Source organism: Schistocerca nitens, chromosome 9 (assembly GCF_023898315.1).
Source record: "Schistocerca nitens isolate TAMUIC-IGC-003100 chromosome 9, iqSchNite1.1, whole genome shotgun sequence".
NCBI lineage: Eukaryota > Metazoa > Arthropoda > Insecta > Orthoptera > Acrididae > Schistocerca > Schistocerca nitens.
In genome coordinates this window covers 355,063,696-355,207,874 of record NC_064622.1, presented here as the reverse complement: position 1 = coordinate 355,207,874, position 144,179 = coordinate 355,063,696, and the positions used below count along the sequence as shown (strand labels likewise).

Sequence of the window (144,179 nt, the reverse complement as noted above, 5' to 3'; positions counted from 1 at the left end):
ACCACTTTTTTCGCTTTGTGATAGATGGCGCTGTAATAGTCACAAACATATGGCTCACAATTTTACACGAACAGTTGGTAACAGGTAGGCTTTTTTAAATTAAAATACAGGACGTACGTACATTTGAACATTTTATTTCGGTTGTTCCAATGTGATACATGTACCTTTGTGAACTTATCATTTCTGAGAAAGCCTGCTGTTACAGCGTTACCTGTAAATACCACATTAATGCAATAAATGCTCAAAACAATGTCAGTCAATCTCAATGCATTTGGCAGTACGTGTAACGACATTCCTCTCAACAGCGAGTAGTTCGCCTTCCATAATGTTCGCATGACGCATGTGGTCAGACGTTGTCGGTGGATCATGATAGCAGATATCCTTCAACATTCCCCACAGAAAGAAATTCGGGGACGTCAGGTCTGGTGAACGTGCGGGTCATGGTATGGTGCTTCGACGACCAATCCACCTGACATGAAATATGCTATTCTATACCGCTTCAACCGCACGCGAGCTATGTGCCGGGCATCCATCATGTTGGAAGTACATCGCCATTCTGTCATGCAGTGAAACATCTTGTAGTAACATCGGTAGAACATTACGTAGGAAATCAGCATACATTGCACCATTTAGATTGCCACCGATAAAATGGGGGCCAATTATCCTTCCTCCCATAATGCCGCACCTTACATTAACCCGCCAAGGTCGCAGATGATCCACTTGTGGCAGCCATCGTGGATTTTCCGCTGCGCAATAGTGCATATTATGCCGGTTTACGTTACCACTGTTGGTGAATGACGCTTCGTCGCTAAATAGAACGCGTGCAAAAAATCTGTCATCGTCCCGTAATTTCTCTTGTGCCCAGTGACGTAACTGTACACGACGTTCAAAGTCGTCGCCATGCAATTCCTGGTGCATAGAAATATGGTACGGGTGCAATCGATATCGATGTAGCATTCTCAACACCGACGTTTTTGAGATTCCCGATTCTCGCGCAATTTATATGCTACTAATTACCCGCGACAGCAGCTAAAACACCTACTTGGGCATCATCATTTGATGCAGGTCGTGGTTGACGTTTCACATGTGAGTGAACACTTCCTGTTTCCTTAAATAACGTAACTATCCGGCGAACGGTCCGGACACTTGGATGATGTCGTCCAGGATACCAGACGCTTGGATGATGTCGTCCAGGATACCGAGCAGCATACATATCACACGCCCGTTGGGTATTTTGGTCACAATAGCCATACATCAACACTATATCGACCTTTACAGCAATTGGTAAACGGTCCATTTTAACACGGGTAATGTATCACGAAGCAAATACCGTCCGCACTGGCGGAATGTTACGTAATATCACGTACTTATACGTTTGTGACAATTACAGCGCCATCTATCACAAAGCGAAAAAAATGGTCCAATTAAAACATTCGTATTTCTTTACGTACTACACGAATATGTAATAAAAAATAAGGGTTCCTATTTTAAAAAACGCAGTTGATATCCGTTTGACCTATGGCAGAGCCATCTAGCGGGCCAACGATAGCGCCATCTGGTTTCCCCCTTCAAGCTAGACAAGTTTCGTTCTTTGTAGTTTCGTTTGACATTTATTTTGTGAGATATTTGGCCCGGTCACGATCAATGGACCACACTGTATATGTGCAATATCTTGGAACTGTAATGAACTGGAACTTTATGCTATATACGAACGTATAGTTAACCGTTAAGTCCGAACGAAAAAATGCTAGAACGCAAAGAAGATGAACTCCATACCTTCGTACTTGTTGCTTGACACTTCTCCTCTCAGCCACCGAGCAAGGCAAACGAAATAATCGCCAGAGAGAAAAAGGGAGCACGCAAAAGATTTGGAGGAAATGAAACTTCACAGGTTGAGGAACTACGTAATCTTATGTCAGTAATTATAAACTCTCATCAGATTTACAAATAACTCGGGAGTATGATCCTACTTATCATTATGACGTTGCATCCACTGTGACCTGGATGTTTCCACTGATTCAGTGTCATCAAGCCATTATATCCTCTCCCGAGACAAACTTGCTCTTGATATACTCGATACTAGCACTGGGACCCAGATAATGTCCGAGCAGGTCGCAGACATGTTTTATCGGGACAGGGCTCGGGACGTTACTGGCCCAGTAGAGCCTCATAATCACGCAGACGCTTCATTTAGACATGCGCCGTGCTTGGACGAGCATTATCCTGTTGAAAACTCGCACCACGATACTGTCGGATGAGAGATAACACATGAGAACGCAGGACGTTCGTAAGGTACCTTTGTGCCTGCCGTCGCCGGGATGAGGTCATTTTAACTAGGCTGTGTATTAGGCACTGACTTTTTAGCCATCGTCATTTGATAACTGGTGCTACCCCACCACTTTGTACACATTGCGCCCAAGTTTTAACTGTCCGCCGCTTCCTGATGGAATGCCCATTTTTAACCGTTTACGTTCCCGCTTGGATGTGCCGTCTGAGTTATCGACCGTTTTAGCAAATGACGTACGGGCTGTCGACTGCGTTTTACATTTTATCCGCCAAAGCAGTATGGCGAAGGCCATTTAATTTTTAATTTTGAACCTCCGTTTCAGTATGGTGTCTTTTTTAGTTGATTGTGGTTCGATGAAGCACTTAAATTTCAATTGCAGAGTAATCATGTAGATGTGCATGTTTTTAGCTGTCTTCTGTTATGTCGATAGGGACTGACGTATAGCCGTTTTTTAACTCCTCTCTGTCTTCGTGTTCTATAGTTTCGATTTGGGCGCGTATGAGCCCAGTTGTTTTTTGCGCTCTAAAGCAAAACAAAACCAATCTACCTGCCATGAACTTAAATCATATCCGATGACTCCCTACGTCATGTCGCCAGGAATAACACCGCTGTCCCTCTCCGAAACACTGGAAGAGTTGGACTTCTCCCGAGGTGTCTGCCATACACACCGATGCTGTGTTTTTTTTTTTTTTTTTTTTTTTTTTTTTTTTTTTTTTGGGGGGGGGGGTAGTGCAGAACCGCGATTCATCGCTGTATACGACACGACCCCATTAATCAGCGGTCCATATTTCCCGGTGACGGCAACACTCCGAACGCAGCCGTATGTGTTGCGGTGTTAGCGGCAGCCTACAAATGGGACGATAGTTCGCCAGCCCGATTGCTACTATTCTGGGACCGGTGGTGCGGGATGACACAGGGAGGCTATTAATTTTTCTTGAATGGCAAGCACAGATTCGAAAGTGTCGCGATGTGTCTGGTGCTCAGTACGGCAACGCTTCCTCGCTGATTGTCAGACGTGGTAGACGGCAAATTTGGCGACAACCATGCATTTCATCAGATTCCCACGTCGTCTATCACTGGACCGCTGTCACGTGCCCCACAAATCTGGGTTTTGACGATTTTACCTGCCGGCCAAATTGAGTGTCACAATGGGACCCCTTCAAACTCAGTCAGGTTACTATAATGCTGTTTCACAAGAGTATGCTGCATCTTCTTTTCGTTCACAGTGAACAATCAACATCTGACGCAGTTCACCCACTTTATATATTCTACTAAGCCCATTAACAACAGTAACCAATAACAACAGCAATGCAATCAGGAGACCTTTATGCATTCTATCTATCTATCGCTGGCGCCTTGTCCCGCGGTTACGTAGGGTCGGCCATGGGTAACCGGATTTGGCATGTTAATTTTAAGAGGTGGCAGGATGCCCTTCCTGCCACCACCCCGTACCCCCCAGGACGGAATTAGTGTATCCCAGCTGTCTGCATCGAGTGTAGATCGTGAAATAGTGTGAATGTGTTTCAAATATCTGTGAGTCGTGTAACTGAGGCGGGACGTGGGGACCAGCCCGGTATTCACCTAGTAGGATGTGGAAAACCGCCTAAAAACCACATCCAGGCTGGCCGGCACACCGGCCGTCGTCGTTAATCCGCCGGGCGGATTCTGTCCTGGGCCGGCACGCCTACCCGAGTCCAGGAAGCAGCGCGTTAGCGCTCTCAGCTATCCTTTATACATGTCACAGAGAATTCCAATTCTAATCGCTTATGTATCAGCGGATAGTGTGCATGTGCACAAAGTTACATTGACATTCGATCTATCTTGGTGGCATTGACAGCGGCATTAGACTGTTTGCCGATGATTCTGTAGTCTACAGGAAAGTAGTACCACACGAAAGTTACGAACAAATCAATGAGGATTTGCAGAAAATAAATGCGTGGTGTAATGACTGGTAGTTATCTCTCGATATTAGTAACCTACTGCGTATAACAAGGCGAAAATCCCCATTAATGTAGGAGTAAAAAATAAATGCCCAGTCTTTGGAAGCGGTAACATCCGTCAAGTATCTGGGTGTGACTGTTCGAAATGATCTCAAATGGAATGATTAGATTACACAAGTAACGGGCAAGGCGAACTCTAGATTGCGGTTTATTGGTAGAATCCTGAAGCGATGCAGTCCTTCAACAAAGGAAATAGCTTACAATACGTTAGTTCGTCCAGTCTTAAGAGTAATGTTCCTCTGTGCAGGACCCTTACCAGTTGGGTCAGATTCAATGATTGAGAAGGTCTAAAGAAGAGCGGCATGATTCGTGACTGGTACATTTAGCCATCGCGAGAGTGTCACAAATCTAATAGAAAGTTTGAAGTGGGACACACTTTCAGATAGACGACGTGCTAAACGGAAGGGGCTGTTCACTAAATTCCCAAATCTGATCTTCGCCAAGGATGTAGAGCATATATTATTACCACCATTTTCAAATCGCGCCATGATCACCATTCAAAGATAAGGGAAATTAGAGCTCGTACTGAGGCGTTCAGTCGTTTCTCCCTCGCGCAATCCGCGAGTGGAACACAGGGGGGGGGAATCTGACTTTGGCACGAATGGTGCCCTCCGGCACATACCGCTTGGTGGCTATCGGAGTATATATGTAGATGTAGATCTTCTGAATGTTTTTTTTACAGGCTGTGTGACCTCCGACAACTTCGTCTTGTCTTCTGCAAGGGGCGATCAAGAAGTTTCCGTTTAGAGTGATGCAGCGTATATGCAATGTAGGGCGATTCCGATGCGGGTTTATAAGTATCGACATGTAAGCAAGGGATTAGTGTAGCATTCGTTTCTTTCAGATGTTTGTGCGGTAAATGCGAAAACGTGAACTGTGACTATGCTGTTACCAAATGCGTCCCAACGGGGCCAACGTGCCGTTGTCCTCTTCTTGGCTACCGAAGGACAAACATCGGCAGACATCCATCGGAGAATGAAGAATGTGTATGGGGGCAACATGCCTGCCGAAAAGTACGACAAGGATTGCCGCTGCTTCATGAAAATAGACATCCTCCTATCGCAAATGTCGTGACGCAGAAGTAAGGCCAACTCAAGTGGGAGACATTCGAGCCGCTGCCCTATAGTCCTGATCTCTCCCTGTGCTATTATCACGCCTTCGGTTTCTTAAGAAAGACCAGAAAGTGTCGACGATTCCTGTCGTACGAGAATGTGCTGCAGGCAGTTGCGGACAGCATCACGCAGCAGGGCACGGTGTTGTTCCAAAAGAGCATCTTCAGCCTGCTGCTTTGGTAGGATGATTGCTTCAATACTCACGGCGACTTTGCCTGACTGGACAGTTGGACAACGTGACCAAATTTCATTTCTTTGAAGGAAAAAAAAGGAAATATTACCCAAGATATAACAGCTCAAAGTCACCGGAAATTCACTCTCGGTCTCTGCAAGGTCATGCATTCATCCAAACAAGTGTCTATACCTCGACCAGTATTGCTTCGACGAATGATCATCGGAGACGTGTGCGAATTTTCACGTAAAATTTCGTTGAAATCCGTGATGATCGAGCAGGAAGGCCTTATACGTTGACCAAGCCATTCCAGCAAGTACTTTTCAAGACGCGGGATCTCACCTCTTATTTATATGACGAAGCACATTATGCATTGTTGAATAAACAGAAGAGTGAAGCGACGATTAGAATGATTAAACAATTAGCGAAACAAGTGACGAAGCTCCGAAGTAACAAGTGTTAGGCAGCCGCTGACTTCGAATTATAGTGTGTTTTCCGCTGGTCTACCATGACAGTCGCTTCAGTGTATCAAGTATATCCAAACACATAGAATTTCTTCAATTAAATGAGACTTCTTAAGGGACTGAACAACTGCTTCCATTTATCGAGGCTTGGATTAGCAAGAGTCGACCAATGTACAACGTGCTGTTTTGACCTGAATGGACGGCGACGACTTCTGAAGCATACTGTATAGCCATTACTTATATTGGCGAATATGCAGAGAAAAGAACTTATTTACCGAGTGAAAAATAAAAAGCAAACCATTTAGCAATCAGAATCAAATAAAAAGAGAGAAAAAGGAACAATACATAAACTGAGGATCGGAACGTGGACTTTAGTGCCAATAATTTACGTCGTAATTAAAGCTGTTCTTTTCCACTTTACTCTCTCCAGCGCTTTCCGCCGAACTGATCGCGAGCCAACTTTCCCACTGAGCATCGGAAGGAAAAAGAGACTGCAACACGGTGACGTACCGCCGCTTGGCGCAGTAACTCAGAGGGTGGGCGCAGTTGAAGCGCACTTTCGCAGTAATCGTGTTGCTCCAGCGTTTGTTTCGGGATTAGGCTCCGCCGGGACGCAGCCGAATCGGCGTCCGACCACGCGGACAGCAACGATTTACGCCGGTCTTAGCAGCCGATGCAATTGCTTACAGGCCTGCGAGGGCGATATATATGACTTAATCGACGGCATTCGTCTTCCTCTGGCTTCGGCGGGGTCGCTGCCCTGCGGAGCGAGACCTAAGCCGGTCACGTGCTCCTCAGCCGGTCGCAATAAAGGGCGTTTAACATTTGTGCGACCCCACAGTACCATATTATCAGTAATAGCGAAAATATAGGTGGTGAATACGTATCGAAAATGAAGTTCACCCTGACGCCAGTTGTAAGTTGCCGGTTCGTGTAGTTGCCGGCACTGATACACCGCTCACTCGTTCATTACCCGATGTGCGTCGGATGTATGAGAACTGCGCCCGTGGAATTTTTTTTTTGTCATCAGTCTACTGACTGGTTTGATGCGGCCCGCCACGAATTCCTTTCCTGTGCTAACCTCTTCATCTCAGAGTAGCACTTGCAACCTACCTCAATTATTTGCTTGACGTATTCCAATCTCTGTCTTCCCCTACAGTTTTTGCCCTCTACAGCTCCCTCTAGTACCATGGAAGTCATTCCCTCATGTCTTAGCAGATGTCCTATCATCCTGTCCCTTCTCCTTATCAGTGTTTTCCACATATTCCTTTCCTCTCCGATTCTGCGTAGAACTTCCTCATTTCATTCCTTACCTTATCAGTCCACCAAATTTTCAACATTAGTCTATAGCACCACATCTCAAATGCTTCGATTCTCTTCTGTTCCGGTTTTCCCACAGTCCATGTTTCACTACCATACAATTCTGTACTCCAGACGTACATCGCCGGCCGGAGTGGCCGTGCGGTTCTAAGCGCTACAGTTTGGAATCGCGAGACCGCTACGGTCGCAGGTTCGAATCCTGCCTCGGGCATGGATGTGTGTGATGTCCTTAGGTTAGTTAGGTTTAATTAGATCTCAGTTCTAGGCGACTGATGACCTCAGAAGTTAAGTCGCATAGTGGTCAGAGCCATTTGAACCATTTGAACCAGACGTACATCCTCAGAAATTTCTTCCTCAAATTAAGGCCGGTATTTGATATTAGTAGACTTCTCTTGGCCAGAAATGCCTTTTTTGCCATAGCTAGTCTGCTTTTGATGTCCTCCATGCTCCGTCCGTCATTGGTTATTTTACTGCCTAGGTAGCAGAATTCCTTAACTTCATTGACTTCGTGACCATCAATCCTGATGTTAAGTTTCTCGCTGTTCTCATTTCTACTACTTCTCATTACCTTCGTCATTCTCCGGTTTACTCTCAAACCACACTGTGTACTCATTAGACCGTTCATTCCGTTCAGCAGATCATTTAATTCTTCTTCACTTTCACTCAGGATAGCAATGTCATCAGCGAATCGTATCATTGATATCCTTTCACCTTGTATTTTAATTCCACTCCTGAACCTTTGTTTTATTTCCATCATTGCTTCCTCGATGTACAGATTGAAGAGTAGGGCCTTGTCTTACACCCTTCTTAATACGAGCACTTCGTTCTTGATCGTCCACTCTTATTATTCCCTCTTGGTTATTGTACATATTGTATATGACCCGTCTCTCCCTATAGCTTACCCCTACTTTTTTCAGAATCTCGAACGGCGAGCACCATTTTATATTGTCGAACGCTTTTTCTAGGTCGACAAATCCTATGAAAGTGTCTTGTAAATTTACGCCAAAACAAAACTCTGTGGAAGCTGCTCCCAATGTTTCTGGTAACTATGTGCTCACCAAGTCACGGCTTGTACCTGCACGCCGAGAGTCATCGTCTGCCTGAAACGCTCCTTGTGAGTGAGAGTCTACCTGCACCCCAGAAGTCGTGGTCCATCCTAGTGAGTGAGCGCTTCAACAACCATCCTTGTTACATCTTTCGTTGTTAGTTCGTTAGTTACATGTTCCATCGATCATTTGAACGATTGTTTTATCGAAATGATGTGGAGCGAGTCTGTTTACAGGATATGTGTTCACGGTTAGTGTTAACATTAACATTAAGGAACACATTTGTTTTTAATCATAATCAGCCAACGGCCTTGCCGCTGTGCTGACACCGGTTCCCGTCCGATCACCGAAGTTAAGCCCCGTCGGGCTGCGCTAGCACTCGGATGGGTGACCATCCGGTCTGCCGAGCGCTGTTGGCAAGCGGGGTGCACTCAGCCCTTGTGAGGCAAACTGAGGAGCTACTGGAGTGATAAGTAGCGGCTCCGGTCTCGTAAACTGACATACGGCCGGGAGAGCGGTGTGCTGAACACATGCGCCTCCATATCCGCATCCAATGACGCCTGTGGACTGAGGATGACACGGCGGCCGTTCGGTAACTTTCGGCCTTCATCGCCTGTTCGAGAGGAGCTTAATCATAATCATGCAAATAAACATGTATCAGTTTAGCCCGCTCGGTTGGCCGTGCGGTCTAACGCACGGCTTTCCGGGCGGGAAGGCGCGCCTGGTCCTCGGCACGAATCCGCCCGGCGGATTTGTGTCGAGATCCGGTGAACCGGCCAGTCTGTGGATGGTTTTTAGGCGGTTTTCCATCTGCCTCGGCGAATGCGGGCTGGTTCCCCTTATTCCGCCTCAGTTACACTATGTCGGCGACTGCTGCGCAAACAAGTTCTCCACGTACGCGTACACCACCATTACTCTACCACGCAAACATAGGGGTTACACTCGTCTGGTATGAGACGTTCCCTGAGGGGGGAGGGGGGGGGGCGTCCACCGGGGGCCGAACCGCACAATAACCCTGGGTTCGGTGTGGGGCGGCGGAGGGGTGAAGTGGACTGTGGTAGTCGTCGTGGGGTTGCGGTCCACTGCGGCTGTGGCGGGGACGGAGCCTCTCCGTCCTTTCTATGCCCCCAGTTAACATACAATACAATATACCTGCTTAAATTAGAACTTGGAATAGGAGGAGTCGTCCGGGACAAATGATTTTAAATTAGCTTTAAAACTTGCTTCGCTACACGTCAGACATTTTATGTTATTCGACAAATGATCAAAAATTTTGTTGCTGCACATTGAACTCCTCCCTAAGTCAATGAATGGTTTTTGAGTCAGTTGGCAGTTGATGGTTGGAGTGCTGACACATTATCTGCGTATCCAGTAATGCTGGCAACTTATATATAGTGACCATATCAACCTGTACCGCATCAACAGTCTGACGCATTGAAGCGTTGAAGCTTTCCTGAAGTCACGGATCCAGTAGCGCAATTTAGACGATACTGAATAGGCACGCAATTTAGGTAGAAGTTGCTACTGACGAACGATGTCAAAAGCCTTCTGGAAGTCTAAAAATATGGAATGAACTTGCGATCACATGCCGATAGCACTAGTAAATTGGTGTGAATAAATAATCAGTTGTGTTTCATACGAACAATATTTTCTGAATCCGTACTCGTTATGTGTCAAAACATTGTTTTCTTCGAAGTGTTTCGTGGAACACAGAGCATACCGTTCGTTCAAAGGATTCCGAGACTGATTTTGTTCCTGGCATATAAGCGACGTCATCGCAGTAACTACGTTGGCAGCTTCGAACAACAACAACTATAAACAGCATACGTGCATTCGACTTGTCAGTTGTGGTAAGGCAGCGTTAAGTAGTGGGCGTGCGACTGTGGCGTGTCAACGACTTTGTATCATAAATTGGAATGGAGAAAAATCTCTAAAGCGAGTGTTCAAGATGTTCGCCAGAATGTTTTGAAGAAAAGAGAAGTGTGAGTAAAATCTGTCCCTCACAGGTTGATTCCTGAACAAAAGCAACGATGCGTGGACGGCTGCCGCGACTCGATTAAACTGCAAAACACCGTCAGTTCTGTTCTGGAAAAATCGTCACAGCTGACGAGACGTGGTTTCAGTACCAACCTACAACAAAACGAGGAAGTGCAGAAATTCACAATGCTGTGCTGACGTGACCGACATTCAAGCCAGTGTGCCGCGCGATTTGCACAACACTCCACACCTTTTTTGACAGTTCTAAATGATTCTACTCAGAGGAAGGATGGAAAATTACGCTTTAGCATCCCCCCGACATCGAGGTCAGCCCTGAATTTGTCTTTGGACTCAAAAGGGGAGAGGGAGTGCGGGGGGGGGGGGGGAGAATACTAACATAACTTTTCTCTATTTTTTTTTCTAACTTTTTGGACTGACTGGGTGTGTTCACATTCGTATTTGAAATCTGTGTCAATGGTACAGGTGTATGGTTCTGCAGATTACTTCTGTTTTTCTTCTTATGTCCTGTTTTCCATTCTGTAGCTACGAATCTTTCGTCGGGCGAGTTGCTGACGGGGAGTCGGGCGAAGAGAACAGCCGGCCAGGGATGTGAAATGAGCGCCTGTCTGGTGGACTGTTCGTTATCGGCTGCAGCTGCCACTGACAAATCACAGCCTCAGACTGCATATTTTCGTGACAGCATCACGCGATGTTAGCTGCCCTCGCGGCCTGCCGATAACCCGCATCTTGTTTCATAATTTGTTACCGTTTGGTCCGCCTTGTCGCGGGCAGATAAGGCGCTGTGTGCGTTCCCACACACGCCGCGGCGAGACAGCCGGCGTGCCTAAGGAACTGCCTTCCGCCGTGCGTTTGCCTCTCAAAACGCTATTCTAGACAGTACGAATCATACGCTGATTGTCTCGAAACTGTGTTCACTGCGTACCAGTCAGAGCCATGTTACTAGGACGAATTTTAACTCTGCGCCGATTTGAAACTCCCTGGCAGATTATGACTGTTTGCAGCGCCGAGTGTCGAACCCGTAACCTTTGTCTCCCAAACGACCCCTCACAGCTTTTCGACCGCCAGTATTTCCTCTATTACGGGATATGCAAAACTGCGCACAGTGAAATCTGCGCCCAATACTCCCGGAACGAATGACACCATCATTCGTACTTTAGTTCAGAGACTCTCATCCTTGTTGAAACTGAAGTAGCTGGACTCTCTTTCTTGTTGCACTATTTCTAATGAGTATTCGTAAGCTTGTAGAAATAAAAATAAAGTAAATATTCTGTTTACTATGTTAACTTGTTCCCTAATAATCTCTGCTGCTGTCGAGCTTTCCTGTGATGACAGTTGTGCACCAGTTTGGAGCCCACCTCTCCTTGCCATAGTGTATGAAGTCGTACACAACATAGTGTATTCTACGTGCATGTGTTTCACTGCTAATGGCCAAACACCTTGCCGGACATTCTGCACTAATATCTATCACTGTTACACTGCGATAGAAATTGGTGGATCCATAGAAGCATTTTAAAGATTCTAATAGTTTTTAACATTCAGAATGAATCAACTGGCTGTGCTTGGTTTCCAATTTGGAAATGAAGAAAAAAGTGTGGACTTAAAGACTGTTCTGGGAGACTAAGGCTTAACTTCCAGACGTAGATTGTAGTATTTATTTAGCATGTGGCAATATAAACTGAAGTGCAACCAAAATACATGAATTGTATAATTTTACAGCTGAACTAGAACTAAAACACTAAATCTGCAAATTAATATCTAAGTGTTTAATATAGGGCTGCCTCTTTCACTTCAAAGAAATCTTCTGGATTACTATGATAAGCTTGCTACAATGTGTTTCATGGTCTCATGCTCATTACCACAGTCCCATTGAGAAAATAGAGCCTTTCTCCATCGATGGAGACTTTCTGCGCAGGAGCAACAGCCTGTGCGAATTCTGTTAATTGTCCTCAGAGCCGGTCACGGTAATTCCATGCCGGCTGACCCTGTGCTAAGTCTTACGAGAGACTGATATTCATCATGGGCTGTGGTATTCCACGTTTCTCACTAATTTCTGCTCGTGCTGAAATCCACTGTATACAGCGATTCTGGCAATATGGTGGGTGACTGCCCTAATTTTAATCGTCAGAAAAAAATGGCTCTGAGCACTATGGGACTCAACTGCTGTGGTTATCAGTCCCCTAGAACTTAGAACTACTTAAACCTAACTAACCTAAGGACATCACACACATCCATGCCCGAGGCAGGATTCGAACCTGCGACCGTAGCAGTCCCACGGTTCCGGACTGCGCGCCTAGAACCGCGAGACCACCGCGGCCGGCAATTAATCGTCAGATTCTAAGAGCAGACACACCAGAATAAATTCGGAACTGGGCAGTATTAATTAATTTTTCATATTCCTTCAGAGGGGCATTCTGTCTTCGAAGATCTGGAGGCGCAATATGGTGTAGAGGTGGTAACTAATGAAGAGAAGACTCTGATGCAACATGCTATTGTCCTCATCACTGCATTTAGCGTAACCTCGGCGTTTCTCGCATGTAAACCGTTAAGCCACACAGGACACAATATTCGGCAGCAGTGTAGACGAATCAGAAGGAAGAAAATCGTAGTGTTGTAGTCCTGCGCGTCACGAAATGCTATTCAGCTTCTGTATGATGATATTGCGCAACCTCAAATTTTCTGCGCTATTTTCTCTGTGTTTCGTGTAGGACAAGATTCTGTCAGGAGTTAAACCTAAATGTATTATTTTGGAGAGTCGTGGTGATGGAGAGCTTGACCATTAAAGGTGACGTTAACTTTACATTGGACATTCCATTGTTAAGATGAAGGTAGCTAACCTCGGTCTTCGTTGGGTTTCGTGTTAATCTCCACCTTTTGAAGTGTTAGGTCATTGTACATAGATCTGCAGAGAGTATCTCTTCACCTGCTTCAAGACTTCTCTGTTGAGTGCCCAAAGCTAGATATCGTCCACATAAATGTGTCTGGAGGACCATATATATTTGATCCTCCTGACACAAAACAGAACTGGTTCTAAAACTGGGCCCTGGGGAAGATCATTATTAAGTTTCTTCTGTCCGCTTAGTCAGTTGCCGAGGACGACTTGGAAGCGTCTCTCAGATAAGATGTTGTTTATGAGTGTAATTGTGGTTTGGCAGTGTATAATACTTGCGAGTTTGTACATAAGTCCTTCTTTCCATTCTGTATCATAGGGAGTTGTAAAATCAAGATGAAGACGCTTGCACAGGGTAGACTTGTAAGGAGAACTGCATCAAATCAGTCTTCGGACTGAAGGCCAGAACAAGAAGGTGTGGAATCTAACCACTTAAAATGTCCGACATTTTTTAATACCTATGTATCGTTTCTTTAAGTCAATCAGTGAAACGACAGTTTATGTCTGCTTGTGATCAATCGCTCAAAGTAATTAAAGTGCTGCCAAAAGGGAATTTGTAACCCCTGCCCCTTCCCCACCTTTATGGCTGTCGAATACGATCCGTCTGTGTCACGCGGCTTGGTTGGACTTCGTTTCCCGAAAAGCCCTGCATTGCTACAGAGCATATTCCATATGATACAGATGGTTTCTAATTTCGCCTTCAATTAATATGTAGTCTTCCGGAATTGAAAAATAGCACACTCTGGTCGATACATCTGTTGCTCTGTTTACTTTTAATTATGTGCGGAGTGTTTATTTTTACGGTCGCTTTTCTGCTGTTTTTCTGTGAAGTATCTGACGACGCATCATTAGGTGGCACTGTTCGATCGACATAGTTTTGTTTGACAAGCGTTTTATTGCACGCGGGCGCCGGGTCGTTAAGAACTGTTTATTGTGCGCTGTAATTACTTCCTGTTGGTGAGAGAGCTCTTTTGTTAACAGCAAACTTCATACGAGCGCTGCCCTATGTAGACTGGTTCTTTACTTTTTGGATATGAATAGCATTTACGAGATAGCGAACATTCCATCCGCTTCTGCTGTAGAAATTTCCGAACCGAAAAGGTACTTGTGGATTGTTCGGGTTTAGCTGGATCAAGTTACCTTACTGAAACGTTTTTGGCTGTTTGATGGTTCAAATGGCTCTGAGCACTATGGGACTCAACTGCTGAGGTCATAAGTCCCTTAGAACTTAAAACTACTTAAACCTAACTAACCTAAGGACAACACACACATCCATGCCCGAGGCAGGATTCGAACCTGCGACCGTAGCGGTCTCGCGGTTCCAGACTGGAGCGCCAGAACCGCTCGGCCACGAGCGGCCGACTGGCTGTTTGATGTCTATTGTGCATGACAGAAGCGACATTAATATTTATTTTTTTCTCAAGTGGCACTGTAAGTTTCAGAAATGTACACAGTGGAATTCTGACACAATGGACTGTTCATGTTGCCCGTACTGTGCATAATTTCTAGACAGCGCTGACGGAGTGCCACCTCCCGTTACTGCTGCAATATTTCCACATCCACCTGCCATCCTGCCATGATATGAACGTAATATTAAAGTTAAAAGAGCACCTAAATTAAAAATGCGGGGTCTGCCTTTTCAGTTTTTATAAAAACAATGAATGAGAAACATCTTCTTGTCAAATCATTTTACTATTTGTCAAAATATCCGGCTCTAAAATTTTTGCACTTTTCCATGCGTTTGAATCAATTCTGGAACCATTTTTACCACCGTGATGCTGGTTTTTGAAGGAGCCAACATATTTGTGGCGTGATGAAAACGCAAGCTTTTTCGTTTGACACTAGGGAACACAAAGAAGCTGTTACGTGTAAGTCAAGAACAAACGGCCAGTGAGACATGAATTCCATAATTTTACCGACAAATAATCTGTAACTTCCTGCGATGTTGACTGGTGGCACTGTCATGTTGGAGAATGAAGCGTTGTTTTCTGTTGTTTTTCCTTATTTTATCGATTACTTACGATACAAATTGTTGTATACCGTTCAACATTAACAGTTAATTCATCTTGTAGAACTAAAGCAGTGACAGCTACAAGTCCAGCGTAACAAACATGCGATCAATGTCTTGGGAGAGCTTTGTGGACGAACAACTTTTAGTGATTCGGCTAAGCTGTACAACATAAATATTTGCGGAATTTTTGAAGAGGTTGGAATTATGTTTTTACGTAAACGAATTGTAAGAAAATCCGTGTAAGTTATCTGGTAATGAATTTTTATTTCGCTTTTGACTAGAGAGTTTTGTCAGTAGATGCCAAGCGTAAGCTAGCTGACTACGTGACTACTTGCGTCGCTGGCTCTATCATTCCCGAATGCAGTGTTCGTTAATGACAACAATTATTGCATATTGGCATAGTTGGACGAAGTGAATGGAACGTTGTAAATAGCGTTGTGTAATTTACAAGATTACAAATAATGACTCGACCCTACTTGGATAGGTATCCTTTAATCCACACACATACACACACACGTAGTATTGCAAGTATTGTAATGGGGCATGTTGTAAATAAATAAACAAAAAATAGATACATACCATGAGTTGGGAATGTAAACGATTACAGTTGTTATTCTCCATGACAGTTAGAACGCCCACCAGAATTCTGGTGGTGGTGGTGGTGGTGGTGATATGGCTGGCTCTGAGCACTATGGGACTGAACATCTGAGGTCATCAGTCCCCTAAAACTTAGAACTACTTAAACCTAACTAACCCAAGGACATCAAACATATCCATACCCGAGGCAGGATTCGAACCTGCGACCGTAGGAGTCGCGCGGTTCCGGACTGAAGCGCCTAGAACCGCTCGGCCACCGCGGCCGGCTTGCCCGTAACACATTTACTGCTACGTCTGGAGTGGTACAGTAACAGAGAAACTTGGACTGCACTACCCCAGATGACCGGTGGGGACCTGGGGGAAAGATGGTATTCTTCAAATCTTTTGAAGAGGCACAGAAACGTTACCCCTGGTGTCATCTTGTGGAGACTCAACGATTATGACTACAGGTTACGACTGGTAGTGACTGAGACAACTCTGACGGCTCAACAATTCGTCGCGGACATCCTGCGCTCTTGTATGTCACCTCTCATGCAACAGTACCGTGGCGCAATTTCTCCACCCATGGCCTTGTGTCTTTGTCACCTTTCCCAGCCGAATGAGTGCATCCATCCAGGAGAGAGGAGGAGCATTGTTATACTGATAAGTGGACTCATATTGGCAAGTTATTTGTAACTGTGTATCGATTTTGTAATCACTGAAGTAACATTACATATCCTCTGTTCGTCCGCCGCTCGTGGTCTCGCGGAAGCGCTCTCGCTTCCCGAGCACGGGGTCCCGGGTTCGATTCCCGGCGGGGTCAGGGATTTTCACCTGCCACGAGATGAGTGGGCGTTTTTGTGTCATCATCATCATCATCGTTCATCCCCTTTACGGTCGGAGGAAGGCAACGGCAAACCACCTGCATTAGCACCTTGCCTAGTACGGCGGTGCAGGTCTCCCGCATCGTCCCTTACGCTCTGTCCAGAAGCATGGGATCTCCTCTATACACTTGAAACTTCATTTCGTTTCCTCCAGCTTTTCTGGGTGCTTCACTTGTTTTTTGTTATGCCTTTACCTAGTACGTCGCTCTGGCTCCGCATCGTTCCTCTTCGCTGTGTCAAGAAGCATGGGACTTCATTTCCATCCTCTGATACTTGAAACTTCATTTCGTTTCCTCTAGCATTTCTGGATGCTTCACTTGTTTTTTGTTATGCAGTTGCCTAGTACGGCGTTGTGGGTCTCCCGCATCGTTCCCCTACGCTGTGTCAAGAAGCATGGGACTTCATTTCCATCCTCTGTACACTTCATTTCGTTTCCTCCAGCCTTTCTGGATGCTTCCCTTGTTTTTTGTTACCCACTGTATCTACCGCGGTCGCTGCACCACACCTATCCGCTAATTAGCGAGGCACCACTATCGGCGGCTCGTCTACCCATGGCTTCAGACAAAGGCAGGTGGGGTATGACGGAAACGTCGCAAGAGTACGTCGCAAGCACTGCAAGGCAACTTCGGTGCGTGAAGTACTACCGAGCCCCACGACAAAGACAGGCCGCGGCGCGTACGTCACGAAGGTAGGCTTGAACTCGCTCGCTCGCTCAGCTCAGCAGACAAAATGCGTTTCTAAAACCTGTTAACTCGCAGCTGAGCGTGTACGTACTAACGACAATTACACCTTCTACCTGAAACTTCTATTATGAAATCTTAGTGATTAACGGTAAGATCAGTACTCGATGTAAATGGTACCCGCCAAAGAAGCTGAGAGCGCTAATGCGCTGCTTCCTGGACGTGGGTAGGCGCGCCGGTCCCAGATCGAATCCGCCCAGCGGATTAACGCTGAGGGCCGGTATGCTGGCCAGTCTGGATGTGGTTTTTAGGCTGTTTTCCACATCCCAGTAGGTGAATACCGGGCTGGTCCCCACGTTCCGCCTCAGTTACACGACTCACAGACATTTGAACGCATTCGCACTATTTCGTGGCGTACACTAGATGCAGATAGCTGGGGTACACTACTTACGTCCCACAGGGTTCGGGGTGGCGGCGGGAAAGGGCATCCTGCCACCCTCTGCAACTATTACTGCCAAATCCGTAATAACACGGCCGTCCCTGCTTTCACGCGGGACAAAGGTCCAAAGAAAGAAAGTCCATGTAAATGGCATAACGGCTTGTTTATAGCATTTAGTCTCTATCTCTTAACAGTCCTCATTTCATACAAGAAGTGGTGCCTTGTGCAGCTGATAATAATTTTGGCATGATTTTAATTTTATTGTACCCCACTCCAGCCGTAACAAATTATAAGTAGACCTGTGGACTTCCGATTATTGTAGTACTAATAACAGGCTCCATAACAGCGGATTCCAGAAGAAGATGCCATTGTCGTTTGTACATACACACCTAGTTACGAGTTAAAAGGTGTAGAAACGTAGTTTGTCTGCTGAGTTGAGCGAGCGAGCGACCTCAGCCCTGCCTTCGTGACGTACACGCCGCGGCCTGTCTTTCTCGTAGGCTTTTCGGGTGCTACCCACTACGGTTCGGTGGAGGGCGCTGGTTCCTGCATAGCGTCTTATGCATGATACCAAAACCTATTAAAAGTTAATCCTATGTGCGATATCCCATGTCATCACTGAATAATTTAGAAAGTAGACAAAAGCTTCTGAACTTTATTTGGTGAACAGTTTTGATGATTCGCCTTAGAGTATCGTGTTTTGATTAGTAATTTTCGAGAGCTGCCTTGGAGACGAAAGACACTGAGCGACTCCTCAGCAGACGCCGCGCGCATGCGCAGTGGGTGTCGCTCCCGGCGCCAGTAGCAATTTCCGAGATTAAACAGGCCGTGTCTGGGGGCAGGAGCGGCGCGCCGTTAAACAGACTTTATGGACTGACAACGGAGCCCGGGGCGGCGCCGGCGCGGCGCTTAATGCCACGCGACTCTTGTGTCCGGCCACTGGCGCGGCGCAAAGTTACGCTGTAGCTCGGGGCGGTAGCCGGAGAGGTTTTGTTTAGAGAACCGTGGGCAAAATAATGCTGACGGGCGGTGACTGCGTTGTGATGCTCTCACTCGTATTAGGTAATCCAGTTAGAGTTTGCTGATAAACTGCGTGAGCTTATCAGCGCTGAGCGAAACATTAAAAAAAATGAATTTTATCCATAGTTGATGCTGTAGAACTCCGTGACTGTTCCTTTATAGGGTGTAGAAAAATATCCACTACCAGTCACAATAAAAGGTTATTTCAAATAACTTACGGGTTTGCTGCCGGGTGACGTCGTCGAACACCGCCGATATTTCGACAGGAGCACACCCTGCCATTCTCAAGGCACAAATGCAAGGAAGAAAAAATGTGCAAGCAAATTTAATACCTCGGTTCATAGAGGAGAAACAAGGAAGACACCACACACACAGAACAAGTGTCAACACAACCAAAGATAACCAACAACAGAAATATCGATGGTTACTACACTCCTGGAAATGGAAAAAAGAACACATTGACACCGGTGTGTCAGACCCACCATACTTGCTCCGGACACTGCGAGAGGGCTGTACAAGCAATGATCACACGCACGGCACAGCGGACACACCAGGAACCGCGGTGTTGGCCGTCGAATGGCGCTAGCTGCACAGCATTTGTGCACCGCCGCCGTCAGTGTCAGCCAGTTTGCCGTGGCATACGGAGCTCCATCGCAGTCTTTAACTCTGGTAGCATGCCGCGACAGCGTGGACGTGAACCGTATGTGCAGTTGACGGACTTTGAGCGAGGGCGTATAGTGGGCATGCGGGAGGCCGGGTGGACGTACCGCCGAATTGCTCAACACGTGGGGCGCGAGGTCTCCACAGTACATCGACGTTGTCGCCAGTGGTCGGCGGAAGGTGCACGTGCCCGTCGACCTGGGACCGGACCGCAGCGACGCACGGATGCACGCCAAGACCGTAGGATCCTACGCAGTGCCGTAGGGGACCGCACCGCCACTTCCCAGCAAATTAGGGACGCTGTTGCTCCTGGGGTATCGGCGAGGACCATTCGCAACCGTCTCCATGAAGCTGGGCTACGGTCCCGCACACCGTTAGGCCGTCTTCCACTCACGCCCCAACATCGTGCAGCCCGCCTCCAGTGGTGTCGCGACAGGCGTGAATGGAGGGACGAATGGAGACGTGTCGTCTTCAGCGATAAGAGTCGCTTCTGCCTTGGTGCCAATGATGGTCGTATGCGTGTTTGGCGCCGTGCAGGTGAGCGCCACAATCAGGACTGCATACGACCGAGGCACACAGGGCCAACACCCGGCATCATGGTGTGGGGAGCGATCTCCTACACTGGCCGTACACCACTGGTGATCGTCGAGGGGACACTGAATAGTGCACGGTACATCCAAACCGTCATCGAACCCATCGTTCTACCATTCCTAGACCGGCAAGGGAACTTGCTGTTCCAACAGGACAATGCACGTCCGCATGTATCCCGTGCCACCCAACGTGCTCTAGAAGGTGTAAGTCAACTACCCTGGCCAGCAAGATCTCCGGATCTGTCCCCCATTGAGCATGTTTGGGACTGGATGAAGCGTCGTCTCACGCGGTCTGCACGTCCAGCACGAACGCTGGTCCAACTGAGGCGCCAGGTGGAAATGGCATGGCAAGCCGTTCCACAGGACTACATCCAGCATCTCTACGATCGTCTCCATGGGAGAATAGCAGCCTGCATTGCTGCGAAAGGTGGATATACACTGTACTAGTGCCGACATTGTGCATGCTCTGTTGCCTGTGTCTATGTGCCTGTGGTTCTGTCAGTGTGATCATGTGATGTATCTGACCCCAGGAATGTGTCAATAAAGTTTCCCCTTCCTGGGACAATGAATTCACGGTGTTCTTATTTCAATTTCCAGGAGTGTATTAATAAACAGGTGAGATAGCACTAATTCTGTCCCTATGTTTTTTGATGAGAGACAGAGCCGGATTCCAAGCAGCATTTAAATAAAATCCACCATCTCTGTTAATAAGGTTGCTTGATAGTCTGATATCAACAGCTTCCTTAATAACACTATCCCAATAGCTTGACGTGCAAGCCAGAATCTCCGTGTTGTTGTATTCCATAGGATGACAGGTGTCAAGACAATGTTCTGCAATAGCGGATTTTCTCGGCTGTTGTAAGCGTGTGTGACGCTTATGTTCAATACACCGGTCTTCCACAGTCCTGCCTTGAGAATGGCAGGGTGTACTCCTGTCGAAATATCGGTGGTGTTCGACGACGTCACCCGGGAGCAAACCCGTAAGTTATTTGAACATTCGATTCGCCGGGAAAAGTTAAGGTCTCACAAAAGGTTATTTATTTGTAACACGACCGGTTTCGGGCTTGCGCCCATCCTCAGGTGTTTATACATTCATGTACATGTTTATACTGCTGGAGATCACTGTATAAATACTCTGACTTCAGGCCACGAGTGGCCTACCGGGACCATCCGACCGCCGTGTCATCCTCAGTGGAGGATGCGGATAGGAGGGGCTTGGGGTCAGCAAACCGCTGTCCCGGTCGTTATGATGGTATGCTTGACCGAAGCCACTACTATTCGGTCGAGTAGCTCCTCAATTGGCACCACGAGGCTGAGTGCACCGCGAAAAATGGCAATAGCGCATGGCGGCCTGGATGGTCGCCTATCCAAGTGCCGACCACGCCCGACAGCGCTTAACTTCGGTGATCTCACGGGAACCGGTGTATCCACTGCGGCAAGACCGTTTCCGACTATATAAATACAAAAAAATTACTTGCTGGTGACTAAACAGATACAAGGGGAACAATTGTAAGTGGCAAGGCAGCATTTGACGAAAATATATCAGCATTTACATAAAGATGAAGCACCATTATTATAGTTAAGCTGTAGCGACAGTTTTGCCACTTAGTTACACACTTATTATCATTTTCACGTCCGTATTTCAGTTTTACCAAGTTTAGCTGCATATTTCGCTATTACGATGTGCACTCGTGTAATACACTATGTTTACATACAGACATGTGGGCTGTGGTCAAAGAACTTAGCAGGTGTAAAGATGTTGCTCATAAAGAAACATGTAGGTTATGGTCCAAGAACTTAGTCACAGGAAGTGCAAGGGTGTCGCACATATAGATACTTAAAAGGCTATTATAGACTGCGAAGTTTTTTGATACACATTTTTGTCGAGAACTTGGATCTAGGAAGTACAATGATGAGAGCACTTTACCGCGAAACGCAAAGGTCCCGAGTTCGAGTCTCGGTCCGGCACACAGTTTTAATCTGCCAGGAAGATTCATATCAGCGCACACTCCGCTGCAGAGTGAAAATCGCATTCTGGAAACATCCCCCAGGCTGTGGCTAAGCCATGTCTCCGCAATATCCTTTCTCTCAGGAGTGCTAGTTCTGCAGGGTTCGCAGGAGAGCTTCTGTAACGTTTGGAAGGTAAGAGACGAGATATTGGCAGAAGCTGTGAGGACGGGGCGTGAGTCGTTCTTGGATTGCTCAGTCGGACCCGGTTTGGGATTTTATAGCCGGCACGGTAGATCAGCGTGATCGGTCAGAGGGTTAGCAGCCCTCTGTAATAAAAAACTGAGTTAATCGATCAACAACGAACTTAAACGGATGTCTTACGACGTCCGCGCCGAGCAGATGCAACGAACGAAAGCGAACGTCCCGAGTTCGCGTCTCGGTCCAGCACACAGTTTTAATCTGCCAGGAAGTTTCATATAAGCGCACACTCTGCTGCAGAGTGAAAATCTCATTCTGCAAGTACAATGATGTTATATATATGAAATTACTAAAAGTTATTACAAATTTAAAAATTAGAGCTAGAACTGTTTTGAGCCACACTGTTGTCAGAGAACTTAGATCTAGGAGGTAAGATGCTGTTGCACACATGAAATTTTGAAAGCTATTACAAATTATACAATGACAGTTACTGCTTGTGTTTACAATATGACTTATAAATTACGATAATGACACTTGGACTGTTGTATGACTGCTACATCGAATTTCCATAGAATATTACTTTGTTATTATATCAGAGCATAATTAATTTCTGTTTTTGAATATTTCATGAAATATGTGAAGATAAGATTTGTTTGCAGGCTCCATTTGTTCGTTGAGAGTAAGGTCTGGTGAGTTAGAGCTGTGGATATAAATTTCTAGCTCTTCAAGCAGATTCATTTTCTTTCCTTTGTTCACAGTGTGTAGTATCTGTAGGTTTTCTGTAATGGCTGTGGCTGAGTGACCATGGTCCTAATGTACTTTGGTTTTATGAAACAGATCTGATGATGGTCATTAAAGACCGAAACCGGTAATCTGTTAACAAAAAGTTTGTGACTATAGACGTAAATTAAAGGAAACTTATTACATATACGGGTCACCGTTTTTTCGCGACGATGTAGAAGCTTGTGAAATCATCGGGTGAAGTTGGTATGTTCTTGTAGACATCGTCTTTCAGCTTTCCCCACGGAAAAAAGTTGGCAGGCGTCAAATTCGCGGAACGGGCCGGTCAAGGTACAGGTCCTCTGTGTCCTGTCCAACGATATGGAAACAATTCTTGAAGATACTGTAGCACTTCGTGCACTAGGAGCTGGATAGCCATCATCTTGGTACCGTAGGTTCCTCCCAGTCTTCTAGCATCCGTGTGGCGTGTTAGGAGGCTGCGGTACTTCTGCGCGTCCCAGTGTCCCAGCTGTGAAACACGGGCCTATGAGTTGATGGTTCACTGTCCCACATCTCACGTTTACACTTCATGGACGCTGACGTTCCACCTGAAGAAGCCAACGGGGATCATCAACAGACCAGTAGTGCATGTTTCGGTGGTTTACCTGGCCGTGACTGGTAAACAAAATGGTTGAAATGGCTCTGAGCACTATGCGACTTAACTTCTGAGGTCATCAGTCGCCTAGAACTTAGAACTAATTAAACCTAACTAACCTAAGGACATCACACACATCCATGCCCGAGGCAGGATTCGAACCTGCGACCGTAGCGGTCACGCGGTTCCAGACTGAAGTGCCTTTAACCGCACGGCCACACCGGCCGGCGACTGGTAAACGTGGCTTCATCACTAAACAGGATACATTTGGAGTGTCCTGTCTTAACCTCCATGCACAGAAGTCAACACGTTTTTCATAGTTTCCATACAGTTCTTGATGAAGACAGTTGTGACAGGGATGGAACCACTGTCGGTGGAAAATGCACGGGACACGTGTCTGACTCACACCACCTCCTCGTGCTATTGCGCGGGAGCTAACGTCCGGGTCAACTGCAACAGCAGCAAGAGTATTAGATTCCTCCTCTTCTGTCGTCCCTTGTTTCATTCTCTTACGTCGTCTAGGTGTTACAGCAGCACTTTCACGTAACTTGTTGAAGAGGTTGATGAATAATTGCCTACACGGCTGACGTCAGTTGAGATATCTTGCCGCATACGCCTTACAAGAACGAACAGCATTGTCCCTACACTCTCTCTAAGGAGTATGTCGAGATTTTCTGGATTGGTAAATCCCATCGTTCAGTGAGGACCTGTTGCTTGGACTATCACACACTCACTGACTAGCAGGTCGCAGCGCACTCAAGAAGCACTAGCACACTGGAAGCAAACAGAACATCGTACCTGAAAACTACGTTGGTTCAATGGCACAAACAATTGTCGGTGTCATAAACGACTCGCAGTAGAGTCTTACAACAGACACCACTGACAAGCTAATTGAGCCTACTTTTAGTTTTTAATGTCAATAGGCGTCGTTCCATTTAAAATGTGTATGTTTGCACTAAAATAGACTTTGCAAGCATTATTGCAATCTGTTTATTGGCTAACAGTACGAGCCCCCGACTACCAATCCATTCTGTGAAAACCACACGTCAATAGCACGTACCATTTCCGTATTGTTTGCGGTGCAATTTTTAGGCGATTCACGCTGTGTATAAAAGGCAGTGTCCTCACTGACTGACTATCATCGCCCAGCCCAAACCGCTGAGGAGATTTTTTGAACTATCATCCTAAGAGGTGAAATAGGGAATGAAATTTGTTTTGAAAATGTCACTATTAGGGCAATTTTGAAGCTAGAACTGTCAAAATTGGTGTTTGGTTTCTCGGCCAGAAATATGTGTTTCAATATTTTTGGCATTTTAACCACTATAGGGGTGAATTTTTTATATAAATCATATTTCTGGAACTACTAAAGCATTTTAAAGCTACGTCTATGAAAAGTGCTATTTGAATTCTCCGTTACAATTGAAAAAAAAAAACGAGTTTCAGTGTGTTTGGAAATTCAACTCCTAAGGGCGTGAAATAGGGGATGAAATGTCTTAAGGAAATATTTCATTATAAGAGCAGTTTTAAAGCTAAATGACTGAACATTTGAGTTTGGCCGGCCGAAGTGGCCGAGCGGTTCTAGGCGCTACAGTCTGGAACCGCGCGACCGCTGCGGTCGCAGGTTCGAATCCTGCCTTGGGCATGGATGTGTGTGATGTCCTTAGGTTAGTTAGGTTTAAGTAGTTCTAAGTTCTAGGGGACTGATGACCTCAGATGTTAAGTCCCATAGTGCTCAGAGCCATTTGAACCATCTGAGTTTGTCTCCTCGGTTAGAACTTTAAAAAAATGCGTATTTCACTCTTTTTGGAGATTCAACGCTTGAGGTGGTGAAAAAAGGGAATGGAAATTTTTATGGATATATTTAATTATGGAAACATTTTTGAAGATGACTCAAGAAAATTTGTATTTGGCTTCTCTGTTAGAAGTAAAGGAATACGCATTTCACTGTTTTTGTAAATTCAGTCGCTAACGGAATGAAATAAGAGGTATAATATTTTATGAAAATATTTAATATTTTCGTATGTGTCGACACTTTGCCATTCAAAGCGTCACCGAGCCCGAGCGTGACGTTTCACGACACGCGGTTTTGCACCGTTATAGATGAAAGTTGTAGACAGCTTTGAGCCAAATTTCAAACTTATACGTCGCAATGGGAGACAAGAACTCAGTTCATGTGACGTATAAAGTAGGTTGACTACGTCATATTGACACCAAATTTCTCCAAAATTTCGCCCAACACCATCGTGGACGTTTCACACGATGTGAAGGCTGGCACACCTCCTCTTAACCACATATTCCCCCTTCTTTTGACGATTCTACGATGAAGGTCAGAAACGTGAAGCCGAGCGTTGAAATAACGCAGTTTTCTTATGAGTGGCCGAGGAAAACATTTCAGATACACCGGGAATTTTATTCACCCATGTGTCAATTGATCACGCCGCAGGAGGGAGTGAAACAAGAGCACTGAAAAAACATGACGAATGTTCAGATGTGTGTGAATTCCTAAGGGATCAAACTGCAGAACCATCGGTCCCTGGACGTACACACTACTTAAGCTAACTTACGCTAGGAACGACACACACATCCATGCCCGAGGGAGGACTCGAAACTCCGGCGGGAGGGACCGGGCAATCCGTGACATGACGCCTCAAACCGCGAGGCGATTCCGCCCGGCAGCATATGACCCCTTTGCTGCTATCGATCAGGTGCAAATTTCGTCGAATGACTTTTGACGGTCCGTAGTGGTTCCACTCTGTACACCAGAGAAAAAACTGCGTTCGGACTTCACTCCAAAGCGTTGACATTAGGTTCAATTAGGTTGTGCTAACCCACGACGTTCGTATAGAACGGTCGAAGCATCAAGGAGATGTCAGCAGTATCGAAGATTGTCAAGAACGTCTTTCTGTTGCCCACCGCAGACTGCTGTTTCTGAACGCGAAATGTGTGGGAATCAACATCCCAAGAAATGGGGTGGTTTCATTGACGCCCTTTAAGCATCGATGTATAAGAAATGTTTACCTCTGCCACACTTAAAAGAAAAAAAAACTGTGATTTCAACGCTGGGCGTCGCGCTTGTGACCTCCATAGCAGAGGCGTCAAAAAAAGATGAAGAAGAGGGGCGGGGGGAGGGGTGACAACCTCCTCACCATGTAACAAGTCAACTATGGCACTGGGCAGAGCTGTGGTGACGTTTGGTGCCCACATTGCATCTCACGTGAACTTCTGAGCTGTCGCTTTTTTTTCCACATGTGTCTACGTCTTGCTGTTTGAAGCGTCGCGGAGCCCGAGGGTGACGTCACAGGGTGCCACGGTTTCGCACCACTACAGAGGAAGGCTGTAGCCAGCTTTGAGTCAAATTTCAAACTTACGCTTCGCAATGGGAGGCAATTAGGGGGTTTCGAAATAGTGGTTCTTAATTATGTTGCGCAGTGTATATAGACGATATTAATAATGCAAAAATACAAATATTTATTTTTACACTTCATTCATCTACATCTACATGGATACTCTGCAAATCCTATTCTAAAAATAATGAGGTACTGACAGCTGTGAGTATTACGGGACCATCAGTTTAATACGTCATGATTTCGGAATACTATCACGAATTATCACTATAATTATTTATAGAGAATACGAAAACATGCAGGCAGTGACCTGGGAAAATATCAGTTACGGTATTCAATGAGCACATTAATAAAGCAATAGAGGAGACCATGGAGAAATTTGGAAAGAAAATAAAGTTCTGGAAGAAGAAATAAAAATGTTGAGGTTTGCCCCTGACACTGTGATATTGTCTGAGATGGGCAAGGGATATGAAAGATAAGTGGAATAGAACGGACAGCATCATGGAAAGAGGTTGTAAGATGAGCACCAACAAAAGCACAAGAGGCTAATAGTGTGTGGCTGAACTAAACCATGCGATACAGAGGGAGTTAAATTTGGAAGTAAGAGATTAGAAGTGATGAGTTTTGCTTTTGGGCAGTAAAATAACTGATATTGGCCAAAGTTGAGAGGATATTTAATCCAGACTGGTAACAGCTAGAAAATCGGTTCTGGAGAAGACGAATTTGTTAACGTCCAACATAAATTTAAAGATTAGGAAGTCTTTTCCAAAGGTATACTTCTGGACGATAAAGGGCACAGACAAGATGAGAACAGGAGCTTCTGAAACTATTATAAAAGACTGCTGAAGATTCGATTGATATATGCAATAATTAACGAGGAGATACTGGATCAAGTTGAGGAAAAAAGAAATTTATGGTGCAATTTGACTAAAACAAGGGATCAGTTGGTAGGATATATCTTGAGGCATCAAGAAATCGTCCATCTGGTAATGCAGAGAACTGTGGAGCATAGTAACTATAAACGGAGGCCAGGAAGGCTGTTCAACTGGATGTAGATTGCAGTTGATATTCAGAGATGAAGAGGCTTGTACAAGATAAGACTAGCGTGCGGACCTGCGCCCAATCCGTCTTCAGACTGAAGACCACAACAACAACACGCAGTGTTTGTGGTCCCTATGCTGCCAGGATTCTCCGTTACTGGACAGACAGCATGTCTGAGTACTTCTGCCGCAGGCGCCGCAGTAAGTCGAGGCCCGCGTGCCTACTCGCTGCGAGCCTCGACTGTTTTATAAATAAAGATCTTATCATTCGGAATTGTTTTAAATCCGCGCCAAAACCGAGATCCGACTAAGAATGACAGCCGAACGAAAAGCCGGTCCCGCCAACTGCCGTCCGCGCGTCACCAGTGCCGGCCGGCGATTGAGCGAAGCGAGTTATTGTGCATCCATTGCTCAGCATTGACAACTACTTTGTTTTGAATTTCGGCAATTGTGAGTTTTTTTGCTGGACATGTGCTAAAGAGAGCTGACGGATACCAAAGTCCACACAGAAGTGCTACATATAGCAAACAACGGAAAAAAGGTAGGCTCTTAGAAGCGTTTGAGGCAGATTAGCGTTTAATTCTTAATCCCCACCTGGTTCTAAATTGTTAATTACAATTGAGCACATCTTCACTTTCAAGCTTCTCATGATCTAGTCAACCAGCCGCACACTCCTGGATCTTAATCCCAATGATCACATTCATCTCCACAACTTGCACCACAGTATAAGGGTCATGGCAGCTATCGTGTATCTTACGATAATGCCACAATGTGGCAGTTCCACAGTGTGCATTGAACCGGTAAGGCGGTGTGTATCTGAATGCCAACATACAACAGGGTTCTCCTAATGCCCTTCAAAATAATCACCCAATGGATCCAGACAGCGTTGCCAACGATGGGGAATGCGATAAATGTTATTAGCAGCGCCAACAATGTGTGCCCGCCGAAATGCCGTGAGGATATGCGCCCTGTTCGCAAAGTGGCTCACACGCAATGGTTTCTTCAGTTATGGAATGAGGTCGAATGTGGGTTGGGAGGATTTCCTAGGCGAACGCTGTACACAGTTCTTGATGACATCTGCTGTGTGGGCTGTAGCGTTATTATGGAATACGATTGCATTATCAAGCTATGTAGGACGTTTTCGCCGTCACTCACAGCTCCTTATAGTTCTCCACGACAATGAGCAGCATTTCTGCCAGCGCGAAAGACAATTTTCACGTATGCCGTTGTTCTACTCCGCTTACATCCATCTTGTAGCACGGCCAAGCCCACAATAAATGTTTCAGGTTGTGGTACTGAGCCGTCCTCGCATGCGGAAGCAATCTGTCCATTGAGTTCGGTACTGTTCGCAGCGGGCTTTCGAATGTAGTTACTACGATTACAGCGATGGCATATGCTCGCACGATATACCATAGTCGCCGCCACTTATGGAATGACCCTCGTATCTTGCTTTGTTTTCGTTATAAACTATACTCGGTGAGTCACTAACTATTTCCACCTAGAATAACTCTATGATAGTAGCTGAAAAGTTAGTGGGACAAATGTTGCCTGGGACAACGGGGGCCATAATATGACGTTGATTTTTTGTTGCTAGGTGGGGTCGCGTCAAAGATATGAAGGTCAACTTTTTTTTTTAATGGGATGCTATACTTTGGAACTTATTTTCTGATAGCGGCTATGTGTTCGAAGTTATGACCATTGGTATCTATGAAGTGCTGCAATCTTCTTACCATGGACTGAGTGGCATTCCTTATCACCTCGGCACTTATTGAACCACATGCTCTGACAGTTCTCTTTTGTATATGGTGAAATAGTAAATATTCGCCGAATACGGCATATCCATCGAACGTGCCATTGACATTTAAACAGCATTCGATGGTTTCGCAATACAACACTAATAGGAACGGTAAGACTAGTATCGTCGAATCAAGCAAATGTGAATGATATTCCTTCCTTATCGTTTACGGAGAATGTCAACGAAATTCAGTGAGAGCCAGAGACTTATATGCTGAACGATATTCTTAACGTACTCACCCTACACGTCGTACATTTAAATATGTGTATGATAAACTGAGAACAACTGGATCTTTAACGCATCGGAAACATATCCGGCAAAGGAAAGTTACTAACGAGGAAACGGAAATTGGTACTCATACCATTGTGTTTCGAGATCCTTGTGTTAGTTCCCGTCAAATCGTAAGGGAATCTGGAATGAGCCAGAGTAGTGTTGTTTGTGTTCTGCGTCGCCATAAATATCATCCTTACCATATCAGTCTCCACCAAGAATTAGGGGTACGGATTATATGCGTCGCACTGAATTCTGCCGATGGGCTCAACTTCAGATTCAGAGGGATGACACATTTATTAATTTGATTTTATTGACTGACGAGGCTACATTCACGAACCATGGAAATATTAATCTGCATTACATGCATTATTGGGCAACTGAAAATCCATGTTGGCTGCGGCAAGTTGCACATCAAAAACCGTGGTCGGTGAATGTATGGAGGACACAATTATAGGCCCCTATTTCATCGAAGGAAGTCTTAATGGTAGGGAGTACACCACATTCCAGCAAGAAACATTAGGTCTGTTATTGGAAGAAATACCTTTAGGAACAAGGAAAATAATGTGGTATCAACACGATGGGTGTCCAGCTTATTTTTCACTGGTGGCTACGAATGAGTTGCAGAGACAATTCCCAAATCGTTGGATTGTACGCGGAGGAGATGTGTCGTGGCCGGCTCGATCGCCAGACTTGATGCCTCTGGATTTTTTTCTTGTGGGGATTCGCAAAAGACATTATTTATAAAGACGTTCCAACTACACTTGAAAATATGCGAGAGAGAATTGTCAGAGCATGTGCTTCGATGAGTGCCGATGTGATATGGAATACCACTCAATCCATGATAAGAAGGTTGCAGCACTGCATTGATACCAATGGTCATCACTTCGAACACCTTCTGTAAATGGACGTTCATGCCACCTTTGTAACCTTCGATGACCTTCATAGACCTTACTGTTACACATCATTGGATTCGTCTCGATAGCCGCTATCAGAAAATAAGTACCAAACTATAGCATCACATTTAAAAAAAAAAAAAAAAAAAAAAGTAGTTGACCTTCATTTCTCTGAAGCGACGCCACCTAGTAACCAAAAATCAACGTCGTATTATGGCTCCCGTTGTCTGATGCAGCTTTTGTCCCACAAACTTTTCAGCTCCTACCATACTTTCGGAGTTATTCTTGGTGGCAATAGTTAGCGACTCACCCTGTATATTTCGTGTGTTTTCGTTGTACGCTGTGTTTGATACTATTCATCACTTTAATTTTAATTTAACACTGCATTTAAGATGTTTGGTGTATAATATGAATGATAAACGCTCCGTTTGACATTTCTCACGTAAGGTTGTTATCAAAGATTCTGTTTGTGTTGACAAGTACCTTTGTTTCTACTGTTTGCTTTCTTAAACGCTAGTCTGTTGCTTCTTGGCGGCGGACCAGGAAAACGTAAACTGGTCGTAAATAAGCAAATATTAGTAGAACTGAAACGAAATTTGTTTGTTTTTCGATCTTAAAAGAATAAATGTTTGCCTTTATTGTGTTGCTTTTATATTCCTTGATTTTGTTTCATGACTATTACAATTATTTGGTTCCTTTCTTTTTTGCAGGTAAATATCGTTACGGGAATGCACTGAGTTCACGAGATAGGAGTGATTAGTAAGTACTCCACCTGCATTGCCATTTGCCTTTGGGCTTTCGCATTGGGGAATTTGCTGCACCCTTAACGCGGGCGTTTTTGCTTAATAGGGCAGTGAGCATGCACAGTTGTAGCATGCGCAGTCGATATGCAGGCCGTTTCCGTGTCGTTGGTATTAATTTTCGGTGATGGTTGGCAATAAAATGTATCAATCCTGTAGAGGAAACATGTAATTCTACAGCTAGGACGCCAAACCGACATGTATACATCTATCGTTAGGAGTTGCGTTTCGCGGCCAGCTCGTTTACATGATCTGACCCTGCTTGATATCTTCGTCTAGGGTAATGTGGAATGCCTCGTGTGCGGGACAACTGTCGAGGCTGAGGGAGATGTCTTTGCAAGAATTATCGCTATCTTTGGCTTGTGAATAACACCAGTGGGAAGAAAAGAATTTCGTTGACAGAGTCGTACCTACACGGAAGCTGAGACACACCTCTTTCAAACAATTGCTGTGAATGTACAATATTTCTCAGATTGTGACGATAAATAAAATTACACTGACGGAAATAGAAAAAGTTGCACAATGAAGTACTCGTCTCGTCATATCAAAATTTGTGGAGTTTTTCATCACATAACCGGCGTTAACTGTTTCACTACCAAATTTATTTCACAGTGAAATACATTAATGTATGATTTTATTAATTAATACCATAGTCAGACGTAACAATATGCAAAAAATATTTCCCGTCGTTTAGTTTTGCGACGCAGGGAGTGGTGGGAGATAAATGTCAAAAAAAAAAAAAAAATGGCTCTGAGCACTATGGGACCCAACTGCTGAGGTCATAAGTCCCCTAGAACTTAGAACTACTTAAACCTAACTAACCTAAGGACAACATACACATCCATGCCCGAGGCAGGATTCGAACCTGCGACCGTAGCGGTCGCGCGGTTCCAGACTGTAGCGCCAGAAGCGCTCGGCCACCAGCGGCCGGCAGATAAATGTCCCACTGGTATTTTGACCATGAATCTATATGTCCCAGAGGTGATTACGGATATTTGACATTTCGGTAGTTGATCTTAAATGAATGCTGTTTGTGATTATATGCAAATTGGAGTACCTTATGTGACAAAACACTTCGATCCTCCTACTTAGGCGCGTGCTACGGCTGGCGCAGCCGGTCATGTGCGTGTTCCCACGCTGATAAAGTTCGCATGCAGCTACTATTGTGCGATTAAAATAACTTGCGACTTTTGACAGCTCCGCGAGGAGTGAGTGGAGTGGAGCGTTGTTGGCATCACGAATCGAAGGAGACACTGCTCTTTAACCGACCGTCAGTGAGGCTGCGTTATTTATTAAACAAACAACAGTACCGAGTACGCTACTTACATCAATTAATATTTTATAAATACTCACAAATCCTACGAGATGTTTCGATAAGCCTGGTAAAAAAGCAAAAGAAAGATAGTTTGCTTCATAAGCAACTCACTTGTCTACATAGTCTGCTTTGAGGTGTATATACTTGATCTAGCGATCCTCCAGCTTCTTCATGCCATCGGACAAATAGGTAACATGCGCATTGACTGCAATTATTACTTTCAAATTTTGATGAAAATTTCTTCCCAGGAAGCCAAAGTTACAAGGTAGGGAACAGGAAGAAGTAACTTGAAGTTAAGTCTGGTGAATAGGGTGGATGAGGAACCAATTGAAAGCCCTGCTCATGCACATTACCCATTGTTATCGCTTATGTGTGGGATGCTGCATTATCCTGGCGAAAGAGCATTTTTTTGAATGTGAACCTAGGTCTATTTTCGGCCAGCGCAGATTTCAAACGATCGAACAATGGAGCTTAATGGGATCCAGTTATAGTTGTGCCTTTTTGCCAAGTAAGCTATGAGGACTATTCCTTGGGGATCCCGAAATACAGTGGCCATCACCTTCCAGCAGACAAAATTGTCTCTGCGCACTTACACCAGATTGAGTCGATTATTTTGACAGCTGTTTTGACTCTGATGTCTAATCATCAACAGTGACAGATCGGTGTAAAAAGTCTTGCGGATTGCGATTTAGCATCACCAGACATTGTATTGAAATGTTGTGCAAGGTGAGCGTTTGGTCGACTGTGAGCAATCACGGCACCTACCACGCTAAGAGATTCTTCATAGCCAATTCTCTGCGCAGGACATTATGTATTCGCTCAGTTGAGACGCCTACAGTCTCAGCAGTCTTACGAATTTTTATTCGTTAGTCTTGTTTCACCATATCATGGAATTTGTCAGTATGTTCCTTCGTGGTAACCTCAGTTCGACAGCCGGAGCACGCTTCGTCTTCGGTGCTTGTCGGATCACGTTTAAATTCATTAATTCGAAGTAAATGATCTTCAGTGATGGTGCAGAATCTGCATGAACTTCATCCAATTCTGTTTTGGTTTGCCGTGCGGTATAGCCGCGGGGTCTAAGGCGTCTTGTCACGGTCCGCGCGGCTTCCTCCGTCGGAGGTTCGAGTCCTCTCTCGGGCATGGGTGCGTGTGTTGTCCTTAACATAAGTTAAGTACTGGGTAAGATTAGGGACCGATTATCTCAGCAGTTTGGTCCCATAATACATTACCACAAATTTCTGTTTTTGACTCTTCAAATAGACTCGTTTTTCTCCTTTTTATATCGCAGTCGACATACTGTCCAATTCAGGTAACTGTCAACAATGAACTGTACGCTATACACAGTTGAAATTCCTTTGCGATTTTTGGAATGATCAAACTTACCAACCATTAAGGCGCAACAAAAATGTTCACTCCTTTCATCTGAAAATTTACCATACTTACCAAATAACCCTTATAGTGTAATCGCTGCGACTCCAAGGGAAGGGTCGTTGTTGTCCTCTTTCTGAGACCCATTACTAATGCTGAAGGTGACAGAAATCGCGATCTCTCCGATTTGATCCTCCAGCAGTCCTCCACGGCTCTATGTTGTTTCGTCTATCACTAGGGTAACAATCGCAATAGCTTCTTTTGTCAGCTTTTCCACCTTATTGAGATTAAACATTTTATTGTTTATTGCCACGTAACTTCTCACCTACGCGCATATAAGATCAAAAGGATTGAAGATTGAAGTGAATGTTGTATGGACATGAAGACAAGGTAAGAGAAATCAGGGCTCGTACGGAAGCACAGAAACATTCGTTTTCCCTCGCCCCATTTGCGAGTGGAACAGGGAAGGAGGGACCAGTTAGTGGTAGCAGAAATACCCTAAGCCACACACACTGTCGGGTGGATTTGCAGAGTATCGATGTGGATGTAGGTGTATCTTTCTTGTGTGTTATTTCGTGTACATCCTCATTTGCTGTATGTTCCGTGAGGGAGATCCTTGATGCAACAGGCATGCACCTACATGCGTGCCTCTGCGTATGGGGCAAGCATTGTCGCACGGCGACTAGGTGCAAGTCGTACAGGTGTTAAGGCATCTTAAGTCTGTAGCCACATACCGTTATTACTTTTTCCTTGTTCGCAATGCAATTAATTTTATTTAAAATAACGAAATACCGAGTGATTGTAATTAAACTTCCACTACTTGAGCCAGTGCAAACGAACACTATTTACCGTATGTGTACCCAACTTTATAGAAATGGTGTTCAGACTGTACGCTGCAGGATTTGCGTTGTTAGTAGTGTTCGAAATGGTTCAAATGGCTCTGAGCACTATGGAACTTAACTTCTGAGGTCATCAGTCCCATAGGCCTTAGAACTACTTAAACTAACCTAAGGACATCACACACATCCATGCCCGAGGCAGGATTCGAATCTGCGACCGTAGCGGTCACGCCGTTTCAGACTGTAGCGCCTAGAACCGCTCGGCCACTCCGGCGGGCTGTTAGTAGTGTTAATGTCACGATTTGCCGTTGGACGCCGCTACTGGTAAGGTTGAAACACAAGCATCAGTGGGCATTACAGTTGCAGTCAGTCAGCATGAGTCTGGACAAGGCGAGCAGCACCGGGGTTGGAGAACATGGTTCGGAAGTTCAAATTAAATGGCGATCTGAGAACTGTTTCTGGGAGAGGCGGACGGCAAATTGCGCCACAAATTGTTGGAAAACCTGCTGTTAACATGGCTAAGAATGGTGGACGCCATACGCAATATTGAAGCAGTGCACGAACTGTGTCACGACCGCTGAACATTCCATGCTCCACCGTTGTTAGGGTAGCAGTAGAGCAATCTCTAGGGCGGTTCTACGCTGACGTGGATCCAGATGGTCGTCACATTGAGCAAAGTTTGTAAACTGGAACGTAAAAATGGTACGCAGTTATTAAATGTTACCCTTTTATGTGGAAATTAAAATGTGTTTCTTTCAGTGGTTTATTCGTTATTTCTGTTCTGCATGTCCTTACAGATATTTTCACAAAATTTAATTGCCCTACGATTACTCGTTTTTCCTGATGGCCCTCTCAAATAGCGAAGGTTCAATTATATTTGTATAATTCTCGGGACAACTATCACTTTTGTCAAAGAGTAAAAAATATTGTGAGAAATTTAATTTTTCAAATGTTTTATTTAGCAGTGAAACATTTTGAATACAGGGTGTATCAAAAGGTACATTAGATGGGAGTTTATTGGTAAATGGATACAAAGTGAGCGCATTTTGATAATAATATAATGTTCGAAAACGCTTCGTTTGCGTGCTAGCGTCTCTGAAATGTGGAGGAGGACGTAAGTAGTTTAGACCACACAACCTAGGAAAGGAATAAAGAACGCAATGTACATTACTATTACTAAACACCAGTTGACGTCAATTACAGACGGTGATGAGTAAGACCGCTACCTATTTCGATACATTTTGTGTGTCGCCTGATGAATCTAGACGAACCCTCGGGCCTCCACGCTCTCCGGACCAAACTGCTAAGGACAGAGACTTGAAATTTGAAGGTGTGGAACTTATACTGCAGGCGTCGTTTAAGAAGGGACTTATGGGAATTCCAACCCTAAGGGGGTGAAACAGAAAATGAAGGACTTTTTTTTTCTAAAAAAAATGTTGGTATTAAGGGAATTTTGAAGCTAGACCAACGAAAATTGGTATTTGATTTCTCGGTCAGAAATAAAGAAATACGTGTTCCAGCATTTTTGTAAATTTAACCCTATGGAGGTGAAATAGTGGGTAAAAACTTTTTTTCAAAATATTATTAAAGAACTACTAAAGTATTTTTAAAGCTGTACTTGTGAACAGTGGTATTTCACTTCACGGTTAGAAATAAAAAATACATGAAACTTCCTGGCAGATTAAAACTGTATGCCCGACCGAGACTCGAACTCGGGACCTTTGCCTTTCGCGGGCAAGTGCTCTACCATCTGAGCTACCCAAGCACGATTCACGCCCCGTCCTCACAGCTCTACTTCTGCCAGTCTGAGGACGGGGCGTGAGTCGTGCTTGGATAACTCAGATGGTAGAGCACTTGCCCGCGAAAGGCAAAGGTCCCGAGTTCGAGTCTCGGTCCGGCACACAGTTTTAATCTGCCAGGAAGTTCATATCAGCGCACACCCCGCTGCAGAGTGAAAATCTCATTCTAAAAAAATACATGTTTCAGTGCTTTTGGAAATTGAACCCCTAAGTGGGTGAAATAGGGGATGAAAGCATTTTAAAGCTAAATCTGTGAAAATTTAAATTCGGCATCTCAGCTAGAAATAAAAAAAAATACGTGTTTCACTGTTTTTTGAAATTCAGCGCCTATGAGGTGAAACGGGGGTGACATTTTTATGGAAATATTTCATTGTGAAAGCATTTTTTAAGCTAAATCTATGAAAATTTGTATTTGGCTTCTCTGTTAAAAATTAAAGCATACGCTTACGACACTTTTTGGAAATTCAGCCCCAAAGGGGTTAAATAGGGAATGAAATATTGCATGTAAATATTTCATTGCAAAAGCATCTTTAAAGCTAAATCTTTGAAAATTGGTGTTTGGCTTTTCGGTTAGAGGTGAAAAATACGCGTTTCACTGTTCTTGGAAATTCAACTCCTAAGGGGTGAAATAGGGTGAGACTGATTTACTGACTCGTGATCGGCCAGCCCAAACTGCTAAGTTGAAGTCTGGAGAGGGTGTGGATCTTATACTGTAGCCATCATTTAAGAAGGGTTTGCCCGAAGTTCCACGCCCAAAGGGATGAAATAGGGGATGAAAGGCTTTTTGAGAGTATGTCGCTACTAAGGCAATTTTAAGGCTAGAACACAATAACTGGTATTTGGTTTCTCAGTCAGAATATAAAAAATACGTGTTTCAGCATTTTTGGAAATTCAACCGCTAAGAGGGGAAAAGAGTGGGTCCAAGTTTTTTTAAAAAATAATTACTAAAGAACTACTAAAGGATTTTTAAGGCTGCATCTGTGACAGTTGGTATTTGAGCCGCGCGGGGCAGCGGTGCGGTCTACGACGCCTTGCCATGGTTCGTGCGGCCTCCCCCTTCGGAGATTCCATTCCTCCCTCAGGCATGAGGGTGGGTGTTGTCGTTAGTGTAAGTTAGTTCGCTTTAGATTAAGCAGTGTGTAAGCCTAGGGACCGATACCTTAGCGGTTTGGTCCCATAGGAACTTACCACATACTTCCAATATTTGGTATTTGACTTCTCGGTTGGAAGTAAGAAAAGACGTGTTTCAGTGTTTGTGGAAATTCAACCCCTGAGGGAGTGCAATAGGGGATGTAATTTTTTTTAAGAAAATATTTCGTTACATGAAAAAAATTTTAAAACTAAATTTAGGAAAGTTATTTCACTTCTCGGTGAGATAAAAGGGAATATTTGTTAGGTGATGAAAGTTACTACGGGAATACCTCTACAAGAACGCAAAAGACATGACTAACAGCTACCAGAATCGCTTTTTGATCAGAAGTACACTCGGAAAAGGCTATGTTTATGATGTCTTAATTAACGTGAAAAGCTTAGAGGATGTTGCAATTTCTGAACTACATAAAAATTCGATTAAATAAAACAAAAAATTCTCTGCTTCCATACAGTCTACGCGAGCGAAGTAGCGGGCATTGAGTTAGTCCGTGATATACCGGGAACCTTTCCAAGGGTACGCGAAGACATCAGGCAGTACATAAAATGTATGGAAACTGATGACGGTCATATTCAGCACCTTCTGTAAGTGAATTAAACTGACGTTCAGTGACACCATTTTACATTGTCCTGTTTAATTGTTGCCTAGCTTGTGTCGTCCAAACTGCCTACGTCGTCCTCAACATTTCAGAGATGCTAGCATGCAAAGGAAGCATTTTCGAAAGTATGTTTATAAGCAAAATATCCACACCTGGTACCCCTCTACCGTCAAATTCGCCTTGTAATATACTTCTTGATACACCCTGCATTATACCACAGTAACAGGAATAATACAAATATATACATCTCAAGTTTCCACAGATTCGAGCCTTCGAGCCCTCGTGATCGGAAATTAACTGCCTCCAGAACGCAAGTTTCAAGTTATTTTCCCGTCTCCGCAGTTAGTAAGAGCTTTCCTCCTCCAGTGTAACTCCAACGGATCGAAACCATTAATTTTTCGATTCTAGGACACTATTACTTGCAGGTCTGATGCACATAATTAAAATTTCCATATCTTTAAGTGCGCTAAGGGTTACTCACTATCGGAAGCGGATTATGCGTCTCAGGCCCTGCTTTCGAGTGAACGCCAACTAATAACTCGTGTGCCGGAGCTCGACGAGTCGCTGGGTCGCAGGTTGTGGCCCCTCGTTGTAAGGAGCGATGGAACGTGCTGCCGCGCCTGCTCCCAGCAACAGGTCGCCCCCGCACCGCTGACAGCCCACGTGGAGAGCAACAGTTAGCCGTACTGGGTGTGCAGCCGCTTGTGGTCACCTGCACTTAAAACACACACGAACGTACACAATTCAGAATTCAGCGACGGTTAGGTGCCTGCGGGTGCGACGGATAGGAAAAACCTTTCCAGTAAGGTTCAAATGGTTCAAATGGCCCTAAGCACTATGGGACTTAACATCTGGGGTCATCAGTCCCCTAGAAATTAGAACTACTTAAACCTAACTAACCTAAGGACATCACACACATGCATGCCCGAGGCAGGATTCGAGCCTGCGACCGTAGCAGTCGCGCGGTTCCAGACTGAAGCGCCTAGAACCGCTCGGCCACATTGGCCGGCTTTCCAGTAAGGGATGGAAAAACACACTGCTAAAAACAGATACAGATATTTTAATTGTGAATAACCGATATTTTCCGGTATTTATTCGGTCTCAGCTCTAACATGTTTTTAAATTTTTTATTAATAACCGGGTAAAAAACCGGCACATTAGTTTGCCATAGCAGCACCGTAATGTTGTTTCGTAAAATTTCCATTGCTTTTAAATACTGAATTATTTTAGAAAATGGGAAAATCGAACAGTGCTATTCGAAAAACAACGCTGACCTGTACAAACTAGCAACAAAAACACAAGACTCGGTACAGTATTGCTGGAGACAGTGACGTCTGTGTTGCCGTGTGAAGTAGCCTATTAGATGGTACGCGAGTACGTGTAGTTTGCAAGACTTGCCTCCACCTGGCTTATACGTTAGTTTCTCGCTGTCGTCCTCAGATACTGGTCGTATAGCAGAATGAAAGTACGAGGGTTGTCCAGAAAGTAAGCTCCGATCGGTCGCGAAATGGAGACCACACTGAAAACTCGATGAAGCTTTGCACAGATGTGTTGGGTAATGTCTCTAGTATTAACGTCCATCGCACCAAGACGCTCTTTTCAGTTGTGATGGATGCGCACTGTGAGCGAGTAAAGGTGCCTAGAACAACGATGTCTCCCGCCAAGTAGGAGGGCCCGCTGAGAGGCTTCGCCTTAATGAATGCAGCCCACCTAACACAACTGCCACGCACGTCCTTCTTCATGGCAATTCTCAGCCGCACTCTGCAGGGGCAGTGAAGGCGCTCCTGCAGCCTTTTCGATGGGAAGTGTTCGATCACCCACAACATAGCCCTAATTGGCTCGTCCTGAGTGTCATCCCTGTTGATATGAAACGCTGGATACGAAGTCAACGCTTGGGCGCAGACTACGCGCTATAGACCAGCGTAGAGAATTATCGGAATGCACAGGCGACTGCCTTCTATGGCGATAGTGTTGGAAATTTGGTATAACGCTCCGACAAATGTCTAAGTCGCAGCGGCGACTATGTAGAGAAGTATCTGGAAAGTGTAGCTACCTCTTGCAAATAAAATGTTTCTGATTTTCACTGTGGTTTCTATTTAGCGACCGATCGGAACTTACTTTCTGGACAACCCTCGTATTTTACTAAGTGCGCTATAGCAGTGAAATACATTGCTTCATTTCCTTTAATAGGTTAAAAACGGGAGGAGGTACAACTAACTTGCGACATCTATAAAGAGAAAACATTCGCAATGTTCCGTGGAAGGGAAGGTAAATTTTTTTGATGTAACTACAATTTTATTGACGTGCTATTAACTTGGGATAATCATTGAGTCATTAATTTTGTGGTTGATTCATGGTGAAAAACTGATACCTTCCAAACGTGACGACGCAGGAATGCTTGTCAGCTTTGGCTCGCGCCCTCTGCTTGGCCTTCGGCATCCTTGCTGGAGACAATAAGATCGGGTTCTGCCACAGCCTCAACCCCATATCAATCGCGATCTCCTGTCTCTTCAACAACATTAGAATTTTTTAATCTTTTCTCGAAGCGTGTGTTCCTTATTGGAAATAATAGCAATAAAAAACCGAACATCAGATGCTGTTATTTTGAGCGGTTGTAACAGTCAGATTAAAATGGAAACGTAAAAACCTGTTGATTCAGCGCTAACAACCGTTCCCAAGCTGAAACTTCCCTTTGTGATCTCGCAGCCATTCATGCCACACGACTTTACTTTACATACTTAATAAAGTTACCCCTATGTCCAATCAGATATTAGGTAGTAGCCTCCTCCCCCCCTCAACCTCTATCGTCCCCCCCCCCCCCCCCCGCTCTCATATCATCAACATTACCACCTAACTAAAATTTAGAATGGAAAGAGGTTTAGTTTCTTTGAGCACTTACATTTTTAAAATGATGAAAGATAACTGATATTTAGTTTTCGTAGATATTTTATTAAAAGTTAAAATAAATCACAAACTGATGAAACAATTGGTACTGCTTAATTCTAACAGCTCTCTCTCTCTCTCTCGTTTTTTTGTGTGTTAGCAACTTACGGTGCATCGCGTGTGCTGTCAACAACCCTTTCTCAGAAAAGACATTGACATCAAACACTAGTCACAATACACGATTCCTCTACAGCACTCCTCTCCCTAGTGACCCTTGCTTCGTCCTCTTCCTGCACCACCATTCAAAATCAACCAATTCAAAATATGTGCACTGTTCTTACTGTTTGTGTATCTCTTGATTGCTGAAATGATAGGAATTCGAATGCTTTTGGATTCCAACGCTTTGCGTCCGATCACTCCTACTAATAACAATGATAATATTAATAATTAATGATAGTGTGTTAACCATATAGCGGCATAGTAGCCTTTACACAGTTACTGTTGTATTGTACTGTCAATTAGTTCATTTACGGTTGCAAAGTGAACAACGAAGCAATTTGTGGTCTATTGCGGGAACAGCCTACAACTTGGAGAAGGCATTTTTATGAGATATTTATCCACATGTGTTGAATATCCCTCAATTTTACTGTCGGAGATGCGTAGTGAAAAGTGGAAATTATGCGGACTATGTGAGGAAGACGTTCGTACAATCGTTCCACAAGCTGTAACCTGCATCACATTCATACGTTTATGCTGCTATCTGAAAAACAAACGTAATTATTCGTAACTTACACTGACGGAAAAAAATCACAACACCAAGAAAGAGTTGTGCAAATAAACGAAAGATGATCGCCCAATACCCGACGCTGAAGCCGGATTTTCCTAAGAGCAGTAATTTTGCACCACGTAGTTAGTAATACGCCTGGTATATCTACATCTACATGGATACTCTGCAAATCACATTTAAGTGCCTGGCAGAGGGTTCATCGAACCACCTTCACAATTCTCTATTATTCCAATCTCGTATAGCGCGTGGAAAGAATGAACACCTATATCTTTCCGTACGAGCTCTGATTTCGCTTATTTTATCGTGGTGATCGGTGTCAACAAAATATTTTCACATTCGGAGGAGAAAGTTGGTGATTGGAATTTCGTGAGAAGCAAAACGCCTTTCTTTTAATGATGTCCCGCCCAAATCCTGTATTATTTCTGTGATACTGTCTCACATATTTCGCGATAATACAAAACGTGATGCCTTTCTTTGAAATTTTTCGATGTACTCCGTCAGTCATATCTTAAGGATCCCACACCGCGCAGCAGTATTCTAAAAGCGGACGGACAAGCGCAGTGTAGGCAGTATCCTTAGTAGGTTTGTTACTGTGCTGCCAATAAAACGCAGTCTTTGGTTAGCCTTCCCCACAACATTTTCTGTGTGTTCCTTCCAATTTAAGTTGTTCGTAATTGTAATACCTAGGTATTTAAATGAATTTAGAGCTTTTAGATTAGACTCATTTATCGTGTAACCGAAGTTTGAGTTCCTTTTAGCACTCATGTGGATGACCTCACACTTTTCGTTATTTAGGGTCAATTGCCACTTTTCGCACCATTCAGATATCTTTTCTAAATAGTTTTGCAATTTGTTTTGATCTTCTGATGACTTTAGTAGTCGATAAACGACAGCGTCGTCTGCAAACAATACTAAGACGGCTGCTCAGGTTGTCTCCAAAATCGTTTATATGTATAAGGAACAGAAAAGGGCCTATAACACTACTTTGGCGAACGCCAGAAATCACTTCTGTTTTACTCGCGTCGTCTACTCAACAATGTCAAAAAGGAGTGACAGTTTTTTCCTACAGAGCGCAATCCATAGTCGCCAGAGCTTCACGAAGGCTGTAACAGGTCAGCTGTTTGTAAGACGAGTATAACGGTACGCTGCATCCTAGTGAAGCAATTGCTACAAGTCTGGTACAAACTGCGCGAAAAAGGTACAAGTGCGTTTCAATGCCGAGGAAGATGGTCTGTCAACTGACGCAGTATCAAAAACACATCGCTGACTGTTCTTTTGCGCTTCGCTTAAGTCTGGAGCAAATAATCCTCTTCTCCTCCGTTCATTACATGTTTCACTATCAGCAAACATAGCAGTTTCATTTTTTTTCCCCACACGATCCATCAATGCTGTAGAGTATATTAGCCATTTGGTTAAAATAACAACACTTTGCTTCAACACTCTTCAAATGGCTCTGAGCACTATGGGACTTAACATCTGAGGTCATTAGTCCCCTAGACTTAAAACTACTTAAACCTAACTAACCTAAGGACTTCACAAACATCCATGCCCGAGGCAGGATTCGAACCTGCGACCGTAGCAGCAGTGCGGATCCGGACTGAAGCGCCTAGAACCGCTCGGGCACAGCGGCCGGCTGTTGGGAAAGAACCAGAGCTCCAAGCTCTAATAGAATGCACTGAAACTCAACTAGTTGTAGATACGGAAAGCTGTCTAAAGCCGGAAATAAGTTCGGCAGGAATTTCTTCCAACGATATAACAGTGTTCAGAAATGATAGATTAAATACAGTTGATGGAGGAGTATTTATTGCTGTCAGAAGTAGTTTACCTTATACCGAAATTGAAGTAGATAGTTCCTGCGAAATATTATGGGTAGAGGGTATACTTGGCAATCGGACTAAACTATTAATTGAATCGTTTTACTGACCCCCGACTCAGTAGATATAGTTCCTAACAGTTCAAAGAAAAGTTGAGTCTCATTTCAAATAGGTACCCCATTCATACAGTTATAGTTGGTGGTGACTTCAATCTACCCTCGATATGCTGGAAAAAATATACGTTTAAAGCCGGCGGTAGGCATAAAACGTCATCCGAAATTGTACTGAATGCTTTCTCAGAAAATTATTTTGAACAATTTGCACATGAGCCAACTCGAAGCGTAAATGGTTGTGAAAGCATATTTGACCTCTTACCAACAAATAATCCTGGACAAATATAGTATCATGACGGTTACGGGGATTAGCGAACACAAGGTGGTTGCTGCTAGGCTGAATACCGTAACACCTTCAATCATAAAAAAGAAATGCAAGGTACATCTATTTAAAAAAGCTGATAAAAATGCGCTTAACGCCTTTTTAAGAGACAGTCTCCTTCAGTCTGATCGTGTAAACATAGAAAAGACTTGGAATGTTTTCAAAGAGATAGTATCGACAGCAATTGAGATATATCACATAAATTAATAAGTGATGGTACTGATCCCCCATGGTACACAAAACGGGTCAGATCGCTGTTGCAGAAGCAGCGAAAAACGTATGCCAAATTTAAAAGAACACAAAATCCCCAAGATTGGCAAAGTTTTACATAAGTTCGAAATATGGCGCGTACTTCAATGCGAGATGCTTTTGATAATTTCCACAACGAAATTCTGTCTCGAAATCTGGCAGAAAACCCACAGAGATTCTTGTCATACATAAAGCACACCAGTGGAAAGACGCAATCAATACCTTCACTGCGCGATAACAACGGTGAAGTCACTCATGACAGTGCCACTAAAGCAGAGTTATTGAACACGGTTTTCCAAACCTCCTTCACAAAGAAGACGAAGTAAATATTCCTGATTTCCAATCAAGAACAACTTCCAAGATCAGAAACATAGAAGAAGATATCCTCGGTGTAGCCACGCAGCTTAAATTACTTAAAGGCAATGTCACCGGTACAGATTGTGTACCAGTCACGTTCCTTTGAGAGTATGCTGATACAATAGCTCCATATTTAGCAATATACAACCGCTCGCTCACAGAAAGATCCGTACCTAAAGACTGTAAAATTACTCAAGTCACACTAATAGCCGGCCGCTGTGACCGAGCGATTCTAGGCGCTTCAGTCCGGAACCGCACTGCTTCTACAGCCGCAGGTTCGAATCCTGCCTCGGGCATGGATGTATGTGATGGCCTTAGGTTGAAGTATTAAGTCTAGGGGAGTGATGACCTCAGATGCTAAGTCCCATAATGCTTAGAGCCATTTGAACCGTTTGAACCACATCAATACCCAAAAAGGGAAGTAGGTGTTTGCCACTAAATTACAGGCCCATATCACTAACGTCGATTCGCAGTAGGGTTTTGGGACACATACTGTGTTCTAACATTATGAAATACCGCGAAGAAAACGGTTTATTGACACATAGTCAGCACAGATTCAGAAAATATCGTTCTTGTGAAACACACCTAGCTCTTTATACTCATGAAGTAATGAATGCTATCGACAAGGGATGTCAAATTGATTCCATGTTTTTAGATTTCCAGAAGGCCTTCGACACTGTTCCTCACAAGCGTCTGCTAACCAAACTGCGAGGGAAAGTTATCGAGTAAACCAGAAGTAATATCCGGCGTTCCCCAACGAAGTGTTATAGGTCCTCTATTGTTCCTCATCTGTATTAACAACATAGGAGACAATCTGAGTAGTTGTCTTAGATTGTTTGCAGATGATGCTGTCATTTACCGTCTTGTAAAGTCATTAGATGACCAAAACGAATTGCAAAATGATTTAGATAAGATACCTGTATGGTGCGAAAAATGGCAATTGAACATAATAAAGAAAAGTGTGAAGTTATTCGTATGAGTACTAAAAGAAATCAGCTAAATTTCGATTACGCGATAAGTCACACAAATCTGAAGACTTCAACTAAATACATAGGGATTTCAATTACAAATAACCTAAATTGGAACGATCACATAGTGTTGTGGGTAGAGCAAACCAAAGACTGCGATTCATTGGCAGAACACTTAAAAGGTGCAAAGGTCTATCAAAGAGACTGCTTACACCACGCTTGTCCGCCCTATTCTGGAGTACTGCTGTGCGGTGTGGGATCCGCACCAGGTGAGACGGATGGATGACATGGAAAAAGTTCAGAGAAGGGCAGCTCGTTTTGTTTTAACGCGAAATAGGGGAGACTGCCACAGACATGATGCATGAATTGGAGTGGCAATCATTAAAACAAAGCGTTTTTCCTTGCGACGGTATCTTCTCATGAAATTTCAATCTCCAGTTTTCTCGTCCGATTGCGAGAACATTCTCTTGGCACCCACCTACATACGTAGAAATGATCATCACGGTAAAATAAGAGAAATCAGGGCTCGCACAGAAAATTTAAGTGCTCGTTTTTCCCGCGCACCGTTCGAGAGTGGAACGGTAGAGAGACAGCTAGAAGGTGGTTCATTGAACCCTCTGCCAGGCACTTTATTGTGAATAGCAGAATAATCACGTAGACATAGACGAGCTTCTCGTTATGAGGTGGCTTTATGTGATTGATATACTACGTGTGCCTCCTACATCCAATTATTTTTATACGCTATTACTAGCGGTAGCGTCTTTGATTCATAATCAAAACGTCTTCGGTCCCGGGTTCGATCCCCGCCACTGCCTAAATTTTGATAAATAATCAGCATTGGCGGCCGAAGACTTCCGGCATAAGAAGTCAGCCTCATTCTGCCAACGGCCTTGTCAAAGAGGGCGGAGGAGCGGATAGAGGTTCAGGGCACTCTCTTGTCCTAGGGGTGGGAAATTGCCCCTAAAGGTGGAAGAATCAGCAATGATTAACGACATGAGGATGCAGAAGGCAATGGAAACCACTGCATTAAAGACACGTAACGTGAATCCACAGGACATGTGGCCTGTAATTGAAAAAGTGTCATGATGATCTCTCCATTGGCAAAAGATTCCGGAGTAGTCCCCCATTCGGATCTCCGGGAGGGGACTGCCAAGGAGGAGGTTACCATGAGAAAAAGATTGAATAATCAACGAAAGGATAACGTTCTACGAGTCGGGGCGTGGAATGTCAGAAGCTTGAACGTGGTAGGGAAACTAGAAAATCTGAAAAGGGAAATGCAAAGGCTAAATCTAGATATAGTAGGGGTCAGTGAAGTGAAGTGGAAGGAAGACAAGGATTTCTGGTCAGATGAGTATCGGGTAATATCAACAGCAGCAAAAATGGTATAACAGGTGTAGGATTCGTTATGAATAGGAAGGTAGGGTAGAGGGTGTGTTACTGTGAACAGTTCAGTGACCGGGTTGTTCTAATGAGAATCGACAGCAGACCAACACCGACAACGATAGTTCAGGTATACATGCCGACGTCGCAAGCTGAAGATGAACAGATAGAGAAAGTGTATGAGGATATTGAAAGCGTAATGCAGTATGTAAAGGGAGACGAAAATCTAATAGTCATGGGCGACTGGAATGCAGTTGTAGGGGAAGGAGTAGAAGAAAAGGTTACAGGAGAATATGGGCTTGGGACAAGAAATGAAAGAGGAGAAAGACTAATTGAGTTCTGTAACAAGTTTCAGCTAGTAATAGCGAATACCCTGTTCAAGAATCACAAGAGGAGGAGGTATACTTGGAAAAGGCCGGGAGATACGGGAAGATTTCAGTTAGATTACATCATGGTCAGACAGAGATTCCGAGATCAGATACTGGATTGTAAGGCGCACCCAGGAGCAGATATAGACTCAGATCACAATATAGTAGTGATTAGGCTGAAGTTCAAGACATTAGTCAGGAAGAATCAATACGCAAAGAAGTGGGATACGGAAGTACTAAGGAATGACGAGATACGTTTGAAGTTCTCTAACGCTATAGATACAGCAATAAGGAATAGCGCAGTAGGCAGTACAGTTGAAGAGGAATGGACATCTCTAAAAAGGGCCATCACAGAAGCTGGGAAGGAAAACGTAGGTAAAAGAAGGTAGCTGCGAAGAAACCATGGGTAACAGAAGAAATACTTCAGTTGATTGCTGAAAGGAGGAAGTACAAACATGTTCCGGGAAAACCAGGAATACAGAAATACAAGTCGCTGAGGAATGAAATAAATAGGAAGTGCAGGGAAGCTAAGACGAAATGGCTGCAGGAAAAATGTGAAGACATCGAAAAAGATGTGATTGTCGGAAGGACAGACTCAGCATACAGGAAAGTCAAAACAACCTTTGATGACATTAAAAGCAACGGTGGTAACATTAAGAGTGCAACGGGAATTCCACTGTTAAATGCAGAGGAGAGAGCAGATAGGTGGAAAGAATACATTGAAAGCCTCTATGAGGGTGAAGATTTGTCTGATGTGATAGAAGAAGAAACAGGAGTCGATTTAGAAGAGATAGGGGATCCAGTATTAGAATCGGAATTTAAAAGAGCTTTGGAGGACTTACGGTCAAATAAGGCAGAAGGGATAGATAACATTCCATCAGAATTTCTAAAATCATTGGGGGAAGTGGCAACAAAACGACTATTCATGTTGGTGTGTAGAATATATGAGTCTGGCGACATACCCTCTGACTTTCGGAAAAGCATCATCCACACAATTCCGAAGACGGCAAGAGCTGACAAGTGGAGAATTATCGCACAATCAGCTTAACAGCTCATGCATCGAAGCTGCTTACAAGAATAATATACAGAAGAATGGAAAAGAAAATTGAGAATGCGCTAGGTGACGATCAGTTTGGCTTTAGGAAAAGTAAAGGGACGAGAGAGGCAATTCTGACGTTACGGCTAATAATGGAACAAGGCTAAAGAAAAATCAGGACACTTTCATAGGATTTGTCGACCTGAAAAAAGCGTTCGACAATATAAAATGGTGCAAGCTGTTCGAGATTCTGAAAAAAGTAGGGGTAAGCTATAGGGAGAGACGGGTCATATACAATATGTACAACAACCAAGAGGGAATAATAAGAGTGGACGATCAGGAACGAAGTGCTCGTATTAAGAAGGGTGTAAGACAAGGCTGTAGCCTTTCGCCCCTTCTCTTCAATCTGTACATCGAGGAAGCAATGATGGAAATAAAAGAAAGGTTCAGGAGTGGAATTAAAATACAAGGTGAAAGGATATCAATGATACGATTCGTTGATGACATTGCTATCCTGAGTGAAAGTGAAGAAGAATTAAATGATCTGCTGAACGGAATGAACAGTCTAATGAGTACACAGTATGGTTTGAGAGTAAATCGGAGAAAGACGAAGGTAATGAGAAGTAGTAGAAATGAGAACAGCGAGAAACTTAACATCAGGATTGATGGCCACGAAGTCAATGAAGTTAAGGAATTCTGCTACCTAGGCAGTAAAATAACCAATGACGGACGGAGCAAGGAGGACACCAAAAGCAGACTCGCTATGGCAAAAAAGGCATTTCTGGCCAAGAGAAGTCTACTAATATCAAATACCGGCCTTAATTTGAGGAAGAAGTTTCTGAGGATGTACGTCTGGAGTACAGCTTTGTATGGTAGTGAAACATGGACTGTGGGAAAACCGGAACAGAAGGGAATCGAAGCATTTGAGATGTGGTGCTATAGACGAATGTTGAAAATTAGGTGGACTGATAAGGTAAGGAATGAGGAGGTTCTACGCAGAATCGGAGAGGAAAGGAATATGTGGAAAACACTGATAAGGAGAAGGGACAGGATGATAGGACATCTGCTAAGACATGAGGGAATGACTTCCATGGCACTAGAGGGAGCTGTAGAGGGCAAAAACTGTAGAGGAAGACAGAGATTGGAATACGCGAAGCAAATAATTGACGACGTAGGTTGCAAGTGCTACTCTGAGATGAAGAGGTTAGCACAGGAAAGGAATTCGTGGCGGGCCGCATCAAACCAGTCAGTAGACTGATGACCAAAAAAAAAAATACTACTCGCAGAACGCAGGCTAAGTATCGTTTTCAATCACTCAGTACTGATGCTCTCGAAGTCTGCTACCGAACTGGGCCCGACCAGCGACGGGCGGCTCGTTAAGTCAGCGCTGACAGGTGGCTCAGAACTCTGTCTTCCTGGATCTGTGGCGCCGCCCGCTCTTTCCATTGGCGCGCGAGTCAGCACCTTCTTGATGCCGTTTCGCGTCGCTGCACTGGTCGGTGTGCAGTCGATGCCTTAGGACAGCGCAGTATCCCCCCATCTTACATGAAAATAGTGGTCTGGACACAGTCGCATTCTTGAAAAGGTGGGGGTCACTGGTTGCAAAAGGAGGTCCTTATATGTACAAATGTAACTGGACACCTAATAGTCCTGTGAGGTGTCAAAGCGAAACCAACCGAAGGAGCTTGTGAAACCACACCATACAGTCACATAAGCTGATGGCTGTGAATGTTCCTGCACAACATGTAGCGGAGTAGAACCCCATATGTGACAGATCTGTGCTTTCATGGCATCGTGCAGAGTAAAATGTGTCATGGCGTTGTAACGTATCTCGGGGCTTCATCTGGTGAATATTGAATCTTGTATGAATACCAGTGTAAAATGCGTCGCAAATTCTTTCGAACCGTTGACAAGGGGAGAGAGAGTTCCCATGACACAGCTCAAGCACTGGCTATAAAATCTGAGGCGTGCGTTGCACAGTCGCCTGTAGATACAGCAACTTCAACAACAACTGCCATGGGAATGGGCGGTCTCTCTCTCCCTACTGCATCACGTAAGTCACCTGTTTCTTCGGATTTCTTGATCACATTGTTTAGCCTCTTTACCGATATGGGAGCTCTTTGCAGTACTTTTTAATAGCGACATTCAGACAGTGCAGGACTGCTATTGCTGCAGTTATAAAACGACTTTACCAGCAGCTCTTTATTCTCAACTGCCATTGCGTTACGTATAGGAAACTTCAACCTTCTTAACCATTTAAGCAGACAGTCACTTCACTACAAAAGATATCAGCAATCAACAAGCAGCATACTGATGTAAAAACAGGAAACACTTCACCTGGTGGTAGAGAGTATAGCTATTATTTTTTCAGCATACTCCGCGAGGGCAGCGGTTAAGGAACATACGTACGATGTTTCAGCCTCCTGCGATGTATGCAGCCCGCATTGCAGCACTCGGAACACCGTCAGTATAACCACCCGGTAGTTTCCTGACGTAAGAGAACAGTCTTGTCCTCACAAAATCACATTCCACGTCTCGTAAAGCAGCAGGCAAACAGTGCCAGAAGGTCTAGGCAGACAGAAAGGGCTGCATTTCTGCTTAGCTGTGCAGCTGGGCTGGCATGCGGCTCAGAGCAACGAGGCATTGTGGAGCGGCGGCAATGGCAGGAATGTGCCCGCCCGCCCACGCATTCAGATACAGGACCACTGGCGACCCGGCCGCTCCGAACAAATACGCGCAGGGCTGCCTAGCTGGGCCCTTATCTAATTCCGTGTCATGAGAAGAGCGCAGTGGCTGAGGAAAAGAGCCGTCCAGTGAGCATTCTGCTCAGTTGGTTCAACTGGGATAAGCTTCACTGTACGCTGGTGATGAGCTGAGGGCCTCAATCGTTCATAGCTGCACAGTGAATGTGGTGTTGTTATTTCGGTCTCAAGTCCTTCAGTTCTGTCGCTCGCCACTTATCAAATGGTTCAAATGGCTCTGAGCACTATGGGACTTAACTTGTGAGGTCATCAGTCCCGTAGGACTTAGAACTACTTAAACCTAACTAACCTAAGGACATCACACACATCCATGCCCAAGGCAGGATTCGAAACTGCGGTTCCAGACTGAAGCGCCTAGAACCGCTCGGCCACACCGCCGGCAGTCTCCTATCCTTTTCATTTCAGTACAAAGAGAAGTAAACGAGTGTGGTTTGATATGACTGGTAAATTCCCGTCAAAGAATGGAACATTTTTGTTGAATCTTCTTAGTTGGTAATCTTTATTATTCCGAGGATCGTACAAAGAATTTCAACAATGTCTAGCGTACAGTTCATTGTTGACAGCCGCCTGAATTGATCAGTGTGTCGACTGCTATATAAAACGGATAAAACCACGAGTTTCTTGCTGTTATTAAACATTTTCATTTGAAGGGTTGGACAACCACACAAATCAAAACAGAACTGAATGAAGTTCACGCAGACTCTTCACCATTATTGAGGACTAATTACTTTTGTATTAAAGAGTTTAAATGTGGTCGAACAAGCACTGAAGACGAAGCGCGCTCTGGCTGTCCAGTTGAGATCGCTACAAAGAAGACAAAATCCGTGATACGGCAGTGCAAGACTGCCGAATGAAAATGCTTGAGATTTCTGAGACTTAAGTCATCTCAACTGAGGGAATGCATTAAATCCTGCTCGAAGAATTAGTTATGATGAATCTGTGTGCGAGGTGGGTTCCGCAATGGTTCACAGTCGACCAGAAGCACATCCGGCACAGCATTTCTACACAATATCTGGCGATGTTTAATCGCAATCCGCAAGACGTTTTGCGACGATGTGTGACTGATGATGAAACCTGCATCCATCATTACACACAAGAGTGAGAACAGCAGCCATAGCAGTGGACAAAGACTGGTGAAAGCATACCGAAGAAGGCCATTTCGTCAGCTGATAATGTACTGGCCACTGTTTTTTAGGATTCCCAAGGAGTGATTCTCATAGATTAGACAGAACCATAACTGGACCCTATTTTGCTTCATAGATGGATCATTTGAAACTTACGCTGCGTGAATTAATAGCGAGGTTAGCACGCAGAAAAGTACTCTACCTCTGCGATAATGCACCATACCACACATCAGCGATAACAATGGCGACAGTACATAATTTGGACTTTGAACTGTTTCCTCGTCCACCCTACTCATCTGACGTAACCCCAAGTCGCTTCTTCCTGTTCCGTAACTAGAAACTGTGGCTTACTGGGAAGAAATTTTCGTCAAATGAGAGATGATAGCTGCAGTCAACGAATATTTTGGAGAGTTTGAAAGAGTCTATTTTTCCGATGGTATGAGAAAGCTGGAGGATCTCTGGGCCAAGTATGTATACCTCAAAGGAGACTATGTCGAGAAGTAAGGTAAGCTACTTACGAAACAAACATTTTTCCTTATTTTCCAGACTTATCAAACCACTCCTATACACTATCCCATTTATCTGGACCATTCCAAACGATCTTTTGCCTAAAACCAAAATTAACAATGTATCAAGCAAATATTGTTTAGCTATCAGTGACCCATCATTCAGCGCAATTGCCTTTCTTGTAATTTTGTTCGTTACGAAGATATGAACAGCACCCTATATTTTTTATTCTGTAATCCGCTTCCTCTCCTCAAGAGATCTTCGTAGAAGTGTTACGTATTCATGTAAACACTACAGCCAACTGAAAAAGAAAAACACAGAAACGTGGATCTTAAGTAACTCTTTATAGTACGGTAACCCACCGTGGGCTTAAAAAGAGGTAGAAAGTTCAAAGTGGTGGCGACGAACTGAGATATATGTGTTCACGCGTTGGATGAAAGGATTCATTGCTGCTCCACTGTTGTCTGCTGAAGCGAATTCCGATCATTTACGATATGTTCCTACCTGTTCTCTGGAGTATTTGGAATATCGCTGTAGAGAACGTCTGTTATGCACACCTGCCCGCATCTCGTGGTCGTGCGGTAGCGTTCTGGCTTCCCACGCCCGGGTTCCCGGGTTCGATTCCCGGCGGGGTCAGGGATTTTCTCTGCCTCGTGATGGCTGGGTGTTGTGTGCTGTCCTTAGGTTAGTTAGGTTTAAGTAGTTCTAAGTTCTAGGGGACTTATGACCACAGCAGTTGAGTCCCATAGTGCTCAGAGCCATTTTTTTTGTTATGCACACCCAAAGCTAGAACTCCAGAGCACTTAAGTCAGCAGACCTACCAGGCCACCTGCCGCTGCGGCCGAGCGGTTCTAGGCACTTCAGTCCGGAACCGCGCTGCTGCTACGGGCATGGATGTGTGTGATGTCCTTAGGTTAGATAGGTTTAAGTAGTTCTAAGTCTAGGGGACATGTGACCTCAGATGTTAAGTCCCATAGTGATTAGAGCCATTTGAATCTACCACGCCAATGAACTGTTCCTCGACGACCAGTCTATCAGGTAGGATGCACTGGGTTCAGAACATGAGGTCCCCGCGAAGTAGTGTATACTGGACATCCATCGTGCTGGTACCAGGCAAGCATGCTGGTTTTAAGGGCACTCCAACCAGGAACGAGGAAGAATTCGTGGGAGAAAGCTGGCATATGCCCTGCAGTTTAGGTTGCTAATGATGAAATAAGAGATAGTAATTGCAGGTACCCATATCCTACACCAGAAATTGACTCTTCACTGGCGCTGATATCCCACCTGTCTTGTCATAGTGGATTTTCGCGAGATCAGTAAAGTATGTTCTTTGTATTTATCTGTCCTATGTTTGGGAAGGAACATACATTAGTAAAAAGAGCATTGGAGAAGACTTTCTGATTGGCGAGGACTTGAAAGGGGGAACAGTAACTTCGGCGGCTTCATCTGTGCGTAATCTACGACGACGACGACGACGACGACGTTGCCTTGGGTTGAAACTCCCCGTATCCTGAAGTGTCACAAAAAGACAGGGGAACATGCGTCGCGAAGGTAGGTTCCTGTCAGTGGAGTTCTTCTGCCTGAGTGGGATTACACTTGCCTGCAAACACAATAAAAGACAAGTAATGATGTAGTTTTTAATCAAGAACTGCGTTCAGTGTACACAACATATTGTCTAAAGGTACTATAGCATTGTAGTACGTGTACCTGTATTGTAAATGAGAAAACATTATTGCAGTTACTTTTCTGTTAATTTACATTCTCCATAAATGCGTGGCATACCTACATACACCTCGGTGGTGTACGTTGTGCTCGCATAGCCCTTCAACTGAAGACAGTTGACTGAATTAACGATGTGCATTTTCCTTGTTTTTCCATTTGTTTGCCGTGAACTAGTGTGCGTGTTACGTTACCCTCGGTACCGACACTGTGTTCTAGTGCAGGAGTGCCAAAGTCGGTTTTACGAGGGCAGTTCAATAAGTAATGCAACACATTTTTTTACTCGGCCAATTTTGGTTGAAAAAACGTGAAATTTCTTGTGGAATATTTTCAAACATTCCCGCTTCGTCTCGTATAGTTTCATTGACTTCCGACAGGTGGCAGCGCTGTGCGGAGCTGTTAAAATGGCGTCCGTAACGGATGTGCGTTGCAAACAACGGGCAGTGATCGAGTTTCTTTTGGCGGAAAACCAGGGCATCTCAGATATTCATAGGCGCTTGCAGAATGTCTACGGTGATCTGACAGTGGACAAAAGCACGGTGAGTCGTTGGGCAAAGCGTGTGTCATCATCGCCGCAAGGTCAAGCAAGACTGTCTGATCTCCCGCGTGCGGGCCGGCCGTGCACAGCTGTGACTCCTGCAATGGCGGAGCGTGCGAACACACTCGTTCGAGATGGTCGACGGATCACCATCAAACAACTCAGTGCTCAACTTGACATCTCTGTTGGTAGTGTTGTCACAATTGTTCACCAGTTGGGATATTCAAAGGTTTGTTCCCGCTGGGTCCCTCGTTGTCTAACCGAACACCATAAAGAGCAAAGGAGAACCATCTGTGCGGAATTGCTTGCTCGTCATGTGGCTGAGGGTGACAATTTCTTGTCAAAGATTGTTACAGGCGATGAAACATGGGTTCATCACTTCGAACCTTAAAGAAAACGGCAATCAATGGAGTGGCGCCACACCCACTCCCCTACCAAGAAAAAGTTTAAAGCCATACCCTCAGCCGGTAAAGTCATGGTTACAGTCTTCTGGGACGCTGAAGTTCGATGTCCTTCCCCATGGTCAAACGATCAACTCTGAAGTGTATTGTGCTACTCTTCAGAAATTGAAGAAACGACTTCAGCGTGTTCGTAGGCACAAAAATCTGAACGAACTTCTCCTTCTTCATGACAACGCAAGACCTCACACAAGTCTTCGCACCCGAGAGGAGCTCACAAAACATCAGTGGACTGTTCTTCCTCATGCACCCTACAGCCCCGATCTCGCACCGTCGGATTTCCATATGTTTGGCCCAATGAAGGACGCAATCCGTGGGACGCACTACGCGGATGATGAAGAAGTTATTGATGCAGTACGACGTTGGCTCCGACATCGACCAGTGGAATGGTACCGTGCAGGCATACAGGCCCTCATTTCAAGGTGGCATAAGGCCGTAGCACTGAATGAAGATTACGTTGAAAAATAGTGTTGTGTAGCTAAAAGATTGGGGAATAACCTGGTGTATTTCAATGCTGAATAAAACAACCCTTGTTTCAGAAAAAAAATGTGTTGCATTACTTATTGAACTGCCCTCGTATGTTAAGTTTTTAATACCTCTATGTTTACGTCAATTCTGTGATACTTTTCTGAACAGGTCTTGTGGAGAGGAAGTGCTATTCAAAAACAGAAATACTGCTGTTCATACCTTCGTAACGAATGAAGTTACGAGGAAGATAATGATGCTGGTCGAAATCCTTCCTGATAGTTAAACAACGGTTGCATGACACATTTTTTATTTTACTTCTGTACAAAACCTTGTTTGCGGTTTTCAAGATAAGAGGGCATCCGCATATGTATGTTCAAATGTGTGTGAATTCTTATGGGACTTAACTGCTAAGGTCATCAGTCCCTAAACTTACACACTACTTAACCTAAATTATCCTAAGGACAAACACACACACACACACACCCATGCCCGAGGGGGGACTCGAACCTCCGCCGGGACCAGCCGCACAGCCCATGACTGCAGCGCCCCAAGACCGCTCGGCTAATCCCGCGCGGCGCATATGTATGTAAACAGTTATTTGCAGGACAGCAAAAAGAAAAAAAACAGAAGACTGAAAATTGTCTAGAGTTCTGTAGGCAAAGTAAATATGTGTTTCAGTATTAAGATTCCGATGTTTCTGACAAAAATAGGTTACAATCAATGTTTATTGACACGTAGCAGAGCGCCTGATCTTTTTGTGCCAAAATCATTAAAAAACAAGGAGTTCCTACCCAGTAATGGGGAGATGCATTTTTTCGAATTACTAAGAAAAGCAGGAAAATTAACAAAAGGAACAGGAAACCGACTGGAGTACTAGGCGTAGTAATGACCGTATAGGAAAGTGAAATGGAGGGTGAAGGGACGTATATCCACGTAAACGTACGGAAGTATTTGCGGGATTCAAGAAAACAAGAAAGAATGGAGAGCACGACTAATGCAATTCGGGAAAATGGCTTTAGTAAACAGCCAGTAGCAACATCGATGTGTGTGGTGTGAGGCCCTAAAAGCTATAGCACCGTCTGCTGGTACTGAAAAAGCGTCATTTGGATGCGATATGGAGAGGCGTGCACTAATTAAAACACAAATAACCAATAAAAGGCCGGCCGCGGTGGTGTAGCGGTTCTAGGCGCTCAGTCCGGAGCCGCGCGACTGCTACGGTCGCAGGTTCGAATCCTGCCTCGGGCATGGATGTGTGTGATGTCCTTAGGTTAGTTAGGTTTAAGTAGTTCTAAGTTGTAGGGGACTGATGACCATAGATGTTGTCCCATAGTGCTCAGAGCCATCTGAACCATCTAACCAATAAAAGAAAATTCAAAACAAACATAAATAAATCGTAAACTGTCAATACTACTTGTAGAAAAAATTTACATAAAAGAATTCTAAATTCAACACATTAATGTGTCAAAATAGTAACTAATTAATATTAATCAATAACATAAAATTATTTTAAGCATATGGTCAGCTCCTCGCTACAGTATTCCCACTAATGAAGAAAACCAGGCATTACCGGGAAATGAACGCGGTCCTTACGCAAAACGCTGAGACCCGCTGCTGACTTAGCTATGGAGGCTGATGTTGACGACCCTCACGCGTGGAAAAGTCTGGAGGGTTTATGCGGATGTTTCTGTTGCCAACAGTGGGCGAATCTGAATGAAGAGCACCGGCACGCTGCAGGCAGTGCCAAGCCTCTGGCACACACAGTCAGCAAGGCCGCGACAGCGCTTCCTCAGTCACGGCCCTGGCTAAAGTCCCAACGGGCCGTGCCGGACAGCACTGCGGATGTGCGCCGCTCGCACAACGCCACGGCGTTCTTTCAAGAGCTGCCCACACGTCGGCACTAACTGCACGGGCTCTCCCCGACGAGCGAATGTATGGAATGATTTTTCTAGCTCTCCTGATGGGAACGAAACAGTTTCCCGCATTCTTCTCCAATTTGCTGGTAACTGTGGTATTACGAGGCGCATATTGGAATGCAGCAGAGGAGGGAAAGGCAGTGAAGCAAAGATTTGTATGACTCGAGGGTGTAAGTAGAACAGTGCAGAATGCGGAGCGGGACAGGACAGGTAAGGGCAGCACAGTCTTCGCCGCGGGGTCCAGGACCTTCGCCGAGTAGTTCACGGGATACAGTTCACTGCACGAGTGTCACGAAGCTGACGAGCGCCATACAGACCACGCGCTGTCTCAGAATGGATGGAACAGTTGCAACTGCCTCCCAGTAAATGCACACATTGCGTCGCGAAGTAAAGGGTGCATCAAAAATAATCATCCGATTAAAAAAAAAATTATTTTTTATTATGTTGTTTGAGACATGTGCGTGAACAACGTACTGCTGGAAAGAGCAAATTCTCGAGTTTTACATGGTTCCACTATGTAGGAGAAGTGTGCGCCTACCTCAGTTCTAGTAAAAATGGTGTCAGGAGAACAGAAAGCGTTTTGTATGAATACAGAGTCTCGCGGCGGTAACATTGAATAAAATGTTCTCGGGTTTCCAACCGCGTCAATTGCTTAAAACTACACGAGCTTCCGGCCAAGCACTCCTTGGCCGTTGTCAAGGGCTATGACTGCTAGTGGGCTGTTGGTGCGCCCTTATAAACGCTAGCTGCCGGCTGTGACGTCACTGGTGCCCGTGACATTACCATATATGGGTATGTTTTGAGTCGGCGTTCGATGTGCCCTCTTCAATCGCGCAATCGGTGGATCTCGTGCAGCGCTGAGCTGCAAGCCACCGTCTCTATTCAGGGTGTTTGCGGTAATTTTTACACTGTCCCAGAAGCCGTTAGTGCGAGCCACGACAGAGGTATCGTCGAATTTTATGTGGTGACCGTTTTCTAACGCATGCTCAGCTAACGCAGATTTTTCTGGATAGCGTAGGCGATAATACCTCTCATGTTCTTTCCTGCGTTGTTCCACAGTGTTTGTTTGTCCGATGTACTTCTGGCCACACTCACAAGGTATTTCATAGACTCCAGGTATTCTGAGACCTACTGCGTCTTTAACTGGTCTCAGTAATTGACGGATTTTCGTTGGAGGCCTGAAGATTGATTTGATCTTGTGTCTTTTCAACAGGCGGCTTATCTAGCCCGACACAGAGCCACAAAATGGTAGCAAAGCAAGCTTCTTTTTCTGCTCTTCGTCGGTGGTCTTATTCTGATATTTCCCAGAAATCACTTCTTTCACTTGATGGGCGCTGTAGCCCTTATTCCTGAAGACCTTGCGTAGGTAGTCCAGTTCATGGGGCAGGTTGTCGTCGTCTGATATTACTCTTGCACGACGCACCAGTGTTTGTAATACTGCGCGTGTCTGTGCTGGATGATGATGGCTGGTGGTGTGCAGGTTCAGGTCTGTGTGGGTGGATTTTCTGTAGACACTGTGGCCAAGGCACCCATTTCGTTTACGGTGGACAAGGACGTCGAGGAAGTGAAATGCATTGTCTTTTTCCAGCTCCATGTGATCTGCTTTTTGCGCAGTGCGGGTCAGTGTTCAACGTGACTTTCGTAACAGGTATGGTGTGATATCCTCCTACAGCACAGGGCATTAGACGACGGCATGAACAATTCCAAGAAACACGTTGTCTGTGTAAAGGCAAATCGCCGGGCTGTCCATGATTGCCTGACATAGATGGCGAACGCATCCTCCATAGTTTCACAATGAGTCCGGCAGAAATCCGTTGGCCGTGCAGCTCCACATATCAGTATGCCTCCGATGTCCGTCTGACATGTGTTGCGTCGTCGTTTACGCAAGAAACCGTGCAAAATTCAGCTACTTCAAGCTCTTCGTGAAGGTGGCAAACAACAGCGTGTGGAGTTCTGTAATTTTGTTCTTGGCAAGATGGAAGATGACAGTTTTTATTAAAAATGGAGTTCGTGCCCGCCATCCATGTGGAGCACGTGTTGATCTCACCGCGGACTTCTAGACTGAGCCACGCACAAATGATTTCATCAAGGTGTACGGACATGAAGACGGCGTTGACTCAACGTCGAAACTAGTAGCGAAGTAAATGAAAAATCTTAAGTACAGCTGGAAGAATTTCATTTTTAATACAAATTGTACCAGCTGTGTCCCACCTTCATCCAGTTTAAATACGGATGTACAAAGATTACAGTTTTCTTCGACGTTTAGTATTTAGTAACGAGGCAACATTCCATTTAAATCGAAAGGTGGACCGTCATAATGTGAGGATATGGGGTACGGAACAACTACACGAAGTTGTACTATGTGTTTTGTGCAGTTCCACGGGAAAAGACTTGTGGTCCATTTTTCTTTGCCGAGAACACTGTTACAGAAAGCACATATGTCGATACGCTTGAGAACTTTCGTTTCCCAAAGTTGGAGACTGATTCATTTACCAACAGGATGGGGCACCGCCACACTGGCATTCGGAAGTGAGGGGATTTTTAAAACAAAGGATTGCTGAACGATGGATCGATCGCGCTGGACCAGATGATTCAGCGTTACATTACTGCCCTCCAATGTCACCGGATCTGAACGTATGTGATTATTTCTTGTGGGGTTTTATAAAAGACTCTGTTTATGTGCCTCCATCACCAACAACAATGAATGAACTGAGACATCGCATAACAGCAGCTGTGGAAGCTGTAAAAGACATGCTCGCTGCGTTGTGGGAACAATTTGAATACCGCACTGACATGTGCCGTGCACCTCAAGGGGGGCATACTGAACACCTATGAAGAGGTATGAAAAAAAAACTTTTTGAGTTTCTCGTTCATCAAAAAACAAAATTCATTGTATATGTTTATTAGTTTCAGAAATACACTCCTGGAAATTGAAATAAGAACACCGTGAATTCATTGTCCCAGGAAGGGGAAACTTTATTGACACATTCCTGGGGTCAGATACATCACATGATCACACTGACAGAACCACAGGCACATAGACACAGGCAACAGAGCATGCACAATGTCGGCACTAGTACAGTGTATATCCACCTTTCGCAGCAATGCACGCTGCTATTCTCCCATGGAGACGATCGTAGAGATGCTGGATGTAGTCCTGTGGAACGGCTTGCCATGCCATTTCCACCTGGCGCCTCAGTTGGACCAGCGTTCGTGCTGGACGTGCAGACCGCGTGAGACGACGCTTCATCCAGTCCCAAACATGCTCAATGGGGGACACATCCGGAGATCTTGCTGGCCAGGGTAGTTGACTTACACCTTCTAGAGCACGTTGGGTGGCACGGGATACATGCGGACGTGCATTGTCCTGTTGGAACAGCAAGTTCCCTTGCCGGTCTAGGAATGGTAGAACGATGGGTTCGATGACGGTTTGGATGTACCGTGCACTATTCAGTGTCCCCTCGACGATCACCAGTGGCGTACGGCCAGTGTAGGAGATCGCTCCCCACACCGTGATGCCGGGTGTTGGCCCTGTGTGCCTCGGTCGTATGCAGTCCTGATTGTGGCGCTCACCTGCACGGCGCCAAACACGCATACGACCATCATTGGCACCAAGGCAGAAGCGACTCTCATCGCTGAAGACGACACGTCTCCATTCGTCCCTCCATTCACGCCTGTCGCGACACCACTGGAGGCGGGCTGCACGATGTTGGGGCGTGAGCGGAAGACGGCCTAACGGTGTGCGGGACCGTAGCCCAGCTTCATGGAGACGGTTGCGAATGGTCCTCGCCGATACCCCAGGAGCAACAGTGTCCCTAATTTGCTGGGAAGTGGCGGTGTGGTCCCCTACGGCACTGCATAGGATCCTACGGTCTTGGCGTGCATCCGTGCGTCGCTGCGGTCCGGTCCCAGGTCGACGGGCACGTGCACCTTCCGCCGACCACTGGCGACAACATCGATGTACTGTGGAGACCTCACGCCCCACGTGTTGAGCAATTCGGCGGTACGTCCACCCGGCCTCCCGCATGCCCACTATACGCCCTCGCTCAAAGTCCGTCAACTGCACATACGGTTCACGTCCACGCTGTCGCGGCATGCTACCAGTGTTAAAGACTGCGATGGAGCTCCGTATGCCACGGCAAACTGGCTGACACTGACGGCGGCGGTGCACAAATGCTGCGCAGCTAGCGCCATTCGACGGCCAACACCGCGGTTCCTGGTGTGTCCGCTGTGCCGTGCGTGTGATCATTGCTTGTACAGCCCTCTCGCAGTGTCCGGAGCAAGTATGGTGGGTCTGACACACCGGTGTCAATGTGTTCTTTTTTCCATTTCCAGGAGTGTATAATCGTGACAAATCGGATCATTCTTTTTGATACACTCTGTACAGTATCTACTTCACAGTAGTGCCACGCCCTGCCCTCCGTCGACTGCGTCAAATACGCACCTGCCCTTAGAGTCGTGTGTGCAGTGTCACGTTCGCTTTGGAGATAATGAAAGAAGGGAGAGGGTAAAACCGGATCCCGGCACATAGGCTACTCCTCTCGAAGACGATAGATGGATCATCATCAACAGTGTGGAATGCCCTCACCTCATGACGCTGCGGAGAGTTTTGGAAAGTAATTCAAGATATTGGCGCAAAGACTTATGATCAGCTCGCCCCTTCTCCTGTCCCCTCTGCCGTAAAGACAAAGAGAAAATTGTTAACAGCACGAGGCATACTTGGACGGTCACCAGTCCACGTTCTGTCCACTGCCGACGCTGCTTAACTGAGATGATCTGACGGGAAGTGGTGTAGCCACCTCGGCACGGCCGTTGACTGCTACGCTACTAAAACTTTCGACTCCGCTCCACAGGACCGACTGCTCACGTCCATCCCTTACGAGGACTGCCGCGTGAGTGCCAATTTCGCGTGCTCAGAAACCGCTCCACTGCATAATTTTAACGTGCACACCTTTCACCCAATCGGTCAGCAGAGCAGAATGTTGACTCTTCAATTGGCCATTTCCTGCTAACACCCATAACACTTGGTGTTGCTTTCTGCCATCTCTCTGAGAAATTTCTTTACCAAAGATTATTAGGAAAGCCTCCCGTGCTGTCGAATCATGCCAGACCACCACCATTCCGCTGTATTAGTGGAACGCTGGCCCATCATCTACAGGCTGGAGAATACTCCCAATTCGCTGGAAATCGGAAAACCGGTGCCACCGCTCACAATAGCGACCTGCAATGCCGACGGACGCGGCTGGAAGATATGCTCAGTTCATAAGAAGATGGAGAATGCGGCAACAGGAGCAGGGGGGGGGGGGGGTTGGCTCGGTGCAAATAGGAAGGAAAATCGAGGTTTAACGTCTTATCAAGGACGGGTTCATTAGAGACCAAGCACGAGTTCGAAGTATACGAAGGAAATCAGCCCATTCGGGTTACGTAATTTAAATAATTCACCCGGAGACTGGTGTCGTGGTTGTTTTGAACTGGTTCTTCGGACTCAGTCTGGTCCCAGAAAAGGACAAACAACATAAAATTGTATCTTTTGTTGACAGGACGCTAAACCTTAAGGAAAAAATTACTTACAAAACATTGCCATAAAACTGAGTATATGTTTAGAAAACAAAAAGCTTATGGAATGTATTATCAAAACAGCTACTAAATAAAAAGTTTAAGACGTTTCGTTCAAAGAAAATTATTTTTCCCTGTCAGTATCGGTTTCCAACTTCTGTTCATCGTCAGACGGCTACAGTATATGATGAACTTTTAATCAGACGTGCGTTATTTTGGCTGCCGCGGTGCCCTATCGTGAAACTATAGTAAATGATGAATACTCATTAAAGAAATGAAGAAAAATGAAGTTTGTAAATTGAATTTTGGCTGTTCAGTACCATTGCTCACAGTGGACGTGTATCGATTGCTTCGAAGCCTCGAGTTTCTCTTATTTTCCGTGTACCGCGCAGCTGTTTCGTATTAGACGTATCCAATGTTATAAACACATCCAACAAATCTCAAAGTAAAAGCAAAAAATCACAAAGTAAAAATTGTGTCACCATTAGAATTTTTACACGAAGAATCTAATTTGACATACACTCCACATGTTTGACATGTACTGATAGCTTACAAATATGCTGTGATGCAAAGATATCCATTGTTTACATTTGTGTCAGAGATGAGGTGAACGATATGACTTTAATATTGATACGGTCTCTGAAATAGTAATATAAGTAATTTATATGCAGCAGAAAATATTGAAACATAGTTATTCTTTAAAGATCATATGAAATGTTTTTAATGATAGTACCTTTTATACTTAACGTATGCTACAAAGGCATTACATAATTTATTGGAAATAAATACTGGTGCTAAATAGACATTACGTGTGTCTTTTTTTCCTTTAAGAATAGTTATCAGTTAATATATTTTCTCAAGAAGGCAGCGTAGCAGTTCATCCAGTAATGCAGCCATCTGACGATAGCTCAAAACCGGTAATGTCATGGAAAAATACAATGTGTTGAAAATGTCAAAATAGCTTTAAAAGGTTTGTGAGTATAGGAACAACTGTCACATAACTCCAGTATCTACGTAGTTAGGCTGTAAGATCGATATCGGGCAAGAAGGCTCAGTGGTTAACACACTGGACTCTCACTCGCAAGGTCGGCGATTCATATCCCTGTCGTGCCATCCACATATGTTTTCTGTGTACATAGACTGAAGCGACGAGTGAAAATTTGTACCAAGGCCGAGAATCGAACCCGTGTCTCCTGCTTACTAGGCAGGTACCTTAGCCACTAAGCTTGCCTTATCGATCCAAATTGTCACTGCCGTCCCCAGTCTAAATTCCCCCTTACACACGAACGGAATTAACGAGGCTCTCCGTGTTCTGCAATAGCACCTCAGCATCGAACGTGAATCGGGGATCCAGCTTGAAACCCAGGTGCAGATAATTATACAAATGAAATGACACAATTTCGGAGACTTTACTGATGTCATACAGATATGATTTCATGTACATGGACTGTGTCTGTGTTTTTCTGTATATAGACTGTGTTTCCCGCAATTCAGGTGGTTCAAATGGCTCTGAGCACTATGGGACTTAACATCTGAGATCATCAGTCCCCTAGAGCTTAGAACTACTTAAACCTAACTAACCTAAGGTCATCACACACATCCATGCCCGAGGCAGGATTCGAAGCTGGAACCGTAGCGGTCGCGCGGTTCCAGACTGAAGCGCCTAGAACCGCTCGGTCACAACGGCCGGCTTCCCGCAATTGCCGGGATGATTTCTTTGGACGGACACAACCGGTCCCAATACCTCCATATGTTGCGTTCCTAATAACCCAGTCGTCAACGGTATATTAAAACCCAAGCTTCCTTCATTTCTTGTTTTACAGCATTAAAATCAACAGGTTCGAATCCTGCCTCGGGCATGGATGTGTGTGATGTCTTTAGGTTAGTTAGGTTTAATTAATTCTAAGTTCTAGGCGACTGATGATCTTAGAAGTTAACTGGCATAGTGCTCAGAGCCATTAGAACCATTAAAATCAACATGCATGATATGAAGCGGAAATGCTAACAGAACAGAAAAAAAGACATGTTCGACAACGTCTTCACGGCTACTGTCGAAAACAAGAAAAAGGTTGCATTCTGTCGGAGCAGTTACTCGTGACTCGGTAATTTCCTTACGTCTCATTTTGTATGCAATCGCATTCCAAGCGCCGCGCGGAAAACTTTCGCTGCTCCCCCTTTTTTATTGCTTTCCATTTCGCAGTCAGCCTCACGTCCTGCGAATTATGCACGTTTATCGCAACCAAACTGGTCTCGGGAGATCAGCTGTGAGGCAATCGTTTACTCGGGACAGTGACGCAAGAACCGTTCAGACGGTTCACCAAACGAAGCATGGCTGTGCGTCTGCTCACGTGGAGCGAGAACATCGGGGTTGCAGAAATGTGCACTCACCTTAAAATTTGTGCATCTTGTTGTGTTCCAGGCAGCCTGTAGTCCTCGGACATCTTATACTTCGCACCTCTTGGCCACAATATTAGTTAAATGTAATTTGACTAAAAATTATGATTTTCCACAATTCATCATTTGGCTTATTCTCAGATTCATAGCACATAACACTATATAGCAAGAAATTATGAAGTACAACATTTTATAATAAATATCTAAGTAAAGGCTAATTAGTCTTATTTTTGTTATGGTTTAAATATTCATCATCAAGTTTCATTGCGTCGTCTTTTTTCACGGAGTATAGACTCCCTGCTCAACCAAAGTGACGATCGTCTTAAACTTGGCTGCAGATTTCGTTGCTGTTTAGATGGGAGGCACAATGGAGTTGGGATCCAAAGGACAATGGATCCAAACCGACCCACTTGACACTTGCAGGGTGTCGCAAATAGAGCGAGTAAAAATGGTTCAAATGGCTCTGAGCACTATGGGAATTAACATCTGAGGTCATCAGTCCCCTACAACTTAGAACTACTTAAACCTAACTAACCTAAGGACATCACACACATCCGTGCCCGAGGCAGGATTCGAACCTGGAACCGTAGCAGCAGCACGGTTCCAGACTGAAGCGCCTAGAACGGCTCGGCGGCCGGCCGTTGTGGCGAATGAGACTGAAATCTGTACATGTACTGTACATGTACAGACAAATAAATGATTATAACTTTACAGAAATTGGATGATTTATTCAAGAGGAAGAGTGTAGGTAGCCTGTTTATATGTGTGTATGTCGGCAGCACGATAGACCGCGTTAAGAACTGTCAGCGCTGTGCGCGCTCTGTAAGAGACTCTGTGGCTAGTCGGACTCGTGTTTGAACAGGCAGCAGTGATGGAGGTTGGTTGTTAATAGTTGGCAGTGATGGAGGTTAGAGGTCTGAAGTGTTAGCGCAAGCGGACGATCTGGACGTGTGTCCGTCATGGAAATGTATTATTGTTGGCGATTATATAATTTTTGGAACTGTATGTCACAGACGATTATATAATTTTTTTGAACTGGATGTCACATTATTCATGTAACATTTGCTAAATACATTGTTTGCTCTGCAACAAAATCTTTCCTTTGCCGGCCGCGGTGGCCTAGCGGTTCTAGGCGCTTCAGTCCGGAACCGCGCTGCTGCTACGGTCGCAGGTTCGAATCCTGCCTCGGGCATGGATGTGTGTGATTTCCTTAGGTTAGTTAGGTTTAAGTAGTTCTAAGTTCTAGGGGACTGATTACCTCAGATTTTAAGTCCCATAGTGCTCAAAGCCATTTGAACCATTTTTTTTCCTTTGCTAACCACATGGCTATTAGTAATTAGAGCCTACAGTAGTTAAAATCTTTTATTTAGCTGGCTGTATTGACGCTTGCTATATCACTGTAGTTGGTGTAATGAAAATTTTTGTATGAGGTAAGTGACTTATGAAATTCAGGGCCATTCTTTTGTGTTAATTATTTGTGCAGTCAGATTGCGTTATCGTTGTATATTCTGGGTCGTAAATGAATAGAATAACTTTGAGCTGAATTTGTCGGGGAATATTCTGTAGGTCAGTGTTGAAACGATAAAGACAAGCAAAGAGACAGTACGTTTAATTTCACTCAGCAGTTTAAGAACACTGAGTAAGCATTCAGCAGCTTGAGTAAAATCTAGTAAAGAAGTTTCAAGAGCTTCACAAATAAGCAAATCAATAAAGCTTTGGTACATGTCTGGCCTTTATGCAAGCAGTTATTCGGTTTGGCATTGTTTAATAGAGTTGTTGGATGCCCTCCTGATCGATATCGTGCCAAATTTTGTCGAAGTGGAGCGTTAGATGGTCCAAATCCAGAGCTGTTTGGGGGATCCTGCTCGTAATGCTTCAGACCTTCTCAGTAAGAGAAAGCGCCGGCGACTTTGCTGGCCACGGCAGGCTTGGCAAGCACGAAGACAAGCAGTAGAAACTCTCGCCAAGTGTGAGCGGCCGTTATCTTGCTGAAATGTGTGCCCAGGATGGTTTGACGTGAGGGGCGGCAAAACGGGGCGTATAATATCGCTATGCTGTAAGGGTGCCGCAAATGACCACCAAAGGGGTCCTGCTATGAAAAGAAATGGCACCACAGACCATCACTTCTGGCTGCCAGGGCGTGTGGCAGGCGGCAGTCAGGACATTTTTATTCAATATAATGAAAAGAAAGTTTACTTTATAGCATATTTTTGTAGCCTTGCTATATATGTTCACTATAAACATTTATAGTAGCGCAATTGCTACCGTTTTGTGGAACCATTCGCTACTGTTCTCTTTCAGTTCGCATGATTTCCATAGAACTCTACGGCAGAAAAATCCTTCACTTCGTCCCGAAGACGGTAATCACTTGTAACTAATCGCGGGCCATAAGGCGTGTGTTCGAAAACTTCCCAAAGCACATCCTTCGGCAGCGCAGCAGGATGTGGGCTAGCGTTATTGCGAAGAAGCAAACTCCAGCTGGACAACAACCCACGCTGTTTGTTTTGAACGGAACAGCGTATTCGGTGAAGGGTCTGATAGTAGACCGTTGCGTTTATAGTCTCTCCTCTGAGCAAAAAGGACGTCATTTCGATCCCAAAACATTTTCATCCTAACCTTTTTGACGCTCAGAATTTGTTTGGCTTTTTTTGGTTTTATTGGTAGACGTAAATGACTGGCACTTTGTTTCTGGATGGACAACAATATGAAAACGCCGAGATAAATGTATGATGATGCAGATGATAGCAGAGCCTGTAGGTTGTGCTGTTGTATTTGATCGCGACCGGCAAGTGCATCATGTCCTTAGTACCTTGCAAGTGTCAATCATGGACAAGGACAGTGCTCTGTGTAGTCGTGAGTGCATTGTGTAGGAGCTAAGTGGCAACGAACGTGGGCAAATTGTTTGTGCTTTTACGGTGGGTGTTTCTGTAACCGCCGGCGCTTCAGTCCGGAACCTTGCTGCTGCTACGGTCGCAGGTTCGAATCCTGCCTCGGGCATGGTGTGTGTGATGTCGTTAGGTTGGTTAGGTTTAAGTAGTTCTAAGTCTAGGGGACTGGTGACCTCAGATGTTAAGTCCCATAGTGCTTAAAGCCATTTGAATTTTTTCGGTAACCAAGGACGACGAAGTGTTTGGTGTTATTTATAAGAGGTACCGTATCGGAGATTTATATTGCATACGTGCAAAGCGAAAAAATATCACCCGCTCAGTCAAACGTGTTGAACGGTCATGACGGATCGTCATTAAGGAGGAGTGCGACGAAAAGTACGGGGACGGCAGCTTCAAAAGTCACTGCAGAGCTGAAGTTCGCACTCACGAATTCTGTCAGCACCAAAACAACAGAAACGGAGCTCCGTAACGAGACTATTGAAGGGAGAGCTAGAATCCCAAAATTACGCATTAGAGATGCAAATGACCGAAACAAGAAAATGTGCTGCCGAAGCCAAAAAACTGGACTATGGAGTGAAGTCATTTGGTCGGATGAGTCTTGTTCGCTCCGGCCGAGATTACGTCCCAAGAGGGAAAAATGGCGGGTATCCGGTGATAATTTGGGCGGCCATATCGTGGTATTCGACGAGCCCCTTCGTTACCCTGCAAGATCACGTTACTACCAAGGGTTATGTGGCCATTTTGGGTGATCAGCAGCATTCCATGGTATAATGCTTGTTCTTCAATGGTGATCCTGCGTTTCAAGACGACTGGGCCCCTCTTCACTCAATTCGTGTTGTGTAATAGTGATTTTGAGGGCTTGCGGATGAACTGTGGAATCGCTATTGCGGAGTTAAGGGTTAATTATCCCTATCCTCCTCCAATTCATTTTTGTTCTTGTATCAGATGTCCAGAAACCCACCAGTCACAGACATTTTTATAGCCCAAGTCACCACGAACAATTTGCTTAAGAGCTTACGGTGAAATTTTAGGGAAGCACAAGTCCAATACATCAGCAGTGGGTCGTCAGTCCTGCTAAAGTTTTTCCTCGGCCTTTTACTTGACTTCACCATTCACATCTGAAGGTCGGTATGATCGATTTTCAATATGAATACCCGTTCATCCACTGTTAAACACGATGCATCATTTTCGAACTCATTTCCCATTCATCACATTTTCATAGCCTTCGATTTTTGTTATTGTTGTCGTCGTCTTCAGTCCGAAGACTGTTCTTTGAAAGTCGGTTCATTTGTACAAAACCTGTTTACTGTATTCAAGCCTTGGTCTCCCTCCACAGTTTTTAAGCCCCTCCCACCTTACACACACTTCGTTAGATTACCAAATTCGTTGATGCCTCAGGTCGTGACTTATCAACCCATCTCTTCTTTTAGTCAAATTTTACCATAAATTTCTTATTCCCAAATTCGAATCAGTACCTCCCCAATTCTTATTCGATTTACCTATCTGAGGGTCAGCAATCTTTTATAACACCACATTTTAAAAGCTCCTATTGTCTTCTGCTTGAACTGTTAACATCCATATAAGGCGCCGAGTAGCCGCGCGGTCTCAGGCGTCTTGTCATGGTCTGCGCGGCTCTCCCCTTCGGGGGTTTGAGTCCTCCTTCGGGCATGTGTGTGTGTGTGTGTGTGTGTGTGTGTGTGTGTGTGTGTGTCGTCCTTAGCGTAAGTTAGTTTAAGTTAGATTAAGTAGTGTGTAAGCTTAGGGACCGATGACCTCAGCAGTTTGGTCCCATAAGACCTTACCACAAATTTCCAAGTCTACACTTTAGAAAAGTACCTTCAGAAAAGGACTTCGTAACACTTAAATTGATGAAATGAAAATATGTGGGTCCAGAGACCTTTTCAGGGCGCAGACATCTGTGATGTATATATGCAGACTGAAGCGACGAAAGAAAATTTGTAGCAATGATGGGATTCGAACCTGTGTCTGCAACTAACTATGCAGATGCAGAGGGTTTCTTACAAGACCTCCCGTTTCGTTTGATGGAAAAGTGCTATTCAGATAAAGTTGGAGAGCCTTTGCAATGCAGTTCGAGTTTAGGGGGAATACCAAGTAGGCTGATGTGTGAGTGGGAATTCGGATTAAGGAGGGGGTTGTGTGTGTGGGGGGGGGGGGCGTGTTAGGGTAGTCCGTGTGGTTGTGCAAAGCCTCTGTACCGCGGTGACGTAGTGATCAGCTCATCTCCCTAGTGGGCAAGAGACCCAGATTCGAATCCTGGCCTTCGTACAAATTTTCATTCGTCGCTTCAGTCTGCATATATACATTTAAATTGATATCAGACATTAACAAATTCTTCTCTTTAAAAAGTGCTTTCATTGTTATAGCCAGCCTGCTTTTTGTACTATCTCTTCTTCGGCCATTGGCAGTTGTTTTATTGCCCAAATAGTAAAACTCCACTGATTCTTTTGTGTGTCTGATTTCGTGAGCTAATTCACTCGGCATCGCCCGATTTAATTCGACTACATTCCATTACCATTGTTGTAGTTTTCTTGATACGAATCTAAAATGGTTCAAATGGCTCCGAGCACTATGGGACTTAACAGCTGAGGTCATCAGTCCCCTAGAACTTAGAACTACTTAAACCTAACTAACCTGAGGACATCACACTCATCCATGCCCGAGGGAGGATTCGAACCTGCGACCGTAGCGGTCGTGCGGTTCCAGAATGAAGAGCCTAGACCGTTCGGCCACAGCAGCCGGCGCCTGAACCTCACTTCACTTTCCAAATTTCTCCTTAGTTTCTTTCAGTTTCGATAGGGTGGTTTTACTTTTTTTTTAATTCTGAGACACATTTTAATAACGCATAGATACACAGTAATCGACTGTTCCTGCTCGCTGTTATATTACGGTCGCAGGTTCGACTGCTGCCTCGGGCATGGATGTGTGTGGTGTCCTTAGGATAATTAGGTTTAAGTAATTGTAACTACTAGGGGGCTGATGACCTCAGATGGTAAGTATGGTGTCACCGCCGGACACCACACTTGCTAGGTGGTAGCCTTTAAATCGGCCGCGGTCCGTTAGTATACGTCGGACCCGCGTGTCGCCACTATCAGTGATTGCAGACCGAGCGCCGCCACACGGCAGGTCTGGTCTAGAGACTCCCTAGCACTCGCCCCAGTTGTACAGCCGACTTTGCTAGCGATGGTTCACTGTCTACATACGCTCTCATTTGCAGAGACGACAGTTTAGCATAGCCTTCAGCTACGTCATTTGCTACGACCTAGCAAGGTTCAAATGGTTCAAATGGCTCTGAGAACTATGGGACTTAACATCTTAGGTCATCAGTCCCCTAGAACTACTTAAACCTAACTAACCTAAGGACATCACACAACACCCAGCCATCACGAGGCAGAGAAAATCCCTGACCCCGCCGGGAATCGAACCCGGGAACCTAGCAAGGCGCCATATTCAGTTACTATGAATGTATTCTGAACAGATAATATTGTGAATCATGTACCGTCAAGAGCGACGTTCATCATTAATGGATTAAAGTTAAGTATCAAAGTAATTACGTCTGCTTTCTGAATTCTAATTCCTTGTCATATTCCAGACCTCACGTCAGTATAGTCCTTCCCTCCTCACGCCAGCCTGCGTGAGCTAAAACGCGTGCATTTCGGCCTCCACTAGTAACACGGTGTTGGCTCTTCTGCCAACACAACATTAAGTCCCATACTGCTTAGAACCATTTTTGCTCGCTGTTAGCGCCACACTAGCGCCGGCGGTCAGTGACGCTGCAGTGTGGGGACAAGTCCGCGGTTCGTCGCATCAAAACGCTATTTACTTTTAGAATGACCATCGTGTGAAGAAGAACAGATAAATTTTCTTTGTGGTAGCTCAGACTGTGTGGTAGCAGCAGCCAGTGGTATTCGGTTAGGGACGTGTGCGCCGTGCTGAATGGTGTGGTCATTACTCTGTATGAAGGCAGAGCAGAGCTAAGCTGGAGCAGTGGACGGCCGCTCTGGCTGTTCAGCCGGCGGCCCCGGGCCTTTCGCTCCACTGCTCCCCTTCGCGCGGCAACGGCCGGACAGCGGAACACGCCAGCGGGCCAGAGGCACAGTCAGTGGAGCGGACGTTGCTTTGACAGTGTGTGTGCAGCTGTTAACTGTTGATAGCGCCAGGCACGGTCGAGAACGCACCACCCGTAAATTACAAGCACGCGACCCTGTGGCAAACGTCGGGCCAAGCTTCGCTCCGGAGGCATCGTTTAGGTAAATCGCCTGTGATTCTCTGTAAGGGTAATAGCGGGGTGGCTCTTTGACATTCGTGTTGTGCAAGCGAACGCCTTGGGCTGTACTTTGTTCTTCGTATTACCCGGCAAAGCGAAGCGGTAATCTCTCCACAGTGGCAGCACTGTCTTGTTTACTCCAGAGAAACATGGAGGGCGTACACTCCAGTAGTCTCACAAGCGGAGCGCTGTTAGACGCCGCCCGTCCGTCATCACGTTTATCTTCTTCCGTAGTGGTCAATCCAAGGATTGGTTTGCAACAGCTACAATGGCAGCTTGTCTCCATTCTGTGCGTCTTTCAGCTTTTCTCTTCATTTCTTTATAGGTGTTACATCCCACATCTTTCGCGATTTGATCCATGTACCTCAGCCGTGGTCTTCCTCTTGGTCTTTTTCCTTCGACATATCCCACTATGTGTTCAGGAGTCCATATGTCTTAATAGATGGCCTGTAAATTGCACTCTTCTTTTAATAATGAAACTCCAGAAGCTTCTCTTCTCACCTGCTCTTTCCAGAACCACTTCGTTTGTGACCTTGTCGATACATTTTATCTTGAGCATGCGTCTGTAGCAGCACATTTCAAAAGAATTTAGCTTATGGTCTTCCCCGAGACTCCATGTTTCACACCCATAGCATGCCACACTCGACACATACGATTTCAAAAATCTTTTCCTGATTTCAAGGCTGATGCTCTTAGAAGTTAAGATGTTTTTCTTCTTGTTAAAAGCAGCCTTTGTCACATGCCATTACTTTTGTTTTTGCTTTATTAATTCTCATATTATATTCTTCCCCCATAACTTTATCCATTCTATTCAGTAGGACTACAAGATCTTCTTTACTTTCAGCTAGGACAGCTATATCGTCGGCATATCTTATCATATCTATTCGTTGGCCATGAATTACTACCCCTGTCTGTGAATTTTCCCTTACTTTTTTCAGCGCCTCTTCAATGTATAGGTTAAAAATAACAGGGGATAGTGCACAGCCTTGTCGGACACCTTTCCGTATTTGCACCTCTTCTTGTTTTGTCTGTCCACGGATAACTGCTGTTTTACGTTTATAAGCGACACTATTTGTGGATGACAAAAATCTAAATTCGAATGTAATATCTGCTGTTTTGTTTACATGTTACGCCTAAATCTATTTTATTAACCCGATCGAATATAGGTTTCAGAGTTTTACTTGTCTAATAGTAATGGATTATGTGAGTAAATATGCTGCCTCGAATGAGAAACAGCCAACAATGGCACTAAATTCTGTTTATTTTAAACCTTGACCATGGTTTCTGCTATAATAATATAGCCTTCTTCAGAAGTCATACACATTAATAAATCAAAAATGTCTTAGCCCAGCAGCTGCGTCAAGACCAATAAAATAACTTCAACAGACACAAGCCTGTTTCGAACATAAATGGTTCAAATGGCTCTAAGCACTAAGGGACTAAGCATCTGAGGTCATCAGTCCCCTAGACTTAGAGCTACTTAAACCTAACTAACCTAAGGACATCACACACATCCATGCCCGAGGCAGGATTCGAACCTGCGACCGTAGCAGCAGCGCGGTTCCGGCCTGAAGCGCCTAGAACGGCTCGGCCACAACGGCCGGCCGAACATAAATAAAATTACATATGGCAACGTATGTCCTCCGCCGCTACCTCTCTTATACTGAGGTAGTATAACAGAGATAGTGACGGAGGACATACGTTGCCATGTGTAATTTTATTTATGTTCGAAACAGGCTTATGTCTGTTGAAGTTATTTTATTGGCCTTGACGCAGCTGCTGGGCTAAGACCCGCTGGGCTAAGACATTTTTCATTTATTAATCTGTATGACTTCTAAAGAAGGCTATATTATTCTAGCAGAAACCATGGTTTAAAATAAACAGTATTTAGTGTAACTGTGGACTGTTTTTCATGCGAGACAATTTCGTAACGGTTGCTGTTGTCACTGCCATGATGAAAAAAATAAATATGCTGCCCCGATTTAGTCAGCTCTGTTAAGTGAAATAATGATCACATTCTTAGTTTCTTTTTAGTACAGAGAGGATGTTGTTCAAGACGAGAAATTCTTATCCATGCGAGACGACATTTCATTACGTCCGCCAGATCGCGCGCATGAGGGAAATAAATGCGAACTGAATACTACGTAAACATTACAGTAATCGAGCATTTTGGACGCTTAAAATTGCTTACGAATGGGTAAAAACATTGCGAGTAATCAACAAGAAGTATTTCGCGTGATGGTCTATACAATTAAAAGCCGCGCGGGCTTGGGCGCCTTGCCACGGTTCGCGCGGCTTACCCCGTAAGAGGTTCGAGTCCTGCATAGGGCATGAGTGTGTGTATTGTCCTTAGCGTAAGTTCGTTTCAGCAGTGTTAAGCCTAGGGACCGATAACCTCAACAGTTTGTTCCCATAAGAACCTACCACAAATTTCCAAATTTTCCCTAATTAAAGTAAATAGTTTTGTCCGAAGCTGTGGCTTAGCATAGCGGTTAAGATAGGAGTATAACCATGACAAGCAAAGCTGATGGGTTCGAATCGTCGCAGGTGTTTTGTAATATTTATTTTTAAATCTTTATCAAGATGATTCATTATTTTTATTCAGTTAATTGTATTTATTTTATTTCTAATCCTTTTTCGCGTCATTTATTCTTTGTATCAAATTTTTTATTCCTCCACCTCGCCGGCCGCTGTGGCCGAGCGGTTCTAGGCGCTTCAGTCTGGAAGCGCGCTGCTGCTACGATCGCAGGTTCGAATCATGCCACGGCCCTGGATGTGTGCGATATCGTGAAGTTAGGTTTAATTAGTTCAAAGTCTAGGGGACTGATGACTCAGATGTTAAGTCCAATAGTGCTTAGAACCATTTGAACCATTTCGTCCACCTCCGTGGTTTCAAAAGGTTGATCCATCTTCTCCCACTATGAGTACCGAATGTTTTGTCACCATGTAACAAATGTTAGGCTCGGTGGTAAAATGTAATCTCAGCGTAAAGTCGGACTTGACCTTTAGCCATACAATCGATTACAGTAAATGAAACTTCCCATCTTAAAGACGTACCGGAAAGTAACATACACGGTAGATTTTAGCAAGAAATGTCTGCGATCACTTTCCCTATCACAACTGGAGGCAACTTGTTAACCTCACTACTTCTAAATATGCCCCTTAGACGTTGTACCGCTTGGTTTCTTCTCTTTCGATCGCGAGCTCAACGCGAGTGCCATAAACAGGTCATAATAATGTGACTAGTGGATAGGTTTAAAGGCTTGCATGATGATAATCATAAAATGTTAGGTTCAAATGGTTCTGAGCACTAGGGGCCTTAACTTCTGGGTTCATCAGTCCCCTAGAACTTAGAACTACTTAAACCTAACTAACCTAAGGTTCAAATGGCTCTGAGCAGTATGGGACTTAACATCTGTCATCAGTCCCCTAGAACTTAGAACTACTTAAACCTAACTAACCTAAGGACATCACACACATCCATGCCCGAGGCAGGATTCGAACCTGTGACCGTAGTGGTCGCGCGATTCCAGAATGTAGCGCCTAGAACCGCTCGGCCACTTCGGCCGGCAACTAACCTAAGGAGGCCGGCCTGAGTGGCCGAGCGGTTCTAGGCGCTACAGTTTGGAACAGCGCGACCGCTACGGTCGCAGGTTCGAATCCTGCCTCGGGCATGGATGTGTGTGATGTCCTTAGGTTAGTTAGGTTTAAGTAGTTCTAAGTTCTAGGGGACTGATGACCTTAGAAGTTAAGTCACATAGTGCTCAGAGCCATTTGAACCAATTAACCCAAGGACATCGCAAACATCCATGCCCGAGGCAGGATTCGAACCTGCGACCGTAGCGGTCGAGCGGTTCCAGAGTGTAGCGCCTAGAACCGCTCGGCCACTCCGGCCGGCAAAATGTTAGGATAACTAATTTTCTTTCTTTCTGTTCAATCGCAAAATTAGTAAAACGGTTTCTAGAGCCAGTCTATTGTCAATATTCATAACAAGATTCCCGATCATTAATCATTAGTTCTCGAGCACCGCAAAACTCACAAAAATGCTTGACACGCTCTTAGAATGAACATGAAATCGCACAAATATGTTTTTCCGAAGCAACTTTGGCAACTAATTTAGTCTTTTTACGGAGTTCACTTCACACACTAGTTCGCGTGTTGCTATCTCGAAAACCAATCGTAGCCGGCCAGTTGGCCTTGCGGTTCTAGGCGCTTCAGTCTGGAACCGCGTGACCGCTACGGTCGTAGGTTCGAATCCTGCCTCGAGCATGGATGTGTGTGATGTCCTTCGGTTAGTTAGGTCTAAGTAGTTCTAGATTCTAGGGGACTGATGACCTCAGATGTTAAGTCCCATAGTGCTCAGAGCCATTTGAACGATTTTTATCATGCAATTGGGTCCTAACGGTCTGATGTGATACATGACATCTTGTAGCCTCTTCAATCGCCGAATTCAGTTGTGGAGGACTCAGCCCACTTGACTTAAAAGTGTTACATATCAATCGTCAGCTGTGCAGCTGTGGAACGTGGACAACCAATGTGGCACACCTATGCGACATATTGGGATGATGCAAAACGTTTGTTGATGTGCATACATACATAGGCTGTATGCATTCATACATGCATAGTGTCCAAACGTGAATGGTCAATATTCAGGGATATTACAGGAACAATCGTTCGAAGCAAAGAAAGTCTAGTAGATATGGAGTCTAAAATGCATACCTTAAGAGCTGCGATCACATGTTCATCTTCACCACTGGAAAGCACATCTCTTCTAATCAACAAATGCTCATAGCATTGTAGATCCAACTCTACTTCTGGAAGCCAAATTAACTTACTTTCCAAGGCAGCGTACATGTAAGGGGCAAGAAGTAGTTTTCTGACCCCCATCATGTAGGCTGCCCTACATGACAGGCATGTTTTGTTGGAGTAGTATCGGCTCAGTTTATCGACCTGATTTGCAAGCCCTTTTAATTGTAGCATACCCTGTATGGCAGATACGTTGCAGCAGCAGTATCTGCCTGCTATAAAGAGATGTATTGCTGGGACTACATGTACCAATGAGCATTTCTGTGGAAAAGTTGGGATGGATGGAGGAGTGGATGGACATGGCGAAGGGGAAGGGGAAATGAAGAGAGAGTGGGGAGGAAGGGGAGATGAATGAAGCATGCGGAAGATGTAGAAGGGAATTTAGGTGGAAAAGGAAGATGGAAAGATGGAGATGGATAGAGAGAGGGAGAGGAGGAAATGGTCAGAGAAAGGGGGAAGAAGACGTGGTCAGAGAGAGGGGATGGATAAATGGACAGAGAGACGAGGAAGAGGAAGAGAGAGAGAGAGAGAGAGAGAGAGAGAGAGAGAGAGAGAGGTGGGAAGATGAGGTGGACACATATAGAAAGGAACAGGTGGACACACATAGAAAGGGACAGATGGTGACAAAGAGTGGTAGGGGGAGGTGGGCCAAATGCATACATGGGCGAAGCCACTGGGAAAAGACTACTACATCTATATAAATGAATGTGTAAACAGAACAATATTCACTCCTAATTGCTCAGTCTGTTGGTATACTGGCCGGCCGAAGTGGCCGTGCGGTTAAAGGCGCTGCAGTCTGGAACCGCAAGACCGCTACGGTCGCAGGTTCGAATCCTGCCTCGGGCATGGATGTTTGTGATGTCCTTAGGTTAGTTAGGTTTAACTAGTTCTGCGAGAGTGGAAGCTGTCGTCAAGGCTAACGGTGGGCTAACACCGTATTGAATTCCAGCACTACCGATGGAGGGCGCCACGAATTTATAAGTCATTTTCACCTAGGTGTCCGGATACTTTTGATCACATACTGTATATACTTCAAATTGTTTACACGTCTAACTTGGCTTCTACCGTCCCTCACAAAATATAAGCCGAAGCTGCACGAAATAATGGTTATAGATTGGTGTTGGGAGGAGTGCAATTAAAGATGTGAAGCGATGGAATTTTGAAATTTAAATTGCATATCACCATCTAGTAATCACTCTATGCTGTGTAGTTACTCAGACTCTCGGAATTCTTCTCCGAATGACTGCAGGTTCAGCTTACACAACGAACGAAAGATATATATTGAAAATTTGTGACAAAACCCACGCCAATGTCGGATCGGTGTCACGTCGAAATGTTGCGTCCTCCCCACAAAAGGCTGGAAAATGAATCCGTTAGTTCAGTGGTAGTGAGCTGTGTTATGTGGACTGATGTCACAATAAGGTATTCGAACACATTTTGTTTGACAATTAACTTAATATATTATAATTTATACGCAGCTAGAGAGCACGATTCTTACATCATAAGAGTAGGATGCCAAAAGCGAAGGCAAACAGTTAGGCGTCTCGCAGCTCTTTGGTCCGCAATCGTTATACAATTTTTTTTTTTTTTTGAAAGTGATATTCCACACTCTAATAAACATCCATACGGACATAGGCTATATATTTTTTAAACAACGTACAGCTTTTCTGTTAAAAACAGACTGCAAGATAGGAAATGCTGCGCTGTGAAAATGTGCTGTTTCGTTTTCTGTCTCGCAGTTAGCTTTAAGTACAATAACAGGATTTTGTTTTCTTCGTGCAGTCGAGTTTAACAGAAAACATGAAACTTGTATATATGGCTAATGAGCTTATGATTAGAATATTATTACGTAATGTGAATCACCCGAAACTTTTAATCCTACCCGTTTGCAGCTACTATCCTCCAGGAGCAGAAGAGCTCTCTCATAACCCGTACACCGCTGATCCCAACCAGTTTACCCATTTATTTTAGGTGATCAGCGAGAGATGGGAAGAGAAGTGGATAGAGGGCGGAGAAGGTCGACAGAGAGAGAAGGTAGAGGAGGAGGAAAGGGGGGGGGAGAGAAGAGGACAGACATAGAGGGGAGAGGAGTAAATGAACAGAAGGGATTAGTAGGAGTTTAGGAAGTATATCCAATCCCATATATATTTAGCAGCTGTGAAGAATTGGTGGTTTCGCTAGTAAATTAGATGCACAAACATACTTCTTGGATTAGTCTCCCTCTTGGTGAAAACCGTATCAAAATCTCTGGGTTTAGCCTTCACATACGGACACAAAAACGCAGCGGGGTGCTTCAGTTTGTGATATGTAGCGATTTTGGTGAAGCTTCGCTGCCTCTCCGGAGTTGCCGCGGTTGTTTGTTTTTCCCCACCCGGTACTGTCTTCCCTGTACCTCACCAGCGCGTCGTTCCCATCATTGCCACAAGGTGTCACCCCAAACGCCACTTAAATGTAGAAAAGATTACACTACATGTATTACACGCCCATCATTACTATAATCATTAACACAAACTTTCCTCGTGAATCTGTCTATCTATTAATGAAAACCGTATCAAAATCCCTGCAGTCACGTACTAAAACACGACAGATGACTTTAATTTATAATACAAGGGGTCCGGGCTAGAATTAGGCGAAAACATTCTTAGCTTTATTCGTCCAACATTTTACACAGGATCTCAAACATTTTTATGCGTCTTTTCTTCAGTTCAGTGCGGGCACCGTTTGTAACTCGACAGATACCGAAACGATTCTCGCCGTATATTCGTAAGTAACAGGTGTAACGGCCCCTAGCCGGCCGGAGTGGCCGAACGGTTCTAGGCGCTCCAGTCTGGAACCGCGCGACCGCTGCGGTCGCAGGTTCGAATCCTGCCTCGGGCATGGGTGTTTGTGATGTCCTTAGGTTAGTTAGGTGTACGTAGTTCTAAGTTCTAGGGGACTGATAACCTCAGATGTTAAGTCCCATAGCGCTCAGAGCCATTTTTTGTAACGGCCTCTACTGCGGCGTAGATCTGTTGTCTCAAATCATTCAGATCTCGAATAATTCTTATGTAAAGAATGCTCTTGATAAATTCCCATATACAAAAATCCAGCGGAGTGTGGTCGGCAGACCAGGGGGCCAGGCAGTGGGAACCCCCCTTCCGATTCAGTGCTCAGGAAACGTCTCATGGAGACAAGTGTTAACAACCCTTTGACAGCGGGGTGCGGCATCATCCTGCTGGGAAATGACGTTGGGGGACGTCTGTGAAACTACACAGTTCACCAAGATGTGTACATATGTGTGTCCTGTCACTGCAGACTACCTGAAAAAATGCGTTAATCACACTATGTTTATGTAAACCCAAAACCACACATTAACTTTTGGTGTGGTCCTGTCGTTCTGTCGGTCCTACTGAAATTTCACTTCCTTATATTCTTCGGCATTACATTGAGGTAGTCGTTGTGTTCAGCTGTTCGACGCAGCACTTCAACAGCAGAAGCACGTCTGCTGTGATCATCAAGCTTAATGCGATGCAAAAGCTGGAGTTCGTAAGCACAGAACCAAAGAGGTTTGTGCGCTACGTGGTGCACCGTCGAATGGGAGATGGCTAGACCCTTACTAGCGTGGCTAATTGATTTAGGTGGGCTTCTAGTGAATGCTTTTTGCACACGGTATCTTCATTCACGTGCGTTTTAGTGTGCTTTTCCGCCTCTGAAACCAAACTTCCTGTTTTTCGCAGAGTTCAGCCCCACTGATAGATAGATTAACGCGTGGGAGAATCCACGTCCTGTTTTCTTCTTGAACGCTACAAAACAGGTGCTATTGATTTTAAATTTGGTAACCATAGCACACGCTGCACCTTTCATTGTGACGTCCACATTTTGACTAACAAGGGGACCCTCCATACTGTAATCGCGAGTTTTGATGCTCTTCAAATATGTTGTAGAGGCACTTACCCTGAGTACTTGGCTATCTGGTTTTTTAGCGACCGACCTTGGTTTTTGAGAAAGTCGATTTTGAAGTTCATTGCGCACTTTGTATACCCATAACATTACTATATTCCGAGGAAGTCAGCGTAGCGCAGCGGTAAAGGTTGACGGCTACCGCGCTGGAGATACCGTGTTCGAATCCTGATCGCGGAGTAGATTTTAGACATATTTAATGGCATTTGTGATTTCATTCAACTCCTCTACGTGTGGATCTTCTTCTTGCTACACTACTGCAGAAACACTTGGTTCTTCCATTTCACAGAGTTTTTCTAACACTAGGCACTAGCCCTTTAACTGCCCTGGACGTGTTAACGCGCGCGCCTTTGTACCTGTTCCTGTATGCTCTGAAAGTGTTTACGGGCGCCGCCAGTACTTCTACCTGGCACTCTGAACGTGTCTATGCGTAGACACGTTCAGAGTACCAAGTAGAGGGACTGGTGGCGCGCGTAAACACGTTCAGAGCACACAGGCTCTGAGCACCATGGGACTTTACTGATGTGGTCATCAGTCCCGAAGAACTTAGAACTACTTAAACCTAAGGACATCACACACATCCATGCCCGAGGCAGGATTCGAACCTGCGACCGTAGCGATCGCGCGGTTCCAGACTGTAGCGCCTAGAACCGCTCGGCCACTCCGGCCGGCAGAGCACACAGGAACAGGTACAAAGGCGCGCGCTTTAACACGTCCAGGGCAGTTAAAGGGCTAGACACGCTTTACAAGCAACTCACGCTGTAGTTAGATGCAAACGTAAAGGAATGCAACTCGCATCCTCACTGGCCGCAACTAGGAATTGGGGTTCCCGTTACGGCTAACGGTATTTACCAGAGGGGACAATAATAGGCGGAGATCGATTTCAGGTCAAACAAGAAGCGACCGTTGTACGAACATTTGGAAATCCAACAAACGGAATGAATATTTGAAAAAATTAATAACTGAATATATTTTTATAATTTCGCACACCTTACACTGTTGCTGATATTCTTTGAAATAAAATTGAAAGATTCGGTCGATGTTGAAAAAAAAAAGTACCCGAGCAGGATTCGAACACGGTATCTCCATCTCGGTAGCCGTCAACCTTTACCGCTGCGCTACGCTGACTTGCTCGCGATGTATGTAATGTTACGAGTATACAAAACTCACAATGAATTTCAAAATCGATTTTCTCAAAAACCAAGGCCCGTCGCTAAAAAACCGGACAGCCAGGTACACAGGGTAAGAGCCTCTACAACGTATATAAAGCGAATCGAAATCCGTGACTTACAGTATGGAGAGTCCCATTGTAAGAGGAGTATGCCTGCTGCTGCTGCGCAGTAAACATTTGTGCGCAGGCGTGCGCATGGGACAAACGACTCAGTGCTGTTAATGAAATGGTGAGAAAGACATCAAGGAGAGAGCCTCTATCGATTGCGTATTTACTCGGCAACATAAAATGTCGAGGTCTTTCTTTACAAGCGTTTGTTTGTGTCATCCTCTAGCCCGGATATCGTTAGATAGATTTAGCAGCACATTTACCGTTGTGTGCAGTGACAGTGATATCAGATAAGGTTCAAGAAGTGGTAGTCGAATACTCTTTAGCAGTTTCGTGAAATGTAGCTTTTTGCTACGATTTATACGCCCTGTTGATCGATTGTCTTGCTACACCATTAAAAAATTGCAATTAAGTACACACCGCACCTGCTCAGTAAATAGTGTGAAACACCAATTATGAGTTGAATTCGTATAACTTATCCGTGATGACAGTTGGAAGTGAAGAAAGCGGACACGTAAGCGGCGGCGATGAACGCGCCAGATGCATAATCTATCACTTTCGTTTGGCGCCCGTGCAGCACCGGCCGACCTTGTGCGACCCCGTGGGTGGCGGGGCGGGGCCCAACGGAGCCGAAGTGTGTCGGGCCGAGCCGACGGACCCCGAAGCCGGCGGCTGGCGAAACGAGCTACGTCTGCCGGGACCGCTGCCCTTTCGGCGCTGCGTCGGCGGGACCAGGCAGCCCAGTGTCGACACTGGGCGACAGCAGCTGTAGAGGGGGACAGGCGAAAAGTCGCAGGCAGCGGCGCCACTATAAACTCCAGGAGTACGTCAGCAACTTGGTAATGGCGACTTGTGCTTACAAAACAACAAATAACATGGTGGTATTAAGCAGCACTTACTGTCACCAAAAATTAAAGTATTATTGAGGGTTGAATAACACTTGGGCGCTTTTTTGTTCTACTGATTTTATTAGTATGAACTACACTATTGGCCATTAAAATTGCTACATCTAGAAGAAATGTAGATGATAAACGGGTATTCATTGGACAATATAGTATACTAGAACTGACATGTGATAACATTTTCACGCAAGTTGGGTGCATAGATCCTGAGAAATCAGTACCCAGAACAACCACCACTGGCCGTAATAACGGCCTTTATGCGCCTGGGCATTGTGTCGAACAGAGCTTGGATGGCGTGTACAGGTACAGCTGCCCATGCAGCTTCAACACGATACCACAGTTCATCAAGAGTAGTGACTGGCGTATTGTGACGAGCCAGTTGCTCGGCCACCGTTGACCAGACGTTTTCAATTGGTGAGAGATCTGGAGAATGTGCTGGCCAGGGCAGCAGTCGAACATTTTCTGTGTCCAGGAAGGCCCGTACAGGACCTGCAACATGCGGTCGTGCATTATCCTGCTGAAATGTAGTGTTTCGCAGGGATCGAATGAAGGGTAGAGCCACGGGTCGTAACACATCTGAAATGTAACGTCCACTGTTCAAAGTGCCGTCAGTTCGAACAAGAGGTGACAGAGACGTGTAACCAATGGCACCCAATACCATCACGCCGGGTGATACGCCAGTATGACGATGACGAATACACGCTTCCAATGTGCGTTCACCGCGATGTCGCCAAACACGGATGCGACCATCATGAAGCTGTAAACAGACCCTGGATTCATCCGAAAAAATGAAGTTTTGACATTCGTGCACCCAGGTTCGTCGTCGAGTACACCATCGCAGGCGCTCCTGTCTGTGATGCAGCGTCAAGGGTAACCACAGCCATGGTCTCCGAGCTGATAGTCCGTGCTGCTGCAAACGTCGTCGAACTGTTCGTGCAGATGGTTGTTGTCTTGCAAACGTTCCCATCTGTTGACTCAGGGATCGAGACGTGGCTGCACGATCCGTTACAGCCATGCGGATAAGATGCCTGTCATCTCGACTGCTAGTGATACGAGACCGTTCGGATCCAGGACGGCATTCCGTTTTACCCTCCTGAACCCACCGATTCCATATTCTGCTAACAGTCATTGGATCTCGACCAACACGAGCAGCAATTTCGCGATACGATAAACCGCAATCGCAATAGGCTACAGTCCGACCTTTATCAAAGTCGGAAACGTGATGGTACGCATTTCCCCTCCCTACACGAGGCATCACAACAACGTTTCACCAGTCAACGTCAATCAACTACTGTTTGTGTATGGAAACTTTCCTCATGTCAGCATGTTGTAGGCGTCGCCACCGGCGCCAACCTTGTGTGAATGCTCTGAAAAGCTAATCATTTGCATATCACAGCATCTTCTTCCTGTCGGTTAACTTTCGCGTCTGTAGCACGTCATCTTCGTGGTGTAGCAATTTTAATGGCCAGTAGTGTAGTTTTCGGCTTGTTAGGCCATCTTCAGATAACTACTGGCTATTGTTTACAAGTCAGACGGGTCTACAAGGAGCTTGTGTTCTTACGAACCAAACATTCTGGACTAAGATACAACGCACTTTCATACAATATTTAGTTGTGGTATTGTGTTTGGAATTGTCAACCAAAAAATCGTACGTAAGTGCGTTGTATTTCAGTCCAGAATGTTTGGTTCGTAAGAACACAAGCTCCTTGTAAACAACAGCCAGTAGTTATCTGAAGATGGCCCAATAAGCCGAAAACCAGTTCATACAAATAAAAATCAGCAGAAGAAAAAACCGCCTAAGTGTTATTCAATCCTCAATATGGAAATGTTCTATCAAGAAGCGACGGAAGATTCCATAAAAAAAATTAAAGTATTTGGTTGGTGTACAACTTCGTAGCTCACAAATTTAATAAACACAACAGATAAACGTAACAGAGACTATAGTCATCAATAATATACTCTCTTTCACTATTTACAACAGTCTTCCAATTCTGGGATAATTTTTCGATTCAGTGAGGGTAGAAATCACGTGGTTTTGAGACGAAGAACTAGTCGAGCCATGTTCGGAGCGCATTTTCATTCGGAACGGAAGTTCCGTGATGGTTGTTCGGTAGAGAGCGGAAAAGGCGAAAATCTGAGGGCATAAATCTGGTGAATAAGGTGGGTCGGGAATGACTTCCCAACCCAGGTCCTGTATAGTGTTTTTTGTCGGTCTAGCAGAATGCGGGGGTTGGGCGAGGGGGGCATTATCATGGAGTAGCATCACTTCACGGAGCACTTCACGGAGGCTTCCTGGTCGTTGTTCTGCAAGAAGTCTCAGTTCTTGACAGTAAATGCTAGCAGTTCTCGGGGAAGCAGTTAGTAGTACACACCGTCGCTGTTCCTCCAGATGCACAACATTATTTTGTTGAAGCGCGCAGGTTGTTGTACGGGATGTTGCTGCGTTGTTTGGAGTCAACCATTCCTTTCTTTTCCTTGTGGTGGCATAAAGCACCATTTGTTGCCACCAGCAACGATATAGGATAGGAATTGTCGGTGTTGGTCACGAGCTAATTGATGAGGAGCAAGCAGAAATGCACATATGGGCACTCGCTGATTCCTGTAATGTTCGCTTAGAGCATACAGTACCCATATACTGATTTCTGAATCTTCTCCATTGCATGCAAATGTCGCACGATGGTGGAATGATCACAGCTTATCACATTTGTCCAGTTCTCGAGTGCGCGGATGTGTGAACTGAGGACGACAGCACTACAACAGTTGAAGATGTTTTCTGCAGTGAGTTCTACATCTACATCAATACTCCGCAAGCCACCTGACGGTGTGTGGCGGAGGGTACTTTGAGTACTTCTATCGGTTTTCGCTTCTATTCCAGTCTCGTATTGTTCGCGGAAAGAAAGATTGTCGGTATGCCTCTGTGTGGGCTGTAATCTCTCTGATTTTATCCTCATGGTCTCTTCGCGAGATACACGTAGGGGGGAGCAATATACTGCTTGACTCCTCGATAAACGTATGTTGTCGCAACTTCAATAAAAGCCCGTACCGAGCTACTGAGCGTCTCTCCTGCAGGGTCTTCGACTGGAGTTTATCTATCATCTCTGTAACGCTTTCGCGATTACTAAATGATCCTGTAACGAAGCGCGCTGCTCTCCGTTGGATCTTCTCTATCTCTTCTATCAACCCTATCTGGTACGGATCCCACACTGGTGAGCAATGTTCAAGCAGTGGGCGAAAAAGTGTACTGTAACCTACTTCCTTTGTTTTCGGATTGCATTTCCTTAGGATTCTTCGAATGAATCTCAGTCTGGCATCTGCTTTACCGACGATCAACTTTATATGATCATTCCATTTTAAATCACAATTAACTGCTTCCAGTTGCTGACCTGCTATATTGTAGCTAAATGATAAAGGATCTTTGTTTCTATGTATTCGCAGCACATTACTCTTGTCTACATTGCGATTCAATTACCATTCCCTGCACCATACGTCAATTCGTTGCAGGTCCTTCTGCATTTCCGTACAATTTTCCATTTTTACAACCTCTCGATATACCACAGTTCTTATTAAGCCTAGCATAACGATCTGATTTGTTACTGGATTTAACTTTTTACCGTTTGTTAATGCTCTGAACTCTTGTTGCTTTCGTTTATCAGCATGCTTGTAAATGGTCCAAGACGGAAATTCTACAGTAGTAGTAGTAGTAGTAGTAGTAGTAGTACGAATAAGGAGAAACTGACAGCTGCAGGCCCTATCAGATCATTTAAACAATTTGCCACAGCTGCCGACCCAAGTTTATTGGATATGTTATGCTTCTTACGAAGGTTCACTTAAGCGTATTTCACGTTCGCACTTGAAATATTGAGTAGCGATGTCTTTAATTTCTGCAAAATCAAACCGCGCTCTAATTCACTGTACCAGCTGCATAACTTCTACAAGTCCTCCGGAATTTCTTCACACTTAGGTCGGAGCTAGACACTTCTTGCTTGTTGCACCGAGTCCGTTAAATAACTGCGGTTGCAGCAGTTCTGCTAGTTCGGAACCCATTCATTTCCACCGGCATTTGCCGTGTGGCCGCATAATTGGAGCGAAGACAAATTTGGTTAGGGTGTAAAAATTGCCCAGCCCGCGACGCTCGCTACTTAATAAATCATCCTGGCGCGACCGCCGGAGCGAGCCGGCCTCCCCCTCCAGACGCTGTCCTCGTTACGTATTCGCATTAATTAAACCGTAGGTGCCGGTAATCTCTTGATCGTAAATGTCGCCGCTTTCCAGTGTCATCACTCACGGGGAGCCACCCGGCGCTGACAAGTGCACACGTATCCATAAATGCTAATAGGTTCTTGCTGTGCAGCTGCCGACTCTAAAGCAAATGCTAATGCCGACCGGTGCTTTTTGCCTCGCGCGGACGCGTGTCTGTGTGAGAAGGCTTACCTGTGTTGTTCTTAACAGCAACACTCGTACAGAGAGCATTACGCGTGTTTGACAACGCTCCTCCCATCTGGCGAATCGTCGACTTGTCTGGCGGACAATTCAGTACAGTCATATAAGGTTGCAGAAGTCTTGAACTCGTCCTAAAAATAGAACACAGTCCAATGGGCATATCAGACGTGCGAAGTGGCAGCAGTGTTTAACTATCATGAAATGGTCACGGTAGGCTTATATAGAATTTTCGTAGAATATCCATTACATTTGCCAACGGCCTTGCCTATGGTAACATCGGTTCCCGTCAGATCACCGAAGTTAAGCGCTGTCGGGTTGGGTTAGCACTAGGCTGGATGACCGTCTGCCTAGCGCTGTTGGCAAGCGGGGCACACTCAGCCATTGTGAGGCAAACTGAGGAGCTACCTGATCGAGGAGTAGCTGCTCCGGTCTCGGAAACTGACATACGACCGGGAGAGCGGTGTACTGATCACGTGTCCGTCCATATCCGCATCCAGTGACGCATATGGTCTAAGGATGACGCGGCGGCCGGTCGGTACCGTTGGGCCTTCATGGCCTGTTCGGGAGGAGTCTCCATAACATTCTTTTCTGTCATGACCAGAGGCCAGACATGTATCTATCTGAATAGGAACTAATGCTCGTAATCTCTCCGTTGTATTATAGGACCAAATACACAGACGGAATGTCGAGGTGTTACGGATAAGCACCAGCCCGACATTTACGAAACTTTCTGGAGATGTTTATCATATTACGGGTATTAAATCGTTTAAATGTCATTTCAGGACCAAAAAAATGGTCATCAGCTCATCAGTCCCCTGGACTTACAACTATTTAAACCTAAGGACATCACATACATCCATGCCCGAGGCAGGATTCGAACCTGCGACCGTAGCAGCAGCGCGGTTCCGGACTGGAGCGCCTAGAACCGCTCGGCCACCGCGGCCGGCATTTCAGGACCGCCTCCATAGCCGCAAAAAAGGAAAGAAAGGTATAGTTAGCATCGCTGCCTTCGGTGCGTAAGGATCCGGGTTCGACTCCCAGTTCCTCCTTAGAATATTTTCCGATTTAGAGACGTCTGGTACGGGGTTCACTTACTTTTTGTGAAGTTGAATGATGAGCTGCTTGAATAAGGAAACAGCGGAATTATCAAGATTCTTCTACTGGCAGCCGGCCGCGGTGGCCGTGCGGTTCTAGGCACTTCAGTTCGGAACCGCGCGACTGCTACGGTCGCAGGTTCGAATCCTGCCTCGGGCATGGATGTGTGTGATGTCCTTAGGTTAGTTAGGTTTAAGTAGTTCTAAGTTCTAGGGGACTGATGACCTCAGATGTTGAGTCCCATAGTGCTCAGAGCCATTTGAACCATTTTTTCGTCTACTGGCAACAAAAGCTGTGGGGACTGGCGACATGATCACATGTTCAAAAAATGTTCAAATGTGTGTGAAATCTTATGGGACTTAACTGCTAAGGTCATCAGTCCCTCAGCTTACACACTACTTAACCTAAATTATCCTAAGGACAAACACACACACCCAAGCCCGAGGGAGGACTCGAACCTCCGCCGGGACCAGCCGCACAGTCCATGACTACAGCGCCTGAGACCGCTCGGCTAATCCCGCGCGGCCATGATCACATGTCCCACGATCATAGATCACTCCTCGTACTACCTAGTAGGCAACAGTCAGCCATTCGTAACGGACCTGAGGGCTAATACCTGGCTGGTGTGTAAGTTACATTATACAGTATGCTTCACAATGTTTTGACGATTTCAGATTTGAATAACTCGCGGTAAAAAACAAGATACAGCGACGGTGGTGCCGGCTCTTAGCAGTGGGGAGTATCAAGTGTCATGTCATACACAGTTCAGTACTGATGTCGTATTGGTCGAAGTAACGTCGAGTGCTCGCACTGGAGTGCTATTTCCGCTATGACGGATCTGTCGTGCGCATGCAACGTGCCTTACGTAAGCATTTTAATATTCAGCCGCGGTATCCAATTCCTGCTCGTGGAAAAACATTGAACTCGATACGTAACTTCCGTGCAACCGGCAGAGCATCGAATCGAAAGTCAACAGGCCCTCGGAAAACCGTCCGAACTCTGTGCCAGACTTTTACCTGTATTTGAAGACGAGAGAGTGCTCCGACCGGCCGAGAAGTTCGCAACAGTTTGAAACGAATATTAGGATCGGTGGAACAATGTAGTCGCAAAGAAAACGCGGATTTGACCCACATAATGGGTTACGGTAAATGAAACTTCCAACCTTAAAGATGTGCTGGGATTAACAAACACTGCGGATTTCAGCAACAAATGTCTGCAATCACTTTCCTCAGCAGAACTGGAGACTATGTGATCGCCGTAATGCTTATTGACACCTGTTGTGATCGCCGTAATGCTTATTGACACCAGTGCTTACTAATTTAAGTTATATATTACAGCACTGAAGATGGTCATGAAGTGACCGAAAATCGATTTTGCGATAATAAACAAAAATATACGACCAATGCTGTCTCTCCTTCCAAGTATACTTTTAATATGTGTTCGGGACTGAAGATGTTATCCCAGCGAGGAACTAATTTTCTTGTACCCGTTGCAATGAAGTCTTTTGTCTTGTTATTTGAAGCACTTTCCGCCAAAATCTTTGTTCCGGTGGTTTCTTGGGTCATTTGAGCGGTGTGAGTGCGATCATTGTCGTATAGCAATATCGTGTCGTTTCTTTGAAAAACGGCACGTTTTTCTCACATTGCCGGCTTTACTTTGTTAATCAGCATGTCTGACTAGTACGTTGATCTTCCAAATAATCACGAAAGACGACACCTTGGGCATCCCCAAAGACGTCAACATGACTTTGTTTGTGGAAGCACAGTAGTAGTTAGTCCCATCTTCTGGAAAAGAGAGATCACCCATAGAAAATTTAATTCTTTTAATTATAGATTCGCCTTTGTCTTCAAATTACGGGTCGATTGATATAGGTCACGGACTAATCGGCCCAGTAATTTAAAAGTCGATTTAATTACACGTCGGTTAAGTCATATCAAATGATCTTCCCTGTCATTTAGGGACCTCCTTAGGTTTGCGTAACAGCAGGACTCCTGGCTCTTAAAGAAGGTATATTACTTTGACGTCTGGTATAATTAATATACTGTAAAATTTATACAGTAAGGCATATTCCTGGAAGGCCAAAGAAGCAGTAAGTTTGAATTTCATTCCTTCTTTATCAGCGGTGGAGGGACACTCCCGGCCGCCGTTTTCGTAGAAGAACCGCAATTCCATGTTTCCCAAACTTTGGGCTGTAGGCACTGCCTTCTCACGGGCCGGAACAAATTCACGGGGGGGGGGGGGGGGGGGGGAGGGGGGATCTGTTAGGTTGGTCACGGGGCTCCTCTTTTTGGCGGTGGAAGTCTGCAGTGTCGTTGGATCCTCGTGCACAAAAGTGATGAGAGGCTTCATCGACGCCCCAGTTGAAGTCAGTTCTTAGTTGGAGCAGGTTCGTGACCATCAGCGTGCGAGTTGCCGCCGTTATGCACAGGTGTGCGTGCTTGTTCCATCGATAGCGGCCATTGATCGCACGACCCACTACAGTATGGTCAGTAAGGTCAGTAATCAGTTTGTGCATGCTAATCAGTAACAATTCCGACGCGATGCAATAGCGCGTTCACCGAACAGTAGGCGCGCTGATCGTATCGTGTTTTTGTAATAGCTATCTAAACTGCCCCTGCCCTGGGCTGGTCTCCTCAATACTCGGGACTATCAGTATTTCAGGTATCTCTCGGCGCACTCTCTCTTAATTCGGAGGTTAGACCATTCATCACAGTGTCCGTGACCTGTGTCGGGTTCGATTGTTCTCGTGTCTTGACGTGCAGCAAGACTAGTTCTTACTAGTTTCTTGCATGCTGTAACCGCTAACCACTTGTAACAGGCTACCTCTCATTTAACGTATTCTTCTCGGACAATGTTTTTCCTTTTGTTATTACCCACACCGAAACCCCAGCCAGACGTGATGGAGCCTGATGCCGGCCGTGCTCGGGCCAACAGCAGAATCACAGGTGAGATTTAACATCGCCAGCTCATTAGAGGAACAAGGCAAACTGACAGCCAGTTTAATCATTGCTGTCATACTTTCCATTAATCTCATCATCTCACGCTGTTTCAAGAAGCAACCGCCACAACTTTTTTCGCTAATACTTGAGTTCTGAATTTCTTTCGGACAGGTGTGCTTCCATTCCGTGCTTTATATTTTCGTCTCTGTTTCAAAATGGTAAACAAGTTTCGCTACACGGTATAATTTTGTTCAGGAAAGGGGCACCTTCCCTTTTATAGCGTTGTTTCAAGTCTCTACACTCTCTGAGTCTTGTTTCCTTGTTTTGTTGCGTTAACTCAACCGGGACCCACCTTGCATTTGTTTTGCTGTACTTGAGCTTGTTACTGATAGTGTTATGAACGCTTACTGCACCTATTTTTGCTGTATATTCAGCTGTAACACGTCGATCTTCACGAATAACGTCATCAGTGCGGGTTTCGAACGAAGGAGTTGACACTTCAATTAGTCATCCAGGGCGTTGCTCGACGTTCACTGAGGTTTGACCGTTTTAGCACTGTTCTACGACTTGTAAAAATTTCCGATGTTCATAAAACGTTCACCGTACTATAAAATCATTCGAGAAAAAACTTTAGTCGTTTTTTTTTCACCTTCAGAAAGCAACATAGGGATCATTGGATGTTGTTGCACTAATGTGGAACTTCAGGCGGACTCGCCTTAAATGTAATATTGAGGTTATAAACAAAACAATTTGTCTCCAGAATGAAATTTTCACTCTGCAGCGGAGTGTGCACTGAATGGAACTTTCTGGCAGATTAAATCTTTTTGCAGGACCGAGACTCGAACTCGGGAGCTTTTCGTTTCGCAGGCAAGTGCTCCACCATCTGAGCTACGCAAGCATGACTGACGACCCGTTTGGAAGGTAGGAAACGAGGGTTTGGCGGGGTTAAGGCTCTGAGGACGGGTCGTGACTCGTGCTTGGGTGGCTCAGATGGTAGAGCACTTGCAGCGAAAGGCGAAGGTCCGGATTTCGATTCTCGGTCCGGCACATAGCTGTAATCTGCAAGGAAGTTTCAAAATTATTTTTATCCGTCAGGTGTTCTCAGCCTATCCCAGTGATGCCAAACTAGTCATGAAAGTACAGCGAAACTTGAATGTGTTATAGCATACAAACTAATTATGATATTTGTGCCGTGTTTGGCTTATGTGAACACTATGTCACAAAGTTTTTACTCTATTCGATAAATTTCACCATGTGCGCCCTTGGTGCACGTGGTACATACAACATAGGCGGCAACGATTCGCTTCTTTAAATTGTTAGTGTGGGTGACGGGCGTTTGGTAGACTCTGTCCTTGGCATACCTCAAAAAATGGTTCAAATGGCTCTGAGCACTATGGGACTCAACTGCTGTGGTCATAAGTCCCCTAGAACTTAGAACTACTTAAACCTAACTAACCTAAGGACAGCACACAACACCCAGCCATCACGAGGCAGAGAAAATCCCTGACCCCGCCGGGAATCGAACCCGGGAACCCGGGCGTGGGAAGCGAGAACGCTACCGCACGACCACGAGATGCGGGCTGGCATACCTCCATAGAAAAAAGTCCATCTGTCAGACGACCTGGAAGGCCAGGGATTGGACCACCCCTGTGAATCCTGCGATATGGGAACACTTGGGCTAGAACATCTCACACAGTCTGGGCCCAATGTGGCGTTGCACAATCTTGTTGTAAAGCGGCTGCGTCTTGCCGGTCGGCCAGTTTGGTAACGCAAACAGCCTGCAGTATAGCAAGATATTGTTGGAATTAAGTGATTTTCTCTGAGAAAAAATGATCCCACAGTGCGGACAAACAGCAAATAACATAACGACCAAATCTTTATAATGTGTACTTTATTTCTTACACACATTATACAACTCTAATCGTTGCATAAATAATATGAGCAAATTACATAAGCCCAAAAGTAGTTTGTTAAAACTAAACAGAAGAAAAACAATAATGAAGTCTTCAGCATAATGTTCTTGGCTTAATACAGGCTGTACATAAAGTCCGGGAACACTTTCAATTATTTATTGCACAAGAACCAAATATTGTACAGATATCATACATATTTAGAAGAGAAACCCTGAAAGTTTTTTTTTTCGTGTATACCGCCACAGCGTAGTTTGGTAATTTGCCGATAATCAGCGCTAGTCACAAACATGGCTAGTTCAGGTGTGGAACGAGCTTTCTGTGTGTTCGACAAAAACAAGTATGCTACAGCGATTCAACGAATGTTTAGTACCAAGTACGGTAAGAAGCCACCACCAAGGAAGGCCATTTACCACTGGCACAACAAATTCGTTACGACGGCTTGCTTGTGCCCGGCAAAGAGAAGCGAACGTCCAAGTCTGAGTGAAGTGAATGTGGAGCGCGTACGAGAGACATTCATAAGGAGTCCAAAGAAATCAGTGAGCTTCTGTAAAGTTTGGAAGGTAGGAGACGAGGTACTGCAGAAGTAAGGCTGTGAGGACAGGGCGTGAGTCGTGCTTGGGTAGCTCAGTTGGTAGAGCACTTGCCCGCGAAAGGCAAAGGTCCCGAGTTCGAGTCTCGGTCCGGCGCACAGTTTTAATCTGCCAGGAAGATCTATACGATTATTTTCTGTTATGCTAGCTGTCCGTCTTTTTAATTTAAAACTTAAATCGTCCTCATACTTTTATTTTTTTATCTTGTTTGTTATCTCTTTGTGAATGCTCTTGGCCGAAGAGTGGAGTATCGTTCCGCTGACGCCCCCTCCCCCACCCCCTCCCATGAGGCGTGGGAAAAAAATAACAAGGAAAAAAGTTTATTTTGCAATGTTCGGTATCATGTTGCCGTACATGACTACTTCATGTTAAGTGCGTACCATTGCCGCACACCACCTGATGATAACAAAATGTCGAAATTACAATAATGATTTATAAACAATAGAGTTTTGATACAGCCTAAGCGGAAAAAGAACTATCAGTAACTTTACCGAGGCTATGGGCCGATTCCTTATCAAAATTTCAGCATAGATTGTTCTAGCCTTGATCACCATCAATAGCAGAAGACAAACTAAGACATACTACTCCACTTTCAGTAGGCGTGATTGTTTTGGTTTATTTAGCAGTGTGCTACGGTATTGTGGCGTAGGGGTTTGAATGTATACCAGTACCGTAGACATTTGCCTGCAAACAAGAAAAAAATAAATACGTATTTTCATATTTCAGACGTGATAATTAAAACTTTATGACCACTCTTCGTTTTTTTTTTTTTACACTTCGGGTTCGACAATTCTGAACGCATTTTATATAAGTGATGTTAGTTTCATCACTATAGCACCCTGCGTCTTTTCTTTCGCCGACGTTTCCGCTGGTCCACAAATGCCTAACGCCACTGACATGAAGCTAAATCTGAGTAGTGTGACAATGTTTTGCCGTGTATAACCAGTACTGCTAACAGGCATTTTTTCTTTTAATTTACGCAGAGCGTTACTTTTAACTCTGATAATTGTAGTTGGGTTGGAAATTCTGAATACAGCATGCCGTCAAAAGTTCTCGGTACAGCTTTCACCAAGTTCGATTGCGGATCGATCAGAATCCCACGTGTATGAAGCGTGCTGCGAACGGGGATGGCCATAACAAATTCCACTGTCCGATCCACTTTGCGCCAGCATCCCTCAGCCCCTCCCTCCCCCCCCTCCCCCAACCAACCCCCAACCCTCCCGACTCCCTCCAAATTCAATATACCAGCTGCAGTATCAGATATTCCATACATTCTCTACAACAGGAAATAAGCGAGAAGAGTCTGATGAAAATGGGCCTCTGTCATCCTCCACAGTAGCTTTCAGCATGGCGCTTCACATCGCTGCTGCTTCTTCCACCAGAAAATAAAAATTACGAACGGAACGACGTTTGAGTCCAGTGACTCTTCAAAGATTAATTCGTGCAACTGGTAGTCGCATGCGGTCGAGGCCGAGGGATGACTGGCCATTATGAAAGTATGTCTGTTATCAGCACCGTATAAAGTCTATGCCGATGTTATTACAACGCATCTAGAAATAGTTACCGTCTTCTTTTTAGCAGCAGAAAAACACTGTTTCAGGAAATGAGGTTCTTGTAACGACTCTTTATGAAAACAATTGATCAAGAAGAGACGAGAGCTCAACTAGGAAACTCATATTTTATTTATTGACTGTGTAAAATCATTTGACAAAGTTTCGAGACACAAGCGTTGAGAAATAATAAAAACGAAGTCTGTCCACATCATCTAAAAGAACCGTTAGGAGATCCGCAGATCTAATTATGGAAATTTGTGGTAAATTCCTATGGGACCAGACTGCTAAGGTCATCGGTCCCTAGGCTTACACATTACTTAATTCATCGTAAACTAACTTTCGCTAAGGACTACACACATACCCATGCCCGAGGAAGGAGTCGAACCTTCGACGGGGGAAGCCGCGCGAACCGTGGCAAGGCGCCTCCACGCGGCATGTAATTCTGAACCAGGAGGTGAGAAGAGGGTTCCCCTGTCACCGAACCGCTTTAGTATCTTCATTGACGCGGTTATAAAAGACTGGAAAATAATTTTAAAAATTTACAGCTGGCAAAACTGTTTTGGTCCTAATTTTACTTCTGGACAATTAGGATTTACTCGTATACAATGAGAGTGACCTGTAGTTTGCCACGCATCAAATTTTCAATTAAGTTTTAAACTACAGCCAAGAGATAAAAACACCTATAATAATGACATCCAAGGAGACATATCGTATGCTCGTAATTGACAATAACGTAACCGAAGAGGTTAGCAAATTGAATTCTTTGGGATGCTTGATTTGACAGATCAGGAAGAAAAGCTGAGATGCAGATTTTATAAATTTCAAGTAATGTGAGATGACATAAAAAGAGTGCTCACGAACAAAACAAGGTAGGACACACAAATCAAATTTCATAAAACCGATGCAGTGCACGTAATTGTGTGTTGTTGTGACAGTTTGGCTCTAAAGAAAAAGGAGAAAAGGCCTACTGGAACAGCAGTAATGACACTACTAAGAAGAAGTCAGGCGTAACCATAGAGAAGAAATGAGAAAGGAAAATATTAACCAGGAATTAGAGATTTGATGTAAATGAATAGATCGAAGAACAAAAAAGCAACGCAGTTCATTGTTTATGCACAAAGCGTTCATAAAGTAGTAACAGAAAAGTAGATTCGTTTTACTATAACATCCATGAGAACAGCATTATAGTTGGTGCCTTTCATAGTTTAATCGTAACTATAAATAAACGAACAAAGCCTGAATTGCCACATTAAAACTGCACAAGTTACAGCGTTGTATTGTCATTAACACATTGGACACGACTATACTTTTTGTTTAAAAATTGTGACGAAAGGGAAGAATGAAATGGAAAATGTAGATCTCAATAATTTCCTTTTCAAATATATTTTTCTTATTTTTGTTACATTCGTTTCGTTTCGGAACATAGGACAACCTGCAGGAGGAGAACAGACTGAATTATCTCCTCACCTTCTTTTGTATTTTACGCCAGTCATTCTCGTTGCATGAAAATTTGCTGAGAACTTCACGGCAAGTTCATATGCTTCTTTTTTAACTTGCTTTTTTTACATCCTTGGGATTAGCGAACCTTAACGTCTGACGGGGCAGTAATGACATGTTTAACTCGTCTTCTGATTCAGAGCTTGAACATTACATTTCATTTACGTATTTATTTATAAAGAATTTCCTCTGTTGTGTTTAAATTAAGCTTTATGTACCGGTATGTACTTATGAGATTAGTTTGTCGTAGCACAAGAGGTTCTTGACTGTTAACGATACAGAGATTTACAAACCTGACTGAATGTGAAAGGTCTGAATTTAGGAGGATCGTTACCGCTATAGGAGTGGCCTTAATGACTCAGAGAGCAGATGACGACGATGATGATGAGGGTGACAATACGTGTTTTAACCACTGAAAGTCGTAGTTTTCGTTGGCTTTACTACAATGTTAGGATACAAATGTGGTTGATAATTATGAAACGCTATAAATTTTTCGTAGATTAAATTCAAAAGCTTTTCCTAGAACGCGCTGTGCACTCTCCTCACGCGCTCAGTGAAGCCGCCTGTAGTGGTGAGTGACATGATTCTATCTGGGAACAGAATTCCATCCATACAATTCAGCCATTTGACTTGTAGCTAAGCCATATCAACGTTTATTTCGCAGTAGTCAACAAGAACAGAAATATTTTACGGCTAAATTTTGAACTCTTCACAAATATGCTGGATTCAGAGGAAGATCAGGTATACTTAATGTCCAGAGAAAACCTAAAAGTGCGCATAAGTCTGATTTGAGAACATTTGTGACTTATGTATTTTGATGTTCTAACGATCATTGTTTTCCCTTTAAGAATATTTATTCATAGTATTTGTTTTATTTTACAGGTAACTAATATTGTGGAAACAGCTTGAGTTTAGAGATAGCAGTCAGCAATCATCAACAGTAAGTAGTTGCCTGAAAAATTCCTCCTGGGCCATGTAAATTTGCAAATTTTCCCTAAGGTGTACAGATATGTGGTTGTTTTGTTTGTGCCTGTATTATAAAAAATGCCGGAATATAATTCCTACTTGGTAGCTGTGCATTATTGTATCGCTTCATTCTTAAATAATTACACGTGGGAAGTTCTAGTTGAGTGCATATCCCTGTGATGCACAGTACCAAACACTGGTGACCAAGAGACTGAGGAACCATCTCACTTGACCGTGCAAATTAACGATACTGTGGTGCAATGGAAACGTCTTATTTAAATCAATATTACTAAGAATGGCCCAATTAAGTGTGAAACAAATGGGTACTACACCACTCACTTAGATATAGTAATGGAATGAGGGATTTTCTAGCTAAGTCTGGAAGCAAATGATCACCAAAACAATTAGATTTATTGTCTGTAAATATGAAAATTACCCACTGATATAAAAATTAAGCGCCAAAGAAACTGGTACAGGAACGCGTGTTAAAATACAGAGATATGTAAACAGCAGAAGACGGCGCTGTGGTCGCAACACCTACATAAGACAACAAGTGCCTGGCGCAATTTTTAGATCGGTTACTGCTGCTACAATGGCAGGTTGTCAAGATTTAAGTCAGTTTGAACGTGATGTTATAGTCGGCGCACGAACGATGAGACACAGCATCCCAGAAGTAGCGATGAAATGGGGATTTTCCCGTACGACCATTTCACGAGTGTATCGTGAATATCAGGAATCCGGTAAAACATCAAATTTCCGTCATCGCTGCGGCCAGAAACACATCTTGCGAGATCGGGACCAACGAGGGCTGAAGAGAATCATTCAACGTGACAGAAGTGCAACTCTTCCGCAAATTGCTGCAGATTTCAATGCTGGGCCATCAAGTATCGGCGTACTAACCATTCAACGAAACATCATCGATATGGGCTTTCGGACTGAAGACCTACTCGTGTACTCTTGATGACTGCACGCCACAATGCTTTACGCCTCGCCTGGGCCCGTCAACACCGACATCGGACTGTTGGTTGCTGGAAACATGTTGCCTGGTCGGACGAGTCTCGGTTCAAATCGTATCGAGCGAATGGACGTGAACGGGTATGGAGACAACCTCATAAATTCATGGACCCTGCATGTCAGCAGGGGCTGTTGAAGCTGGCGGAGGCTTTGTAATGGTGTGGAGGCGTGTGAAGTAGGAATGATATGGGCCCCCTGATATTTCTAGATACGACTCTGACAGGTGACACGTTCGTAAATATCCTGTCTGATCACCTGCATCCATTCATGTCCATTGTGCATTACGATGGATTTGGGCAATTCCAGTAGGACAATGCGACACCCCACACGTCCAGAATTGCCCAAACACTTCCGCTGGCCACCAAACTCCGCAGACATCTGCATCTGGGATGCCTTGCAACGTGCTGTTGAGAAGCTATCTCCACGTACTCGTGGAGGATTTATGGACAGTCCTGCCGGATTCGTGGTGTCAGTTCCCTCCAGCACTACTTCAGACAGTAGTCGAGTCCATGCCACGTCATGTTGCTGCACTTCTGCGTGCTCGCGGGGGCCGTACACGATATTAGGCAGGTGTGCGAGTTTCTTTGGCTCTTCAGTGTATTTAAAAGAATCATTGCCAAACGGACATTGGTTTATAAGTCTGAAGCATAACGTTGGTGCAAGCAGTTGTGGAGGATGAAGCGCAGTTACGTTAATAATTAGCGAATACAGCTAGTGAATGCATTTCATTTAACGTAGAAAGTACACGGAAATATACGAGCGAACACGATGAGATTTTCAAAACACGCATTGAGAGCATCAAGCTGGAGGCGTGAGTTTTTTTTTTTTTTTTTAAAAAAAGCAGCCTATTTGGCTCCGGAAGGGAGCGAATTAACTTCGCGTCTCAACGGCATCAGCGGGTGCTAGTATGGCACTTACTACCAATAGGGAAGGCGGTGGCGGCAGCAGTGACTCGAGACTTGTCCGTCCCCATGACGTGATTCTGAAATTGGCGAATGGCAAACTCGGCCCACAGGCCCCAAGTCAAAAGGTCGCGAAATCTTGAGAAGGAGAAGGTAAGACAATAGGCGTTTCCCACTCAGGACCAAGTGAAGCGACTCCGGAGTAAAAGTTTTTTTTATCTGTCAATATTGGGCCTCCTTCCAAAATACTGTGTCTTTCGGGGATAACGACTAGGGTCCCACCTGTCACACGGGGATGTGGGGTATCTGCTAAATATTTTTTATTCCATTTCTAAATGCTAGCATTCATGTTTAACGTGCTGCAATCTTTTTCTGAAATTATAAAAATTTCCCCATGCTTTTCCAAACGTGACAAAATTTTATAAGATACAACGTAGTTGGGCCGGCCGCTGTGGCCGAGCGGTTCTAGGCGCTTCAGTCCGGAACCGCGCTGCTGTTACGGTCTCAGGTTCGAATCCTGCCTCGGGCATGGATGTGTGTGATGTCCTTAGGTTGGGTAGGTTTAAGTAGTTCTAAGTCTAGGGGACTGATGACCTCAGATGTTAAGTCCAATAGTGCTTAGAGTAATAAACATCGGACCCACGATTCTTTTGTCCCAAGCACCACACCAAACCATCACTCTTTTACCGTCAGCACCTTTACAGATTTCCACCAACGAGGGTTTACATCTGACCAGTAACGATGATTCTGTTTGTTTACTTCTCTTTGCACATGAAAATTAGCTTTGGCACTTAACAACACGTGTCGTATGAAGTCTGGATTCCTGTTACACTGATCCAGAGCCCATTCTGCAAACAGCACTCGCCGATCAGAGTCATTCTCAGAGAGATGATGTAACAACTGTAACTTGTACGGTTGCCATTAGTGTGTGCGCAACAAACGCAAGATTGGACGCTGACAGACACTGGATATTGCTGATAATTGGCGCCTACTTTTCACGAACGATGCAACAATTGCTGTTGCAGTGTCCTCGTCGGTGGCTGTTCTTGGACGTCCACTGCGTACCTTGTCCACCATAGAATATGTTGCACGAAATTTGTCCACTAACTTGGATACTGTTATATGAGAAATGTCATTTCTCTCAGGATGCCGGGCATTGACGTCAGCAGCAGTCACTCTGGTACTTCGTCCACCACTCATTAACACAATTTCAATGCGTTCCTGCTGTGCAAGTGCCATTGTGGATAACCTGCAACAATAAACACAGTTGAAACTTTCTGGCAGAATGAAACTGTGTGCCCGCAGGATATAGCAAAGACATGGCTTACCCACAGCCTGGGGGATGTTTCCAGAATGAGATTTTCACTCTGCAGCGGAGTGTGCGCTGATATCCCCCAGGCTGTGGCTAAGCCATGTCTCCGCTATATCCTTTCTTTCAGGAGTGCTAGTTCTGCAAGGTTCGCAGGAGAGATTCCTTAAAGTTTGGAAAGTAGGAGGCTAGATACTGGCAGAAGTAAAGCTGTGAGGACCGGGCGTGAGTCGTGCTTCGGTGGCTCAGATGGTAGAGCACTTGCGCGCGAAAGGCAAAGGTCCCGAGTTCGAGTCTCGGTCGGGCACATAGTTTTAATCTGCCAGGAAGTTTCATATCAGCGCACACTCCGCTGCAGAGTGAAAATCTCATTCTGGAATAAACACAGTTGATCACCACCTTGCAATTTCTAACTTTAACAGGCCTTAAATCCTACAGAAATAAGAGTATCTTAAAACAGGTTTCATATGTGTATTCCTGAGAAAGAGGCAGTTCAAAATACTGTGTCAGATGACCCCATTTAAAACAAATAATGCAAATCAAAGATGGTGGATTTAAAAATGGCCGCCGCTGTCGCCATAGCTCCTACAAGTTGCTCCTCACATTCAGATAACCCATACCAGAAGCCATTATGATTCCTCACACCGTTTGACTTTTACAGGAGTGCAACCAGAGTTTTGCCTCGTCCCGATTTACACCAGTCATTCGGCCCTCGCTCTGTTCGCAAGTGGATTAGGGCGGAAAACTGGTAATACTGGAACGAATTACACCATCTCTTTCCTAATGACGTCCATTTGTATGCGGGTTACAGAACTTAACCATGCTCAAAATTACACTACTTGCCATTAAAATTGCTACACCACGAAGACGACGTGCTACAGACGCGTAAGGAGGCACGTTTGCGACTTTGACGAAGGTCGGATTGTAGCCCATCGCGATTGCGGTTTATCATATCGCGACATTGCTGCTCGCGTTGGTCGAGATCCAATGACTGTCAGCAGATAATGGAATCGGTGGGTTCAGGAGGGTAATACGGAACGCCGTGCTGGATCCCAACGGCCTCGTATCACTAGCAGTCGAGATGACAGGCATCTTATCCGTATGGCTGTAACGGATCGTGCAGCCACGTCTCGATCCCTGAGTCAACAGATGGGGACGTTTGCAAGACAACAACCATCTGCGCGAACAGTTCGACAACGTTTGCGGTAGCATGGACTATCAGCTCGGAGACCGTGGTCGCGGTTACCCTTGACGCTGCATCACAGACAGGAGCGCCTGCGATGGTGCACTCAACGACGAACCTGGGTGCACGAATGGCCAAACGTCATTTCTTCGGATGAATCCAGGTTCTGTTTACAACATCATGATGGTCGCATCCGTGTTTGGCGACATCGCGGTGAACGCACATTGGAAGCGTGTATTCGTCATCGCCGTACTGGCGTATCACCCGGCGTGATGGTATGGGGTGCCATTGGTTACACGTCTCGGTCACCTCTTGTTCGCATTGACGGCACTCTGAACAGTGGACGTTACATTTCAGATGTGTTACGACCCGTGGCTCTACCCTTCATTCGATCCCTGCGAAACCCTACATTTCAGCAGGATAAAGCACGATCGCATGTTGCAGGACCTGTACGGGCCTTTGTGGATACAGATAATGTTCGACTGCTGCCCTGGCCAGCACATTCTCCAGATCTCTCACCAATTGAAAACGTCTGGTCAATGGTGGCCGAGCAACTGGCTCGTCACAATACGCCAGTCACTACTCTTGATGAACTGTGGTATCGTGTTCAAGCTGCATGGACAGGTGTACCTGTACACGCCATCCAAGCTCTGTTTGACTCAATGCCCAGGCATATCAAGGCCGTTATTACGGCCAGAGCTGGGTGTTCTGGGTACTGATTTCTCAGGATCTATGCACTAAAATTGTGTGAAAATGTAATCCTAATATAATATATTTGTCGAATGAATACCCGCTTCTCATGTGCATTTCTTCTTGGTGTAGCAGTTTTAATGGGCATTAGTGTACTAAAAACGAGAACTAGGGTTCGAGGTCGCACACTGGTGCAGACGTTGGCTGTGGAGAGCCTGGACCCCACACGAAGAAGGCGTATGAAACCATGTCGGCCGCACCTTGTAATCACAGCCGCAGGTGCTTTTATTGGCGAAGGCTCTCGCAATGGTCGGGGCGCGGCCTCACCAATGCTCGTAATGTGAGGCGGGCAGCGCGGTTCCGCCTGATCGACTCCTGAACGGTTGGCGGCTCGTTACGGCAGCAAGAAATTCCGCAGCGCGGGTGAGTGGTCGCTGGGAGGCAGGAGGGGGCGTGCCTCTGCGGCTGCGGGGGCTTCAAGCCCGCAGGCGTGTCGCTGCTGCGGTTGTTTCGCCAACTCAAGTGTTGCCCGGAAAAGCACTCGCTCGTGTGCAGCTCATAAGGCTGAGGGCATTTTCTCTTTCATTACACAACAGTCAAGGTACGATAGGGTGCCGAGAAACTACTGTGGCTTAAAAAGGACTGCGTCGAATGTTGACGTTCTGAACACTGCACCGAAATGCTTTAAGGCCTGTGTTAGGTAGATTTAGAAAGATCTGCTTATGAAATTTTCAGGGCTCCTAACACCTTCAGCACTATGTCCGTACCATACGGGTGCGCATATATCGGCAGTGGGGTGACACCCGTATCCCGTACTGGGGATCGCGGTCGTGACTAAAACAACCAGTTCTCGTTTATATCGTTTCCTTCCACTCCATGTTGACGTGACTGTTAAAGTCGCTCAAAATAACCTGTTTCTGAAATAACCGTTTTTCATTTCTTTTATTTCCGGTAAAAAATGAAAAATCGAACAAAGATTTGGAAATTTATGGTAAGTTCCTATGGGACCAAACTGCTAGTCCCTAGGCTCACACACTACTTAATCTGACTGAAACTAACTTATGCTAAGGACAACACACACACACACACACATGCCCAAGGGAGGACTCTGTACCTCCGATGGAGGGAGCCGGGCGAACCGTGACAAGACGCCATGTTCAAGATAAATAGAACCAAAATATTAAATTAAGTAGGCAAATAAAAGAAAACTTCCACCATTCGTTGCTTTTCTGTAGAAGTAAATGGCTGAATACTACAAAAAGGTCGCCGGAATTTATCTGTTGATCTTAACTTTCTGAAACTCATCGGGGATCATACCACTATTTGGGCATTACGAATAGTCAGTTTAAAGAACTTTTTTTCGTGTTAATTTGTCTGTTTTCGAGGGCTACAAGCAGATACAGGCATGTTACGGCAAAAAATCTTTGATCTTTTAAAGCAAATGAAGCATTGTACTCCCAGAGTAGGGCTGGCACTATTCGGCAGTACAATGGATATCGTGCGACGACAGCGAGAGACTACCGTATACTGCAGATGGGGACAAGTCTTGCACAGCGCACGCACACGCGTAACTCTAGCCACGACACACGGCAACAGGCACATTATTGTCTCAGCAATGCTGTACCAATTCTTATGCCAGGTGTTTAGCCGGCCGCTGTGGCCGAGCGGTTCTAGGCGCTTCAGTCCGGAACCGCGCGACCGCTACGGTCGCAGATTCGAATCCTGCTCCGAGGCAGTTAGGTTAGTTAGTTAGGTTTAAGTAGTTCTAAGTCTAGGGGACTAATGACCTCAGATGTTAAATCCCATAGTGCTCAGAGCCATTTCAACTATTTTTGAACCATGTGTTTATTGCTAGTTTCTGTCAGTATTATTATTAAAATAGCACTGATCGCTTTTCCCATTTTCTATAATAACGCAGAATTTCAAACCAATACAAATTTTACGAACAAAAATTACTCTTCTTATATTTTTAAAAAAAGAGTTATTTAAAAACGAAAAAATTTAGCACTGCTGCTACAACTAATTAATATTTCGATATTTTACTCGGTTATTAGCAAAAATAAAAAGCACCTATTATAAGCGAAACCAAACAAATACCGAAAAACATCGGTTATTCGGAGCAAAATTATCGGTATCTGCTATAATTAGCCCGTTTTTTTCCAATCCCAATCCTGTAAGGGCGCAGCTTTTCCATCCACTGAAACGCGTTTTCCGGGACACTACACGACTGCCGACTGTAAGACTGCCGTAATAGTTCATATTTTGTACACTAGATGCAACAGGAGTCGACTTACTAGTGTGCCTTTACTGAAATTATTGTAGGCACATTAAACACTAGCTGTCTGAACTGTCATGAACAACGGAAAGGACTTACAAGTTTCAGAACAATTTCTTTCATATAGTATAACATTAAAAAGATTGTTATAAGTGTCAATCAGCTTTACAGCTACTACCCATTCGTACGCAAAAATTAAATGGTGGAGAAACTTTCCCCTCACGTTTACCTTATGTCTGCTGTGAATTGTTTTCGTTAGTACAGGAATGTCGCTCAGCAACAAATGTCTCTAGCGGAATTTATTTAAAAAGTTATCATGGAGTTGGTAACTGCGGGAGGAGACATTCTTTCATTGGAACCAGCATCAACCCCTAGCCTAGATAGAAACTTTGGTCGCCGTTTTCCAGAAACTACCCACGGTCAACAAAGTCTACAACTACATCGATACTTTGCAAATAACGTTTAAGTGAATGGCAGAGGGTTGATCGAACCACCTTCACAATTCTCTTTTATTCCAATCTCGTATAGCGAAAAGAAAGAACACTTATATCTTTCCGCGCGAGCTCTGATTTCCCTTATTTTATCATGATGATCGTTTCTCCCTATGTAGATCGACGTCAACAAAATAAGTTAGCATTCAGAGGAGAAAGCTGGTCATTGGAATTTCGTGAGAAGATTCCGTCGCAACGAAAAACGCATTTCTTTTAATGGTTTCCAGCCCAAATCTTATATCATTTCTGTGACACTCTCTCCCATATTTCGCGATAATACAAAACGTGCTGCCCTTATTTGAACTTTTTCGATGTGCTCCGTCAGTCCTATTTGGTAAGGATCCCACACTGCGCAGCAGTATTCTAAAAGAGGACAGACAAGAGTAGTGTAGGCAGTCTCTTTAGTATATCTGTTACATTTTCGAAGTATCCTGCCAATAAAACGCAGTCTTTGATTAGCCTTCCCCACAACATTTTCTACGTGTTCCTTCCAATCTAAGTTGTTCGTAATTGTAATTCCTAGGTATTTAGCTGAATTTACGGCCTTTAGATTTGACTGATTTATCGTGTAACCGAAGTTTAACGGATTCCTTTTAGCACTCATGTCGATGACCTCACACTTTTCATTATTTTGGGTCAATTGCCAATTTTCGCACTATTCAGATATCTTTTCTAAATCGTTTTGCAATTTGTTTTGGTCTTTTGATGTCTTTACTAGTCGATAAACGACAGCGTCATCTGGAAATAACCTAAGACGGCTGCTCAGATTGCCTCCCAATTCCTTTAAATAGAAAAGAAACAGCAAAGGGCCTTTAATACTACCTTGGGGAATGCCAGAAAACACATCTGGTTTACTCTATGACTTTCCGTCAATTACTAAGAATTGTAACCTCTCTGATAGGAAATCACGAAGCCAGTCACATAACTGAGACGATATCCCATAAGCACGCAATTTCACAACAAGCCGCTTGTGTGGTACTATGTAAAAGCCTTCCGGAAATCAAGAAATACGAAATCAATTTGAGACCCTTTGTCAATAGCACTCAACACTTCATGCGAGTAAAGAGCTAGTTATGTTTCACAAGAACTATGCCTTCTAAATCCGTGTTGACTGTTTGTCAATAGACCGTTTTCTTCGAGGTAATTCATAATGTTCGAACACGATAGGTCTATATGTTCCAAAATCCTGCTGCATATCGACGTTAATAATATGGGCCTGTAATTTAGTGGATTACTCCTACTACCTTTAATATTGATGTGACCTGTGCAACTTTGCAGTCTTTGGGTACGATCTTGTTTTCGAGCGAACGGTTGTTCGGTAAACGCTACGGAGTTTGTGACACTTGCAGGAGCGACACTTGTATACAGAAGGAGTGTGTTGACATTTGCACGGAGCCCAGGATAATGTAGGTAGTGGACAGGATGTTCCAGAAGGAGAATACACCGGCTCGTCCGCCGCTGCCTGCGACGTATTGTGGGCAAGGCCAAAGCACATTTCCTGCACACAGTTCCCTCTCACCGCGCCAATTCGTAGTGTGCTTGGCCTTCTTCCAGAGTTCAGTACTGCAGTTAACCTCTGGTTGGTAAGTAGTCTTCCGTGTTTTAGTGCTGAGGTAATGGAGTTCACCGAGACCATCACAGAGGCAAGCCTCAACTGATTTACAATGGTTCAAATGGCTCTGAGCACTATGGGACTAAACATCTGTGGTCATCAGTCCCCTAGAACTTAGAACTACTTAAACCTAACTAACCTAAGGACCTCACACACATCCATGCACGAGGTAGGATTCGAACCTGCGACCGTAGCAGTCGCGCGGTTCCGGACTGAGCGCCTAGCACCGCTAGACCACCGCGGCCGCACCAGTATATAGTGGACTATACAAACAAACGAGAAGTGACTTACTGGTGTTGTGTAAACTTTAAAAGAGTAAATCCAAAGGAAGGCTATCCACAAAAAATAACACGGATTTAGGGGAAGGGAGCTGTGTTTGTATTCCAGATGAAGCAGCAAATGAAGTGTGAGAATACGGTGTCGAGTAGACACTGCTGAGGACAGCTAGCCCACGTGCACTAGTAACAAGGACGCCACAATAAATGCTCCAAGCAATTCTAATACACTTTTAGCAGTGGTGAGGCATGAGAATGGCGGCAATGTGCCGCTGAAACTAGCTGTGTGAGACAGGAAAGACATTCTCAAGATACAATTATGGCAGTGCTTTTTCTCATGTAAGTGTGAAAACGTTTTGTAGGCGCAAGTAAGAGGGCAAAAGAAACAGACGCAACAGTTTCGTCAATTTACGTTGAAGAAGTAGGGCAGCTCTTCAATCGACGCTACGACTTATTAACATCGTTACCATCCTTTAGAAGTGGGGGACAAGCGTTACATCGAATTAGGCGAGAAGATCTGGAACTACACAAAATCCCACCGATTCTGGAGGAATATTCTTCCAACAAAATAATTTACTAATGAATGATGATAACAATTTCTTTCTTGCAGATGATAATAGGGGACCGAATGATAAAATCTAGTGTTTGCCAGAGAAAAGGGAAAAGCGTGCTTATCAAAGTGCGAATCGTTCTATGTGGATGAAACGATCAAGAGTTCGAGCAAGCAGTTTGGACAATTGTGTATGCTCCACGGCTACCTTAATAGTTCTCGGGAGGAAACAAGAACCATTACAGTTGTTTAAGCTTTGTGCCAAATGAAATGTGAAAAACCTATGAACGCTTTTTTAAAGCTATTGAAACTAACGCGCCTAAATGGAACCCTGCATCTCTGATGAGGGACCTCGAAATTTCCACCGTCCAAGCAGGTAACAGTTTGTTTCCTAGAGCAAATATTATGGTTTGCAATTACTTTAATCAATGTTTGTGGAAATAAGTTCAATGTTACATCTTATAAGGAAAACTAGGAAATACGCTGTCACATAAGAATGTACTCTGCTCTAGCACATCTTCCCCTGGAAATGTTGGATGATGGTTGTCTTTGTATTCAGGGGAGACTCCTGAAAACCAAAAGATTCAGTGCCTTTGTGACTTTGCTGTGAACCTGTGGCTCAGTAATGATCTTATACCAAGAGAGATATGGAATTGCAGTGGAAGACGCTTTCGCACTAATAACGTCTCAGAAGGATGGCACCGAAGAATAAATACATTAACACTTCGCCGTCCGCAATCCTCGTACAAATCTATTCGCTTGGCGCCGGCAGCGCTAATTCGGATTACTTGGTTGTCGCCGGCCGTTGTTGACATTATCGGGAGATTATAAATTGTTAAGTTTTACTTATCTCATAGTTAGTTCTCATAAGTTCTCAACCCTGTTCCCCTACTTTCATGAAAGTTCAACTAACTCGAATTTTCTTTTCACGCAACTTCTCTGCAAGTTCTACACTGTTATAATAATTATCCACGTAGAGGTGATGCCACTTTCCATAAGAAGGTGTCAATAGTTCTATCACTGTTTTTGCTAAAGGCTGTCCAGCTCTAGAATATATCTTGAATGAGGAAATGCATCCTGTACTCGAATCAAACAGCATCCGAATGAGTATGTCATATTTCGTAATTTTCGACGGATTGTAAACTTGAAATTTAACCGTCCACGCCACTGTATCATTCCTTCATTGAGATGTTTTGACTTATATTAAAAATTTGTTTAAACTTTTTGGAAAAATAATCAATTACGAATTGCTCTTTGAAAATGCAGTCGGCATTAACTGGTTTACTGTTGTTGTCGGAAAAATGTAAAAATGGTCATATTTGTCTGAATCGGTTGCGGGACATTGTTTTGCGAAATATCGGTGCGTCTGTCAACGGATTCGTTGACCAATAATCACCAATTTTTGTTTTTTTACAATTCCTATAAGGATAGCAAGCCCAAACCGTTTTCTAAGTTCGGGTCTCGTAACGTCGACAAATTTAGCGTTTTTGTTATCCAGTTACCTTCTATTGCAATTTTGACTGTAGTATTTGTTGGTTTCCTTGCTAATATATTCAATTAGATCGTTACCAAGGTATCATACTACGATATCCTCATTGCTCTATGTATCTTTGGGAAATATGTTTGGACCCGGATATGCTTTACATTTATTATTGGTCCTCGTAAATCGAAGTCTGACAACTGTGCACTGTCTTCTTCGTCAGATTCATCCGAATCAGTTGGCAACCATAGCGCTCGCCGAATTCTTCTTGGACGTATTTCACTATCTTCCGACGATTCTGATTCACTTTCATTTTTTTTAATATCCAATGTCTTCTTCCCAAGAGGCCAAGTCGTCCGGAACGTCAGATAAGGCGTCCACCCATTCATCGTAAGTAATCGTATCGTCTCTTTCGTCTGCCACGGTGAAAGGACACAAGTACTTACAAAAACAAAAAACTCGTTGACGTGTGTAACGTATTGTTACCTAAACAAAACACCAACAGAATGAAAAAGATACTAACGTGCTGTCGCCGGCCATTGCGCGATACTCTGCACACATCACTGCGGTGTCGCCGGCCGTTGACCGCTATTTCGCGCACGGCACCACTGTGCTGTCGCCGGTCGGCAGAGTGTTAATATCAAAAGTTCAAATGGCTATGAGCACTATGCGACTTAACTTCTGAGGTCATCAGTCGCCTAGAACTTAGAACTACTTAAACCTAACCAACCTAAAGACATCACACACATCCATGCCTGAGGCAGGATTCGAACCTGCGACCGTAGAGGTCGCTTGGTTCCAGTCTGTAGCGCCTAGAACCGCACGGCCACTCCGGCCGGCTATCAAAAGTTCATCCGAATGTTTACTCATTAGTGAAAAATCTTCGAGAAGATGCAGAGTACCATGGCCATCATTGGCCGACTAATTTTAGATGGGAAAATAAAAAAAAAGTCAGTAGTGGGGGAAATAAAAAGAAAGGTCAGCAGCAATGACTGAAGAAACGACTGCAAAGGCTTTAAAGGAAGTCTAAACTGATCGAAACTTAAAATCATTTCTGACTTGCGTGGCCTACGCACAGAAGTTACAATGACGAAAAACCGTCAGAATCACTGAAAAATTTGTAAATATCGAAAAGCAGTTTCATATGATCATTGGTAAACACGTAAATATCGTAAATAACTTTAATGGGGCACGAAAAGAGATTGCCTCCTCGTAGCGTTCCCTGGAAACAACACAGTCAGCTAAAAGTCTTTTCAGATTTGTAAAATATTTCATAATGAAGACTGACATGACTATTTCAAAGGCGAAGAGTCTTCTAGGGAATAATCGCAGCATTTTCCTTGAGAGATTGTTAGAATCAAAATCAGGATGGGTGGACACCGAATACAAAATCTTCGCAGCGGGAACGCAGGCAAATGACTTGCCGTTAAATCCACATTTTTCTCCCTCCGTTAGAAGCTGGCAGACTAGCACGAAACTGGCAAAGACAAAATAAAATATCTTTTGCAACCTTTATTCATATGTTAAAACTAATTTCTAGGGACACTTGCCGTAGACTATAACAGGCTTGTTGAGGATGTTGCTAGACGAGCAAGGGCGCTCACGCTCGCTCACTACCTGGGTTGTGAGCGCTCATGGTAACGTGGAAAGGTCAGACGTCATTACATAGCGCAGCACGGTCGACTGGTGGCGCAGGAGAGATGCATACGATGTGAAGCCTTCAGGAAATGACTACAATTGGATTTGGCGTAGCCTTAGATACAGTATAAACACTGACAAGCATAAGCATTATGGCCAATGCCCACCGCGACGTTGGATGCTCCATGGTGGCGTTACGGACAGGCCACGCGGTAACGAAAGTACGAGTATGTAAGCAGAGCAGATCAGGATGGGGGTCCAGCCTAGCGAAGATATGGGCTACAAATCGGGAAATCCCATGAGATAAGCGACTTTGACATAGGGCAGGTTATTATTACGCAGAGCCTGTGAACTAGTATCTCTAAAACGGCGAACGGACCGAATGTCCAAGTGGCTCATGAGCATCTATGAAAAGACGTAGGACAGTGAAACTACCACTGGGCGCCAAATGGTTAAACGCCCACACTCTTCACAGAACGTGGGGTTCGGAGGCTTGTCTGCTCTGTAATGTAGGATGAATAATGTCCGAGCGAGGTGGCGCAGTGGTTAGCACACTGGACTCGCATTCGGGAGGACGACGGTTCAATCCCGCGTCCGGCCATCCTGATTGAGGTTTTCCGTGATTTCCCTAAATCGGTTCAGGCTAATGCCTGGATGGTTCCTTTGTAAGGACACGGCCGACATCCTTACCTAATCCGATGAGACCGATGACCTCGCTGTTTGGTCTCTTCCACCAAATCAACCAACCAATCCCCTCTCTCACTTCTCTGAATGAATAATGATCTGTGGCATTTCTGCCGAAGGAGCAGAATACTGCTGGACACACAAGTGTTTCGGAGCATACCTTTCATCGTACATTGTTAAACTCTGAGCTCCGCAGCAGACCACCCCTACGTGTTCACATATTGACCCAACGACATCGTCTGTTGCGATTGCGGTGGGCATGGGATCATCGGGATTCGACCTTCGATCAATGGGAACGTATCGGCACTTTGGGTGATTCACATTTTGTGCTACATTAGGTCTATTGTCGTCTCCACAAACGCCTTCATCGAGATGACCGGCGGCTCGAAACGTGCAACACGCCACAGACGAAGGTTGGTGGGAGCAGTATTATGCTGTGGAAGACGTTCTCCTGCACCTGCATGGGACCTGTGGTAGTAACCGAAGACACCCTGACAGCTGCGAACCACCTGCATCCCTTCATGCTTGACGCCTTCCCCGGCGGCGAAGTCGTCTTTCAGCAGTATAACTGTCCTTGTCTCTGAGCTAGAACAGTGCTACATTGGTTTGAGGAACTTTTGAACTCACGTTGATGTCTGGGCGACCAAATTCGCCTGATGTAAATCCTGTGGAACCCATCTGGGTCGCTATCGGGCGCCATCGCCGCAAACGCTACATTTTCTAAGTACATTCACAAGATATAGTTGAACGATCCTGTGCATTCATTTTATGAGAAATATTAATACTTTGTTTTCATTGTTTATTTCAAATTTGAGCCTTAAATTTTCTTTGATTATCTGTACATAAATTTGATAATAAAATGAAGAAATTGCATTTTCGATAATCTTATTGCATAGAAGTACGCAAAAACATCAAATCGTCCGTGCTCCGATGCCTTAATGTGGCATACTTTCATAATGCGCAAGCTATAATACGAAAATTCTTTAGACAACTGAAGGTGGTTGCTGTCATTTACGTACGACAAATCATAATAAATACGTCGCATTTTCGAGATATCCTCAGCTTGCTGCTGTTCTGAAACAGCACATATTCATAGGACGTAATTTATAACATCATTCACATCAAACGTTTCAACTGTAAACCAGGTAATCCAGTATGGCGTTCGTCATGTTTTGTTTGTGACCTAGTGCGTGATCTCGCACCTTATCGGCAACGTTCCGCTCCACGAAGAAAAATTGACGTGTCTTGTTCAGTCTTTCACGCTTCGGAATACTGTGGAATGTGGAATTTCACGTTGTGACGTCACAATGCGGCAGTTCCTCGTCCACGAACGCTGTCTCATTCCGGGAGCCGCGCGGGGTAGCCGTTCGGTCCAGGGCGCCATGTCACGGTGCGGGCGGCTCCATTCGTTGGAGGTTCGAGTGCTACCACGGGCATGGGTGTGCGTGTTGTCCTTAGCGTAAATTAGTAGTATGTAAGCTTAGGGACCGATGGCCTCAGCAGTTTGGTCCTATAAGATCCCACCACAAATTTCCATTCTTTCATTCCGTGAAAAGATAGCTATAAGATATCCTCACAAGGGATGTGTGTTTCATCGAGAAGCTTGCCAGACGTGGCGTCCGTTGTGATTGCGCAGTTGAATGTTCTGCATATTTTCAGTTTTAAATGAAACATAGTCAAAGTACAGTGTGTAATATGACTTTGCGCATAAGCAATATCGATATTCTCGATGTTGTATTGACTACCATCACTCTGAAGTAACGTTCATCATCACACATGTTTCAGGATCGAGTTTTATTTGATAATTTCATTCTATTGGAAGACCTGGTAATCATCATTAAATAAGATGTTTACTGACAAATACAGAGATCAGGCAGTTCATAAAACCAAGTGATTGGTTTACCTATTTTTCACAAAGTTTTAAAGTAGCAATGATTTCCAGTGTGCAGCTTGCGTTTTCTTTCTCACATAGATTGGCAGTCACGTTAAGATTTCTAGTCACTGGAGGAAACATTCTAGTCTTTGGGCTATGCAACAAGAATCTCAGCAAATACATTATTGCTGGCCGGAGTGGCCGAACGGTTCTAGGCGCTACAGTCTGGAACCGCGCGACCGCTACGGTCGCAGGTTCGAATCCTGCCTCGGGCATCGATGTGTGTGATGTCCTTAGGTTAGTTAGGTTTAAGTAGTTCTGAGTTCTAGGGGACTGATGACCACAGATGTTAAGTCCCATAGTGCTCAGAGCCATTTTTGAAATACATTATTGATAATAAATAACATCGACTACTGAAAATAAAACGTCTATTAAATGAATAAGAAAAACGCAGTATCTTTTTACAAAACAGAAGATGAGAAAAAGGGATCTGGAAGCAGATAGAATCGAATCTCCTATCTTACTATTAATAATTCATGACGCTGTCAGCTACACTACATCTTCGACATGTCAGCACCTCCTCAATTATATGTTATACATTGTGTAAAGGCTGTATCTAAAAATCTCACTATCTGATATTTAACTATAAAAAATTGTTCCAAAAACGACGCACTTTTAATATATCATCATTGTGCCATATGATTGAAAGAATATACATCCGTAGCACAAGTTATAAAACTCAATGCATCAAATACGGGAAACCTACATACGGTGAATCACGTAAAACGTTACCCCCTTTTAATTCGCGAACGGTTCTGGATATCGAAACGGGTTTTTCGGCTAAAGGGCATATACTTCAGTATGTGATCAGAGAATTAACTTTTGTATCAAAATGGCTCTGAGCACTATGCGACTTAACTTCTGGGGTCATCAGTCGCCTAGAACTTAGTACTAATTAAACCTAACTAACCTAAGGACATCACACACATCCATGCCCAAGGCAGGATTCGAACCTGCGACCGTAGCGGTCACACGTTTCCAGACTTAAGCGCCTAGAACCGCACGGCCACACTGGCCTGCCTTTTGTATCAATCGAGACATTGAAGCAAGCATGAATTTTTAAGATAGAATGAAATCCTTACTCAACGGCATCAGAAAGCGTTTGAAAATACAAGTACAGTCATACAGTGCTTGTTAATCTCGAGGTTGAAACTATTTGCAAAAGAATCTGAGAAATATTCTGAAACTGAAAGTAATTCGGCCGGAATCGGCTGTTGCTTTGTAAACACGCTTGTGAAAGGCTGCATAGTTGTATCAAGCCTTTCGACTGTTTACTTGTGTGCACTGCAGAATCAGCGGGAACTCTGTCGTCATTCGGCAGGTCATCTCTGCTTCAACATTCCCTGCGTTCAGACTTGTTCACCAGTGACGAGAAGTTAGACGTGCTACTTTTATACAGCGATGGCGGCACGAGACGCATTACCAAGGAATGTGCGGTCAGCCAGAGGAGTGTCATCCGCATCTTGCATCGACATAAATTCCACCCTTATCACCTGTCACTACATCAGGATGTGATTCCGAAAGTCGTATAGAATTTTGTTGATTTGCTCTGCATCGCTTTGGAAACGGAACTACGCCTTTCCAACGTTGCTCTTTACCGACGTTGCAGCGTTTACGAACAGCGGCAGTTAAATTTATGTAACATCGACTAATGGGCAGCTGAAATTGCACGCTGGTTTCGTCAGATACAACAAGGAACGTAAACCTATGGTGCGGCACCATAGAAAATCTCATCGTGCGACCTTACTTCATCCCAGGCATATCCCAGACGTCTTAAACGGAAATAATTATGCTCACTTTCATACGGACATTCTTGTCTGTTCTTCCTGAAGTAGTGCCAATGGATTAGCTGCAGCGTATGTTGTTTCAGCACGACGACTGCTCAGCTCACTCTTCCCGTGTTGCAATGCAAATACTCAGTGAAATCTTTCCTGATCGATGGATGGGACAGAATGCAACACTACAAGGGCTGGCCAGTTCACATGATATGACTCCTGATTGCTTTCTATGGGGCGCACTGAAAGATACTCTTCATCACGAAGCCATACAATATGCGTCGTCGAATCGCTACAGCATGCAGCGACGTATCATCTAATGTACTTTCTTCTGTTCACCTATCCGTCGAACGTCGATTGCAAATGTGCCTTGAAGTCAATGGTAAACGATTTGAGCACATGCTTAAGTAAAGTGTAAAACTACGTTTCGTTAAGAAAAGAGTTTATTTTGTGAGTGACATGTTGGTCATTTTGAATAAACTGTTTAGCTTATTTAAAGTGTATTTCATCCGAGTACAACTTCGAGTACTGTTTATAGACATATTTGTCCGAGAGCAGTTGGTTTACTTTAAGACATCTCACACATAATTCTTTTTAAAAAATCTAAGCTGGTTAATATAGTAGTTCCGTTTTTCCATTGAACAGGGTTGTGTATCGTTATGGAGTATGAATGACAGGCATTTCTATTTAAGTGAAAAGCAACAGGGGAGCCGGCCGCTGTGACCAAGCGGTTCTAGGCGCTTCAGTCGGGAACCGCGATGCTGCTACGGTCGCAGGTTCGAATCCTGCCTCTGGCATGGATGTGTGTGACGTCCTTAGGTTAGTTAGGTTTAAGTAGTTCTCAGTTCTAGGGGACTGATGACCACAGATGTTAAGTCCCATAGTGCTGAGACCCATTTGAGCAGCAACGGGGAGGGTATAAATGGAAAACTGCCTGACGAAAGTGTAGTTGTTTGCACAAAAATTTGGAAGCGTACACACACTTGAAATTTTTCCTAAACTTCGTCTGATGCGCCAGAAGCTAGCATACGCCGTAATTCCGTATCCAAAAATCGTAGCTAATCTTGTATCTCTTATCGTGTGGGAAATGAGATTTTATCTTAGCAGCGTAGGCCTGTCTCGCTGCATTACAACGACGGAGCCTCGAATGAGAACTCTGCTTAGCGGTGTTTACATCGCAACAACTGACTCCGGCCAAAGTGCTTTTCAGTTACAGTACAATTCACTGATTCTGTTGCGAAAAGTTTCAACCTCAACGTTAACAAGCATTGTATGACTGTACTCTTCTTCTCAAGCGCTTTCGGATCTCGTTAAAAAAAGGATATGATTCTATTTAAAAAATCGCATTTGCTTCAGTATATCGAGCGATACAAGAGTTTTTAAGGCACTAATCGCATGTCGAAGTACATGCTCCTTAACTTACTACGATTTGCCGAAAACCTCTTTTCGATACATGGAACCGTTGACGAAGGCGTTGGGGCATCACGTCATACGTGACTCACCCTGTGTAGTCAGCTCGACATTGTGCAGGTCGTTCCTGCAGAGCTACGTGCTAATTTCCGCTTCGTATCTAACCTTGGCAGAAACCAGCACGGGTGGCGGCGTTATGCAGTTGTTTAACTTGGACAGACCAGCTGCCTAGGTGAGACAGTGACAGGCTAGAGGAGAGACAAGTGTTTGCCGACCTCAGGCGCCGAGCGCAGCGGCCCCGTTATCGATCTGGGCCAACCTGGGCCTCCCTCACAACAGGCTGAATAATTGAAGCATCTGTTTCCGATAGAGGCCGCCTCCGCCCTTGTTTATAGAGAATCGTTACCAGCCGAGTCTGCTGTCGTATCGGCATTCAGAGTCACTGAACAGATCGCCTGACGGGAAAGAAGTCAATCCGGGTTTTAATGCACTGTATTTGACCATCACGCCTTCCGTTGTCGTAACTCGTACAATAAGGACTCTGCGTTTGAACTTTCTCTGCATATTGTGTCCCTCCTAACTACGGCGTCTACACGAACGGTGCTAATTTTGATGCGAAAAGAAAACGGTTGAGGTTAGGTTCGCCGTAGCGTGCTGCTGCCCGTTAGTGATGTTCGCTTTGTTTAGGGCCGAGAGAGGGCGACACCACCTCTACTTGTTGCTCGTGCCCAGATAGTTGTATGGTGTCTGTTAAATGGTATATGATTTCGCTAGCAACAGCGCACACTGAAGTTCCACCTGAATTTGCCCTGATTAAAGGTGCCCTCTTTACAAGGGAATAACATCTACATGTACATCATATACTGCAAGCCACCTAATGATGTGTGGCGGAGGGTACTTCTGGCACTAGTAAATTATCCCCCCACCCCCCACCCCGCGCCCCCACACTGATACATTCGCGAATGACGCGTGTGAAGAATGATTTTGGATAAGCCTCTGTAATTTCTCGAATTTTCTCTTCGTGGTCATTACGCGATGTGTACGTGGGAGGAAGTAATATGTTGTCCGACTATTCCTGGAAAGTGCTCTCTCGTAATTTCATAGTAAACCTCTCCATGGTGCATCTTCTAACAATACCACCACTTGCAAAGTAGGTTAGAAATCAGATTAATAATGTTGCTCACGCAGCATATGTTCGCTTTATCAGGCAACAACAAAGTTATTGACTGTGGACGGTATCGTCAGAATGGAAATAATGAAGTCACTGTAAAAGTCAATTTTGGCACTTATCTTGAATGGATTCCCACGTAGATTTCGTCGAAGTTGTTATGGCTCATCTTGTTGATTCTAGGGTGATTCCACTTTGACTGCTAGAAGGTCCAGATCTGTATTTTAGCAATATTTGAAGACCTAACAAATGCGTTTTTCAGGAAATTCTTAATGAGCAAACAATCCCAGAGCAGAACAATGGTATGGTAGAAATAATTTTTGACTTGGTGTTCACGATCCACATTTTTATTAAACTTCTTGTAAATTCACATATACCTCTTCTTAATTACCACATCATCCTATACATTAATAAAACCAAATGTGAATATTCTCACAAAAATATGTCTGTTACTTCGCAGAAAAGTAGTACGATATTACTGGTATCGAGAATTGGGGTTTGAGCGCCGTAATGGTCACGTAAATAAAGAACCATTACAATCTCTTGTAACTTCTGCCACTGGAGTTTGTTGAGCATCTCTGTAATGGTTTCTCGCCGGCTAAACGATCCCGTTGCTAAGCGCGCCGCTTTTCTTTCGATCTCTCTCTCTCTCTCTCTCTCTGTCTCTCTCTCTCTCTCTCCCTCTCTCTTATCAATCCTACGTGGTAAGGATCCCCTTTGAACAGTACTCAAGAATAGGACGGACGAGTACATTATAAGCCACTTCCTTCGTGTATGAGTTACATTTCCTTAAGATTTTTCTTACGAATCAGTTTGGCATGTGCTTTTTCCTACTTTTTATTTTGTCTGGTCAGTCCACTTAAGGTCGCTCTGAATAGTTCTCTGGATAGTTACTCCTTGATATTTTACGGTACGTACTGTCTTCAGCAATCTGTCATCAGTAGTGTAATTGTGCAGCAATGGCTCTCTTTATCTGTGTATGCGCAAGATGTTCTATTTATTTACGTTCAGGGTTAAGTGCCAGAGCCTGCATCATTCATTTATCATCCGCAGATCATTCTACAAACCGATACTGTCTTCTAGCGTTGTAACTTTGTTATACAGGACCTCAGTATCTGTGAACGTCTTAAAGACCGTCTGACGCTTTCTACTAAATCATTTACGAGTATGTACACTAAAAGCAATAACGCTCCTGTAACACTTCGTTCAGGTACCCCCGAAATTATCTTTACATCTGTCGATTTTGTTGCGTTAAGAGCGATTTGTTGAGTTCTATGTGCAAGGAGGTGTTGAATCCAGTGGCAAATCTGGTTTTACACTAGGTAAGCTCTTTTTTCACTAAATGACAGTACGGGGCGTCATATGCTTTCATATGCTTTCCTCAAATCAAGGAACACTGGCCTCAAACTGAGCGCCGTTGTCTGCAGCGCTGTGGATGTCACGGAAGAACACAACAAGCTGAGTTGCATAGGATCTCTGTCTGCGGAGCCGGCCGATTTGGCCGAGTGGTTCTAGGCGCTTGAGTCTGGAACCGCGCGACCGCTACGGTCGCAGGTTCGAATCCTGCCTGCGGCATGGATGTGTGTGATGTCTTCCTCTACAGTTTTTGCCCTCTACAGCTCCCTCTAGTACCATGGAAGTCATTCCCTCATGCCTTAGCAGATGTCCTATCATCCTGTCCCTTCTCCTTATCAGTGTTTTCCACATATTCCTTTCCTCTCCGATTCTGCGCAGAACCTCCTCATTCCTTACCTTATCAGTCCACCTAATTTTCAACATTCGTCTATAGCACCACATCTCAATGGCTTCGATTCTCTTCCGGTTTTCCCACAGTCCATGTTTCACTACCATACAATGCTGTACTCCACACGTGCATCCTCAGAAATTTCTTCCTCAAATGCCGGTATTTGATATTAGTAGACTTCTCTTGGCCAGAAATGCCTTTTTTGCCATAGCGAGTCTGCTTTTGATGTCCTCCTTGCTCCGTCCGTCATTGGTTATTTTATTGCCTAGGTAGCAGAATTCCTTAACTTCATTGACTTCGTGACCATCAATCCTGATGTTAAGTTTCTCGCTGTTCTCATTTCTACTACTTCTCATTACCTTCGTCTTTCTCCGATTTATTCTCAAACCATACTGTGTACTCATTAGACTGTTCATTCCGTTCAACAAATCATTTAATTCTTCTTCACTTTCACTCAGGATAGCAATTTCATCAGCGAATCGTATCATTGATATCCTTTCACCTTGTATTTTAATTCCACTCCTGAACCTTACTTTTATTTCCATCATTGCTTCCTCGATGTACAGATTGAAGAGTAGGGGCGAAAGGTTACAGCCTTGTCTTACACCCTTCTTAATACGAGCACTTTGTTCTTGATCGTCCACTCTTATTATTCCCTCTTGGTTGTTGTACATATTGTATATGACCCGTCTCTCCCTATAGCTTACCCCTACTTTTTTCAGAATCTCGAACAGCTTGCACCATTTTATATTGTCGAACGCTTTTTCCAGGTCGACAAATACTACGTAAGTGTCTTGATTTTTCTTTAGCCTTGCTTCCATTATTAGCCGTAACGTCAGAATTGCCTCTCTCGTCCCTTTACTTTTCCTAAAGCCAAACTGATCGTCACCTAGCGCATTCTCAATTTTCTTTTCCATTCTTCTGTATATTATTCTTGTAAGCAGCTTCGATGCATGAGCTGTTAAGTTGATTGTGCGATAATTCTCGCACTTGTCAGCTCTTGCCGTCTTCGGAATTGTGTGGATGATGTTTTTCCGAAAGTCAGCGGCAGAAACAAATCGCAACAACAAAAAGTAATGAATGTAGAGTAATGAAATTTCATGAGAAATTTGTGTAAGTAACATATGCGGCCTTTAGTTTTTAGTTTGAAGAGAAAATCCTTCCACTGAGAAAACTTTCGAGGCTGTGGAGCAGATGGAAGTCTGATGGAGCCAAATGAGGCGAATAAGGCGGATGTGGCTACACTTCATATATTGGTTCACTTATTTTTGCCACGGCGACGGTACTATCGTGTGGGCGCGCATTGTCTTGATGAAACATGTCTTTCTTCCTTGCCAAATCTGGCCTTCTTTGGCGAATCTTTCGCTGCAGTTGGTTCAAGAGGTTAGCGTAGTATTGACCCGTAACTGTTTGGCCAGTGGGAAGATAATCTATCAGTAGAATACCTTTCGTATCCCGGAAATCTGAGTCCGTGATGTTTCAGAACAACCGTATTGCCTTTGCTTTCTTTGGTTGTGGTGAATCAACACCTTTCCTTTGCATTGACTATTGTTTTGTGTCTGGGTTATAGTAGTGGATCCAAGTTTCATCTGTGGTCATAGACCGGCGTAAAAAATCTTGTTGCTTGCTCTGAAAACGGGTCAAACATTGTTCGGACATTTCCAGTCTGATGCATTTCTGATCCTGCGTCAAGAGTCGCGGCACCCATATAGCAGGCAAATTTTTCATATACAGTTCCACTGTTAAAATGTGATGTTTCCGTTCGTTCAGATGGCATCCCTCTAGCTTCAGCAATACGTACTTTAACTCGGCGGTGTTCCATGGCCATTTTATGCAGTTTTGCAATAATTTTTTTGGGTAGTGACACATCTTGGCCGACCGATACGGGGATCATCTTCCCGACCAAATTTAAACTCGTTTGTCCACTTCGCAGCAGCTGAATATGGAGGAGCAGGGTCCGCCAGTGACACGTCCGCACCACAGGTCTCTACCCAGAGTACTGACGTGTCACGTGTTTGCTCACAAGGGATCTATGTTTAAGCGGCAAGCTCGTTGAACAATCGCTGACATATGGTGATGATTTCGCGAACTTTTCCACTTGCCCTTTTATGTCTAAAAACTTTATGGCAGTAAAATGAGTTTATTTAATTGTTGATAGACAGGTTCTAAGCTTTAAATCACCCCTAGAGGCCTACTGGAGTGGACACAAGCCGCATTGTGTTGTGCACTGTGCAGGCATAGCGCGCCCTCCTGAACTATCGTGATTGTGCACTTTTATTTTAATACAGGGCTTGAAAAATTTAACAGGACATAGCGGCTGCGCCACTGAACAGTTTGAGATAGGGAACCTGGGGTTGAAGAAGCCAGCTTAAGGAGATAATTAGAATAAATTCACGTTAATGTGGACTTCTTTATTTACATTAGTTACAGTTAACTGCAAATACCCTCACTGATACCAAATCCAACGAAGACTGAAGACAGCTGCTTTCACCTTAATAACAATGGCCAATGCGAAGTTGAATGGCCAGGTCCTTCACCGCCAAGTATCTAGGAGTGACTCTTGATAGAATCCTCTCTTACAGAAGCACATAGAAAACACCGCAGCAAAGCTGAGATCACGGAGTAACGTCATACAGAAGCTGAGTGGTACCTCATGGGGCACAAGAGATACGACAGTGCGATGCACTGCCTTAGGGCTACTCTATTCTGTTGCTGAATACTGTGCCCTAGTGTGGCTCAGTAGCACACATGTGAGAAAAATTGACGTGGAGCTAAATGCAGCAATTAGGACAATAACAGGCTGCGTCAAATCTACTCCTCTATACTGGTTACCACCTCTAAGCAACATTGCGCCACCAGACCTCCGAAAACAGAACGCCCTCCTCAAGGAATACCAAAAATTACTTAAAATCCCCGAGCTTCCAATGCACTCTGACGTTATTGCACTCCGAATGAGCCGATTCGAATCTAGGCAGCCATCTGTCCTACTGGCAGAATCGCTACAGGCAGCTACTTTCAGTATCAACAACAAGTGAACAGAAATGTGGAACACTATTGCCCACGAGGAACGTCAGACCCTCCAAACACCTGACACAAGACCAGCCGGTATGGACCTAACGCGACGTGCCTGGAAAACAATTAATCGGATCCACACAGGCCACGGCATCTGTGCTGAAAACCACTACCGATGGGGAACGGCTTCATCTTCTCAATGTGACTGTGGTAATGAACACCAGACGATCCATCACATTGTAACAAGCTGTAGCAGAAGAGCCTAACAGGGGAACTTGGAAGATTTCTTTGAAGTGACAGAGGCAGCCCTTGAATGGATCGACAAATTTAATATTAATTTATAGACTTATTTTTTAAATTATAAATTATGAAAATAATATATTTTTGTAAAATTTTGTAAAACTACGAGGTGCGGCTAGAAAAAAACCGGACTGATGCTGGAAAAAACATTTATTTACAATTATTTACAATTTCATGTTATCTCCTTCAATGTACTCTCCTCCTCGGTCTCTACACCGCTCCATACGAATTTTCCACTGTTCATAGCAATGCTGCAGATCATTTTCGGTAAGTCCATACATTACTTCCGTCGCTTTTTCTTTTACTGCTTCAACAGTCTCAAATCTAGTTCCTTTCAAAGCTGACTTGACTTTAGGGAAAAGAAAAAAGTCACAGGGGGCCAAATCAGGTGAGTAGGGTGGATGATCTAAGATGGGAATGTTGTGTTTTGCCAAAAACGTCTTCACTGACAACGCACTGTGAGCTGGGGCATTGTCTTGGTGAAGGATCCATGACTTTTTTCTCCACAAATCGTTCCGTTTTCTCCGTACTCGCTCACGTAGGGTAGCCAGGACGCTAATGTAGTAATGCTGATTCACTGTTTGTCCCTCTGGTACCCAATCAATGTGCACAATCCCTTTGATGTCAAAAAAAAAAAAAAAAAACAATCATCATTGCCTTGAATTTCGATTTTGACATTCGTGCTTTTTTTTGTCGTGGAGAACCAGGAGTTTTCCAATGCATCGATTGGCGTTTAGTTTCGGGATCGTAAGTAAAAAACCACGATTCATCGCAAGTAATAACATTTTGTAAGAAGGTGGGATCACTTTCAATGTTTTCCAGGATGTCAGAACAAATCATTCTTCAGCGTTCCTTCTGTTCAATTGTGAGACACTTTGGAACCATTTTTGAACACACTTTGTTCATGTTGAAACTTTCATGAAGAATCTGCCTAACACTTTCCTTGTCAACTCCTGTTAACTCAGACACTGCTCTGATTGTTAAATGGCGATCTTGTCGAACAAGTTTACCGATTTTTTCAATGTTTGCATCAGTTTTTGCTGACAATGGTCTGCCAGTGCGAGTGTCATCACTGGTGTCTTCGCGGCCATCTTTAAATCGTTTAAACCACTCAAACACTTGTGTTCGCGATAAACAATCATCGCCGTACACTTGTTGTAACATTACAAACGTTTCACTTGCAGATTTTCCTAGTTTGAAACAAAATTTGATGTTAACACGCTGTTCTTTCTGTACACTCAACATTTTCCGACGCACAGACAAAACGTCAACTACTTAAAACAGACGCCACGGGCAGACTGAGTGCAGGAGGCAGATGAAACTCGAGCAGTAGGCGGAGCGAGAGTCACGTGACAGGCCACGCGACTTTCAGCCTTATTGCATTCGTTTTATTGTTTCACCAGTACTAGTCCGGTTTTTTTCTAGCCACACCTCGTATGTAATCCATAATTGCTAGTCGCTGTTCAAATGTAATGCTATACGCTAAATAAATAAAACATCATTGACACAATAAACGTACCACTTGTATCGTTCAAAATGTGCTGAAGCTGACGGCCATCCTGACAAATATTGCTGGTGTGTTTCGAATTACGCCACAGGCAGCTGCAAAGAAATAATCAGGGGGATTCAGGTCAGGTGACCTCGCAGACCATGGAATAGGACCTCTCCTTCCAATCCAGTGACCAAGAAATACAGCATTGGGGTGGCTCCCGACATCTATACTGAAGTGAGGCGGTGCACCGCTATGTTGAATCCACATCCTCTCACGACCAGCCAAGAGTACGTTCTCCAACGACTCAGGTGGTACTCTTTGAACGAATCTCAAGTACAGGCGGCCATTCAGACGGCCTATGGCATCATGACATCCTAATAATCAGGTTCGTCTTTCTTGTTTCCTGGCAGGAAATAAAGGATGTACATGCAAATAAACAGCACAATACGTGTAAACTTGGACGTATGTTAGTTGTGAATAAGCTGGAAAAAGGTAATGCTAGAAAATATATATATATATATATATATATATATATATATATATATATATATATATATATATATATATATATATATATATAAAGGCTCCAAACACTATGGGACTTAACATCTGAGGTCATCAGTCCCCTAGACTTTGAACTACTTAAACCTAACCGAAGGACATTACACACAGCCATGCCCGAGGCAGGAGTCGAACCTGCGACCGTAGCAGCAGCGCGGTTCCGGACTGAAGCGCCCAGAACCACTCGGTCACAACGTCCGGCTGCTAGACAAGGTAGTAGACAAGTTTACTTCCATATCTCATTAAAGATGGCCTCTCCGACCCCAGGTTGCCTACCTCAAACTGTTCAGTGGAACATTATCTATGCCCTGTTACATTTTTGCACGCTCGTACGGAAACACCCATTATGTAGTCAAAAGGTTTCGGAACAAAACAATCAAAAACTACGCAAGTCGTGAGAGTGGTACATTTACTTAGCAGTTTAGTTTTGGAACTCGGATTCGACGAGGTTACCTGTGTGTATGGGAAGACGCTGGTGGCGCAGACAAAGCGTTCGGTTATTATAAATAGAGGCGCGGCGGGCGGGCTAGGGAGTGTCCCGCGGTGAGCAGTGTTGACGCAAGAAGCCGCGTGGCTGCGAGATCAAAGGCGCCGCCAGCTGGCCTTGGAGGAGGCGCCTGCCGCAGGGTATTTCAGTCCAGACAGTCACACACGTGGGCCGCCGTGCGGCAGGTCGCGGCCGCTTCTTATCTGCCACCGTCGCGAGCCGCTCGCAGAAGACAGTAACGCAGCATCGCCACTCACCACAACTGCCTCCATACGTAAGCACAACCGACAGCATATTAGTCAGCCGCAGGACAAAAAAATGGCTCTGAGCACTATGGGACTTAACATCTGAGGCCATCAGTCCCCTAGAACTTAGTGCTACGTAAACCTAACTAACCTAAGGACACCACACACATCCATGCCCGAGGCAGGATTAGAACCTGCGACCGTAGCGGTCGCGCGGTTCCAGAGCAGCCGCAGAACAATCCACGCTAATACCATGTATTAGCCAGCCATGGCAAAAGTACCACCTGGTGAACAAGATAAACGATACAGTCGCATTAATGTGACCACCGCGTATGTTAGACGTCAACATGCAATAAACACTCAGAAGGCAAGCGGCAGCACTAGCATTGGAGAGTATGCTAGGGTGGACGCAGAAAACAGTGCAGCCGTTGTCATAACGGGGCAATGAAGCGATTTATCTGACGTCTGAAACGGCATGATCATTGGTTCTCGCACCAATGGGTGGAAGCCTCCCAGAAAGTCTGTAAATTGCTCACGTGCCGTCGTGGTTAAAGCACACCGTACAAGGCAAAATGGCGCTGTTCAAAATCGGCGCAGAGTCAACTGTGGTGCGCCATTGGCCATAGATGACAGCGGAGAGACGCCTGCGGAAATGTGGCGGGCGATTAGCCGTGCAACTGTTGAGCAACTGGCCACCCAGATGACCAAGGGGCTACGAACAGTGTCTCCTCGAAGACCGTTCAGCGAAGTTGCTGCGTATGGGCCTCCGCAGCAGGCGCCTGGTCCATGCAGACTGCTTTGGTAGACGACGAAGGCTGGAATTTGCCGCAACTAGACGTCCACTGAGTGACGACAGGTGACCTTCTGGGATGAATCACGTTTCTTGCTGTGTCGTGTACGGCGTGAGAAGTCTGAAATCAGACACCTGGCCAGAGAATGGAGTGTTATGCTCTGGGAAAAGTGTTCAATGTATTCCCTGGCTAATCTCATTTTGGAAGACCCAATGGACCAATACAACTATGCATATATCCTTGGAGCCTTATCCATTCCTACATGCAGTTTTTTTTTCTCCAGCACGTTGGCATCTACCTGCAGGACACTACACCCTGTCACACAGCTGGTTTGTGATTCGAAGAGCACCAGGATGAGTTTACGGTACTCCCCTGGCCACCAAACTCCCTGGATTAAAACCAATCGAGAATGTGTGGGAGCACCTCGATCGGGATATTTGCGCTGTGGATCCTCAGCCGAGAAACCCAACGCAGCTGTCCACCGCACTGGAGTCGCCATGGCTTCACGTCCCTTCCGTACCTTTCAGAACCTCACTAACTCTCTTCTTGCACGTCTCGCATCATTACGTGCTGTAAAAGGTGGTTATTCAGGCTTTTAACACGCGGTCGCATTAATGTGACTGGACAGTATAGTTTCTTTGTGTGACCATTATCCGCTGCAGGTATATAAACACTCGTTTCAGTATACAGGTCTACTACAAATGATTCATTCGGTTTCAAAGCTCATTATTTTTCAAAATATTGCATATGCAAAGATGACTCATGCGTGAATGGAACAGTAAACTCACCGAGTATGTCTTGCTGGAACAGTCCATGGGGGTACTGCCAGTCCATAGTGTCCAACGGGCACAATATTTCGGCGATCATACATGTCGCCATCGTCAGATGCGCTGACGAAGTGAGCTCTTGGACACTATGGACCACCGAGTATGCATTGCGCACGCCAGTTGGCGTTACGAGTGCAGTATCTCGACGAAATGGCGACAAAGCAAGGAAAGAGTTTTTGTATGTTGGAACGAGCGAGATGTTTATCTGGTTCAAAAGTGCAGCGTACATTCAGGAGGAATTATGGAAAAGAAACACCATGAAAACAGAACATTGCGCTTTGGCATTGACAATTTAGGGACACAAGGTATTTCTGTAAAAAGGATTGGTCGACCAAGTGTGCCAGTTTGCCAGATGCAACCGTGGAGACGGCGAGGTAAATTTTCGTACGCAGTCCAGAAATATCAACGAACTTGCAATACCGCAACAAACTATGTGGAAGATTTTGCGATGGCGGGTACACTTCAGTCGTATTGTCTGCAGCTCGTGAAACAACTGGAACAGGAAGATTATGGCCGGCGCCTTCACTTATGCATCACAGTACAGGAAGCAATTGAGAATGAGCTGGGGATATATATTCCAGATATATATATATATATATATATATATATATATATATATATATATATATATCGGTGACATATTTTTCCCTGTAAATCGATATCGAATGGCTGTATCGTGCGTCGATATTTTTACTTTATATTATTTCTGCAATTGTCAGTAAATATTTGTTTTTTTGAAAGTTAACTTTCATTGTAATAATAAATCTGTACTTAAATATACAGCTCTATAACCGATAGTATATTTACAATGTTTAGCCGATATTATTCTAGGCCAGTATGTCAATACTTTTTACTCTGACACTTATAGCTTTTCGATACATCGAATCCCGGTAATGATATCATTTAAATATCGATTTATCAAACACCCAGCACTTTTATAAATATCAACAAAACCTAGAATGAACATTTCGTCTACGAGCCGATATTCAGCGACAAAGCAGCCTTCCGTTGTTCTGGAAAGGTGTGTGAGAGTATGGAGCACTGAAAATCCTCATGAAATCGTGGCACATTAGCGAGATTCGCCGAAGGTTAATGTTTTCTGTGCAATGTCACAGACGAAGCTGTATGAGCCGTTTTTCTTCTGTGAGGAGTCTGTGACGTATACTTGTTACCTTGATATGCCGCAGTTGAGGTTATTTTCACGATTGACTGCTGATTCGGAGAATTTCATCATCCAACAAGACAGGCAACCCCTCACTGGAGCAGCTACGTTTGTCGCTACTTAAACGACGAACCTCTACATCGCTGGGTTGGGCGTGGTGGTGAATATGATGTGGTTCTGTTTCCTTGACCCCAGAGGTCGCGTGACATAACATCTTGCAGCTTTCCCCCTGCGGGTCCGGGGTAAGAATAGGCCCGAGGTATTCCTGCCTGTCGTAAGAGGCGACTAAAAGGAGTCCCTCCCCCTCAAGGGGGTAGTTAGCGCCTGCGTCCGGAGACGGACGGTTCCACGACCTCTATTTGCGGTCATTTTGCTTTTTCACTTCTCGTTTCTTCCTTTCTTTGGTTGGTTCCTTTCTTTGCTCTTCTCCACCTCACTGTCTTCCTTACTCTTTCCCCTGCATAATCTCCTTGCCTTCTCATTGCCTTCTTCTCCTTGCCTTCTCATTGCCTTCTTCTCCTTGCCTTCTCATTGCCGCCTTCTCCTTGCCTTCTCATTGCCTTCTTCTCCTTGCCTTCTCATTGCCGCCTTCTCCTTGCCTTCTCATTGCCTTCTTCTCCTTGCCTTCTCATTGCCTTCTCATTGCCTTCTTCTCCTTGCCTTCTCTGGTCTCCGCCTCGGCGTTTGAGACACTGTCCTCTCTCTCTCTCTCTCTCCCTCTCTCTCTCTCTCTCTCTCTCTCTCCTTTTTCCTCTTCTTCCTTCCTCCCTGTGCGCGCCTGAAGGCCGACCCACGCGTTCGCACGCGTAGCCGGTGACGGGGTAACGCGTAATTCCCCGCCCTGGGTAGACATGTAAGGCACGCGCGTACCCCCTGGTAAAGGCCAGGCCCGGGGAGGGGTGATTGCCTGAGCTGATACCTTCTGACCATGCCGATTGGTCCCTCCGTCTGTTTCTCGGGAGGTGTGACCTGAGGTGTAAACATTCACCTAAGGCGGGAGTGCCCTCTGAGAGGGTCCCCACAAGGAAGGAGCGCGCCATCGGAGACGCTGGCAATCATGGGGGATTTCTCCGCAATGGATTTCACTCCATCTCTCTCGACTTCTGCCCAAAAACGGAAACGTGACCAGCTACCAGTGACAAAAGTACTACCGCCTGCCCCACAGTTCCTCGTCGTTTCTCGATCTGAGGACGGAAAGGATTTTTCCTCTGTCAACCCTTTCGTTATCCAGAAGCGCGTCGATGCCATAGCCGGATCTGTCAAATCCTGTACCAGGTTGCGTAACGGTACCTTATTACTCGAAACTGAGAGCGCCTTTCAGGCACAAAAACTGCTTCGGGCCACACTCCTGTACACATTCCCTGTCCGGGTGGAGGCTCACCGAACTTTGAATTCGTCTCGTGGTGTGGTCTACACTAGATCCCTCGACGGTTTGACTGACGAGGAGATTCAATCTTTCCTCGCTGAGCAGGGCGTGACGGCTGTCCATAGGGTCATGAAAAAGGTCAACAATGACCTTGTACCGACCCGGACACTTTTTTTGACCTTCGATAGTGTTCAGCTGCCATCGCGCATCAAAGCGGGCTACGAGGTTATTTCTGTTCGCCCCTATGTCCCGACACCTACGCGCTGCTACCAGTGTCAGCGTTTCAATCACACTCGCCAATCTTGTTCCAATGCGGCTAAATGTGTCACTTGTGGCAGGGATGCCCATGAGGGTGACTGTCCACCTCCGTCTCCTCGTTGTGTGAACTGTCAGGGTGACCATGCTGCATCCTCCCGCGACTGTCCTGTCTATAAGGAAGAACGCTGTATCCAGGAAATTCGGGTCAAAGAGAAAGTGTCCACCTCGGCTGCTCGCAAGCTATTGGCTAGTAGGAAGCCCACGCTGCTCCCAGCGGGGAAATACAGTACTGTCCTCGCCTCTCCTCGGACTACCAGGGAGGTGGCAACCCAGACATGCGATCTGACCTTCAGCACCACGGTCGTCCGTTCGGCCAGTGCTAAGATCGCGCGGTCGACGTCTCCTCTTCGTCCCATCACCCCACAGACACCAGCCCCTTCATCAGCTTCTGCTAAGACGAAGACCCAGAAGTCAGATGCACGGGCCTTCAAGAAGGAACCGTCCCGTGCAGACTTCCTACGTACCTCGACCTCCCAGCCTTCGTCCGGTACTTCCACCAAACGACCATCCAAGAAGGCTAATAGGAAGCACAGTTCTCCTTCTCCGCCACGGCGCATTTCTTCTCCTGCGCCACCCAGCGGTTGCCGCCCCAGGCCGTCATCCCTTTCGCCTGGCCGCACCGCTGGTAGCCGAACATCTGGCCGTTCACCGGCGGAGGAAGCTCCCCCTCCCGGCCATCTTCCCAAGATGGCCGATGAACCTATAGACCCAATGGACGATGACTGTCCGCCTACTGATAGCGGCGGCAGTGCTCGCTCGAAGCCAGGCCCTCAGCGGCCTTCGAGGTGACCCCTTCTTTCATCTTTCCTTTTTTCTTACGATGGCACTTATTCACTGGAATATTCGCAGCATTCGCTCCAACCGAGAGGACTTGAAGTTGCTGCTTCGCTTGCACCGTCCGCTCGTCGTAGCCCTCCAGGAAACGAAGCTACGCCCATGCGATCAAATTGCCTTGGCACACTACACCTCTGTGCGTTTTGACCTACCCCCTGTGGTAGGTATCCCAGCTCATCGAGGGGTTATGTTGCTGGTCCGGGATGATATTTACTACGATCCCATCACGTTGCACACCGGCCTGCAGGCAGTTGCCATCCGCATTACTCTCCCCACTTTTACATTTTCCATTTGTACCGTTTACACTCCATCGTCGTCTGCCGTTACCAGGGCAGACATGATGCAACTTATTGCTCAGCTACCTGCACCATTTTTGTTAACTGGAGACTTCAATGCCCACCATCCCCTTTGGGGCTCTCCAGCATCCTGCCCGAGGGGCTCCCTGTTAGCAGACCTTTTCAACCAGCTCAATCTCGTCTGCCTCAATACTGGCGCCCCTACTTTTCTTTCGGATACATCTCACACCTATTCCCATTTAGATCTCTCTATATGTACTCCCCAACTTGCACGCCGGTTCGAGTGGTATGCTCTTTCTGATACATATTCGAGCGACCACTTCCCGTGTGTTATCCATCTCCTGCAGCATACCCCCTCTCCGTGCTCATCTAGTTGGAACATCTCCAAAGCAGACTGGGGGCTCTTCTCTTCAAGGGCGACCTTTCAGGATCAAACATTCCCAAGCTGCGATAGTCAGGTCGCACATCTCACGGAAGTCATTCTCTCTGCTGCTGAATATTCCATCCCTCACCCTACTTCTTCTCCACGTCGCGTACCGGTCCCCTGGTGGACCGCAGCATGTAGAGACGCTCTACGTGCTCGTCGACGTGCTTTACGCGCCTTTAAACGCCACCCTACAGTGGCGAATTGTGTCAATTATAAACGATTACGTGCACAGTGTCGTCGTATTATTAAAGAAAGCAAGAAAGCCAGCTGGGCTGCTTTCACAAGCACCTTCAACAGTTTTACTCCTTCTTCTGTTGTCTGGGGTAGCCTGCGCCGGCTATCTGGCACTAAGGTCCACTCACCAGTTTCTGGCTTGACGGTCGCGAATGACGTCCTTGTGGCCCCTGAGGCTGTCTCCAATGCCTTCGGCCGCTTTTTCGCAGAGGTTTCGAGCTCCGCTCATTACCACCCTGCCTTCCTCCCCCGCAAACAGGCAGAGGAGGCTAGGCCACCTAACTTCCGCTCCTCGAATCGTGAAAGTTATAATGCCCCATTCACCATGCGGGAACTCGAAACCGCACTTGGCCGATCACGGTCCTCCGCTCCAGGGCCTGATTCTATTCATATTCGGATGCTGAAGAACCTTTCTCCTGCGGGTAAAGGTTTTCTTCTTCGTACTTACAATCGCATCTGGATTGAGGGACATGTTCCCGCATGCTGGCGCGAGTCTATTGTTGTCCCGATTCCTAAGCCGGGGAAGGACAAGCACTTGCCCTCCAGTTATCGACCCATCTCGCTTACCAGCTGTGTCTGTAAAGTGATGGAGCGAATGGTTAACTCTCGATTGGTTTGGCTGCTCGAGTCTCGACGCCTACTTACCAATGTACAATGTGGATTTCGTAGGCGCCGGTCTGCTGTTGACCATCTGGTTACCTTGTCGACCTTCATTATGAATAACTTCTTGCGGAAGCGCCCGACCGCGGCTGTGTTCTTTGATTTGGAGAAGGCTTACGACACCTGTTGGAGGGCGGGCATTCTCCGCACCATGCATACATGGGGTCTTCGCGGTCGCCTCCCTCTTTTTATTCGTTCCTTTTTAATGGATCGACAGTTCAGGGTACGTGTGGGTTCTGTCCTGTCAGACACCTTTCGCTAGGAGAATGGGGTACCACAGGGCTCAGTTTTGAGCGTCGCTCTCTTCGCCATAGCGATCAATCCAATAATGGATTGCCTCCCAGGTGATGTATCAGGCTCCCTTTTCGTAGACGATTTTACCATCTATTGCAGCGCGCAGCGTACGTGTTTCCTGGAGCGCTGTCTTCAGCGTTCTCTTGACCGTCTTTACTCGTGGAGTGTCGCCAATGGTTTCCGTTTTTCTGCCGAGAAGACGGTCTGTATTAACTTCTGGCGCTACAAAGAATTTCTCCCACCGTCTTTACGACTTGGTCCCGTTGCTCTCCCATTCGTGGAGACAACAAAATTTTTAGGTCTTACATTTGACAGGAAACTTAGTTGGTCTCCACATGTGTCTTATTTGGCTGCCCGTTGTACCCGTTCTCTCAATGTCCTCCGTGTTCTCAGTGGTATGTCGTGGGGAGCGGATCGAACCGTCCTCCTTCGCCTATATCGGTCGATCGTCCGCTCCAAGCTGGATTATGGGAGCTTCGTATACTCCTCTGCACGGCCATCCATCTTACGCCGCCTCAACTCCATACAACATCGGGGTTTACGACTTGCGATCGGAGCGTTTTATACTAGTCCCGTCGAGAGTCTTCATGCTGACGCTGGTGAGTTGCCACTCACCTACCGGCGCGATATACTGCTTTGTCGGTATGCCTGTCGGCTACTGGCAATGCCTGACCACCCATCTTATCGTTCCTTTTTTGATGACTCTCTCGACAGTCAATACGGGTTGTATGTCTCCGCCCTGCTACCCCCTGGAGTTCGCTTTCGTCGCCTCCTTCAACACCTTCATTTTTCACTCCCTGCCACCTTTCGAGTGGGCGAGAGCCACACGCCACCTTGGCTCCAGGCTCAGGTTCGCGTCCACCTTGACCTCTGCTCACTCCCGAAGGAGGTTACCCCCGATTCAGTCTACCACTCCCGTTTTGTCGAACTTCGTTCGAAGTTCATTAATACGACCTTCATTTATACAGATGGCTCTAAGACCAATGACGGGGTCGGGTGTTCTTTTATTGTCGGGGCACAAAGTTTCCAATATCGGCTCCATGGCCATTGTTCGGTCTTCACAGCTGAGCTCTTTGCCCTCTACCAGGCTGTCCTTTACATCTGGCGCCACCGACATTCTGCATATGTCATCTGCTCCGATTCCCTGAGCGCTATCCAGAGCCTCGGTGATCCGTACCCGGTTCACCCTTTCGTGCACCGGATCCAACGCTCTCTTCAGCAGCTGGTGGACGTCGGTTCTCCGGTTACCTTTATGTGGATTCCTGGCCATGTCGGTATCCCTGGGAACGAAGCTGCAGATGCCGCGGCCAAGGCTGCGGTCCTCCAGCCTCGGACAGCTTCTTGTGGTGTCCCTTCGTCAGATTGTAGCAGGGTAATTTGTCGGCGCATTGTCTCGCTGTGGCATGCCGATTGGGCTGCACTTTCAGACAACAAGCTTCGGGCCTTGAAAGCTCTACCCGTGGCTTGGACGTCCTCCTCACGCCCTTCTCGGCGGGAGGAGGTAGTTTTGGCCCGGTTGCGAATTGGCCACTGCCGGTTCAGCCATCGCCATCTGCTGACGGCTGCGCCGGCGCCGTTCTGCACATGTGGGCAATTGCTGACGGTCCGCCACATTTTAACGTCGTGTCCGAATTTTAACACCCTACGTCTCGATATTGGCCTGCCATGTACTGTAGAAGCCATTTTAGCGGATGACCCACGAGCAGCTGCTCGCGTTCTTCATTTTATCAATTTGACAACCCTCTCAAAGGACATTTGATTATGCTGTTTTCTTTTTTAATCCTATGCCTGTCAGTATGTCTTTCATCGTGTTCTCCGTTTTGTTGCTGTTTTAAACTTGTGACTCGCGGTGCATTCCTAAAGTAGTCTGGGCGCTAATGACCGTTGACGTTGTGCGCCCTAAAACCACAAAAAAAAAAAAAAAAATCTTGCAGCTTTTTGCTTTGGGGTGCATTAAAGATAGTGTTAGCGTGCCCCCGCTGCCAACAACACTGGAACAACCCAGGGGATGCATTGATGTCCGTTGACAGTATGTTGCTACATGACATATGCAACCAACTTGACTACTGCTTGGACGCATACCATGGGAGCAGAGGTGCACTCACAGAGTGGAAGATGCAAAATCAGTGAGTTTATGGTTGTATTCATGCCTCAATCATATTTTTACATGCAATATTTGGAAAACATAGAACTTTGAAAACGAATGAGTTATCTGTAGTAGCTCTGCATACATATTTATGTTCCAAATGCTTTTCCCTTTTTTTGCATTAAGGTTCAAATGGCTCTGAGCACTATGGGTCTTAACATCTATGGTCATCAGTCCCCTAGAACTTAGAACTCCTTAAACCTAACTAACCTAAGGACAGCACACAACACCCAGTCATCACGAGGCAGAGAAAATCGCTGACTCCGCCGGGAATCGAACCAGGGAACCCGGGCGCGGGAAGCGAGAACGCTACCGCACGACCACGAGCTGCGGACTTGCATGAAGGCATCTTCAGTGAATTTAATCTGGAATAATAGTTCTGTTTTATATACGATAGTTGCAGATTAGAAAACGGCTGACGTAGTTTTGCATAAATGAAATACTGATTACAGTTATTCGTGTTTACGGCCGAAATCTAAGTTTCCTCTCATATGGTAATAAGTTAGAGGCCTGACTGTCACTTTAGTTACAAAACATCAATAACTTTTCACCTCGCGGTCATATTGTTTTGTAGTTTTCCTCCTTCATTAGCTATCTCCTAGTCTGGCACGAGACTACTAGTCTGGCACGAGACTACTAGTCTGGCACTAGTTGTGAGTGATTTGCATCGTAAATGTGTGTTCTGTAGGTGTCTCCTTACTTGTTTACGTAAGTGTTGCCAACCTAACGGCTGTTCATTTCTATTCTCTCTGGCGGGTCCTATATTATAACTCACGTCCTATGAATATACACTGTTTGAAAACACCAGCAGAATGTGGAGATATCGACAACGCGTCGTTACTGATACGTTTTGCTGTAATAACATGGAAAAGCGTCTTATAGGTGATTAAAGGAATTTCGTATTTGATTGTCATCATATTATAACTTGCGTGTTATACAGGGTGTTTCAAAAATGACCGGTATATTTGAAACGGCAATAAAAACTAAACGAGCAGCGATAGAAATACACCGTTTGTTGCAATATGCTTGGGACAACAGTACATTTTCATTCGGACAAACTTTCGAAATTACAGTAGTTACAATTTTCAACAACAGATGGCGCTGCAAGTGATGTGAAAGATATAGAAGACAACGCAGTCTGTGGGTGCGCCATTCTGTACGTCGTCTTTCTGCTGTAAGCGTGTGCTGTTCACAACGTGCAAGTGTGCTGTAGACAACATGGTTTATTCCTTAGAACAGAGGATTTTTCTGGTGTTGGAATTCCACCGCCTAGAACACAGTGTTGTTGCAACAAGACGAAGTTTTCAACGGAGGTTTAATGTAACCAAAGGACCGAAAAGCGATACAATAAAGGATCTGTTTGAAAAATTTCAACGGACTGGGAACGTGACGGATGAACGTGCTGGAAGGTAGGGCGACCGCGTACGGCAACCACAGAGGGCAACGCGCAGCTAGTGCAGCAGGTGATCCAACAGCGGCCTCGGGTTTCCGTTCGCCGTGTTGCAGCTGCGGTCCAAATGACGCCAACGTCCACGTATCGTCTCATGCGCCAGAGTTTACACCTCTATCCATACAAAATTCAAACGCGGCAACCCCTCAGCGCCGCTACCATTGCTGCACGAGAGACATTCGCTAACGATATAGTGCACAGGATTGATGACGGCGATATGCATGTGGGCAGCATTTGGTTTACTGACGAAGCTTATTTTTACCTGGACGGCTTCGTCAATAAACAGAACTGGCGCATATGGGGAACCGAAAAGCCCCATGTTGCAGTCCCATCGTCCCTGCATTCTCAAAAAGTACTGGTCTGGGCCGCCATGTCTTCCAAAGGAATCATTGGCCCATTTTTCAGATCCGAAACGATTACTGCATCACGCTATCTGGACATTCTTCGTGAATTTGTGGCGGTACAAACTGCCTTAGACGACACTGCGAACACCTCGTGGTTTATGCAAGATGGTGCTCGGCCACATCGCACGGCCGACGTCTTTAATTTCTGCCGTTGGAGTACATTGCGATCGCGTGTACCACGTTGGGACTCACGTACCGTATGCACAAGTACCATCATTTCTGAGCGTTCATTAGCACGTTCAACTTAGAACGCTCAACATTGACGTTCGACAGCACGGTCCGTGTGCCGACGGCTTTAGCAGCGACGAGGAGCGGTCGGATGTAGTAGCAGGGACTACGCAGGTGGTTTCGTTGAATGTGCGGACGGGAGCCGGAGAATAGCAGAGGCAGGCGGCCCGCGGCCGTGCCTTCCGGAGAAAGGAGGCGGCGCAGCGCAGCGCAGGGCGGGCATTGTGAGCCGTAGCGTCGCGCTCCGCTGGCCAGCACTGCGGAACCCACCCGCACCGCGCGCCGGGCTGTGCGGCCGTCCTTCCGGCTTCTCGGCGAAATTAGCCGCCGGAGCTCACTGCTCGTTAAAGCAGCGCTGCCTACCGCTGGCGGCTTCACCTTACAGGCGCCCACGTCAGGCGGTTAAACAAAACTGTTTTAGCGGTTCTATGCATACGGCGGTAAGCGTACAAATCTGCATCTCTACGCCGTAAGCTCGCTAATTGTGTGAGACACAGATTAATTTTCCCACAACTACGCTACTTGCCAGTAAAATTACCACACCACCAAGATGACGTGCTACATTAAATTTCGCAAATCATTAGGGGACTCATATTTCGAAATCCGAGAACACCAAATGTCAGGTATTACCTCTCACCACGGACGATGCACTGGCCGACGGCCTTCACCTAACGACGGAGAGCGGCGGCGTTTGCGTAGAGTTGTCAATGCTAATAGACGAGCGACGCTGCGTAAAGAAACTGCAAAAATCAATGTGGGACGTACGATGAACGTATCCGTCAGGAAAGTGCGGTGAACTTGGCCGTTAATGAGCTCTGGCAACAGACGACCGACGGGAATGCCTTTGCTAACAGTACGACATCACCTGCAAACTCTCCTGGGCTCGTGACCATATCGGTTGTACCCTAGACGACTGCAAAATCGTGGCTGGTGAGATGGGTCCCGATGTCAGTCGGTAAGAGCTGATGGTAGGGTTCGAGTGTGGATCAGATCTCACGAAGTCATGGACCCAAGTTGTCAATAAGGCACTTTGCAACGTGGTGCTGGATCCATAACGGTGTGGACTATGTTTACGTGGAATGGACTGGTCCTCTGGCCCAGTTGACCCTATCATTGACTGGAAATGGTTATCTTCTGATCCTTGGAGCCAATTTGTTACCAAAGCACGATGGACTTTATATACACTACTGACCATTACAATTGCTACACTACAAAGATGACGTGCTACAGACGTGAAATTTAACCGACAGGAAGAAGATGCTGTGATATGCAAATGATTAGCTTTTCAGAGCATTCACACACGGTTGGCGCCGGTGGCGACACCTACAACGTGCTGACATGAGGAATGTTTCCAACCGTTTTCTCATACACAAACACCTCTTGACCGGCGTTGCCTGGTGAGACGTTGTTGTGATGCCTCGTGTAAGGAGGAGAAATGCGTACCATCACGTTTCCGACTTTGATAAAGGTCGAATTGTAGCCAACCGCGATTGCGGTTTATCGTATCGCGACATTGCTGCTCGCGTTGGTCTAGATCCAATGACTGTTAGCAGAATACGGAATCGCTGGGTTCAGGAGGGTAATACGGAACGCCGTGCTGGATCGCAACGGCCTCGTATCACTAGCAGTCGAGATGACAGGCATCTTACCCGCATGGCTGTAACGGATCGTGCAGCCACGTCTCGATCCCTGAGTCAAGAGATGGGGACGTTTTCAAGACAACAACCATTTGGGCGAACAGTTCGACGACGTTGGCAGCAGCATGGACTATCAGCTCGGAGACCATGGCTGCGGTTACCCTTGACGCTGCATCACAGACAGGAGCGCCTGCGATGGTGTACTCAACGACGAACCTGGGTGGACGAATGGCAAAACGCCATTTTTTCGGATGAATCCAGGTTCTGTTTACAGCATCATGATGGTCGCATCCGTGTTTGGCGACATCGCGGTGAACGCACATTGGAAGCATGTATTCGTCATCTCCATACTGGCTTATCACCCGGCGTGATTGTATGGGGTGCCATTGGTTACACGTCTCGGTCACCTCTTGTTCGCACTGACGGCACTTTCAATAGTGCACGTTACATTTCAGATGTGTTACGACCCGTGACTCTACCCTCCATTCGATCCCTACATTTCAGCAGGATAATGCACGACCGCATGTTGCATGTCATGTCCGGCCTTTCTGGATACAGAAAATGTTCGACTGCTGCCCTGACCAGCACATTCTACAGATCTCTCACCAACTGAAAACGTCTGGTCAGTGGTGGTCGAGCAACTGGCTCGCCACAATACGCCAGTCACTGTTCTTGATGAACTGTGGTATCGTGTTGAAGCTGCATGGGCAGCTGCACCTGTAAGCGTCATTCCAGCTCTGTTTGACTCAATGCCCAGGCGTATCAAGGCCGTTATTACGGCCATAGGTGGTTGCTCTGGGTACTGATTTCTCAGGATCTATGCATCCAAATTGCGTGAAAATCTAATCACATGTTAGTTCTAGTATAATGTATTTGTCCAATGAATATCCGTTTATCATCTGCATTTCTTCTTGGTGTAGCAATTTTAATGCCCAGTAGTGTATCTTTTCGTCCTATAACGGGAGACTTGAAGTGACTTGAAATCTGGTTTCGCAGGACAGAGCGGATCAGGTTGTGGAAAGGGGCCAAAGTCAATTACTGGTAGGTATACAAGAACACTCAAACCAATGCACAGTTTTCTCTTTAAAACAACAAAGATGAAATCTCGGCAGAGGGCCCAAGTAACGTCTCCAGAATAAGTTTGAATGATTGCTTTTAAAACACCAAGATTTAAAGTAATTGCTGAAGGCCTTACTTAAGCAAAATTACAATATTTTATCGGCTAAAGGCCGAAATAGTGTTTCAGATCAGCTAAGGAAATTCTTTAAAAGCCAAGCATTTACAAATTCCAGCTAAAGGTTATATTAAGGAAAATTGAAGTTAATTCAAGGCCCAAATAAAAACATTTTTCTTTACTTATTAAAAGAGTGGCTTTAAGGATAAGCTTTTACACAGTAAAACAGAAAAAAACATGTTAAGAAAACTTGAAGTATCTTGTCGGCTGAAGGCCCAAACAATTACCCAAGAATAATTAAAGACAACCTTAAGATAAACATTTACAGAACATGGCTGAAAGCTGTTTCAACAATTCAAGATAATTAAAGAGAAACCTTACAGACAGGGATTTACATATTAAAGCCACAGATTGTGAAACAAACGCGGTTGAAGGCCTAAATACAGAGCAACAAGAATTTTAAATGAAACAAAGCTGAAGGCCTAATCTTAAAGTTGTTATGAAGTTCGGCTGACGGCCATATACTAAACATAAAACAGACAATATTAATACACGGCTGAACGCCTGGCACAGTACCTGCGACCAAATAAAAAGGCAATCACAAACAACAAACAGTGGTGCTCAGAAGTGCTCCAAGGGTCGGCCTGGGGAGGAAACTCTAGCCACAGACAACGAAGCGTAACACTAAGCAATCGGATTGCAGCACAACGTATGGACGGCTGACGAACCAACCAACCGCCTAATCAATTCCCTTCCACCTGACCAACAGCACGACAACCAAAACTATCAGCGCAGACGAGGATCGCAGCAGGATTATGTCTTAATAATTGGCGGATAAACACTGTCAAGGAACAATAAACACTCAAAGAAGAAAAGAGTACCACACCAAACTGTCGAACTACACGCCGTGCTGGACAGCATCAACTCGGCGAGGAAACACACTGCCGCAAAACTACGCAAACGACCAGGGCAGGTAACCGGAATGTTAACGGCCACGAGGCAGAAGATACCGCTGGTGTACTTCACTAATAAATTGTAATCATTTCAAAGGTTAAACACCATACGGGGAAACGGCTGCAAAATTTGCTGACTCCAACACACCATCACATTGCTGCTTGCGGGGACGGCCCAGGATGCAACAACCAGCAATCAACGAAGAGATTTCACAACGATTGAGCTTTCATGAGAGGTTCACTGATTACTCCAGTATGCAGGTGCTGTGGGCGACGAACTTAGCAGTTCTCGCAGATAATGCCACACAACATCGACCGCGCGTGCACGCCTTCAGCTGCCCCGGCCTGATCACACGATGCAGAGACTGCCTCGCTGCTCCGCCGCAACCGACCAACTGCTGCACAGACACCATGACACGGAAATAGAACTGCCACGCCAAAGAAGTTACGGCAGTACTAGTATCGATAACTGCTACTGCTGTCACTGATGGAGGCAAGTGAGCAACTCGTCCAGGTAGTAACCGAAGGAGGAATAAGACGCCACTCGATGGTGACAAGTGTCCAAAAGGAAACATGGCATTAGCGCGAGCCGACCTCGGCTCAACTTAAATGTGTGCTCAAGTGGTCATTTAATTCCATCACGTCACACAGATTGAACTTAACTGTAATAGTTGACAATGATTTTCCACGTGAAAAATTGTGCTGCTGAGTGGCGGCAGGTGGCCTTTTCAGACAAATCGCGTTGTGTGTTCCATCGGATACATGGCTGTCGGAGTGTATGAACCTGCAACAATCGTCGCCAACGGTCCAGGGGAGTGGAGGGAGCTTAATGATCTGGGAATGTTTTCGTGGCATTTCTTGGGTGATAACGTCATTCTGGAAGTCACAGTGATCAACACAAGCATGCATTTATACTTGGGGACTATGTCCTGCCGTACATATAGTTTGTTTTTCCTCGGCTTGATGGCATCTACCAGCAGGACAATGCAACCTGTGACACACTTCGCAGCGTGCATGCGTTGTCCGAAGAGCACCAGGATGAGTGTACCACACTCCT

General features: G+C 45.1%; 1 non-coding gene across 1 annotated transcript; it reads left to right on the top strand.

Annotated features, from left to right (window-relative positions):
• The first annotated feature begins 95,698 nt into the window (after positions 1 to 95,698).
• On the top strand, positions 95,699 to 95,773 carry Trnas-cga (transfer RNA serine (anticodon CGA)). Its single transcript has one exon. It is a non-coding gene; the product is annotated as a tRNA-Ser (tRNA).
• The last annotated feature ends 48,406 nt before the right edge of the window (positions 95,774 to 144,179 follow it).